The sequence below is a fragment of the Salarias fasciatus genome, chromosome 12 (assembly GCF_902148845.1).
Source record: "Salarias fasciatus chromosome 12, fSalaFa1.1, whole genome shotgun sequence".
NCBI lineage: Eukaryota > Metazoa > Chordata > Actinopteri > Blenniiformes > Blenniidae > Salarias > Salarias fasciatus.
In genome coordinates, this window is record NC_043756.1 from 18,712,483 (window position 1) to 18,834,378 (window position 121,896).

A 121,896-nucleotide genomic window follows, 5' to 3' on the forward strand; every position below is an offset into this window, starting at 1 on the left:
AAAAAAAAAAAAGCCATTTTTCAAACGGCAGCCAGGTTGAGTGACGGCTACTTTCTCCTACTTTCTCAGTCCGAAACAACAGTTTCACCGCATTCATTTCTCTCTCTCTCTTTTCCCCCCTGTCCTAAATCTGACACGTTGTCTTTATCTCTGTCAATCAGCCCCCTCCTCACCCTCACCCCCGCTCTGACCCGTTAATAACTAACCTTTGAAGGCCTCGCACTGTCTGGGTGATCATACCAGCTCACACCAGTCATCACTGGGAACAATTGTGCGCTTGTCATGCTGAAAAAGACTTGGTGGCAAATATCTTGATTTTGATCTCTGAGCAGGCAACAACACACGGGTGCCTGAATGGGACTTGCACAATGCGGCATTGTGGAGGCAGCGACAAGCCTCATTAGCCGCACCACATCCCGGTTATCTGATCCCGCAGCGGCTCGAACCGACGATTGTAACTTATGACTCACCTCAGCATCAAAGGAAGGAGTGTCAAACTACCTGCCGAAGCCACGATTCAGGGCCAGATTCGACCAAAGATGCGCGTACGGACGAAAGAGGAGACGCTAATTTGAAACAGGAGCTGCACCGGTCAGCGTTAGTCAGCGGTGGTCGTCCACGGATGAAGAGATTTACTGTCAGGAAATGTGAGACGGGTACATAATGAAAGGTGTATTGGGAGGTTTGAGGTCAAACGGAGTGTCGGTAAGGTGATTCAAGATGGTCCTTTCACAATCAAGTGGTTCTACTTTGTCTTAGAGTCATTTAATGTGGGCTGATGAAGACAAATTTAAATCATAGTTCTCTTTGAGTGTGTTCTCCCACATGGTGTCCTGCAACTGTATGTTAAAAGACACATTTTGAAAATGTTATTGGATGAATAAATGGATTACAACAAAACTGAACTACGTGTAGGAACATCCAACGTTTCTAACAAAACGTCTCCCGCGAGAAATAAATGTCTTTTGAGTCTCCATCAAACTGCTTGCTTCACTGAACTGACAGGATCAATATTACAATAGAGAGGCAGATTTCTTCTGTCTGCACGCAATAAATGTTTTTCATTCATTAAACAAATGATATTTATCAGAATGTTGTTGTTTTTGTTTTCGCTTCATCGTGCTTTGTATCACAAGTAGAATTTTATTCTGAGAAATGTTTCTCACATCTCCCGGGGTTGGTTTTAGTTTTACAAGCAAAGACGAGAAGCAGACATGAGGTCACAAAAGTACAATATTTCCTTCAAAAGAATTCTTCATCAAAAGAGCCTTTAAATCCCTGTGCAGAAGCTGGGTGCAGTTTTCCCCAAACAGTGTTGCTTAAAATTCAAGAATCGATGTTCCTGGTGTAAAAAAAAAATAGCAACCAAAATGAAATAAAATATAGATAATTTGAAAAAAAAAAAAAAAATCAAGGACATGTTACAGTCTTCATGACAAGAATTTTATTTTTTATTTTTTTTTAATTACATTTTGCATTAAATTAAAGAGTTTTTCTTTACAACATACATTAAGCTGTGAATCAGATGTTAAGGAAGTGGAGAGAGTAGGGCAAAAAACTTTGTGACGTCACAATATCTTACAAGCTTACAAAGTTCAAAAGTTCGAGAAGAGAGTCGATTTGCATCTAATAGCAGTGTATTATAACAAGGGTGAAAGACAACAAGGCACACACCAAAGAACCTCACTGTCCACAGCAGCCTTCACAGTCAAACCAAATCCAGCCTTTGAAAAAAAAAAAAAAAAAAAAAATGCTCAAACCTTTGCTCTGGTATCAAAACCCTTCACGCTGCCGAGTCTAAAATGACCCCGCAGCTACAATTCAAGTCTACACAGAGAGTGGACATTCAACCTTCTGACCGAGACAGGTTTTTGTTGTTCACATGCTGTGCGGACGTCCCAGGAGAGAGACAACACAACCGAACAAGAAATACTTAGTTGTACATCAGCGTTATTTCAGTGCCTGGGAGAAGCTGCTGGTTCATGCGCTCAGCAGACCGGAGGGTGTAAACAGGGCCCAGTCACCACATTACAACACAGTGGTATTCTGAAGTCTGGAGTGAACGCACACACACACACACCTTCGTGTTAATCCTGGGTTATTTGCAGTTTGAGGATCGTAACTACAGGGATGCTCGTCTCAGCTGACCCTGAATCATGTTTTTGGACCGGACACCTTCCTCATCTGTTTCCCTTTGACCCCGTCGCCAAAACCCAGCAGGTGTCTATGTACACATGTCTGTCAGGCCACAGATTCTACGCATCCCTTCTGATTTTTAGCTGTGGATTGAGATGTAGTTGGCTTTCCTCCATAGAGAAACAGAAAATCGTTTGATATCAAGAAATTTTTTTTTACCTATCTACACATATAACAATAAAGGAGTGCTCCAAAGGTTTAGGTGCTCGGGTCGGGGGGTGGGTGGGGGCATAATCAATAAAAATGCTCAAGTACAAAGGAACTGAAAGTGAAAAGGTCAGATTAGTCAAACTCTCAGCCAATCATAAGGCCTTGATAATAAGAGTTAGTGAAGTAAAATAAAAAAAAGCAACTCTAAACTCTTTCCTTTTACAAAAAAAAAAAAAAGTGTTAAAATAAAAGTTTTTTAATATTGTCGTTTTAAAAGGTCAACTTTCTTCACAGGAACCAGCCTGTTTATGCGACTAACTGTCGAGGAAATAAAGGATAGGATGCACACAAGAAGCCTGGAGCTGTGTGAGTAGACCGGGTGCTCACGTGTGCCTCGTCCTGTACGTCTGCTGCGTTGTCGTCTTTGCATCATTATTGCAGTGCGCCAGAAAGACGCACGTACATTGGCCTTCTCAAGTAGCGAGTGTTAATTTTTTTTTTTTTTTTTTTCAGTTCTTCAGTCAATTTTAACATCACTCCAAACAGACAGCAAAAAACAAGTAAAAACAAATACCAGGACTCTGAAATTGTATAAAAGAGAAAATCAAAAATACTCACAACGTCTTCATCGACAATGCCAACACAACATAAAGGGCTGCTTCAAGCGCATTAATGGCACAATCTGAAATGAACCACAAAAATGATTGTGTGTGTACGTGTGTGTTTGTGTGTCTGTGTGCACGTGTGTTCATGTGTGGATGTTGGAGAGAAAGAGTGAGAGGAGAAAGGGGGATCCTCCTTCCTCTCTTTCCTCGGGTCTGTAAGTGTGTCATGTCTACGGACAAAAAATTACAACAATAACACCTACATTCTTTAATTGCATCTTATCAAACCAGGGAAATGACGTAAGAAAAATAATTAAAAAAATACAACAAGGAGACAAAGTTAACAGCTATCAAAGAAAACATTGTCACTACTTTAGGGTGTAAGGCACAAATTTACATGTGGAAAGAGAAGCAGGCAACACAGATGTTTTTAGAGTTTTCTTTTTTTTTTCCGCCTGCTCGTTCGTGCGACGCCGCGAGAAAAGAGAGACGCGCTCCGCGGCGGAGGCGTCGCCTCGCTCGCCCGCGGCCTCGCGTACAGCTTCTTTTTCTGTATGTGTGTATGCGGATTCCCACGCTGTTGCTGCAGCTTTGTATTTGCAACATGCAGCGGTGAGCTCGGATGGCACCGGTGGGCCAGCGAACCAATCAGGACGAATGTTTCTGACTCGCACAAAAACCACAGTGCTGATTGGGAGGGGGGGGGGGACGCTCACTGGAGGAGTGAAAGGGTGAGATACAGGAAGTCTTTTTTTTTTCTTTTTTCTTTTTTTTTTTAAATGATTGGTCTAAAACAATGGAAATTCTGGTCCACCAAGGTAAAAGTCCCAGTCTGGCACAGTTTAAATAAATATCTCCTCCCCGTTACAGAGGTTATGTATATCTCAAGCCGCAGGTCTCAGAGCACACAGTAAGGCCGAGTGGACCTTAAGTCTTGAAGATAGTTCTACTGGCTCCAGTTTAATGACTTTAAATATTTTTTTTTTTATCTCACACTTGATTAATCAATATTAAAAGATCTCTTCTTCGTCCTCTCTCTCTCTCACCAAGCCTAGAAAGTCAGTCTGTGTTTTTTTTTTGTTTTGTTTTCCAAAAGCACTTAATAAAAATAAATACAACAAGCTATTAGTATTAACAGTCATTGTGTTATTCAGTAACCAGTACAGTAGAAGATTCTTCTGGCCCCGGCTTCCAGTCAAAGCCAGGCGGGACTTGATTGCTGTAACACTGAGAGGCTTTTCACAGTTTCCGACAGAACTCGAAGCAGCTGTCTGTCCTTTCAGTCCAAACTCGATCTGTCTGAGTGCTCAGATTCTCCCGTCCTCAGATACTGTACGACAATTGCTCTCCAAAACCCAACCCCTCCCCCCTCCTTGCCCGTCCCCCTGTTGTCTTCTTGTGTGCTTTAACCAGCATGATAAAGTATCAAGTCAAGTCCTGGTGGCCAAAGACACCACAAACAAGAGAGCCGCCGTCTTGGATGCTACAGGGTGCCGATGGAGGAGATATTCAGGACGGGTTTCTTCTTTTTCAGTAGCACACGTTCCCATGTGAGTAAACAGAGGAACTGGGAGCCAGCCGGAGCGGGAGCTCGGTGACGGCAACAACTGACAACAACCATTGTATATTATTTACATATTTATATAAAAACAAAGTGTTTTCCTTTTAAAAAAAAAAAAAGACGGTGTTGCATGTTCCACTGTACTGTACAACAAAAACAAACAAACACTAAAAGGAGATGCAAGTTGTACAGTATTCCCTGTTTTTTTTTTCTTCCTCTCTCATTCAGAAAACCTCTTTCACTACTGTCTTTTCACATTGGACTGATGGGCCAACAGGATGACTATGTGCCAGAGTCACTTGACTTGACTTTTGTTGAGAGTGACACTACGGAAGGCTTGGGAGGGACATCGGGCTTCAGATATTTGACGCCTGTTCGGGGCAGTGAACCGTAGGAGCTCATTCCGGGCTGCCGTGACAGGGATATGCCCTGTGCTGTCATTTGTATGGAGTCCACCCTCTGGGGTGCGGGCGGAGGAGTCTCCACGCGGTTGAAGCTGTGATGTCTTGCCAAATGAGAGGAGTTGGATGAGTTGGTGTTGTGTTTCTTTAGGGCGGACGACCCGCAGGCGGCAGATGCCGACCCTTTCCGGAGCCCGTACACCGAGGAGTGAACCTCCAGTCGCTTTCCCATCTGCGGGACGGCGGGAGGGATGGTGAGAGACGCTTCCCGTTGGGGGACGCGGGGGGGCAGCACCGCGTCCGGATCCACCATGCTGAGGTTGTGACACGGGCTCTTGACTGTCTTGTACTCCAGGGTGGCGCCCTGGTCGTCCATGACGCCGTGGCCCATGCTCAGATCGCTGTGATGGGGCTGCTCCACGTACTCGTGCTGGTAGGGCTGGTGCTGCTGCAGGTGAGGCTGGAGCTGGTGCTGATGCTGCGGCAGGGGGAGGACCACCACGCTGGGGATGTGCCCCGGGGAGGCCCGGAGGGGGAGGTCTGTCGAGATGACCGGGGAACCCATGGGCGGCATGTCCTTGGTGCAGGCGTTGATGAGGTTCTGGTTTCGTTCCCACTCTCGACTCCCCCGGCTCGGCTTCCGACGCGGCTGCATGGGGGTGGATTCCGGCGTGGGGAGGGCGGCGAGGTCCAGGTGGTGCTGGTCCGCTTTGATCAGCATCTTGCCGTTCGGCGTCAGCCTCCCGTTGTGCATCAGCGGCGTGAGGATGGCCTCGGGGCGGCCGTCTTTGGCCTGTGTCTCGAACAGGCCGGTCAGCTTGGTCACACTGTTCATGGATCCGCGCCGGGAGTGGAGGTGGTGGCCGTCCTTCTCCTTCCGGCCCGTCAGGTCCACATCCCGCCGCCGGTGGTCACAGACGCAGTACACGATGATGCCGGAGAAGATGGCGCCCATGGCGAACGCCAGGATGACGGCGATCGCCAGCAGGGTCACGGGAACCAGCTGGTCGCGACCCTTCTGGTAACTCTCGCGGATCACACCTGTGGAGAGACGCAGAGACGACACTGAGAGAGGGGGAGCGAAAGGAAACGTGACACCAGTGCTGTAGGCTGTTTGGAAGGAACTTGTTTCTAAGAAAAGCTGTTTGAAAAAAAAAAAAAAAGATGCTTATTATTAGACCCACCAAATCAGAGAAAACAATACTCAATTAGAATAATTAAAAGATATTTTCAGGGTAAAAAGATTAGAGGTTTAAAGAAAATCATGAAAAACATGCAAATGAAGGAGGATTTATCCCATCTTAAGGGACAGCTATTCAAAACAGACACAAATGCGAGCGTGAAGTAGCAACATTCAATATTTCCCAAAAAATCCAATCTTAGACCGAAAATGTGTTGTGAAGCGGTGATTATGATTCACATTTTAAATCCCAGATAAAACCTTCCACTGAAATGAACAAAGATATGAGCCCAGATAAAGAAGCCTGAAATACCCGAACCCTTTCTTCTCACAGATGCAAATGGGAGACTTTTCATAAGGCTTGGACCCAATCTCATGAATCACAGAGAATACATTAAAAAGCCTCTGATTAGGCGCAAAATCCAATGAGCTGTGTCATCAGTGTCTTATGAAAGCGCCATTTTCAAAGACTGGCAAAAGGCGCGCTGCGATAGGGCCAAATAAAAGATAATTCAATAAAAGCCGCTATGAAGAAGAATTTGAACGGCGGGGAGAGTGGGAGCAACAGGCTGTGTGTAATAAAGCAGGGTCAACAGTAATCTGCGCGCACGTGCCCGGGTGTGCACGCACGCACGTCCCGCACACACTCCCAGACCGTTGATGAATGTAGACATCTAATGCGGTGCGTTAAGAGATACCGATCCACGGCGGACAGATTTATAACGCGTTCACACATGACCTGTGGCCAGCGCAGATCAGTTACAGCAGATGGAGGATCAGGCAGGTGGGCTCCATCACGTTAAAAAAGCTCCCATAGCGTGCAGCTTGTCTCAATAACATGACTCGGTTACATGTGCGGACGGTGCCAAATGTCTCACATCGTGGCATCGATATTCCTCACAGTTCAGTGCTCACATGTGGAAGATTCTTTTAAAAACTATGTGCACACAAAAGAACGTAATAAATACCTGACAACCTCAGGGGGGGGGAGGAAAAGGGCTCGCAAGAAATCTGGATGACATTTTGAAAGAAATTGAGCCGATATCCATATTTATGAATTCTTAGAATTTCATGATCCATTAGAGATCCAGCGAGCGTACACTGAATGCTCGGTCCATTATCAGCATGAGGGTAATATTATGTGTATGCCAGCTTTATTTACCTAAAGACGATAAAAACATTATCCCACAGTCATGTAGTGATAAACGTTTCACCTGATGGCATTTGGACCTATGAGCAATTCACAAATGAACTTAAATAAAAAAAAAAAAGCACGTGATTAACTTATGGCAGGAATCTTGTGAACGATCAGAGCAATACAACACAGGCAGGGAGAAGATGCAAACACCACACAGCTTGATGACTCCAGCGATCAATCACTCAGTCCATCCATCTTCTCTACTGCTTTATCCAGCTCAGGGTCGTCGGGTGTCGCAGTCGACCCCAGCTCAATCTGGAAAGCTGGATCGACGATGAATGACAAGGATAACCAGACGGACAACCACACACACTTTATTGAAGCTGTTAGTTGAGAATGGGAGTTCATACAGCATCATGCGGCGCCACAATAACATTTATTTGAGCTTTGAAGAAGTGCAGGAAAATCCAAAAGTTGCGTTCTTCTTTGTTCTCGTATTTGTATTATGATGTCACATTGCTCAGGGACTTTTTCAGAAGACGATGCCACAAAACAAAGTGTTAGTTGCAATAACGCTGTAAAATCCTGAAGGGGCCGGGTAATCATGTTTGGCTTTTCAGCTCGGCTGTGTCACCGCGGATGCACTTGGAGGATCTTTTCTTTCTGTGACTCCTCAGTAAGACATAACATAGACAGAGAGGCTGCTCAGTAATCTGTTCTCATGGAACCGAAATCCAGACTCTCTTAAACTAACATCCATAATCCTCACTCGCTGCAGTCATACTTCATTAGCCCAACAACATGACTTAAAACCCATTTTCCTCCTTGAAATAAAGCACCGAGCTGTGCCTAAGTGTCTGCGTAGACTTTAAAGCTCAACCTGGATAAAAAAAAAAAGAAAAAAAAGCTACATTTACTCTGATCGTTTCTCATTTATTGTAAAAACAAAACCTCCCTTTTTCCTCTCTGGAGCAGAGTGCTGGTGACATGCAGCTCGGCCATAGCTCATTCAGAGTTAAACAAAAGGTTTAAAAACTTCACTTCTGGCCAGACTCATTTCTTATCGGGGAGGTGCCCAGCTGTGTGGACAGTGTGAGAAGTGAGGAGTGTTATCTGCAGCAGAGGCGCTGGGGTTTGACGAGTGCTGCGCCGCTGACTCGTGTGACCAAACGTCCTGCCCGTCTGATGAAACATCTGCTTCCCATCTCGCACTGTAACATCTAAGAGCAAGAGAGATACTTTTCTCCACCGCTATCTTTCACTCTGTTGACTTTCCTCTGTCCTCACTCAGTCCCCTCCCCCTTCTGCTGCGTGCGTCTTACCAAAACTATGAATCACTTGTGACTTTCTTCTTATTTCAGAGTGTTTTCTTTCGCACTCTCCGGCTTCCATATGGTAAGTGTTCCATTCAGCGGAAACTGGGAAGCCTGTAATTACAACCCTGTGGTCTTTGTGACTTATCATCCTCTGGCAGAAACGACGGCTGCCGACTGGGAGCTGCTGGGTTAAATGTTTCTTTGAACAAAGCTGAGACAGATGGGAGCAGAATCGAGCTTTTTACCTGAGGTGAGGAGTTGTGGAAAGCTACAAACTTAAGAAAATGAAAGTGCAGGCATAAACTAATTTTTTTGGCGAATCATGCCAATTTTTTTTTCTTTTTTCATAATCCGTGTAAAATGTAAATTTGTTCAGTTGTCTTTGTCGAAAGAGCAAGTCAGAATTGTTATGAATTTTCATGACAGTGGATTTATTACCGTTAAAGGTTAACCTGCTTCGACCGGGCATTTCGGTCTCACGTTGAATAACAAAGCGGCGGGGCAACGGAGCCACGCTGCTGGCCATTCTGCTGGAGAGGTGGACCGCCGAGCCGGATCTTTGTCTTCTATTCCAGGTGTGGGAGCCGAGGTTAAAGCTCTATTTAACCCGCACTGCATGGCTCCTTCTGATTTTAAAAAAATCCCTTCACTCCTTTTTAATTTTTCTTCCCCCCCTCAATCCATCACTCATGTGTCTCGCGCACACACACACATACACACACACACACACTCCCTTCCAGAAGGTACTTAGCCCAAGGACTTGGGTACAATACAAAAGGAGGAAAAAGAGGGAACTTTGAAGACTTCCATCTTTTATGTGCGGAATTGTTTCTCATCTTGACATCAAAGTGAAGGAGAGTTGCCACAGAGGACACCGGGGCTGTCTCAGATGAATCACAGGACTTCAGGGTGTAGAATGAAGGTGGCTGTGTCACTCACTCCTCGATGGCTGTTTGTGATCCCCGTAAAACTTTTTTTTTTTTAAACTTCCACAGCGCGACCTTGGGAAGTATGGAAGTGTAGCTAAAACCCGCAGATTTTCTGCTTTAGTTGCGTCTCGTGGAGGTTCTGACTATACAGTGACTTTTAATCTTCTGGTTTCAACTCTTGCCTCGCCCCCAGAATGTATCGCGAGGCGTCCCGCAGTTCAACGCTTCTCTTCAGCGCTCGAATTGATTTGGATTTCACACTGCCTCGGGCCTCAACATTCAGATATTAAACACATATCTCAGATACTCAGATATTTCTTGCTGTCAAAACAGGCCGGGTCGGCAACATGCACTTGTAAATCAGAACCATTGTAATCTGCTGTGACTGGAACTTGTGAATGCGCTCCCTCTATCTGCCTGACACACATAGACACTCTTACACTCTTTTAATCTCTTCAGAGGCACCAGCTGACTTAAGCCCACAGAGCTTGTCTTTGTGTTGGTGTTGGGAAAACTTCAAAGGCAGTTAAACATCACAGAGGGGTGAGGGAAAGGGCCCTAACCTCTGACTGCGGGCCGTTACTCACAGACATTGTCTGCAGAGAGATAGGAATCGCAGTCAGATTCGGCCGCGCTAAGTGAGGCGTCGCTCGCTGAGAGACGTCGGACCTTGACGAGCGAACAATGAGAGACGAGGAGGAAAAAAAAAAAAACTGAAGATGTTTACCGGCTGATGTTGACTTTGCCTCTCGCTGCAGTGAGAGAGTCAGAAAGCGCTTAATGTCGGGGGGCTCGCTCGTTGTCGGCTTGTGGGGACACTGCTGTTTAGATGGTGACAGCAATTCATTAAATTCTATTTAATCTCCGGTTAGGATATTATCCCATTAAGTCTTGGGTGTGTTTGTGTTGAAGAGGCCCTCGCATTAATGGTGTTATTCAATATTAAAGCATTCATCAGACGATCCAGAGTCAGTGCACTGCATACTGATGATCCAGTTAAGATATAATTAAACCCCTAATTATATAATTCTGCACCTCAGGTATTAACACTGATGCACTAACCTAGCTAACTCCCTGCATGCAAACGGCAGCGTTTAATAGTCACAATAGAAAATCAACCTAAATTAAACATCCCTGGGAACATTTTTCAGCAGCTGTTTGATACCATAAATTGACACCTCGTTGGCTGCATTACTGCGCGATGGATTTGTTCTAATACACCGCCCAGGATGAATAATGCAGCAAAAACAATTCAACAGTTTCTTTCTGAGTTTCAGTATCATCACATTGACAGTATTGAAGAAAGAAAATCCCTAACAGCATAGTTTTACTGCAGCTATTAAAGAAACAATCACAATCCATAAAATGACCACTTTTTTTTTCTATACAGAAAGGCATGTGCAGTTTTTTTTCTTTCAATAGCCCCGACTCCTGTCGATTAGCATTCAAGCGTGATGAGTCACACTCATACAGATGGTGACCTGCCGGAGTGTACTTTATCAGGACGTGAAAATGCCAGGCTTCTGACTTCTGCAGACGGCTGAAGTGCCGTGGTGTGTACAGATACGCATTATAATTCCAGTGTAAGCGCTGGTGATTGTTTAGTTCTGTTTCAGTACACAGCCAGCCCCGCGAAGTGCCGCCCGTGAACAAAGACCGGGCTTGTATCTACTTGATGAGTGGCTCACTCATGGACATCGCGAACGTGGCAGCTTAAAATCAGTTCAAAGTCAAATAATGACAGCTGAATGTGGGTTAGACAAGCTTCAAAAGCACAAAGGGATGAGCCGCCGTGATATGAGATTCAGTCTCACATGGCCGAAAGACAAAGCGGAGCTTTGTATGAGCCCGCAATGGTGAGGGGTCTCACTGAAAAGCACAACCAAAACACAAAAACGGAAAAGTAAGCAGTAAATGCATGTTGAAAACAAAGGCGGTTAGAAGAAACAATAAGCTAATCAGTGGAGGAAATTATGGCTTATGACTTGACGTCAGTCAGGGAAGTGCGTAATGCCGGGGAAACATCCAGTCCACTGTTTCTATTATGATTCACAATGAGCTGCGAATAATTCATCTACTTCACAAAGGGCCATTACAAACAAGGGCCACAAAGAAACCCGGGACCGAAATCCTCCACTTGATAGAGAAATGAGGGTGTTAAAATGACAGGATGGTCATATGAAGAAGACTTTATAGTTTCTTCTCCAAATGGCATTTTGTCCTGGCTCCTTAAAGGCCCACGCCACCAACTTTTGACCTAAAGCCTATCATCCTGTTTCATAGGATTAAACCAAATCCTATCATTCAACTGCAAGGAGACATGAAACGACGAACATTAAATGTCCCAACCCTCTCAACCTCGCAGACTTCTTACAAAGTTCACCAGTCAAATGCGTTGTTTGACGGCGAGCAGAGTTCAAGGTAAACTAATCCCGAGTCTCTATCGCCTTTAATCTTGTGACTTTACCTCCCGAGAAGAGTTGTCTCCATAATAATCAGACAACCAAGAAATCCCTCCTCTCTTTTTTTTTTCCCACACTTGTTTTGAGAGAAATACAGCTGTAATTTGTGAGAGTTTCACACTCGCTGGTTTTACATGGTGCCATTTTGGCTTCACTTCAGACCAGATATGTGAGGAACTCTAAACTTCTATATTATTGTTATTTAAACTTTTTTTTTAACATTTTAATTTAGCAGCATAGTAACAACAGTATACTGAAATGCATTAAAGTTTGAATACAGCTGACAAAACAAAATCATAGTATCACTTCTCCTATAACTGGACGTGTTTGACAGTCTGCCCCTGCTGTAACTCCAGGTAACATTAAGGACTGACACGGCATTCCCAACGACGATGGGCAAACGTTCCATCAACCTCTCCCCAGAAATCGAGATGAAGTCAAATTCGTAGGCTTTGGCATGGAAAAAAACCCAAAAAAAACCCCTGCATCCCTGTCTGAACAGGGTCAGACTCTCCTTCTCTCATCCCCGCCTCACATCGGCACATAGGTGTCAGAGAGCCGCCTGCAGCTGAAAATAACCCTTGCAGAGCAGCTGTCAGTTGACAGTTGGTATTACTGTGAAATCCTGACACGGAGTGAAATCATACCTCGAAAAAAAAAACGGAGTAGTTCTTGTGTAATGGAAAATAAATTTCACCAAAATGTTGTGCTGATTTCAGAAAAAAAAAACGAAAAAAAAAAAAAGCATTGGTCTCTCAGTAGAAAACTTGGGCACAAGTTGGTAGTGATCAAAGTGAAAACACTTATTCATCTTCTTCTTCAACCGTAAACATTGACTTAGTCAATCTGCTGTGGTGTGACATGAAATAAACAAAAAGATTTTATGAGAAAATCATGTTTCCTGGAAAATCCATCTATATTACACTTTTCCAAACATACTGTGGCCACAAATGCTTTGATTATTAGAAAAAAAAGAAGCTTTTCCATCAAACATCACCAGAGGTGAGTACATTTTTTATGTCTTCCTGCTCCAACAAACATGAATGAAATGTGAGCAGCTTTGAACTTTTACTAATAATGAAAATACATCATGTCTCAGCTTTGGGTGCCTCAAATAACCTAAAGCCTGAACTTTAACCTTAATCATGAAAACAACAATCTTTTTAGAGACAATTTTCCAGCTAATTAACATTATCTTGTTGATAAATGTAATCTGAGTAGCATCAAATTTCCTTGAGAATGCATCTGCTGCAGCTCCTTGGTGATATATGATGGTAATTTTGAGGAAATGGGGGTTGTTGGAGAGATACTGTTGGTTTCTGACATTCAGCTGTTTTCACTGCCTTAAGCTCGAGGACCTGAATGATTACCTCCGTTAGCAAGATAAACATAAAATACAGATAAAGACTGTTGTTGGGGATCAGAATTGAGGGCCACTCCAGAAACAAATGACATGCAAGTATTGAGAGAAACCCTGTTATTCGCATTGCTGAGCTCCGCTATCTCACCACGACTTATATCCTGTGTTGTGATTCTCTTTCTCTCCGTCTTATTTGTTCAAGTGTTTCAGATAGTGCGTCTTCCTGCTATCTCTTGATCTTTTTCTTATAACCTTCACCGCTCCATTATTGTCCTGTTCTGTTTAATAAATCTTTATCATGTGTACCTCCATCCCCTCGTCCCCCACGCCTCCCTCCTCTCTGCCGCCTCTCGCCATCCCTCCATCCTTCCACCTCTCCCCTCTTGTTCTACCCCGGATAGCTTCTGTAATGAACCCATAAATTGGAGCAACACAGCGGTGGCTACAGGTCGGGGTTTAGGGGGGAAGGGGGGGAAGTGGATGAGGGAGATAGAGCTGAGCCTGACAGAAAAAGGGGGGGAGACGGGCATAACATGGGAGAGAGAGAAAACGGGAAAAGGAAAAGGGCGAAGGATTCATTCCTGCAGACAGGGAAGAGATATGACTCCTGTTGGAGAAGAGACAGACTACAAGGGGGAGACAGAGGAGGGGGAGGTGCTGAGATGGACGGGAGAAGAGGAGGGGGGAGGGGGGGGGAGAGGCTCCATAAATTGCTTCAGGAATTAATTTGCACTAAGGTAAGGTATAGCCTTGGAACATGCCATCCCAGTCAGATGAGAGGTCCTGTGGAAGGGAGACTGATCACAATGGCAGCAGATGGTGGAGAGTGGCGGGGCTGGTGTGCTTTCAGGGGGCGGATGGCGGGGGGGAGGAGGACGGGAGGGCAGGGTGAGCAATAGGGAAGAGGTGTGTGTGACAGAAGTAGGTGAAAATATAAGAGAGACGGATGAGGCCTGGACAGACAGACGGACGGAACACGGAGCTCAAATGTACTGTGAAACACAGGCGACCACCTGGCTGCTGCGAGGGCCCCACTGGAACGCCGCACCACCACCACCACCGCCGCCGCCACGGCGGTGCCGGGTGCTAAATATCGTCAGCGTGCAAATGCTCATCACTTTGCTGCATTTCTAATTACTCTGGTGGCGATGGGCTAATACATACTGGCACTGTAATATTCATTAGCAGATAAGATTCTGCACTGTCTCGACGGCGAATAGAAAAAAGTTGGGCAGTAATTGTAATTTCTTTTAAATCACGGGCACGCTCTCAAACGGCTTCGGATATGAGCTCATACATTTTTCACTCAAGCATTAACTTGAGATTGATAGCACAGCAAAAATATCTATCTCCTATTTCTTCAGTGAAATGGTATGCATGGATTTATCAGGGTGCCATTAAAATGCAATTAAAATAAGTTATTTACTTGCTTTCTAGCGCTGTGATCATTCTTAGATTTTTTTTTCTTCCCTTTCTTCCTTTTTGCTTTCACTCCAGCAGTTTGCAAAGTTTTCACAGTACGTTTGACACCTGAAGCCAGTAATACTGAGGGCGACAGGAAGGAAGAGGAGGCAGGATGGGTGGAGCGGGAAATGAGTACTGTTGACTGTGGTGCTCAATTTGCCATGCTGAAAAAGCATTAAGCTGTATGAAGGCAAAACTGTGCTTAATACCATCAAAGCAATCAACACAGGAAAAAAAAAAAGGCAAATGTATAAATAGCAAATCAAAAGGGAGGAAAAAATTACATAGTCTGAGACCAAGCCATGCAAAATATCACAAGAGCTGCTCACAAGAAACCACGGAAATCAAGAAAATCAAAGCAATCTCATCAGGGCTGGCTTACAGAGAAAAGTCAAAAGAAAAGACCGGAGAGCTGAAAGTCAACTGATAAATAGTGAAACAAGCTGCAAAAGTGTCTCATAGAAATAATAATAATAATAACAATAATGATCTTACAAAGGAAATAAAAGCAAAACAAAACAGAAAAAAAACAGCAGGAAGCATTTTTGAAATGTGAAACCCGGTTGCAGTTACCTGAGCGTGAAAAACCCACATCTAACCCTTTAGACATGGAAACCCATTCTGGAAACATGTGAGTGCTGTCAGACACATATTGGCTTTTGGGTTATGTTTGATTATCATCGTCCCCCCCCCCCACCCCCCCATTTACTGTGAGGCTATAGAAACGCTACACCTGCTCAGGTAAAAGCAACGAGGGGAGCGACAGCATGTCGTGATGCTGGCTGTAGGCATGCTGTCTGAAGTCTCTGCCACCATTGTGCTTGGATCAAACCACCGGTGCTGCTCTGCTTCCAGCTGACACGCTGCAGTTTGTCCCCGAGATGGGAGATACCGACGGGGAGGCCAGAACCGACGGCCCAACGCTTCATTTCAGCATTTGAGAGGAGAGACGGTTCGGGCTATCGAGTTGAAGTCCTCAGATTTCAGTCTTGTCTTGGTGATCGTTTCGCAACCCTCGCCGAGCCTTTTGAACGTCTTTATTCAGCACGGATGAAAATCAACGTATCAGTCTTACTTGTCAACACGTCAGCCTCAAAAGACTTCAATCACCAGAATGAAAAATGTGTATTCTGTTTGTTCCTTCCGAGTGCGCAACTGTATTTATACTTACATTTTTTGTCTTTTTTAAAGCATAACCTTGAGCGACAAAACCTTTTATTTATCTTTTCCTCACCGCCTGTACGTCTTCTACCTCCCCGTTTGTAAATAATACACCAACGATTTCATCCCGTCTGCCTTTGAAACAAACCCTTACCTGCTGCAAACTGCCGTTGTCCACAGAAAGTGTCTGTTTTGCTGCACTGGCTGCGCTCACAGCTCATCATAATGATTTTAATCAATATTCCTTCAAGGCTGGGTGATGCTGGCTCTAACAGCATTACCCATAGCATGGTACATGTTGCATGTTGTTTTGATGAGATCTGTTATGGGTCTGTCTTTTTTATTACCGGACATAACATGGCTCGGCAGCGACCTTTCTCTCCTCCCCCCTCCGCGATGCGCTTTGTCCCTCCCGTCTCCTCCCTTTCTCTCCTTCCCTCTCCGTCTCATTTATAAAAGCGAGCGCGTCCTTGAGGCGCTACAGCATTAGGCAGGTTGTTAACACATGAGAAAAGGGCGTTCAATGTCGTGTCACCGTGTCGCAAAGCATGACAGAGTCGGGTAACCGGGCCTCCTTCTTCGGGAAATAAATACCTCGCCATTTTCCTTTTTCAGTGTGTAATGGTGTGGATATTACATCTCCTGTGGGACATTACAGTCTATGGCTAATAAATCCATCCGCCAGAGTCTGTGTACGAATGACTGTGACTGTGTGTGTGTGTGTGTGTGCATGTGTGTGTGTGTTAATGAGCGCTGAACGTGTACGCGTCTGCTTATATGTGTGTGTTGCACATTTGTGTTTGTGCAGGTTTCTTTGTGTGGTTGGGGGTTGGAGGGGGATTCGTGCACAGCGTGAAGCAATTTGTCCCCCAGAGAGAAGGCGATCCACTATCTCTACACTGTGTCAGCTGGAAGCAGTCAGGCAGCCGTAAATCTCAATTACCAGAACCCCCCCACCCCCCCGTCCCTCCCTTCCCCCTCTCTTGCCACAGGTGACAATGGACCCAATTGACTGCTAGCTGTTGCGTTCCAAGGCTTACCATTGGCTTCGGGCTGGGTCTGAGAGGGCACGGCCAGGTAGGGCTCCTCCCCTTTGTCTGAACTCATGGGGACCTCCTTGCGCCCCAGGGGGCCCTCGGCAGCCTCGGGGAGGGCGGAGGTGGGGAGTGAGAGGGTGTGGTGATGGTGGTGGTGATGGTGGCCTGCCGGACACAACACAGGTTTAATGAACCGACTCCGGGCGGACGGGGGACAGTCTTTAGAGCAGGCAAGCACCGGCCAGCAGGGGCGTGCACGCGTTCACGCGCACGCACGCTGAAAGATACATCGATAACTATGGATTTTCTCCTTTGAGGCACACACACACAGACCGAAATCACACATGAGGGCAGCCGCCTGGCTGGGTGAGGCAAGAAAGTGTTTCTCCTGCGCGACCCTGGGCAACTCATTAGCAACTGTGTGTGAATGCGTTTCTCAGGATCGACGTGTGTTCCCTTTTCTTTTCTGTCATTCTCCGCGTCTCTCTGTTTCTCTCGCTCTTTCCCTCTTGTGTTCTGACTGACGTGTCAAAGCTCTGCTGGGCCTGTCAGAGCAGAGCAGAGAACCATTGTGTTGCTCCACCATCACCATAGGGTGCCTACCTTTGATATGAAGGACAAGAGACAAACTTTTCTTTTCCAGCGTTCCTGTCGACAAGTCAGCCTGTAACTTTTTCCTCAGCTGCGACGTGATTCCATCTTTGTTCCTGTTCCTCCCGTTACCTTTCTCGATCTTCAAATTGAACTTTTTCAATCAGTTTTCTAACAACTCTGGATTCATTCTGTCGTATGCTGGCACTTTTTCCGATTAAATGACAGTTTGCTACTGAGGTGAAACAAATAGTTTCCAGGGGAAAAAAAAGGGATGATGATAGGACAAAGCTTTTCATGTCTGTTTTTCCTAATCTATTCATCTCATGTGACATTTTACGGAAAAGAATTTTGCTTTGCAATGTTTGCCACAGAACTTTCAACTCCTTAATGTCATCTCGGGAAATTCCACATTCTCTGACATTTTAATGAACAAAATAATACATCTCCTAATTGATAAACACAATAAATGTTCCTCTATGGGACTGAATTCATTCAAAGTACAACTGCAACAAAAAATATTACATTTGCGGATGCGAGACCATAACAACCAACCTCCTCTCTGTCTGTATACGCGCCTTGCTCAAACAATCTGTTTCCCTGTATCATCCTGTTTCATTTGTCTCTTTTTCATTCTGAATTTGTGCATCAGGCTTTGTCTGTCTGTTTATTTTTGGACCATGCAAATGAAATTAACGTCCCACGTGCTCACACAAGAGGCGCCCTACACACTTTTGCAAAAGCCACATATTGTATTTCATATAATGTATTTGAGCCACCTGTTTGGGGAGAAACCTCTCTTCCAGATGAAGGCTGACAACACTTTTTATCACCAGCCTCTTGTGGAGCTCAACCCCCAGTTACCATTTTGAAGTGCTCGCTCCACGGCGGAGGTGACAGCAGCCTGTAAATGTATGTATGTATGTATGTGTGTGTGTGTGTTTGTGTGTGTGTGTGTTTGGGGATGTGCAAGTTCCTTTTTCAATATGGGTTTATGCCTGCGTTTGAGGATGGGGGGTGCGTCTCAGAGAGCTAATGCCGGTGCGGCGGGTAGACGACGCACAACAGACACCCACACACCAACACCACCCAGAGCCTCCGCCTCCGCCTCCTCCTCTGTGTGGCGTGGCAATCATTAAAATGATTTATTTAACTATTGGCCCAAGGCTGAGAGATTAGTGTGACAGGCCTATTTTATAATTCATTCCCCCACCGCCAGGGGAAGTGCAATTCAGGCAGATGACACACATAGAGGAAGCTTGGAGCCTCAGAGCTCCTCCACGGCTCCACGGATCGGGGGTGGAGGGGGGGGTAGGGGGTGGTGGGGGCTCTAAACTGCCGACGGATGCGCCTCGCTCTCTTTCGACAGATTAAAAGAGTGGCGAGGATGTCTAGTCTGGAGAAGGGAAGAGGAGAATGGAATGGGGGCATTTATTTATCTCCAAATCCATATCAACCACCAACAGATAGACGGAGGGGCTGAGACTTTAAGGGGGTGTGGTGGGAGAGGAGAGGCTGTGTACTGGGTGTTGCCCGTGCGTGCATGAAAACACACAAGCGAGCCTGTGGGAGCATATTCAGCACTATAGGGGTGCAGAGAAACACAGATGCTTTTTCCATGACCCTGGATCTCCAGAAAGGAGAGAGAATCACAATGGGGGTACAGCCACAGGGGGGGGAGAGCGATAGAGAGCTGGGCTTTCTGGAACGACTTCAAAATATCTATTCTTGTCATTCTGTATGGATCTGACTGTTTTGATCTGGCAGCTGCGAGGTGTGTATGTGCGTGTGTGTGTGTGTGTATATGTATGCGTGTGTGTGAGAGTGAGAGAGAAAGAGAAGGAGAGAGAGAGACTGAAATAAAACGAAGCACCAATTAAATGAAAATGAAGTCTGTGACTGTAGGTGTCACTGCTATAGGACTAGCTTTGCTATTAATCACCACTACTTATAATTTTTTTTTTAATGATTTGAGTGGGGAAAATGGAATCAATCAGCTAGCACTGAAGTGTGATGGTGAAATCGTGCCGTGTGATTGGAAGGGTAAACATTATCAGTGGGTTGAAGCCAGCGGGAAAACTGTGCCTCCATGTTTACATTAGATCTGTGGAATTAGGCATCTTTGACTGTGCAAAGAGTCTGTGCGGCTGGCAGAAGCGCGTTTGCTAACTCCAAACAGGCTGGTTTAATAAATCTCTCTCTTTCTCTCTCTCTCTCTCTCTCTCTCTCTCTTTCTCTCTCCCCGTCGACACATGTCCCGTTTAATTTGAGCGCAGAGGCATTTCTTCACCATCAGGGCCTTAAACCACCAACAACCAGATCCATCCAATTAGCGAAGCAAAGGTCAAGGCTAATCGATGGCGTTGTACTGGGGATACGGGGAAAGGGGCAGTGGGAACGAGGAGGGACAGACGGTCCGCGGGTCTAAACGGACTAATACAATCAAAATCAGCATCAAAGATTTTTAATTGTTGCTTTCTAACTCTACGACCTTTACGCTAAACACCAAAGGGGCTGAACGAGGAGGAGCACTGAGGGCAGGGAAAGTGACCGACCGTGCTTTAATGTTTCATTACCTTCGTAACTGGAAGGGATGTCTATCAAAAAAAAAAAAAAGAAGGAGAAGAAGCAAAATCAATTCAGTTAAAACCTGGAGTCATTAATAACCCGTCTTTACACATGTGGGAGGAGATTTCATTTCCTTGAGAGGGGATGATTGACTGACTAGATGAAGAGGTGTAACTGAAGTTTAGAAGTCAGGGGAGATGAAATGCAGCTTCTATCTTTTATTAGATTGCCCGTGTGGTACTGGCGAGATACTTACCATTCAGCGCCACAAATGTGTCTGGAAAAGAGAAATGAGGAGAAAGTTGTTATTGCTTCCAGTAAAGGGAGTTATGCTTTAACATGATCAAAGGCCATGACTTTTCCACCCATGCAGAATTGACTTACTGCTCGATATACTTTTAACTTCTAATCAGAGCTGATCTGTATGACCTCTATGGCTAATGAAAGTCTAACGTTGTTAGTTCCCTTCACTAAATACACTGAAGAATCTTAAGGGAAGACACACTGGCTGCCTTTACTCTCGGTAAACAATCCAAATTGAGATGAAACGGGCCACGATGAATGATTTAATGTCAAATTGTTTTGAAGTTTCTTTTGCAAAAACTGAGCAGCCCAGTCTAATATCAACAGGGTATCACTTTCGACATATCCAGGCACTCTTTGTGCGTGTAAAAAGATCAAATATACAGTCTCAATGTGTGTTATTCTCTGTGCTGTGGAGTGAAAAAGAGACCTTTCAAGATTTTAGAGCCTTGACTTGGTTGAGAGCTCTGTTGTGTTTTGTATTGAGCCATAAGACTGCTCCCGAGTCAAATCCCCTTCCCCTGCGAGTCGCTCAATGTTTGCCTTGTGTTTTCGAAGCGATTTGCAAGAAGGAACCCAGTCTTTGCCCAATGGGCCACAACACCCTATTGACCAGGGGACCAGAGAGAGCGGGGAAAGGACAGAGGAGGAGGAGAGCCGAAAGGGACAGATGGATGGACGAGGCTGAAAGCGAGGATTGTGAGGGTGGAACAGACGGGAGGAGAAAAAGGTGACAGCAGCGAAGCAGGAAACGGAGGGCTGAGAGAAAAAGGGGGACACAGTTACCATGGGCGAGAGCGATGACGACTGTGGCGGTGGTGGGACTTAGGGTGTTGGTGGGGGGTACAGAATAGAAGAGGAAAGATAAGAGTGAAGAAGGCCTGCTTACTTTGGCAGTCTCCCAGGCCATCTGTGTTACCATGCTCCACGTCCTGCTCGAAAGCTGATCTGCAGGGAACAGAGACATCATGGTCAGCAGAGGAAAACAGGCCAGGACACACAGGCGCTCCACACCGAACAAAGCAACAAAGCTACAAGAAGGCTACTACAGAAACATCAGCGAACGCAGCATATCCTACACAGGCGCACGGGGTAAGCAGCAGAAAGCCCTGTGCTGGACGGAAATCAAAGAACACCTAGCAGGTGCCCTGGAGGCCTAAAATCAGTGGTTATGAAGGAGGCAGGCAGGCTAGTAAATCCAGAGCTGGCACCGGACCTGCTGACTGCTGATAAAAATAGATTCATAATTTATTTGGCTGCAAAAAAGCAAAAAACAAAAAAAGAGCATATGTTCTATACATACAAAACCTAGCAAAATTCTTTCTATGCTTATTTTCAGTTGACATTTTTGCATCTTTGAGAAAAATGTGGAGCTCATTAAAAGTGTTTAGCATGATTGTTTATCATGTGTTGTTTATTTTCAAGAAAAAAAAAGGGGTCAGACTTTAGGAAGTTGTTGCTGAAAGCCACAAACTCCTTATTTAAAATGGTCAAAGGCCATTTATATGGTTTGTACACAGGTGAGACAAGACCAGTGAAATACACGTTATGTCTCATTTTAGAGGCACAGGTAGGCGCATGGGATGAGATTATTTATTTGGCAAGGTTAGACAAGTTTTATTTATATTCTAGCATTTGTGCCACGTTTGCCCGTCGCTGCATTTGGCTTTGAGCCCATCATCAAATTCAAAAAGTTGAGTTGAAAAGTTTTTTTGTTTTCCTGAAAACATCAATGTGGACAGTTCTTTTTCTTCCTATACACATTATCTGTCATCTTCTTGCAGATCGTTTACCGAGTAGTTAAAACCACATGGGCCTGCACCAAAGCAACGAGGGGTAACCATGCTTGAGGGCCATCATATGACAGAGGGGGAGAGAGTTTTAAGGAGATGTTATTTTCTGATGCAATCTGCACCGAGACCTGTTTTCTCCCTGAAAGACCACCAAGCAGGCAGTAAGGAGATCTGTGAAACAGAGCGGACCAACTGTCAACCGGGATCACAGTCACGCATGACAGCTTTTCACAGTCCTCCTCGTCTCTACTGCCCCCCCGACGACTCCTCCTCCTGCCTGTCCACCCGCGTCTCATCTTCCTCACCCTCCACTGGTCACAATTATAGCATGAAGAAGAATGATTTTCCAAAACAGCACTGCCCACCCTTTGTTCCTTGATCAGAGCCGAACATTTGAACCTGACAGGAACATGGAGACTTCAGGAGGGAAATTCAACTGGATTTTTTTGTTTTTGCAGCACTCAAGGCCAAACACTGCTTTGTGTATATTTATATGCTGGAGATGATTGAAAAATATCCGGCATTCATTTACATTTACATTCACCCCCCTCCCCCCTCCCTCCGTTTGACAGCACCTTAATTGGAAACGGAGACGGTGAATTTTCCCCTCTTGATAACCAATTCCCCTTCAAAATCAAGCGCAAAAACAGCCACACAACAACAAAAGCTGCATCCGCTTTTCAAATCTGGGGGTTCAGCTAATCGGCTTATCTGATTTGCTTATCTACATAGTCGTAATCACAAAGCAGACGCAGAGTTGCACAATTGAACCTGTCTAAGCATGAACACAGTTCAAGAACTCCCAGTATCCACTGGATTTTTCCTTTCAGACGTGGTCACCTCGGTCCGCCGTGCCGTGAAATAACATTTGGCTCCTTTGAAAAACACCAAAAAACCCCTCTCAACCTCCTGGTCACGGTTTCCACTGTAAGTTAATAATAACATTACAGACTGAGGTGAGATTGTTTTGAGATGAATATTACGAGGTCTAAATCCCGCTGGTCTGGAGATGAAGCAGCAATGAGCAGTCCCACTTCAGAAGCAATGTCTTGACACGTGAAAGTGAATGAAACACACCGCGAACCCTGAGCTGAAGGGACCACGTCCTGCAGTGGCTGCAATTCAGCAACAGACGTGCAGTCTGTTCGCATGTGACACTACAGACGGTTCAGCTCAGGGTTACGATCCCACTGCAACCATGTAATGCATATTTAAATGAACTGCAATATGCACGGTACATAACTGGGCCTACTTTTCTATCATCTTGCCTCCTATGTGATTATCATATGAGATGTGTGGTTGCACAGACAGTACTTGGCTTGTGAAATGCAGGTCAAGCATAGATTCCATTAATTATTCATATCAGAAGTGAATGGGAAAAGAGGGACTTAATATACTATCCCTATAGTCGAGGCTTTTTCAATGTCATCTATTCACTCTGATGAATGGATTCGGTTTTAAAAGGAGCAGGCGGCTCACCAGGTGACCAGCCAGCCTGTGGGCATGTTTTCTTTCATAGAAAGGTGTTTCAGAGATTAATAAATAATCATCCGGTGTTAATGTGCTGATCTGACACATTGATTGGGAGCAAAAACCCTACAGTGTGTGTCATTTAGAAAAGACTCTCATCCAGCATGATATGCAATAACACGCACAAAACAGAGGGGTGACCAGAGACCATATTGCAGGAGAGCAGAGTGCAAGCTGTTTATAGTCGGTAGGTATAAGAGGCATTACTCCACATGGGAAAGCTGGCATGCCGGCATCAGAGCCAGATGGAAGAAGAAAGACGGGGTGGAGAGACAGAAAAGAAGGACGGATAAAAATAGATAGATGGTGATAGACATTTGCAGGTAAGAAAACAGAAAGCTGCTGACGTCGATACAAGAAACAAAACAAAAGAGTAGTTCTTTTTTTTTAATGTGATGACGGTAACAGAAAGAAAAAATAGATGTTAAAGAAAGCAGACATGCTTGCATGGGCAAACATTTTGGGAAACAAAGTCCCTTCCCTCCCTGCAGCCCCTCTCCTGTCCAGTCTGGCAAAGGTTTTGAGTAGCCTGCCACAGACCAGCGAGCCCTGCCAGACCTAATCCCCTCCCTCGTTCACTCAGAAATATTGTACAGTAAAGACGTGAGGTCATCTGCCCCCTTAATGCCTCTGTGTCGGCTCCTGCTCCGAAGTGGAAACTCAATCAGAACAGGCCACCGCTCCGGCTTTGCAGAATAATAATAGGATGGATAAAGCGGGTGTGTTTTTGCAGCGCAGTTTTGCGCGAGCATGTGGGTGCATGTGCCTTTTTGGTGTGTTTGGCATGGCAGACCAATCATTTTGCAGCAGGGGGATCGAATTCATTCATCATCAAATGTCCAGTGGCGCACTGGTCCTTTTGTTATGACTTCATCTGTAAAATGTTTTTTCCCACCACAAAACTCCATATGCTGTTTGTTCAAAAAGCATAATCGGGCTCTGTGTCATAACTACAGCCACAAATTACAGTTACCGCGACCGTCAAGCTTTCCCCAGCAGAGCATACCCAACCCCGAGCCTGGGGCAAACAGCGCTTTCCTTCCATTCATCTTTCCAACAGCCCGTTTGGCTGAAGGAAAGTGTGCTATCAAACTATAAAATAGATATGACAAATTGAGAGAACGACGGTGATGGGCATGGGTATAAATTAGCAATAGTGAATATTGAATACAATTCAAAAGAGCATTTTTTCACTAAAATGCTCTAAACACTGTGTGGGACAGGTTAGGGAAGCTTGTCTTTGGAGGTTCACAGGTTTACTGAGGGAAGTGGAGCAATGAGCAAGGCAGCTCCCGAGGCACCACAGAGCTGCAGTGCTTTACTCCAATTAGTCGAGTTAAGCTGAAACGTGCATAAAACTGGTTAAATGCAGACACAACTCTTCCACAAAAAGATCAATTAAATATTAATTCTTTCTTTCTATATTACCAGTGTGCACTGCAGGGTTTTATGCCAAGTGATCCAACTTAATTGATCTTATATGAAAGTTTTGTTTCTTTTAGGTGTTTCAATAATCTGTGACTTTAGTTGTTTACATGTTTCTGGATACAGTGTTCAACATTTTATGGGAAGAAAATCTGATATTCAGAACAATTTTCCCAAGAACTGGATGCTGAAAAAGTTTCAGCTATTTCTAACTTGTCAATGTTTTTTACTTACTTGACGTTTCCAACCACCTGTCTGCAGGCTCCCTCTGACACCCAACCACAGTACGGGTCTCTGGAGGCTATGCAGGACCTGCAGGACATCACAGCCATTGTTACGTTTGCGCGGCGTTTTGCTCTCTCGGAGGGGTTCCAAAATGTTGGGAGGGAGAATGAAGGATAGAGAACAGCAGCAGACTTACTTCTTGCACCGTCCGTGTCTTTCGCAGCGAGACAGCGGCACTTTAACGACACAGGAGGTGAAAGCGACCCACAGAGCATGACTCCTGCTGTCTATCTGCATACCAATGATGCGTTTGTCTTCCACGCCATCTATGCTGCACCTAGAGGGAACAGAAGAATTGATAAAACATTTTTATGTCTCTTTTTCCTGTAACGATTTAGACCCGAGTCTGGCAAAAAAGAAAAACTTGCTGTGTCAAGATGAAGATTTAACAGCTCATTTAGGGAAGAGGCGAGATTAAGATCTGGCAGCAAGACGAACTGTGCGGTTGGGGAGAGCAGAGATAATGCTGGACTTGAGAACACAGGGTCAAGAGCGGAGGGAAGAGATAAAGAGAGATAAAGAAAAGGGGTGATACAGATACTACAGATAAACAGACAGATGGACACAGTGAGCAGTCAGCAATAATACAGCACTTAACTGTAAAATCCACTAACACTGCCCTCAGACCCCTCCGCCCTCCACACGCACAGCATCTTTCCTCCACCCCTGTTGGTCGTCATTGTCTCGGCGGCCCCCGCAGGAGCACGCTCTAATCCCCTCGGGGCGTGTCAAGCATCTTTCTATCCCGTCTCTGCCTCCATCCCTCTCTCCATCCCGCCATCCAGCTCCTGGGACATAATCTCCCCTTTGCCGTGCTGCGGTCCTGCATTAGCGCTCTCAATTAGGGCTTACAGTCCATCTACACTGGGTAATGCGCGGCAGTGCAGCCCGCGCTGATCCAGCCAGCCAGGCAGGGACGCAGGCGAGCAAAGTCACTTACTGTATGAGAGCGAAGCCAGATGGCCGGCAGCCGACCACCGCCTGGCCGCGGCCAGAGAGGAGAAAAGGGACGCGGAGAAGGAGAGAGTGCGGGGAGAGGACAGGAGTGAAGGCCTGCTCCTCATCCTCCACATACGGCCGGTCACATGGACACAGCATGTTGGATAGCAAACAGTGGTAACCTTGAAAGGCCTCCCGTCAAGTCCGAAATTCTTCTTCTGGGCTGTCTAACCCAACAGTGCACTCTGTGCTCTGCTTCTTCCAATTTCTCCACGCTGGTCTTACCGCTGTTCTCCGTCTTTTTTGTGTTTGTGCTGCTTTTTGCCCCCCCCTCATCCATTACTGCTCAGATAAATATTTGTTTTGGCAGGATCAGTCTGTGGCTGATTTTTCTTTATTCACTGACACTCCAAACACACACCAATTCTCAACCAAAGACGTCTGTATTACACACACACACACACACACACACACACTCAAATCCATCCATCCCCAACCTGAATTGTAATGCATTAGTGAAAGGCCAGCTCTGAAGACAAACACAGGCCTCAGTGTTGGTGTGTGTGTGTGTGTGTGTGTTTCCTTTAATCAGCTAACGTTCTGGAGGAGCTGGGCTCCGCTGTGGTTGGGAACCACAGTACTACGTTATCCAGAGCCTCAGGGTCCATGTCTTTAATTTAGTGGCTGTGGTTGGGCAGAGTGTAACCTGATAAAACTCTTTTAAATGATAGAGTAGCCATCTGGCTGGCTGGCTTCGCTGTGCGTCCCGGGTCAGGGGAGCTGACTGGTAGTGATGGAGCTGGTGGGTTGGTGGGTTGGCAGGGTCGGTAAACGTGGAAACATGCAAAATGAAACACATTTTCTCTCAGTAAAACACACACACACACACACACACACACACACACACACACACACACAGATGCATGCATCGACTGGCCTGACTTGGTTTGTAGCAACTGTATCCATGCACCTCTCTATTTCTGTCCGTATCTCACACACGTGCACACGCACAGGCAGAGTCACGTACTTGTCAGGGTTGTAGACGTTGAGCTCCTCCAGGAAAAGGCTGTCATTGAGAAAGCCGTTGCTCATTTTCGCCAGGAATTTGAGGATTATGCCTTTCTCTGACCCCAGGAACACAACGGTTTGGTTCTTATTGGGACCCGCTTCACTGTCCACCACGATGCGCGTCAGGCGATACCTGCAAGGAAAAAGCATTAATTAACCAATCAGTCAGTTACCGATCAGGGGAAAAACATGTTTGCAAATTTGAAAAGCAGCAGATGTTGACGAACATCGCCAACTTCACTGCAATGTCAGAGCTCTGAACTATATCCAAGTGCAAGACTTTTCCACTGCCTCATATTCAAAGATTAGATTTACTTTAATAAAAACTAAGACATCGAGAAATAACAATCAAAAAAATCAACTAAATGAGGTAGCTGTAATTTCCAAGATAATTATGTGAGTCAATCAATCAATTATTGCTCCTTCCGTCAAGAACGTCAGATGTCTAAAAGGGTATAAGGAACAGCAGGGGGACTCCTATTAATCTCATTAATTGATTGCTACATCATTAGAGAGTTACAGAGTGCCACAGGGCCTGTCAGCTACTTTCTAAAAAAAAGAAAAAAAAAAATACCATAAAAAAGTGGTACTTTGTTTCCTCACTAACTGACAGCTGCTTCGCTCGGCACCAGAAACTCCGATCATGACAAACAGATTCAGGTTAACAAATTAGACACCTGCCAGTCACAGAGCGTCGGCTTGGTGCCCTACTGTGCTGGTGGGCGTTACACCAGAAATTCACTTAGATCAAATAGGAAGAAGTGGTTCTATGAAATACCTCTTGAGGCTGTTTATGCGTACTGTGTTTGTGATTCGAGCTGGTACCCTCAGTATCTTTCTTTCCAGGACCAGAGTCAGTTGATGTTATCACTAAGGGTAGCTACTGGCACATCAGAGCACGTTATGCAAATCCTTGCTTTCATGATTTCATGATTTTTTTTTTCTTAATTGAAGGAGATGGGATTTAAAGATTAAAAGATGAAAGCTTATCCAAAAATCTAGAAATTCCACTTTTCCCCTCATTAATGTTTACTTGAATGTTCCCTGTATGAAAATGGGTGAAGAGGTGCACTGTGCCAACAGCGTGATCAGTCTAAAATTGAATTTTTTTAAGAGGCAATGGCAAGAATTTTAACCCTAAGAGAGAACTGCATTCATCCTAAGAGCCTGTTGAGCACCGGAAAAAAAACAAGGACACGGCCTCTTATTCTCTTAACCGTTCCCATTTTCCTTGAATACCTCCTAAAATGCTATGTGACACTCTTTTCATCCGATAAACATTAACAGCAATCCGAAGGTCTGATGTGGTTTCCATCTTTTCAGTCGTAGCGGGAGCTCCCGAGGCCTGTGTCAATGGGATCCGATCCCTACCAAATAATACAATCTCGAGGAATGAGGCATTCACTGTCTTTTCTATTCAGGGTAATAAAAATCACAAAAGGGGGTCTCTGCAGAGTGTTTCCCCCCCTTCTATGTGATCCATTATACCCAGCCAGCTGAGGCCTGTGCCACACAACAGCAAATCTCCAGCCTTTTCAAATCAGAAGAAGAAGAAGAAAAAAAAAAAGCCTCTTGTTGGATATTGGGGTGTCCTCTCTGGGGTGCGAAAAGGATCAAACCCTATTACTGATTTCATTTCCAATTGACTTCAGTGTGAGAATTGTATTCCGCACTGTAACTCTGACGGATTTCACAAAAGGGCCTCACTCCTCCTCTCGACATGAATTCACGGGCTCACGGCGAAAACTCGGGAGCGGCTGCCTTTGACTCGCACGCCACACACTGCGACGAGGTTTTTTTTTCAAATCAAATCCGACGCCGAAGCTGATAACGTGAAGACAGAACCAGTGTCATTCATAATGTAGTCATATGATACAGTGCTAATGAACGCCGAGAACTATGGGGACAAGCGCGATGAAAGCTCGTCAAATTCAAAGGCGGCAAACGACAGTATGTAGGTCAGACCTCAGCAAAGGAGCAGCGAGATGTGATACCATGCAAATAACTTGTAAAACCTATGAAGAATTCTTTATGGAGCTGATCTTTAAAAGTCGTGTTACCACCGCTGAGGCTTGTCAAGGCTCTGGCAGGCTGTCCTAACCTTAAATCTCCAGCAGCTGCGATCCAGAACCAAGGTCCAAATTATAAAGTGAACTTTTTCTTTTTACTCGCAACCAAATGCTCTGTCAGCTGGTTCTGCCGCGCCGAAGGGACGGCGGCGCGCTGTCAAATTCCCCCAGAGGCTGGTGGTAAATGCTTGTGTGAAGTTTAAGTGAAAGCCACACAGACCTTTATGTTCAAACAGCATCAGCCGCCGTGCACGGACTTTCGGGAAATGGGCCCAAATGCAAGAATCTCAAGAGAAAAGCCTATCAGACAACTCCGGTATCTTTCTCTTTGAAATAATCCTCTGACAACTTCAACAAGCGACAGGTTGTGTTCATGTTTTTAATAATGGATTTTTTTTTTCTGTTTGTTTTTCTATAACAAACACATTTCAGTATAAAGATATGAAGAGAACTCAAATTGTTTACTCCGTCTTTATCACAGCGCCAAGCAGTCACTCAGGGAGAACGGCAGCAGCACGGTGCAGACCGGTGTTTCTTTTGCTTTAACAGAAATGGGTCAGCCGCCGGTTTTCTGATGGAGGATTACTGTCTTTTAATGAGCGGCGACACCCTGAGCAGCACTTGATGTAATTATTGTCCCGGGCTGAAGCGGACGGCCATTTGGAGTGTGTGATACTTACCGGACCATGGTCTTGAGAAACCAGGGCCTGTTAGCAATGGAGGGCACGGCCTCGTCCATCAGAGGATGCATTTTGATGAAGTTGAGTGTGTCATCTGGGAACTCGTTGGAGACCTTGTACCTCTCCATGGATGGAGTACCAGCACAGTTACCAGGCCTGCAAATGAGGAGGAGGAAGAGGATTATAATGACGGGGAGAGACGACGGGAGGCAGAAACAAGGTGAGGGGGGGGAAAGAGGAACAAAGTACAAATGAAAAACCACAGCGTTAACTGTTGGGGAAATGAGCGATTTTTCATGCCGCGAGTCCCTGCGGGGGACAGAAAGTTTAACTTTGCGAAAAAAAAAAAGAAAAAAAAATCAATGACTGTGCAGCTTTAAATGACGTGACTTTCACTCTGAACGGCTTTGGTCAAATCGGAGGACAGGAGATGTCTCTTTTCCATGGCTTCAGGGCGAGACACTGAGACATCCCATCTATCTGATCCTTTTACAAGGAGTTGGTGAGCTTCTTGTAAAAGGGAAGCTGCTTTTGATAGCATATCCCCTTTGCAGGCATCTCACCTCGGAGCTTGTAAAAGCTCTTTACTGCGTGGTCTTTGATACCCTGCCACAGCACGTAATCCACAGCAGGTCCTGGAGATATTAGCCTGTTGCAGCTGAATATCAGACAATATCAATATGCGAAGGCCAAACTCCAGAAGTGTGTACATTTATTTCAGAAATGATATGATTTGTATGCATAAGTGTCGAATAATGAAGAGAAGCCACACGACTCTATTATGACTTCATCAATTTTTTAAGCAAGACAGAGAGTAGGCAGATTGCAGAAAAATAATTTTTTCTTTTAAAAGTGTGAATATGCTGGAAAAACTGGAGCACTAAAGTGAAAATCTGACAATTTTTTTGTTTGTTTTTGCCCAATCAAGGCAGAGCTTTTACTAACCTGAAATAATACTTAAGAAAACATTTTCCAGCTGAGTGCTGCTCATGTTGATCTCTCTATTACTAATTAACCACCAGGACATGAAAAGCCAGTCGTCATTACAAAGAAAATGTGACCAAAATCATTTTTTCAATAAAAACAATTCTGAGCGGTAGCTACATTTGTGCTCGTGCGCATATGGGCAGCAGAACGGAAACAGACATCTCTTAAATACGAAAATCTGTAAATGATTCAGAACGAGATTGTAACACATGGAGGAACAGTCTGCTGCGGGGCCAGACCTGGGTGGCTTTGTTACAACTCTCCGTCTGTTTCTCTGCAGATAAAAGGTCTGAACACACCACAGGACGGAAATGAAATCAATCACATCAATTACAACAAAAACAACGGCGAGCGGATTCGTTAATTGCGACATCTGACACGTCGCATTGCTGAATGGAAATACCCGATTATATGCCAACTAAGGTAAAAGTATATATATAAAAAGAGAGAAAGAGAGAGAGAGAAAGAAAGGGAGAGAGAGAGAGACAGGGTACCAACAATTATCCTCTCCCGGATCTTTTTATATTTTTAATTCTTGGGATAGTAGAGTAGCTCTTAGCACACTAATTAGCATGCAGTAGATGGGAGATTGATCAGGTCGGTACATTTGTGGAATTAGCCAGCCATCTGTAAAATGATGTCATGCTTCATTTGTTAATACTTGTGTACGGAGGGGGGGTGAGGTAATGGGTGCGCATGCAATGTGTGAGTGGGAGGCAATGTAATGTCATTTAGAGAAGACTCTCATGGGGATGTAATAACCGTAATGGAGTGAGTAAAACAACGCGCGGATGCACGAATAAACGGCGCAACATCAGTTAGAGATGTGGGGAGATGAACACATTGAGATTCAACAAGTCGTATACATGAAGTGGAGGGTCACATATGGTGGATGAGTAGGAGAACACACACACACCGGGAGCAGGAAGAAAGGGAAAAAAAGTGTGTGTATGCGTGAGAGAGAGAATGCAAATGAGTAAGGGTTAAATCATGTGAGTGCTCACGTGTGTGTGTGTTTGCGTGTGTGTGTGTGTGTCTCCTCTGGTTAATTAACCGCTGCCGTACCTTGGCTTGGGAACCTTCTCTTCAGGAAAAGGCGTCCAGGTGGAGTCTGGGGATTTCTGCTCTTTGAAACGCCCTGTGAACGTGTTGGCCACCTCCGCCATGTCATAGGCGCACACCGCAGAACCTGGAATACTGCCACCGCACACACACAGAGACACACACACACAAACACACGCACACACACACACACACACTACATAAACAACCTCCTTCACTGAACATATCAAAGAAACACCTTGCCAATTCGGGACTATCACCAGGGGACAGGAAAACAAGAGTTACAATTCCCTTTCAGTTGGGTTAAATCCCTCGAGGGGAGCTTATTTTAGCTGTTGCATGTTTACACTGGGCGACACAGTCAAACTTTGAAAGCTGTCAAGGGTTTGCCAGATATTTAAAAAAAGTTAAGAAAAAAACAACAAGGGTGGGCTCAAATTCTTTTTCCACACTTTTTTTTTTTTTTTTTACAAATAGTCCCATTTGATAGCAAGATTCTCCCAATTCTTAACACCTCTATGCCTATTATTCCACCAATTTACAAGGCTGTGGTTAACTGCAAGCACGTAAAGAAAGAAAACATCCTATATTGATACTTGGCATATTTCAAACAAACATTGCGCATGCTGTACAATATTCATACAACATTAGATTATCTTGCAATGAACACACAAATGCACAACAGCTACAGGACAGTTATGCCAGAAAATTGAGAATTCCTGTCTCATATAAACACACGGTCTCTTGCCGGTCCTGATATTAAGCAGAGCGAAGCTCACAAAGTGCAGAAGCTGCTTGATGAAGACCAGACATTACTCGCATTCTCTGATGTCTGGAAACTACACTGACAAACGACTATGAAGGCATTTTACAAAAAGTAAAGCTGTGCAACTCTTGGAACATGTTTAAAACCTAAATGACATGTTTGTGAGGTTTTGTGGATGTCTCAAGACTTTTTTGGGAAACCTTTTCGAGGTATCCTTCAGCACTTAGTCTCAGCCCACTGATTCAGGGGCTTCAGCGCTATAGCGGGTTGGTTGCTGTTGTTTGTTGCAATCACAAAGAATTTTTAGGGTAAATCAGTCATTTAGCAATCACATCATAGCTACTAATTAAACAATTACTCAGCTGTTAGAGTCCCATTTATTTCTTCTCTTCTGTGCACAGTCAACAGCTGAAACTTGCCGTTCTCAGTGCTCTGGTGCGCAACGATTTCTGGGCCTGTAGTCCCTTTGTTTTGGCAAGAAATCATGCAGGAGGTAGGACAAAAAAATGTCAAAGCGCCTCTGTTGGGAGTGGAGATAGGGACACTGCTTCAAAGTTATCGAGCACGTGGATAAAAAGGTGACAGTAAAGCACAGACAGTGCAGGCAGCCAAGCCTCCGTCTAGAGCCACCAGCTTCGCCTGAAGCATTAAAGGAGCCTGTCAAGACGCAGACATTTTTTACGTTACTTCACTGAGTAATCAATGGATCAGTGTGTATACCGTGCAGACTGACCCTCATGAGGACACACAATCCCAGACTGGGTTTCCCCAAAAACCCCGAGGCATAGAAATTTCCTCCACTGTCGGGCTCATGATATGAACAACAGATTATCTTATTATTGCGTTTCGTTTTAAGGGGAAAAGCGTGGCTCTTGTGATAGCGGCGGAGCTCAGACTTCTCTCTGTCGGTGTGAAATCATCACATACCAGATCACTGACTCACTTTTCTATTTTCGAGGCACAGAGAAATAAAAACTGTGAACTGTTTACAAAGAGAGGGAAATTCTTTTTCTCTTTTTTTTCCTCCGCTGGCTAGATTTTCTCGCAGTTGCATCATGGGTTAAACTCATCATGGAGACATCAGGGAGACAAGCGCACACAAGGGCAGTATTATCGAGAGCAAGGTCAGAGAGCTGTTAATTCTTGGCTTAGCTAATAAATTACAGTAATTACCCTCTGCAGTGGATATGTACAGAAAGTTAGACAGTCGTACGTCTGTTTTTATCAGGCTGCTAACAAAGCAGATAGACGGGGGACGAGCCAACCGAGTGAGAGAGCGGCGGCGCTGTGCTGCGAATCGGGCAACTATCCAGAGGAACCCAGAGCTGCCGACTGTCTGAGCGCGCTCCCTCTAATTTCACCCCCAACTATGAAATGGAAAATTAATACGAGGATCAAAACTGGCGCTTATAGAAATTTTCAGAGGCATTGCTTCATTGGGTTTTAATGTCCATTAACCATGCTCAATTGCGTTGTCACAAGCAATTGTCTTATCGGCTAAAAAGCAGCCATAAAATGGAAAATTACAATATGTGTGAGCTATCAGCCAAGCTCTGTGGCTTTGTGGTAATTTTCAATTTAGATAAAAAACTTCCATTGCCGGCTAATATGAAAATCGGTTCTGAATGTGAATGGCAGAAAGAGGAAATGAGATTAAACACCTGCGTGTCAAAAGGGCAGCGAAACGGTTTGATGGAGGGTGTAAATGTTGACCCAGGAGACAGAAAGTGCAGATCATGAGGAGGGAAAAGGCTTCCAGTGCTACCAAAGGTCAGACTGTCATCATGTTGATGAATTGAGGGCATTTCTAAAAACTATTTCACGCTGCGGAAAGATAATCAGGTTAATAAATGGAAAGTGCGAAGCAGCTGTTGACACATGTTGTAGACACCTGGGAAAAGCTGAAAGAATGTACCACAAAAACTAGTTTAAAAATAAAAATCAATGTTTTTAATTTTATATGGTACCTGTTATACGGCGTGGAAAAAGTCGCCATCACCACATCCCTCCCGTTGATGTGAATGACGTCCGTCACAGCCTGCAAAATGTTGAAGTAGAAGTGGGAGTCGCCGGGGATGGAGCAGTTCAGCCGGGACTTGAGAAACGAGGTCCACTGCTTCTCCAGGACGCGCGGCGAGCCGCCCCGGTCGTTCTTGCAAACCCTCGCCACCCGAGGAAACACCACCTGATCGGGAAAGCAGCCGCCGATTTATCATTGTCACGCTGTTTGATGGCGACTTTAACAAAAGAGATCCTAATTTATGCAACATGAAGCAGCATTTACTGAGGCAATTCATCATATTTTGCAGTGTTCCTTTTGGAATGCTTCACAGGACTTTTGTTACATACAGATTTCTCCAGGAAGTGTAAGCGGATGGAGGGAAGGACTTTCCTTTACAGAAACATACAATTTCGCAACCTTAAACTATCACTGGCACAAACTCATCTTCAGGAGTGCATTCACATCATCTTGTGGTGATATAGAGGCAAACTGCTGTCACTAACATTATAATATCAAATCTGATTTAAAATGACTTACAGGTTTGACTTTTATTTCCTTTCTTAAGATCCATTCGCTCACAGACATTTCAGACAGAAACTGCCAGCATTTAAAACAAATCTGCTTCAAAAGCTGCTGCATAATTTTATGCCAAAGAGTCTTTTCTTGGCCTCCAAACCTTTTCAATTGGTCGCTCGGATAAATCTCCAGTGAAAAGCAGGTATTACTTTATTTTATAACATCGCTCACTAACAGAACTTCAGAGATTTTGAACTCTCAGAGCCTGGTCTATGATATATTTGCATGTTTAAAAATGGACACAGACAGATTCTGATAGATCGTTAAATTGTGCAATGTGTTTTACAATGTCAGAAAATGTTTGTGTTGTTAATGACTGCATCTGTTTTTAATCAATTTAGAAGCAAATTGCCTCAAACTGTGCAGCAGTGAGACTGCTGTTATTGTAGTGAGAGATTATCTTCCATATTGCATTTTTAGTGTTCATTTTTTTCCGTCACTCCATTATGTCTGATAACTTTTCCTGATAACAACTTCACAATATCAAATTTCATTCTGTGCTTGTACAGACTCGGCCCTGCATCCGATCACTCCATTGTAAACGTGAACAAACACGTGCAGAAACACTGATGTTTGTGAAAGAGAGTGATCAAGCAACAGGCTGAAGTCTGGTGAAATAAAAATGCTGCAAACAGACAGCGAGCCGTGCCTCAAGCTGCTGGACTGGTAGTTAATATTAGCTGAGCTGGAAAGTCTTGCTGCACCTTCCTCGAGGTTAGGCCATGAAATTTGCAGAGCATCAACTTTTCTTTTGTTTAATTATTCCTTTCTGCAGAGCTTCCAGTGGGTAGACATAAGATACCCATATCAGTTGTATATGAATTAGTCATCTAATCCAGCAGATTAGAATCCAGTTAAAGGGTTAACATCTTCAACGGGCATGAGTCTATAAAGGACCCCGGGAAAAAAAATGTGGAAAAAAAAAACACATTTCACATTTCAATACGAACTGTGCAGACTGTATTTTGTGAGGAGTGAGAATGTGGAGGTGAGAATGTTTTTCTCAGCTTGTGTTTCAACACTCATGAAAAAAAAAAAAAAAAACTCCGAGGGGGATTAAAAAGTTTAGAGAAACTTTACCCACAATGCTGACTGGAGGCTCTCTTTGGCTCACAGTCTTTCGGAGACTTCGAAATCTAACGTTTCATCACTTTGCAGTGAATTAAAGAAAGAGGTGTAAATGGACACGTTTGATATGCTGTTAAAGAGTCAGCAACTGGCAGCACAAGGTTTAACCATAACTTCAGATCAGAGCCAGAGCTGTAATTATAACTCCGCCGTAAGATCATGTAGCCAGTATTGTAATTAGCTGTTGTCACACTATACTTAACAGCTATAAATCTATCCCTGACCTGAAATTGACGGTGTGAATGGGAGCAAACATGCATTTAAACTCGATCCCTGCAGACACACACACACACACACACACACCCACACGCAACCGCACGCACACCCGCGCCCATGTACACAGCAACAGTCCTTCCCTTTACCTCTGAGCAGCGTGCAATGATTTTCTCTTCAAATTAAAACACAACATACGTTCTATCTCGCGGTAAAACAAGTCTGTTCGCAGTGAAATTGTCGAGGGCTGCGATTAAGGGAAACGTCTGCGGCGGAGCAGGTGAGACTGTCACCTCAACTCGAGTGCTGAATTATGCCACAGCTTGCTCTCCGCGGCTCGGTGTCACGTTTCCGCGCAGGCTTTATCTGCGCGCTGCTCGGGCACAGGCAAACAACCGCTGCAGATCGTCGCACGGACTTCCAACAGATTGGTTATACAGAACAAATACTTCAGTCGAGCCTCGATAGCACACACACGCAATGAAATATTCATCAGTTTATATTTTACCGGTAACAATGTAACCAGTCAACATTAAAGCAAGTGCAAAACCTGCCACGGTGGATTTATCAGCTGACCATAAAGCACGGGCGGCTGTTTACATTGTCAGCCGAGGCCATTGAGCTGTGTAATAATGAAGAGATATCAGTCACTAAATGTTAAATTGCTCTCCGTGCAATCAGCTCGGCCGCCACATGCATAATTATACTGACATAGCTTTCAAAACACTGAGCAGATTGAGAGGCCTGATCTGTATTCATGCTCTGCGCAACACATGGCTGTCACTTCTGGCGGTGAATCCATTATTGCCGTGTTTCTTGTTACCTCCGCTCGGTTCTCATCTGGTCCCACCTCGCTTTTTCACTCTCTTTATCCCCCTCTCTCATGTTTTGTGTTTCTGCTCCTTTTTTTTCCACTAAAGTATACATTGAGAGAATGATTTCTCCAGCATCTTTTGATCTACCTGCTATTCCATTAAAAAAAATCCAGCGCAGAATCTAAAACCAAATTGTGAAAGTTACAAAACATGGAGCTGACAGGTCAAGTGGGTGCGTTGGGGGAACGACGCGGACGTGCGATCCAGGTGCTATATTTAGGCTGGACAATGGGATGTCCAGAAATCCATACAGTTCCTTTTTGATTCTATTTTAGGTTCCACGTCCTTCCCGGTGTTTATCTACTGCTGAAAAATTCTTTGGCCACTTTTCAGCTCCTGAAAGCCTTCTTCCAGTTATGTGATACACCCATATCCTGTTAGTTTCCTTCAGCACTTCCCCAATTCTCTGTGTAAATAGGAAGTCACCTCTGATTAGGGTTCAAACAATAGCAGATGAATCGGGCCCATGCTTACCTTTCCCATTGTGTTGTATTCCATGGCAATTTCCCGAAAGAAGAAGTAGATGAAATCCCCATAATCGACTGCCTGGACGAAATACGGCTCTGCGGGAGGAGGAAAAGAAATAAAAGAAAATATGAGTGAAAATCATGCTTTACTGAGACAAAACACTTCTGACACCATATTTCACTGTAAACAGACAGAATATCTGTCATATTATGCAGAAACGCACTGCCTGTGAGCCTCCAGAGCCTCCATCTATCATCCATCATATCAGCGAAACAATTTGCATGTGAGAAAAGATGAATCTCTCCATTGAGCTTTTTACGGGCTGGACTGGCGCTCGCTTACCCCCCGGGGCAGAGCAATTTCAACTCTACTTGAGCAGGTTGGCAAAATGACTGGATCAAGCCGAGCGTGCGGCATTAACATAAGTGCTCTGTGCTTTGTATCTTTATTCATACACAAAAGGGACGCTTGCACCATAAATCATAAATCGCTCGAAACGCGCACACGTGGTCAAGCATGCACGGGTTTGTTTTGCAGCTTTGTCCGTCGGCTCGGCGCTCCGCAGCCACCGGGGCTCTGTTTGCGTGTCCCACACTCACCTTTCAGCCATTTGGAGTCGTGTTTGACAGTGCGCAGAGTCGGGCTGTCTCCAAGGCTACGATAGATGACCGCATCGATCGCGAGAAAGTCTGTTACGGTGGCCGAGTACAGCTTGCCATCTGGAGAGGGAACACGGAGACAGAAAGAGCAATAAGGAGGAGGGATGGCGACAAAGACTGGCGACAAGTAAAGAGAGAGAGACAGAAAGGGCCGTAAAAAGTGAGAAAAAGGTGAAAACAGTGACATTAAATCAGGGGAGGAACACATAAAGCCACTCTCGGATTCCCCTCTGTTGCTGGAAACACAAACATGTTTCGGATGGCTCAGGACCATGTAAAGTGCGGGAATCCGAGAAACCTTGGGGGGGAGGGGGGGGGGGGGGTGGGGGGTGCTTTGATGGACAACAAACAGGCTGTACACACACCCTCAAACATGCTGCACGTTTGTAATCGCCAAGTCTTGCAAACACTCTTCGCAGGCACAAACAATGAAGTCCTGCACAAACGCGTACACAGAAACCCACAATCGCACACCGACATGCACGCGCACGCGCACACACGCACCAGGCTGACCTCAGCCTGCCTGGGCCATAACCACAGTGGAAACTCAAACTGCATAATTGAAAGGAGAGCAGTCAGAGGAACCCTCTTGATTACTCAGTGCTTCCAGCTCTTTTCAGGCAGCCTCGCTGCACATTAACTGGCCAGGCTGGGCATTTACTCCTCGTCCCCCGCTTTAAGCTGGCAGGCACAGCTCATCAATACCGCCATAAATCGGCTGAACTGGATGTCTTTAGCAGCTTGTGGCTCCGTTGCATCACAGGAATCGCACCCCGCCAACGGAAAGCTGACTCACTCTGGCCCCATCCGCTGTGACTTATTTATAATCGTACGCGTTTTGATGGAAAGTAAATGGGAGACGGAGAGAATGACAGAAAATACAATGAGAGACAAAGACGGATGACTCTGTTGTTTCTGTCAGCCTAATGTTATTGATGTGCCTCCGAAGGGCTCTAATAGGAAGAAAATTTCTAACAAAGAGCAAATTTAGCCTCAAGTGTGATGCCTTGCTAGAGTGCATGCAACACAGATTGGCTTTCGCTTTTGACATGTTGTCGGAGTACTGCCATTAGAATAAACCGCAGGGTATTAAGAACAATATTAAATACAAGCGCAACTAATCCTCTACTCAAATACACTCAACTTTCCCATCAAGCTCAGTCATGTTCCAACATTTAATGACTTCAGATAGTCGAAAATTGAGATTAATGTCTTTGCCTCATGGCAGACAATGAGCGCTGGGGCTATCACATAAACCTAATCTAGTTTAACCTCCGGTGGACGGATATTTCTTTCGAGCTACACCGCAGAGCAGAGACCACTGTTTGAACATCTCAGCGATGATAAACACGATAACGCCGCCGTTAGTCCGACACACATAATGGGTTTTATCTTACCGGCAAAGAGGGCGACGTTGGCGTGCTTGGCATCGTACGGACAGCGTGCCATCCCGCTGATCTCCTCTCCCAGAGCCTCCAGGGAGTCCATCTAGGGTCAGACAAGAGGTGAAAGGTCAAGAAAAGGTCAAAACAATGCAGAGCGTAGTGTCACGGTGAAACAATGGGCTTGAAATACGACTGAGGAAGTACTGGTTCCCAGTTGGTGGGATATGGCAGAGGAAAACATGAAATGCGTTTGGATGTCAGGACAATGACAACCGTGCAGGCATGTGGTGTTAAAAAAAAAAACGCACACGCTACCAGCTCAGGAGTGTTTCTGTCTAACTCTGACCTTAAACTAATATCACTTGGATGCCAGTCTGGCGTCCCACTGAGGGCTGTCAAAGCAGGGAATCTCTGCATATCCTCGAAACTGTCAGTTAGACAGAAAGAGAGACTTTCCACCGCAACATGTTTCACACTATGGCTTGAATGTGGTTTGCTTTCCTCTTGCCATCTCTTATTCTTCAACTCTGCTGGTGTTAAAGAAGAAGCTTTAACAGCCCTCTAGACACATATTCAGCCAGTTTACTACAGTGCTTTCCTTGCCCTGAATTCAAAATTCTTTGCTTTCTCTGGGAGGAGGAGAAACAGGGCAGAAAAAAAATGGGCTAACACACAGCCCAGAGCTGGAAACGTGAGAAAATTTTTACTAAACCACGATGCATTTTAAATAGCAGATCATACAGTAGTCATTGTTTTTGTCTTATATTGCACCCTCAGTTTTGTCTTGGTACAAGTAGCTTTTCCTTAGGCTACATTAGTTCTCTGCTTTTGTGCCGTTCAACTGAAATCCTGATTTCAACTCTGCAACGTACAATACGTTGGAGGTGCGGCTGATCCGGTTTTCAGTTGTTCTCACTCAGCAGCCCCATTCCTCTGAGCAGTTTGGTATCATTATCCACTGATTAGGAAGGTCTAAGCTGGAACTCCATGAATAGAAAACTTGGGCAATTTGCTTTAGTTTTGCATTCGGCTCAGTTTTAGTACGCTGGCATGATGACAGATCAGACGAGGGTGAGAGGTCACTGTCACCCCACCATGGGTTGTCTTGTCTTGTCGAGCTTGCCTCGGGACACTCTGGCCAAAAGACCACAGACACACACATACACACATGTACACACAAGAGCAGGGAGGAAAATCCGTACTGCACTGACCAGAGACTGAGGTCGGCGAAGATTTCTCTGCACACAGGTTGCCTTCCAAGCACACAATACGTAGTAATTTTTCTCCACTATCTCTATTTCTATCTCTCTTGGGTTTTTTTACATCTTCACTTTCTCACTTTCTCTTTTACTCCTCACAAAGAGGAACGTAGCCTGCCAAGGCTGCAAACTGCTTACGCCGCCCTTTCTGGTCTCTAAACAGGTCATTTTGTTTTCTATTCCTGTCTCGGCGGAAACAGTTATCATCTGCCCACTAAAAAGGTCACACACACTCCAGCGCAATGCTGGAAAAGCTTGCCAGAGAAATTGTTGAGGCTGATTTGGCAGAGAAAATTACAAGTGACCTTTTACAACAAACAGAGAACCACCGGCGGCCGAGCATTTCACGACTTCTTCTGTTTCTTCGGAAATTATGGGAGCTTGATATATGGAGGCAAACCGGGCATATATGGTTATTAGACATGGGAGACAGTAATTATAGATTAGGTTGAGTTAATCATAAGAGATGTGAGTGGCTGAAGGTCAGGTGTATCCACTGAATCACGGCGCACAAGGGAAGTCGGCTGAGTTTGAAGCGTCAGCAGCTTCTGTGTCATCCGCCGAACACAGACACTCCCTCCGCCTCTGGCACATCACAAACATGCGTATCTCACCATGTCCCCTACCCCCTCGTCCCCCCGCCCGCCCGCCCCTCCATCTCTTCACTTGATTTCACGAAGGTAGTGACCTCCGTCTCCTGGGCTCGGCCAGCTGTCATTAATCTACTCCTGCCATTTAAACAGAGGAAGACACTCCCAGCCTGGCCACAGATACGCTTTCTGTCAAGCTGGCATGTTTGGGAAAAAAACAGCAGCCGAGCACTCACTCCCATGTCGTTAGCCTTGTCTGAGGCAATATCCAGCCTCTGGAAAAGGTGCAATAGAAATCCATCAAACTGCCACGCTGAACCACCACATTTTTAAATATCCTCATAAAGAAATGTGATGTTTTAACAGCCAGGTGGGTTTTTCTATTCCTTTTTTTTTTTTTTTTCCCTACCTTGTTTACCAGGGAAGCGTTATTATGCTGTCAGCTCCGCTCACTGCTAAAAAGAAAGAAGTGCCGCAGCTTTGTTGAAAGACAATTCAAAGTAATGGGAAGGGAACAGTAACACTGTCAGACTTCATCAGCACTTCCTCAACAACACACTTCTTTAGCCATCCACTCCAGCGGAGCAGATGAATGTACAGTAACCTTGGCTTGGGGTACTGTGTATCTGGATGAATTAATTACTACAGCGGCTCATTGGTGTTTTCCATAGGCTATATGCTAATTAATTAGGCAAACACAATGTAGATCCAAAACATGCCCATCAGGAGTGTTATAATTGGTTCAGCATCGGCTTCAATACTCAGGGTGAGGGACACGATCACATTTTTATTTTGCCTCTGTTGTTTTCGTGAGGACTCTTTCATGGGCTTTATTTATCATTGCTGAGGGATTTGTGAAATCTTACTGAGGACAAACAGGGTAAACTATGAGCCAGTGCGCCACTTTGTGTAAAAAAGCTTCAAATATAACTTTTTTTTTTTTTTTTTTTAATATGTGAATTAAAGGGCCTAATCAAAGAGACCCATTTTTGCAGATGTTATTTTGAACACTCCAGGTGTTTCATGAGGATGTCTTCATTCTGGACATCCGAAAATGAAAGATTTTCTTCAACTCGGCACACTGATGATGTTTGGTTCAGTGATCTAAAGTTTGCAGCTGGTGTGAAGTCCCACCACACTTTTCTGTATGCAATCCATATTTGCACCTGCAACTATCTCTATGGTTGAAAGGTCAAGTGTGCAAGTTCACACCTGGGCCGGGAGTGGCTGTGTAAACTCAGCAAGGACAGATTTCTCTGGGAGATAAATAGTTATGGCCCATTTCTGTGCAACCTGTTTCCCAGCATCAGGGGAAGATACCGCTCCCTGGCCACCTTTTAGTCCAAAGCAGGAAGCTGAAGTATTTGCAGTTGTTGAAACAAACATGTTGGTTCACTCAACGCACAAAAATACATTCAAGAAGACCCTTCACATTTTGAAATAACTCACATTTTACATACGCCTATCCAAGAAAACATTACTTAAATGTTCATGATTACATATTACATAATGATGAAGACACCGACCACCTTTTATTTTTTACTGTCCCACTGTGTTGTAATTAGTATAGCTTCTGGAACTGTTGTTGTAAAAAAGACAGGACTGTATGTATGTTCACCGCGCTGAATACAGTAAATCCCTTCGTGCATGAATCATTTCGAATGCAAAGACTTGGAACTGATGAAATTTCCCAGCACACTTCAGTCCGGCAGCACCAAGTCAAAAAAAACGCATCACCTGGGAGTTCGTGGCTCCCGGACTCCCCACCGGTTCCTCCTGCTTCACCCGGCAACAGGCGATGAAACTGACTCCAGTCATATATCAGCCCAGCTGGATGGGGTGTTTATTATTACAACACAGCAAGGGAGTGACAGAGGGAGAAAGCAACAGAGGGGAAGATGGCAGAGTGGTGGGAGCAATGGAGTGGGAGAGGAATTAGGGCTGGCAGGAGCAGAGGAGGAGGAGGAGGAGGAGAAGGAGGAGGAGGAGGAGCAGAGACAGGAGTGAGGAGAAGAAAAGAGGGAGCTGGGTGCTAAGTTGTGCAGAGGGAGACGACTCTGCCATGCCGCCAAGGTGTCTCTGCTTTTTCCTGCACGCATGTATTTGTGTGTCATTGTTTGTGTAGCGCTGACTGCCAAAACAAGATGAGGGGCGAGAGAAAAAGCTAATGATGAGAAAAAAAAATATTCAATTTGATTGTTGAAAAAGAAAGAGGACATCTGGGGAAATGTAGAAATGAAGAGATAACCAGACAGAGAATATGTCGGAGCATAAAAAAGCATGTGCTGTTGCTGATTTAGGGCGGATGCCCTCGGTGCCCCCACTGTCTCCCCTTCCTTTCCCCCTCCACCTCCACTCGCCTTCCTCGCCTCCCGATCCCTCCTGCTTGCCCTTGCAGCCTTGTTGATTAATGTGGGATGAGGCTGGCCCCGAAACAGAAGCTCTTTTCAGCGCTGTCACATTGGGGAGATGGAGAGGCAAACTGTGGCCAAGGTGGATTTAACCACAGACACATACACACACACACAACACACACTTTTGACCAGGCAGAGGGGATGAGCCCAGCAAGCCATCAAAGGCCCAGTATCTGCTCAGGGAGCCTGCCAGCCTGCTCGCAGTACAGCCTGTGTGCAAGTGTGGGCATGAGAGTGTCTTTTTCTGTCTGTGTGTGTGTGTCCATGTTACCTCTGTATAAAAAAAAGCTGAGCCTCGACATTTTTTAATTTATGCGCATTCATATTTTTCTGTGAATGATGTCAGCGTTCACATTTTTATTTCCTAATATCATAAAAAAAACACATGAATGCTTTGAATACAGACATATTCAGAAACTCCAGTGATGATCAAACATAAAAACTAATCAACTCATCTGTGCATTTCACTTTAGCATGTTTCATAGTTTATTTTCACTCTGCATTCAAACTGCAAAACCTTGACTTGCATAAAAAGATCTTTATAAATCAAATAACTTATTACTCAAAGTGTATTGTATTGAAGTGTGGGGGAATTCTATTTTAATCCATCAAGGTTTGAGGCAGGTTAAACGTGCCTCTTCATGTAAACATGTTGATAAAATGGAAGCATCATAAAGATCTGTGAGCAATTAAACGCTTTGTAATCACTGGTGAAGTCATGTCACATCTGCCTCTATAGGGACAAGCATTTATTCATCTGCCTCAGGTCTGAACAGGTAAACTGATTAATGCACCAGGGTGATATTTACAGGCCAACATCAACACGAGCACTTTCAAAAGCAATGCAATTTGCCATATTGTTAAGGACAGAACTTTATCTTTTCCACAAAAACGAGGACACAGCCTGAGCGAGCAGTGTGTTTTACAGCACTTGCCCTCCCTTCCCCTTTTACCCCGGCAATATCGGCGCAGTAGCAGCTAAAACACAAACCTTGAAACCATAACCGGAGGCGCTATAAAAGCTAACCACGCCTGATGAATGCAGAGGCATAAATTCCACTCTCACTGCAGGAGGAGTCAGTGAATTGAAAGACATTTACTCTGTGTGCTTAGCATGCCGAACCGCAGAGGCAGCGGAGCGGAGATGTCTTGTTTCTCTGGTAAACAGATCTAGTGAACCAAAGCAGGGAGAGTTTTCCCCACAGGCCACCAAGATAACATCTTCGTGTGCCGTGACCATCCCGTCGCGTCCTAACAAACCAAACAGTAACATCCTTCAGGACAGAGCCACTGCTGCGTCCCCCCGTCATTCTTTCAGCCTGCTTGTCTGTGTGTCTCTTTCTGTGCCTTTCTTCCCGTCTTTGCCTCTCCACTCATGGAATTTCTCTCGCAGAAAACAGTCATCCTATGAAGCAACTGAAGCTTCTGTCATTAATCTTAAATTACTTTTGATAAGAGTTTAAAAACAAGGGGTTGCCTTGAAGTTTGAAAACTACAATTAAGATCCGAATTTCTTGAAACACCAACCGTTTCCTTGTTTCCACAGTAATCCACAGTATGTGCAGCAGTCTTGTGAATGATCTGAAATGAGTGTTAGTGATGGCAATTCTGCTCACTTTTCATACTGAGGCATAAACAGAAGTCTGATTTATGTCACCGGGGAAGTTAAAAAATTAGGGCATGTTGAGCAGCACTTTGAAGGCAGCCCATCTGCTTTTTGTGTTTGTCCATCTGCTTCCCTGTTTCCCGAGCTTTCTTCTACTTTTCATTGACATTTATCTTTTCATCCACCAAGTCAATCCTAATGTCTCCGCGCTCTCGTTTATCAACCCCAGATCAATAACATCCATCTCTTCTTTTAATGCCTTTAGTTTTCCATAACAAATTTTTAAAAATGTTCCTGACATTCCCACATGAAAAAGACCAGGCGAGTGTTTACAGGAGGAGGTGGAATCGGTTTGCAGGATTATGCCCTCGCTTGCTTCTGACAATGCTCATGAAACAGGGGAGGTTGTTAGGTTTCTCGGCTTCTAAATCGAGCGTGTCAGAAGACACCTGGAGATAAAGACATAGGAGGAAGGCCCGTCGAGTTGTGAAAGTCATCCATCTATGTCCGCAGCTCACCGCCTCTAAACCTTCACACGGCTCGAGTTGAAACACATCCCCCTGTGTGTGTGTGTGTGTGTGTGTGTGTGAGAGAGGGAGAAGACAAAGTGGAGAGGAGTTTCAGGTAACTGTATGAGTACAGTGTGTATGATGGATGACGGTCACAGAGGTCAGAGGGGCTGACGGCACCGTGCCGTGGCGTTTGAACGTGCGTGCTCAGGTTCGTGCGCTCCCTTACCTTGTAGGTCCGACAGGAGGGGTTGAAGGCGTTCGTTCCGCAAACAAACAAGGTGTCGTCATTCTGCTGCAAGAGGACTTTGATGAAATTGTGACATTCGTCCTTCGGGGAGCGCAGGGCATGAAATAAAGGCGAAAAGAAGAAAAGAAAAATCACATCGACGGTGACACATGCTGATCTTATGATGGACACTTTTATACTGATTTTAAAAACAAAAGGCTTTTGATTTCTCTCCTCTCAGGTACAATATTGAGAGACACTGGAGAAATTCTAAACAAACCTAAATGTGGCATTTCCCTATGGTGTCTTAAGAACCATTAGACCACATTTTAATGCATCTTTAATTGATGATTTTTTTTTTACGGTTTATTTAGAGAGGATAAAATTATACTGCTTCTGGATGTGAAGATTCTCACTGACGTGCTCTATAGATGATCAGAGCGGAGTGTTATGAACTGCAGACACCGTGTTATTGCACCTTCGGGGTCTTGTCTCAGTAAATTTGGGCCAGACAAAGAAACAGAGAGACTGTGATCACTTGCATCAGTAACAGGTTGCCTGCTTTCTTTAATATGTGCCATCTGGAAATGATGATGAAGGCTGCACACACTCAGGTGGTTGTGGGTTTTTTTTTCTTTACCTTATGCTTCCCTTTCATTCTGCAAGTGTCCACATCTGCCTGTTTGGACTTCCATGTCATTTTCTGAAGAAAAGGCGGATATAAAGGAGAGGGAAGAGAGTCAGAGAGCAAAGCAGCTGGATTGTGAAGCAGGAGAAAACAACAAATGACATTATACAGCTCAATAACCCATCTATACTGCAATCAATGATCATCATCTGAGATTCCCCGTTATTGATTTCCCTCATGAGGCACCTGCTCCGAGGTGAACTTTATTCTAAGCACTGTTTGGATCTCAGTTTACCTCCCTGAACATCTAATCCTCTGCCAGAGAGCAGGAAATATGATGCCACACGTAGTCTGTCCAAGGACAGATCTCACCTCAGAATGGAACTTCGGTTTTTTGTTTTTTTTTTTTTTTTGTGGATTGATTGGTTGACCATCCCTACACACACACACATGCACACTTGCGCCGCCGTGGCCTCGGGAGTCAGAGATAACCCGTGCCTGCAGAAGTCAGCTACAAGCACATAAACCTATTTGACCTATTTCACCATCACCCATACTGATCCGTCAGTGCTACGTTACACTGGCAGTCCAGCCGCACACATTAAACACACGTGCACCGCCCGCTCGACCCTGCCCTGTCTGGCCCGGGGGGTCAGCCCTGAGCCGCAGGCTGAGACGGCTGCGTACCCGCCACTGATGTACAACATGTTTGGAGCTCAGGCCCTGATTAAAGACCCTCAGTCATCAATCAATCAGTGCGTCTCCCAACAGCCTTTCATCTGCAGCCTGCTCTCATTAAGACCCACTCGCCTTGCTTTGGCACTAAAGTGGACGAGGTGGAGCGATGGCGGGTTGCTGTATACATGAGAATGGCCTTGTTTGAATCCTGTTTGCATTTATTATGTGGAGGGCAAGTGATGTTGGCGAGGAGCGGTGGAAAAGGAGTGGACAGGGGCTTTTTGCTGCCAATAGGCGTAAAGGCTCTTTGAATAATCTGAAAATACACAATGGAGCGTTTCTTCTCTTCTGTAATCACCTCGTCTTCCTCACTCCGCTCGCTCTGGTTTCACTCTAGTTTCTCTGATACTCTGTTCCTTGCTTATCTTCATTTATCCATCCTTCTCTTCTTCCTGCTTCGGCGTCCTGTCAGCTTCTCTTACACGCCCATCAGACCTTCCGCCGGCCCACTGATGAGTGTGGATGACGCAGGTGGTTTGCTCGCTGATTGATTGGATAATCTTCTTAACGGGGTCACCATGGCGAGCGCGGCAGGTTCGCACCGGCTAGCGGGTGAGTAAGAGACCGCTCGCAGGCACGCATGCGCGCGCCCACGCACACACCCAAACACACAGCGGCAGTCGGAGGGAGGTCATTTAGGTAACGCCGTCAATCACAGCGCGCTGAGAACAAGGCATCCTCAAAGAGAGACGGGCGTCGTACTCACCTTACTGAAAAAGATCTCGTCACTGTTGGCAGTGTCCGTGTCCACCGTGTATATGTGATCCCTGCGAGCGATCGGGGGGGGTGGCAAGAGAGAGAGGTCGGGAGAGGTTGAGAGATTGAAAGAAGGCAGAGAGAGAGAGAGAGAGAGAGATGAGAAGATAAGAGGTCAGACAGCAGCAGACAGTCAAAAATTCAACAAACAATAAACCCATTTCTTTGCTCCCCTCTGTGTTTTCCCCCTGCAGGCAGCAAACAACGTCAGAAAATGGGGCTTTGTATAAACTTTGTTCAAACTTCAAAAAATGACAATAAACAAAAGGGGGCCAGAGCTATTTGCTCTGTCAGACAGAAACAGTCAACAAAGGTTTAGAGCGCGGTGGCGCAGGCCTGGGGACAAAAGCCTCTTTGTCCCACATAAAGGTCTTGATGGGGGGTGAGGGAGGAGGGAAGGTTGAGACGGGAGGTGCCAAGTCACTCAGAGCTGTTCAGGTCAATTAAGCCTAGTGTTTGAGCCACAGGAAATCTATACTAACACTCATTATAGCCCAGACAAGAAGACTTATGTGTGTTGGCCTGGAAATATACAGACTTCTCCTGTATTACACAGTCCAGCCATAAAGGCCCCAGCAGGGCATATGGAAGACATAAAGCTTACAAGGGTTAACTACATGGCGGGCAGATGGGCCGGCCGGTTGACCAGGCATGCAGCTACACCTACTAACCATGGAGAATTAGGGTGCAGACAGAGCGGCGGAGGGTGCAGCGGAGGGCAGGAGGTGTGAGTGGAGGTGCAAACTGGAGGAGGGCAGGGGAAAGGAGGGGATTTATCTCCAACCAAAGGTGACCATGCCAAACGATGTAACCGCTTTAATTTGTTGGAGATTAGCTGTTGAACGTGTTTTTAATCAAAGTGTGTAACAGTGGCGTCGTCAGACTCACGGCTTAATTACGTTCCAGCTCCCCAACCTGCTCTCAGCCAGCCAGCCTGCCTTGCTCTCTCATTAACTAAATCTAATAAAGTCTTTGGAGGAACAGGCATCTTGAAATGAATCCACTTATATCGCTTTCCTGGGGGCCGGCGCAGTCTCCTCCAGGGTAAAGTCAAGTCTACTGTACATTATCAGCCACAACGCCTAAATTGAATAATTAATCTTTAAGAGCAGCTCAAATTACAAAAACAGTTCCGCATTCTCAGTAACAGAGGAAGCGTTTCCGGCGAGATCATTGATTAATGCTTAACGTTGCTCTCATCTCATGTCACATCATGTCGATATGTCAAATCTAAAATAAATCATACAATTCAATTTTTTGTATATATTGCTGTACATCCTTTTTTTAAGGGGTACTCAAATTCACTATACTTAATTTTGAAACACTCTCTGTTGGCTGAAGCAGACTGATTACGAAGTCAGTTTCAGGTTCACCTTATCTCACTTACCCTTTAACACAATTTTGTGAGTGCTCTTTAAAAAAAATCCACTCCAATTAAAAGGAAAAACTGTTTCATAATAAAGCAAAGAGCAAAGTCAACTCCGGGTCACTGAGGAGCGTCCCATGCCCTTCCCTCCAAGTTCACTTGCTGAAGTAAATGCCAGATGCTGAAAAGTCACTGTTCAGTCTGCCGTGATTAAAAATTGAGCATTTCAAGCCCAAACCGCAAACCCTACTGTACAATGTTTTTCATTAAGGCTTGCTGGTTGCACTGCCATTGCACTTCTTAGTCCTAATTGGTCTGGGCTGAATATCCTGGGGTCCCGCAAAGTAATGTTTTTAGTGTTTCTGTGCCTTACTTTTAGTATAACAGGACACACAAAGTGTTATTGCATAAATTTATCCAAAGTAGCTGCATGAAGGCCCGCATAAAAGACATTTCAAAAGAAAATCATGGATATTCACCATGAGAGATGCGATGGCTGTAATGTTCAGATCCATGTCCTGAAGCATGAGTTTTCATTTGACTTCATTTATAACATTGTCTTAAAATTCAAACTTTGAATTAAAAAAGACAAAGCTAAATTTGAAAGCTATTAAATCAGAGGATTACTTGGCGGATTTATTGTAATCCCTTGGGTTATTTTACTGCCTGCACTTTTAAAACAGCTCATGGATAATCTGTAATTGACTGCTGCATAATTTTTGATAGTAACCTTCTCGCTATCCCCCCCCCTCCCTTCCCCTCCTGTCCTGCTGCTGACAGCGTCCTCGAGGACCCGAGACCCTCCAGCCGCGGGGTCTTTTTTGGTTCCAGCAGAGATTAGAGGGAGCGAAGTGATGAGGCGTCCCTCCAACATCCTGACTGGAGATGGAGGAGGACAATGGAGCGGCTGTGTCTGTGTCAACACCAGCTTTCCAAACACACATGTGCCGTGGGCCTCCTACCCCCCACCCCCCTCCTTTCACCCCACCACAGTCACAAAAACACACGCTCTGCACCCGTTCCCCTCTTCCACGCTGCACCTGAACTCACACTGCGACATATTCACATCTACAGGCCGGAATAGAACGACGGAGCGAGGAAAGACAACAGAGACGAGATCTTCAAGGACGCAGTACTGCTGTCTACCATAATGTGTAAAACACAATCTATTCAAACGTTCATCCATCTTCTATTTAGCTGTGCACATCATTTAAAGAGCAAACCTGAAGCTGTACGAATTACTACGTTCCACACAGCCAGGGACATTTCATTATCTTTATTTCTGATCATATTGGCATTTAAGACTCAAATTCACATTTATTATCAGTTGTTGGATGAATGTAATGTTAAGATTAATCTTTTATATTATATCAGAAATGCAGCCTATCATCTTTAAATGTCTTGTTTTTTTTTCCCCAGGTGACTCCAAAACTCTGACATTATCAGATGGAGAAAAGCAGCAGTTTTTTGTAAATACATATGAAAATGATGAAAATTTTGCATTTTCTTCTTGCGAAATTCACCAAACACTTCATAGATTTTTAAATAAATGCTTGTGAGTGAGAGGAGCTCAAACCCTTGCAGTCGAGTACAAACGAAAAAGTAGCAGCCTTTCAGCACTGCTTTGATGAGATATCTGCGCTCGGTCCAAACTCCTGTGAATACACTTATGCTGTGAGCCTTCAAACCCTCGAAAAGGAGGCCAGTCTTCCTTCTGACGCAACGGCCAAAACCCAAGTCTTCCTCTGAGCCCGTTCTCGCCTGCTGAGCCCGGTTCAGACTAACCAAGCCATTGTTTGGAAAAGCTGCGGCCCTGTTGGGCCAAGTCTGTGGCAAAGTCCTGTCTCACAGCCTAATTTCATTACGCCACATTGCATTTTCATTTGCACTGAGCAGTTCACTGCGAATACAAAAATGGGGGCTTTTATTGTTCATTGTTTCCCAGAATAGACCCCATTTACAATCCTGATGCACACGTTTTACTTGTTAAGATATTTCTAAAAGTGGTTTTCAGCTTCATTTCCATACGCCGCGTGGAATCATGCAGGCCTTTTAGATCAAATATAAATCAGTCAAACACATTTTTTTGCAATAATTTCTAAGTGCAGTGGACGACGTCTTAATAAATCTTATCTCACCTTAAAGTTTCCGCAGTGCAAATGAAAAGTCTTCTGTAAAAGAAGTTCCTGTATCAGTTCATTTGTTCTTATCTTCTGCAGTGTGGGTTTAACTTTCTCCCTGTGGATGAAGACGTTCCAGGACAACACAAGCTATGTTAATGGGAAGAGCGCTAAGCCTTATTATTTCCTGAGCCTGCTCTCTGTGTTTTCTGTTTGGGGAATAGCCACATTCTCAGAACATTTTTATGATGTTTGTGGGATGTAAGCAGAAAGTTTACAACTACTGTGGGCTACAGCTTGAGCCTGTTTGTTGGCCTATATTTGTTTACTTTGTGTCAAACCAGCATCATTAAAATTGTGATGAATTGGCTGCGAGCAGCTGATCTTTGCAACATTTCCATGGATGCACAGACTATGGCTGGATTACTTTGATATTGAAAAAAACCCTGATGATTTACAGAGAGGTGTCACTTTTACGAATAATGTCTCGGGGAGTTCATGGATGTAGCCCTGATGTATGCTGGACATGAATCTGTCAACACAGTGTATATCTGGATATCGAGATCTATCCTTATAAGTACAACTGCACAAAAGGTCAGTGAGGCAAAATGCAAGCAAAGAGATTTTTAAGTGTTTCATGCCTGCTACTCCAGCTTTATGCAGTTTGTGCTTTATGAAATCAGTGGATTCAATCACAGTAGCTTTCCACTGTTTGCAGAGCACCTACATGCAGCTGTTCCTTTCTCTTTTAGCAGCTTTTTTGTATCATGTTTCTCTCTTTGTACTCTTTTTCGACCAAGAGTTTTGTTTTACAGTATGAGATTCGTGCAAACCACTTAACTAAAATTGACTTCACTTCAGTCTCAGTTTCATTCAAAGACTTTCGTCAGAACAGTCGCCTGGAGACGTTTTCATGTGCTTTTCCGTAATTGTCACTGCAAATCATTTGCCTCAAACGTCATCAACCACGTCTGAGTTGTCCTGGATCACTACGTGCATGAAGCTTCTCTAAGGTCTTGCTCTTCTCCAGCATCTTTTGCCCAATGCTTCCAAATATCTCTTCTCAGTACATGGCCAGACCATCTCTAAGCTTTATGTCTAAGCTGTGTAACCTTAGCTCTCTCAATCATTTTTAACTCAGTCTACTCTCAGCGAACTTCGTCCTGCATAGGTTCCTGATGAATCTTAAACACCATGAGATTTTGAGGAAGTCGAATAACAGATGCCTTTGAGAGCAGAAGGACTCAGAACATTGGGTGTCAATGTGAATCACTTGGCGTGGGTATTGCATTTCCCGAAACTCAGTGACAGAAATGTCTGAGTAGGATGGAAGGTATGTAAATATCCTCTTGGGCAAAAAAGATGGACACACTGTGAAAGGGCTGGGACCCACAGAGAGAAAGAGCTGAGTGATGGAGTCATAACAGTGGACCAACTGAGCACGGGCGAGAGTGTGAGACCGAGTGCAACAGGGTGACATAGAGGGTCTCCGTCGGACATGTAGCCATGCGTGGCCACGGAAACACAGGGTCTTTGTGTGAAAGAATGTCGTTTTCATAACAGCGCATTTCTTCTGGGGTGACCGCAGGCCCGCTCGGTCCATCTGCTGGCTCTTTGTACAACTATCTCACACTTCGGCAGCAGAATAGAGGGGAATGTGATTAGCATGCACCCCACACCTTATGCCACCACCCCACTTTCCACAAGCTAAATGCCTGCATATCCACCCTCCTGACTACCTCCCACTACTCTCTCTCTCATCCATATTCCTCTCTCTCTCTCTCTGTCTCCATAACTGGATCATGGGAGGTAGAGGAGGGTCATTGTCCATTCTTTTGGCTTTCACTAGTTTAAATCCTCTCCACAAAGTGGATGGGAGGGAACTGGTGGAGTCAGCATGCACCTTTGGGCTGTGAAGGGAGTTGTTGAAGCCTTGAATGGGCCAAGGGCCCTCGGTGATGTGCCAGCATGAAATACAACAAGCCAGGGTTCACTCACCCCCAAGCTCTGGCAGGTTGTTCTTTTCAAAGGTTTAAGTTCTCATACTGATTTTCTACATTCTCTCCACATTTCCCATTGTTGCGTGAGTTTGTGTATAAATGTGCATGTGCGCTGACGTGCGGGGTGAGGGGCATGTTTTGAGCTCGCACACAGAGTGTAATTAAGCAGGTATGCATAAATAACAGCATAAAAGATGTGATTTATCTTTGTTTTTTATCGAAGGAATCCCGTCCTGTAATCTCAAAGTATTTCCTGCTTGTTCTGGGAAATCCAACGAGTGAGGAAATTACAAACACGCCATGAAGCGCGGCTGCTAACGTTTCAACATATGGTTGAAGCGACGCTACAGATGTTGTTTTTCACGACTCAGGATGCTTGAATCAGCAAATTTCTCTTCAAGACTGAAGCAGAAATGTTTCAACTTGACGTACTGACGGAGATCACACTGCTGAGATATCACTGTGAAGCCGTGTGATGGTGCACACTGACAGCAGACGAGAGAAAAGTTCACACTCAAAAATAATTAAACAATAACTTAAAAAAAAAACTTTCAAGGAGACAACATAAAATATAAAATTGGAAAAAGTGGGAATTTATTTGAGTTGACATGTGGCTTGCTGTTAACACTCTGTCACCAAGAGAAGACAGAGGACTGGAAAGTTTTTGCTGAATAACCTGCTGTGAACATATTTTAGAAGGAGAAAGAAAGTAATTTTCTGCACTTGACTTTAATAGGAACTTTTTCCCCACTTCAAATTCAGGTGATTACGATTACTGGAGCTTCAAGCTTTGTTTCACTACGCGATGTGGTTGTACGTCGTCGGTGCTGCGAGGAGAGGGAGAGGAGGCAACCGTGTAATCTCAGTCATTAGTGGGTTTTAACAGGATTTGGTGGAGCTACAATAATGGAGACTCTAGTGGCCTCTACTGCGAGACCCAAAGAGACCCAACAGGGAAGAGCAGCAGCCACAGAAGCTCAACTGTTCCAAAGGACTCAGCTGAGAGAAGGTAATCAGGATTTTTGAGTGTATGTGTGTGTCTCTGCGTGACTGCTAATGGCAACTACAAATTTTGTATCCTTTCAACACCCTCCCTCTCTCTCTCTCTCACACACACACACACACACACACACACACACACACACACACTCGATTCCCATGCTTCCAGGCCTCATAGAGGGGTGTAAACAGAGTGTGGCTGGTGTTTCCATGGTAAAGACTGACTGAGGCCCGAGAATGGCGGCTATGCCCTGCATGTGGAGAGACCGTAGACATCCCGACTGAGGGGAGTATACAGTAGCACATTCACACATACTCGCAGACACGAGCACGCATGGCGCGTCTGTCTCATTGTCCACATTGTCCACATGACGAACTCATCGTACACTAACCTAAAAAGAAAGTTTTTCACAGTCCACCTACATGAATATCCCTCATAGACCTCTAATGGAAAGCAACCTAATCACATCACAGCTACCTCTACAGGAAATCCAGCACAGGACGACACAGACTAAGGCAAAACAAGAATAATTGAATAATGAATAATTCCCGGCATAGGTAGATATCTGAGGAGATGTTCTCAACACTGTGTATAGTAATTTGACATTAAATGATAAACGTGTTTATCTGCCTGTGACATAGCACACGTCCTTAAAGGAGCAGTCATCGCTGCATGGTGTGCTTCCACATACAGCTGCACACACGCTCGCACGCTCCCACAGAGTCATATTTATGCACGCGCAGATATTTTCTGCAGAGATCAAAATGATAAATCTCCCAGTTGCAGTGTGATGAATCCTGAACGCTGTACATAGTGTACCCTGACCATGAAATATGGACCTCTGGATGGGAATCATCCCTCGTACATGTCTCATAGAACAGTTTATTGCCTTTGCAAAACGTGACTCTGCTGCTAAATAGCTCAAACACACATGACAGCTGAAACACATAAAACACTGAGCTTATACGTTTAAAAAAAAAGTTTTCAGGTTCATTACTTTTACTTTTATATCGATCATGTCTCAGTTTATTGCAGATCTCATAAAAACAAGCGTCACATTAAAAAAATATCAAGCAGCAGCTTGATGCAAAGCTCGACTTCATGTCGAGCGTTGTGTTTTCACACACAGCTATCCTACAACACACAAGCGGGTGTTTTCTGTTTCGAGGGTGAAATCTGTGATGCATTCTTTTTATTTGCAGATCTTTGGGGAGATCGAGAGTAATGAACATTGTAGTCAGCCCAATGTCAGTGCTTCAAAAATTAAACAAAGCAGGGTTTCTGATAGCCTGCGTATGAGAATACAGCAGCCTGATATCTTATCAAGCTGTCCCTCTGGATAATGCACTTGATGGAAACCCAGCCATGGAATAAGACTCAGAATATTAAGAAACTGAACCAGTCATGAGCTGAATTGATGATCAGCACTGAATGTACACGAGTCCTGGATGGCTAATGATGTTTTACACACACTGAAAAGGCCTTATGGCCTCACCAGCAAAGGCCATTTTCTTTAAAACTTGTCCAAATATGATAGATTAAACATGACTGCAAAATGAACATCAATACATTTCATTCAAGGCTCAAAACTGACGAAAAATTATCAATTGCTGCATCTGTTGCTGAGTTCCTCTGCTGCCAATGACTTGACTCCTTCCCTCTATGGATTAAGCCACTTTTGTCTATTTACAATTTCATCAGTTGCTATGTTTGTATGCATCTCACAGCTTAAAAAAATCTTGTGATTTATTTGCCAGCAGCACAAGAGGAGCCAAAGGGATTTAATACACTGAGCAGTCATTCAAAAAACAGCCTGAAACAGTGTTGGGCTTTGGACTCTGTTCACAGCGGCCATCTGCAAGCTGCTGCACACCCAGAACTGAGGCTCGCTGGTCTAGAGGCATGATGGCAAAGCTGTGTGAAGCTGGCCCCAGAATAAACAAGCCATTTGACTGGACAACCACCATAAAAGCAGCTATTGATGTTGCCTAGCGTTCCTTCTCTGCAGCATTGTGCGTTGTGTTGTTGCTCGAGTCTTGCTGGGTTGACTGTTGGCTCACTTTCACATTGATTTCTAAAGTGGCAATTGCCTCCGCTGTTTGCCTTAAACTGTTTGTCAGTCAACTTCTACATGTTTTTATCGATACCCCGTTGGAGGAAATAGGCGTTTGCGGAGGGTCCGTCATTTGTGTGCCCGAGTTATCGACTCGAACATTCTTCTCTTTGTCAGGATCAATGGCGGTCATTCAGCTGGGCCTAATCTGAGGAGACCATTCCGCTTATTCAAGGGTCACATACCTCCGCCATGTGTCAGCATTCCCGCCTGCTTTGGGCAAGCATGCGAGTGTGGGACCAACGCACCAGGTGAGCTCACAAACGTGCCCGTGCAAACACACACACACACACACACACACACACACACATGCAGCTCACACACCCACACACGCTCAACAGCCCTCACGTACATTTCACACACACACGGGCACACGTCGCACCCAGGAAATCACTTTAAAATGCAGTCGACAACTGGTCAACTTACTAATTTAGGAAGCACACGCCCTCTCTCTTAAGCTCACACATGCACGTACTCCACCACACACCCCTCCAATAAATCCTCTGTGTCTCATTTCCCTCCTTTACCCCTCAGGCTCCTGCCACCATGTCGAGCAGGTGGGCGACAGGCAGACTGGGGACACACACACACACACACACACACACACACCCTATCTCTCTCTTTCGATCTGTTTCCCTTCTCAGACTCCACACACCTCTTCTTAATGGCCACAGATATGTTAAAGAGCTCTGCCACTTAAAGCAGCAGCCTCCCTCAGCCACTTAATTTGACATGGTTGGAGGAAAACAAAGACAGACCCCCATTGTGGCTTTGAACAGTGGCCAATCAAGGCTGCCACTCAATTAACCATGAACGGCAAAGAACAGGCTCGCATTTTAATAATAACCGTTGTGTATTTTATTTTATTTTATTTATTTATTTATTTTTATTTCTTTGCTTCAAACTGAAGCAAATCTGCCTAAACTTGATTGTTTTTCAGATCACTCTCTTTATCACGTGGCAAAGCAACAGGGACATTGCTGAAATACTGACAGAAAACAAAAAATCGATATAGATTTTTCTCCATGGCTCCAAAAGGAGTAATTGAGCTATATTATCTCAGAAAGATGAGTCACACAAAAAATACAGACGCGCAGGTGAAAAACACTTTGACAGACAGACACAAAGCGATAAAAGCAGGTGTAAGAAAAGGGGAGATGGAAGCCATCAGACAACTTTTTAGAAATCGATTTAAAAGAACAAGTACACTAAAAGAACAAGTGCACTATCAACCAATTCAGGAAAAACTAGTGTTCATCCTGACTCACTGACAAGACTGTCACGCTTTGTGCTTTTGGACCAAAAACAAATTTAATTTATGAAAAAAGGGGGACATTTCTCTGACGTTAACATTTACCTCATTTTTTGGTTTCGTTTGTGTGGACATGTGTTTGTGAGCATTTGTATGTCTGCTCAGATGCTTAAAGAAAGAAAATAAAGGAGAGCACAAGTGTTTTGGGATATCACACAAGGTAAAAGGGGTTTTGTCAGTCTAGGAGTTCAAAATAGAAAAACAACAGAGCCAAAGGAAAAAGTCCAGGCTGAGGAGTGATTTAAAGTCTCAGCGGTTTGCTCTGAATTAGTCCCTACTGACTTCCGGAACGTTAAAAGAAAACAGCAACGCGGGACTGCAAAAGTTCAGTCTGATGGCCAAACTGCTGCACGTTTCCCTGCCTGCAGTCATTATGGAGTTAAAACGGGGTCACGTGTGTGCACAAAGCAGCCGTAATAAGAGAGGCGATGATGAAAGATTCAATAATCCTGCTGAAACCACACTTGCTCAGGACAATTAATCCAAATCTATATCAGCCAGCTCCCTTATTCAGTGGAAAAAAAATCAGCAAAACGTAGATGTATTTCTCATTCTCTGTGCTCAAAATAGAACTAGCATTAAAAAAAAGAGATTAAAAATCAGTAAAAGAGACGATCGTGACTCACCTGGCTGCGATGTATAACGTCCTGTTCATGATCATGATGAGCTGAATGTCCAGTCTGTGCCGCTGCGTGTTGTTCCTTCCTGGTTTGTGGCCCACAAACGCTGGATACTGCTTTGTGTCTGTGAAACAGTTGGGGGGGACACGAGTTAATCACTGCATGTGTTAACCATATGTTAGTAACTGTAGTAACTGCAGCAGTGGCTTTAAGAATTTTATGAATTCGCTCTTGTCGGATGCCCGAGGGAATCCGGGTCAAACGTCGACCCGTGTGTCTTCGCCGGGCAGGGAAAACGCCGCCACAATTGTCAGTTGGGCTCAGCCTGGAACCATAAATTGCAGGCTAAAAATACGCTGCACTGTACCGTGCAATCGGGCTGCTGCTGGTGGCTTTGGATGAAAGCGATTGGTTTGAATAAACAGCGCGATAGAAGAGCGCAGGTCTGAGTGAGGCTGCCGGCTGGCTCGTGTCTCGGCTCTCCCGGCCAGGAGATACGACGACGCGACGCTCGGCGAGAGCGGAACAAGGCAGGACAGTGGGAAAAACACAGACGGAAACAGAGGAGACAATGACCATATCTTCATAGCCTGCCACAGCATTTACACTATCACACAGAGCATTAGGAGCCCAACAGAAAAATAGCGGATTATCCTTTGATGTGGGGTGGGCTCCGTTTCAAATGCTGCCTTAAGTCCTTTATTTCAGCCTGAGTGTGTGTGTGTGTGTGCGTGCGTGTGTGTGTGTAGAGAGAGCCTATCCTTGGGCACCAAATTACACTCCATGCCTTGAGAATGCATTTTGGTGTGAGAGACGGTGGGGGCTGGAGAGGAAGCAAAGGGGTTGAGAGGGATAGAGAGGAGCAAAGGGATAGAACAAGTGAGACAAATACCGAGAGGTGGGATTTGTGAAGTAGAAGACAAAGGAAAAAAAAGGAAAACAAGTGCAGGCTGAGAGTTTGCTACTTGTAATGAGAGGAGGGGACGGTGCATGAGGAGAAAGAGCTCCAGAAAAGAAAAGAGAAGCTCCAAAAAAAAAAAAAAAAAAAAAAAAAGCGATATACTTACAGTTGCCGTGTGAGATGCTAATGGGCTCGCTGTCTTCAGGGAAGCCCGCCCCGGCTATTTGCAGTAGCGTGAAGTAGAGTAACAAGGCCTCTGACCTCATGGTCGCACCAACACTGCTGCTGCTGCCGATGTTCCTCTGCTGCAGATTTGCTTCAGCCTGTACGATGTGGAAACCGGAGAAGAGGGGGAAGGAAGGAGGGAGCAAAAAAAAAAAAACAGCTTGTCAAACATTTATGTCACCTGGACGCCTCATCAATTACAATCCATCTCTGGTTTTTGCACTCTTGGTGTGAAACTGTAATACTGGATTGTGGGGCGGGAAGCGAAAAGTGGACTCTGCCAAACAAACTCAAGTCCACCCGAATTAGCTGTTTGTGCATTTTGCGCGACCCGCCGCAGTGAGGGATATATTTATGTATGCATTTTCGATGACTCAAATAAGCGGCATTGCGAGCGAAACAGAATTAATTGGATTAGGCGGTAATATGCGTCATAGATCGGTGTCAGGCGGGGAAGATCTCTATACTTCTCTCCTCCTCCTCCTCCTCTCCCCCTCTCGGTGTGCGACAGAGTCTTAGTGAAGTGGGAGAGCTCTTGTTGAGATTAGCCTGCTGTAAAGTATCAGCGGCGCCTTGAGATGGGGCAGGATAGCATGGCAGGCACCTAATTTCCCACTTGCCGGTCTCTTACCGGGGTAGCAATCCCACGCTCTCACTCCTACAGGTTGATGACTACCCCGGGCCGAGCCTGTGCATCAGTATGGCCAATAAACAGTCCATTTCGCCACAGCAGTGGCTTAAGAGCCACCTGGAGGCTTGTGTTTCCCTTTTCTTCCTCCTCATCACACTTCTTTCATGGTTGCTGCCTTAAATACTAAATGTTGACTCACTATTTTCATTCAGTGAGTGCAACAGCTGCACACTTCCTGAGAAATTTGAAAAAAAAAAACTCTCCATGCTCGAGTATTCGTTTATTAAATCCAGGAAAACTCAATATACTCAGCGAGCTAATTCTCTAATGCAACTTATATGTGCCGGCTGGAGTGGATTTTATGGCGGATGCCCTACATTGTGTTGATGTAATGTTTTCATAGCACCAAACCCTGGCAACTGAAATTTTCTTACAGCAGTTTGTGACATCCAATTACTCCCATAAATCATCCAAGACAATTATTGCGTCTGTAATCTAATCAGGAATAAAGCATTTAATTTGCATAAGCACCTTCTCCTTTCTCAGCTGAAGCTGCAGGGGTGAGATGCCGTTGAGTAGATATGGCAGGGGATGCTTCAGGGATGAAGAATTGAATAAAATAGTCTATTTCATTTGCTCTAGTCTGATAAAAGTTGTTTATCCCACGCTGTATTTTCATTCGCTATTGTATGTCCACGGGGAGAGCAAACGAGAGGGAGGAAGGAGGGGGAGAAAAAGAGAGGAGGGGGGGATTACTTTCTCTTTTCTTTGTCATCTCTCTCTCTCTCTCTCTCTCTCTCTCTCTCTCTCTCTCTCTCTCTCTCTCTCTCCCTCTCTCTCTCTCTCTCCATGCTCCTGTGAATCTCATTCAGGAGAGGAATGAAAACACTATTCACTGGTAGAATCATTTTAACACTGAGGAGAATACCAATACTAAAGCCTGGATACGACCTTGATCTCACAAGCTGTTCCATTCCCCTCCCTCTTTTCTCACTCCTTGGCCTACTCCTCTTATCCTTACACTGTTTTTTTGTACCGAATTCTATATTTGACGAAGGGAAAAAATACACAAAAAAAATGGATTTTCCCTCACCCTGAATCTGCATCCTGCTGCGAAGGTTGACTGAAGCTCCATTTGCTTCAAACTTTGCTCAAATTATAAATAGAAATTGGATTTTTCTTAAACCCGAGCAACAGGGCTTAAACGGCTGTTTGTTCCTGGACGTTCGGCTGGAAGTCCTCCAGTAATTGACTGTTTGATGAGAAGGAAGTAGCATAAGACAAAGACTATAGCCTTAAGGGAGCTAACAGGGAATGATGGATGGACACTGCTTTGGAAGCAGAAAACAAGATGTAATCTCACCCCATACAGTCAAACAAAACAAACGGAAAACTCTAATTTTATTTTGAGTTGGACCTGTTTATGTCAGAATTACCTGTGAATCGATAATAGATGCCTTTTCCATTCGAATGCTGATTCTGTTTTGTATTGTTTCTAACCTCGGGGGATTAATCATACCCAGACATTTTTCACTTTAATCAGCGGCTCCTGAAGGCGAGATGCATCATCCATCCATATCAGGGCGTTGTAATAGGATGCTAAACACTGTTAGCCAAACCATCTCGCACTGCCTCTCGTGATACACAAAATAAATTGAGCACAAAATGACTTAAGTGAAACCCCTAAGCCTTTCAGTGGCCCTTTCATTACCGGCTGCCACACATGAGTAACAGGAGGGAACGAGACACAGCCCGCCTTTACCGAATTACGCTCTTTCTGTGGAAGAGCAAATTGCTTCCTTCTGTGAGTGTGTGACTGTGGGTGCGTGTTAAACCTTGATGTGAAATGCTACTTTTCGCAAGGCACCGTGTTCAAATACGCAAACACACACACACACACACACACACACAAACACACAAGCTGAGTACATCAGCATGCAGAAACCTCAAGCGTGCTCAAAGTTCTACAACTTCCGTTGAAAACTTCCAACAAAAAAAACAAAGCAAAACCGGTTGCACGTATGCAGCAGAAGCAGCAACATCAGGCTTTTTTGCAGCATTGAAAGCATAAGTTGAAGATCTCCATGACCAGCTTCAAATGACCTGATTATTAGTATGAAGAAGATCATCAGGGGAAAGACAAGATGACATGCTGCGGCTCCATCTTCCTCTTCTCCTTGAAAACTCCTGATTCTTCTTCTTCAACCTTTTTCCTTCCTCATGAGCAACTTTCAATCACACATTCATTTCAATCTGGTGTTGTAGCAGGAAAGCATTGAAAACACGGAGCATCCAGCTGTAGTTTAAGGCTTCAACCTTGAGACTGGACGAAAATATTAGCTGTGAAAAAAGGCTTAATCTTCCTAGCCTCCAAGTTTTCGTCAATATTTTCAAGTTTTCAAGCAGCGAATTTCCTCCAACAGGTCAACATGTCAACACTCAAGTCCGTCCATAGCAAACCAACATGCATTTAACCAAAACGGCTTCAAACTGCAGACGTGACCAAACAAGTGTACTGAATCTTGCAGTTAAGTTTCAACAACATGATCAATGATCAATGTTCTCCGTCCGCAGGGGTCCCCGGACCAGTCTGTGGAACATTTGGTATTTGGCCACAAACAAACGATAAAAACTTTTATTTTGAAAATGTGCATTTGAATGTTATTAGTCTGCAATGAGTTTTATTTTGAAAAACAATCAGTTTTGTCGGCGCTTCCTTTCTTGCAGCTGACTCTCACAGTTGTGCTCATGCATCATGAAGCCCTCAAACTAAAGCAAAGCAATCAAGCTGAGGACCGAGGAGCTTCTTTGAATGGCAAAAGCATGAAAGAACAGAAAGCTCCCACCGAAAAACTACATTAAAAAGAAAATACCAAGAATCCTGTACGAAGAGTTGATTTGCATGCTCCCAATCCACTCTGTCTAATATGAGCTGACGGGTTATCTAACGAAGGCCACCACTTCATCAGATGTGTCTGCAGTGATAAGCCTGCTTTTTAGTGGCTGACCGCATTGCTAAAGAAAAGAAGACCTTTATTGTCGGTGAAAAGCTCAATTTTTCATGAACCTTTAGCAGACGCTGAAGCGCAAATGTCAGCACAGTTCCCTGTTTCAGCAACCGTCACAAATGGATGAATTTGTGAAATGGAAAAGATGTTGAGGCGCACATGGTCACAGACTAGACTGAACATAAAGAACATGCTTCAGGTTCATTATCTTCTATAACCCCGAGATGGGAAACAAGCTCAGAGCTCCACTGAGTCTGTGACGGTGAGCCGTGTTGCATTATATCAATTACATTGTAATTATAATAGAATTGAAAGCATAATATGAAATAAAGCTATATTTACATTTTAAGTGTAACATATGATGCACACTGTTATTTTGACAAAGTGGCTGAGATGAGGATCAACACAGCTGATGAATCGAGGGGGGTTTATTGTGCGGCTGAACTTCGTGATCGCACTTCATAAATTTCCTGCTCCCAAAAACCACACTTGCACAGGTGTATTGTGTGGATTTCCTCACTTGTAAAAGCTCTCTCCTTGAAAAATAACCAAAGTGAGGACATAAAGAGTAACAGTGGGTCCCTGTGCCTCCTCCTCAGGCTTTTAATAGATAATAACATTTTGAGAACCTTAGCTGCTATTCTCTCACACCTCCTGCACACTCACAGCGATAAAAGAGTTGGTATTGTGTAAGTGTGCACATACGCTTCTGTGCGTGTGCGTGTATGTGTGTGTGTGTGTCCGTAAGCCAGGGAGTTAATCAAGCTGGATGCTGGCGGGAGGCCACCAGCAGGTAATAAAAACACAAGGACCCCCCAGAATCCCTCTCCATGGAGCACCGCCTTATGAATAACTTCACAACACGCGCATGCATGCACGCTCATTCACACACTCAGACCCCTCGTAACGTACGCAGCTAGAAGCGGAAGGCTTAAAAAAAAAAGCGCACGCACATAAATTCAACCTATATTAGCGACAAAGAAACTCGCGCAACTGAAAGTAGACAAGCGATCGCAAACGCACAGACACATAAACACACAGCCATCCTTGAGGGCAGTTGACCTGAACAGCATTACCTTTAACAATAAACACATTAGCAGACCTAATGATGGCGGCTGTTGCGTCGCCATTAGGAGTGGATGCTTGGTGGGTCGACATATACACAATAACATACATTTATTATGACGACTGGGCGAGCCACAGGGGGATTCAGGGGAGGAAATGTTTCTCACCATTTAGCACAAAGTTTATTTGTCAGTTAAGTCAAACTGGCAAACAAACTGAAGGCATAGGTTGAGAAAGATTGTGTGTATGCACATGCACGCACGCATGCGCGCACGCGCGCACACACACACACACACACACCCTCATTCATTCATTCTTCCTAGTTAATGTTGAGAAAGTCCCAGCTGTTCACCTTCCGCAGCCCCCACTGTGCCGCACTAAGGGTGCAATGGAGTGAGAGACTGCCACTTGATTACATCTGAACCGGCCGGCTGATGATCGACTGATCCAACAGAAAATGTTGACCGACTGGTTTTCTGGGAGAAAAAAAAAAATTAAAGATATGTAAACTAAACTGATGCTTCATTGCGTTTACCGTCACGTGACGAAGCGTTTTGGTGGCCTCGTCAACAGAAGCGAGGGAAATGATGTGACGTTGTTGCGCAACCACAGATTCTGAATATGTGAAAGTGACGTTTGTGGAATGATGAATCAAAAGAGAAAAAGTTTGTTTTTAAGCTGATATATTTATAGTCACTACTTTCGACCACGGCCGTGTTTGTGTTATTGAAACCATGGCAACCGGGGGGCCTTTAACCATGACGTCAAGCCGCGCTCAACCCAAAACCGAGCTCAACCTCTAACCAAAACCTCACCAACACGTCAAGAATTATGGGTTGGGAGCAGAAAAGACTTGTATTTTTGAACTTTTAATTTATAATACCGGTAGCTTTGGAAAATACGTTTTCATCAGAATAGTTAAAACATACTTTTGATGCATTATTGTGCCGGAAAGTTAGAAACGACTTGGAGGACTTCTTGTGTTTGCTTGTGTATTCCGCACTACTTGCTTCAGGGCCATCAGTCTGTACTTAAGACTTTGCCAAACATGGCCTCCAGATATAAGTGGTTTTACGCCGTGGAAACTGAATAGTCGCTTTGTGAGTGAAGTCTTGAGTTTGTTGTGGCTGTGATGGTCAATGGCGAGCACGATATTTTCCAATGTGCAGGGATCAGAGGTGCTCCATATGAAGATTTTAAAGTAGCGGCGTTTTTGTGAATGCTGCCTGACAGCTCTGATACAAGCACAGGCTGCCTGTGTTTATATTTGGCAGTCTGGGTAATGTCCGCAGATTGGTGCTGAAGGTTTTATAGATGACAGGAGTGCCAAAGACAAGGGGGTAGCGTCCTGGCAGTGTGCTGTTATGTGTCTGTAATTATGGCCAGTCACCACATTTGGCGGAGATGCTGTTGTTTGTAAAATTATGTCATATTGGGAAATACTCAGTGATAGTCGAAATGTCCAAGAAAACATGTTTGCACTTGTCAGTTAAATGCCAAGAGCGATTGATTTGTTTTAACTATTTATTAGGGTTAGGTTAGGCTGCTTTAATTTTATGTGGATGTAGGTAAAATGAATAAATAGATAAAAAGCTGAAAGTTGGATGGTGGTCACCTTTGGGCCAGATCCATAGTTTGGGGAAACACTACCTTTGCGTAGTGATAACTAATCCCCTAAACATCAATGACAGCCTCCAGAGTCTGTCTTAGTTTCTCTTCTTCGCGGTTGCCAGAACTGAATGAACGCCAAAGTGATTTTCCAGGTGAAAGAGTGACAGCAGGGTAATTCTACCAACTTCAAAAGTAGACGGGCCTCGCGCACTGGTGTGAACACGACGCCCATCACGCCGCCAGACCGCGCTAAAACCAGGCACTTTTACAACGCAGCCACATAAATACCGTACTGCTGAGCCTCTCGGCGTTTGCGACCGGTGTCCATATAGTGACACCTGTTCGCAGGAATGCCGCAGGAAACGACGTTTGAAGCGAGGTGTGAAAGTAGGAAGAGAATTAGAGCGAGCAGAGGAGGCTAAAAAAGACAGGTGGGTGAGAATAATGCGTCGATCCACCATATAGGGATAAAAAATGGAACACGTCCAACCACCTCGGGCTCCCGATTGGGGAGGAAACCCTGGCAGGTGTTTACACTTGTCAGTCCTGGCCTGATAAATCAGAGAAAAAAGACAGGAGGAGCTGTCTGCCTGAACCCAGGAGGCCACGATAAGAGGAGGGGATGGAGAGGGAGCAGGAGGGAGGAACCCGCCTGTCTTTCTGAGAACAAGAGCCAGAGAAGCATCCAGTATAAACACACACACACACACACATACACACACACTTGCATGCATATTCCTGCAAATGGCCCTTGAGCCATCGAAACGCATGCTGGTGTTTTCCATTTCCTCCCTCGTTTCTCATCCTTTAGATGTTGCTTTCATATGAATATCTGCGTGGAGGTAATCCATCATGGTTTGATTATTAAAAGACAATGGAGTGGACATGAATGAGGCACCCTGTCGCTGTAGGCCCTTTATTAAAACAGAAGCCCAAACGCAACAAACGTCTCCCTTTAGAGAGGTGACGGATTGATTCTGGACGAGGGCCAAAGACGAGTCAAAAAGACCAGAGGAGGAAGCGAGGGAAAGGAACGTCAGACTAATAGCAAAGGAGTGGAGGCAGAGCGCCAACTAGGAAGAAGAGGAATCTGACGAAGACATTCAGAGACCGCCGATAAGCTGCTATCTTTATCACGCCGCCTCTGTGATCAGAAAAACCATTAGGCAAGGATATGCCTCTGCGACTCCAAAACATTAAAAAAAAAAAAACAATTTTCCGTTGCAAAGCAACGAGTATCCTTTTATCAGGATGCATCAAGGACGCGGACCGCTGCAAAACCGACACAGATATACCTAGAACAATGAAAGCTAAGCAAAACAAATGTATAGAGTAACAAGGAAAGGAAAGGAAAGAAAACGATAAAGCAGCGACGGGAAGAGGAGGGGAGGTTAATGGGTGTTCACTCTCTGAGAATGATCCAAAGTAAACTGACATCGCACCAACCTCGCCACCAGCAGAAATCAGCCAAGGAGAAAGACGAGGGGCGATAACTACCACTCACAACATTGTTTTTAAAAGTAGGTCAAGAACTTGTTGGGCTGCTGGAGCTGAAATGAGCTCCCAAAATTACTCTGAGAAACCTCAAAGAGCCAAAGGTTTATCCTTGGACTAGAAATATCTCAGACTGAGATGAAACATTACCAAAAGAGGGTGTTGGAAGATGGCTATTCAGCATAGTAGCAAATGTAAATTCACTTTATTTATGCTTGCAAAACACTTTAGAATAAATCCTCATAATGCCTCACAAAGCTTCTCTGTGTAACGAGCCAGACGGGGCTCCGGTTCCAGTTGCCTCATATTGTATGCATTATTAATCTGTTTTAAAATTGTTTTTATCAACATTTCTTCTGGCGCTGCACGTTTTCCTCCCATTTGCGATTGTTTCGGATTAATGAATTGATTCTCCTGATTACTGATGTCAGATAAATGGACTGCCAATGAAAGACTCCCCAAACGACAAATCTTTTCAGTCACATCTGTATTTTCCTTACTGATTCGTTATCAGTGCATTCAATTGAAATCCATTTGCTTTTGGTTAAAAAAACAGCCTTCTTCTTGAAGTCGGCTCGCTGCAAAGAAAAGTTCTTGCATTTCACCCTTCAGGAAATGAGTGCAGTCGCTTTGAGAAAGAGACAAAGAAACGAGCCATCGCAGACTGGAGAGGATGAAGAAAAAACATGAAAAAAAGAAGAAAAGAATGAAATCTATGCTTGTATTGAAACTGGGATTATTTTGTTTGAATTACTAAAGAGCCGAAGGAAAGGAAACCTTAAAGAAAATGCGCAAATAAATTATATTAACCGTTCAGCAACTCCTGGACGAGTTTCTGAGAGGATGAAGAAACTTTTGAACTTTTCTGATAACAGTAGCTGGCTTTAGTTAAAATTCTGCATGAACAATAAATTGTTGTGAAATTTTATAAAAACACAGATATCAATGTCAAATGAAGCACCTTTATCTGTTTTTTGACTCGTTGGGCAGCCAAAAACTGATCATTTGAGGTTGATTTACAGAACGCCTACGCATAAAAAAACAGGCATCAACGGATCATTGAGCACACAAACATGTGGAAGCTGTTTGCAAAAGTAGATCGGATTCACGTCGTTCAGCGTGGCAAGCTGCAAACTTATAAGATTGTTAAAATCGCAGTTTGTAGTAGGCTTAAGAAAGCACAGTAACATAATGAGCTTCCACCATGTTCCCTCCCTCCTCGTCTCACAGACTTAGTGACAGTATTTGTTGTCCTGTCACCAATATTTCTCCCTTCTTTAAACCTCATCCTCCTAATTGTCTTTCCTTTTCAGTCTTTTCTCTCTTTAGTTCTTTGAGAACAGCAGCAAAGACAGAGGAAAAGGTGAGTCGGGTACAGGCTGCTTCTCTGCTTTGTCTGGAAAGAAAAAAAAAAAAAAAAAAAAAAAAGCATTTATGAATCAAAATAAGCCCCCCACCCATTTAACCACACACACAAACAAAAGGTCCACACCACTCATCACATGTGCACACACACACAAACACACACATATAACTGGCGCTTAAGAGATTGACCCCGAAAACAAAAAGAAAGTGTTCCCATTTTAATATCAGAACCTTTACCAGGCCTGTCAATCACGGCGGATGATGATAGTGGCGGAGCTGCCTAATCAATCTGCAAACGGCTGATACAGGGCCGTGTGGGCAGAGCAGAGAAAATTGCAGCTGATAAGGACATGCTTGGTAGCACATGGCCTTCTCTGTCTCTCTTTTGATCCAATTATCTCCGTCGGACTGACGCTGCCCTGCCAGCCTCCCTCATTGTTGGACGTCACCCTTGTTTATCCATTTACTCTCTGTATATCAAGACATACTTTGGCCACTTCATGAGTTAGCTGGTCATTTTGAACATGTCTCCTGCATCTGATGTGGCGTTTGACCCTTGGCAAAAGGGCAAAAGCAGCCGAGGGACGCAAAGTGAGACTCGGTGGTTCAAGACAAAAAAAAAAAAAGAAAAATTGTGAAAAAAAAAAAAATGAAAACGTCAGAATGTCACTGAGCTAAATGCCACATTAACTCCACGGAGACAGATGCTGGGATGACTGAAGCATTGCCCTGTGGAGCAGCGATTGGGGTGTTGAAACTGTCACACGGCATAATGCACATTTAACTTGGAAACTCACTTTACGAAGGCCGACTGCAGGGCGCCTTCAGGCAACGCTGCACCATTTCATGGCACGCTTAGTCATGATACAGACCTGGGACTTCCAGCCTGTAAGGTTGGTGAGTCAAGTAATGCTTCAAATTAGGTGGCCTGGGGTCGAAAAACGTATGGTAATATGTTTGAAAACGTCTGCCTGGTACAGGTAGAACTGAGTGTGATCTCAGGCCCTCGTCTTTGGGAAACATCAGCAAAGGGGAGGTGGGGGGGATCGTGAAAAATCTATTTCTGTGGTTCCTGGCTAAGCATTTCTAAATCCAAAATGCATGAGCCCTAAAATGATTTTTGATGTAATTTCTCGACGAGGAAAAAAAAAAAAAAGGATCACAAGAGGGAAGAAGGGGAAGCTTGATAGACTTGCAGCAATTCATGCATAAGTTCTTTGAGCCGCAGCAGAAATTACTGTGGGTATTTAGAGGAGAATGGGAAAAGCAGCTGAGCGACGCTGTGTTCCTGGGGTGGGTTTTTTTTTTTTCCCCCCACAAATAAATGCGGATGAGCAATCAATAAAACAATAGCTGTAATTTTGGCCCGAGAGCTGGATAGTTGCAAAACCCTTTTCCTCGACAGGCCTGGGCTGTAAATGAGAAAAGTCTCAGTCAATATTCAACGGCGGCTCTCTAAGTGGTTTTTACTATGGATATAAAAGGCTCAAGGAGATTTGGAGGAAAGATACTGATTTTTTTTTTTTTTTTTTTTTTTTACCCTTGCTGGACCTTGACTAAATAGATACAAAGTTGAAATCAATGATCACTAAATAAAAAAAGTTTAAATATTAGCAGCAACCAACTGGACAAAGGTAAAATAAAGCCACCAGTAGAACAGCTGTTGAAACCCGATCACACGCTTTGTGGGTAAAATCATCAGAAGTGTTAAAAAATACCTCAGCAATTCACTTAGCAATGACATTTTTCCTCTGTACGCTGTACATATGTTTTAAAAATCACCCTATGCAGCTGTTTTGCTTGTGTGTTGTGGTCTTTTCCCCCCCTCCATGTGAGTAAAGTGCAAAAGCAGACACCGGATATGAGCGGGTGGCCTGCAGGGACTGAATAAGAGGTGTGATGGTTTTCTCATGCTGGATCCATCTGGTGCAGTTTTCACATCTCACAGCCTCCTGCCTCTTCATAATAGGTGCGCTTCAGAGTTTTACAAGGTGTGATGCAGTCTCTGTCGGTGCCTCGTTGGGCGCATAATGCAGTCATCATAACGTCGCAGCGCGCCCGGCTTTTGCAAAATGTTCAACTTCGAAGCATTTTTCAACATTCAATCCCAGTGTTTACTCAGAAAATGCACAGATTTAGCTCTGCAATGCCGTGACCGGAGGGAAGCATAGGGAGACAACAACGTCTAGATATCATCAGTTATGTGTCTTTTGAAGCAAAGGAAAAAGTAAAGGCCATTAAAATGTCATGTTACCTTGTAAATAATCCAGGCTGGATAACACATCATGTGCACCTGTTTTGCTCATGAAGCCTACAAATGTACTGTGATTTAATTTGCTGTATTTTACCATCACAGAAATTCATTTCGCCTCAGTTAATGACATTTTTCTTGCGCAGCTCCCAGTTCATTTGATGCAGGTTCCATTATGCTAAGTGACTGAGTCTGTCCTCGCTGATAACTGGCTGGCCGGCCCTTCCGTTCCACAGCGACCGGCCTATCAGATCTGACTGAGCATGATGCTAATCTCCATTAAGGTGGCCATGGAGCACGCCACCGGCACACACTCTCGTCGTCGTCCTCCTATTGTCTGTCTCTGGTTCTTATTCACTTAGACCTTTTCAGTCAGGACATTAGCTTCTCTCATTGTTTTTCTCTTCCACATCCTACCTTCTCTGGGCTCGTCGTCCCTGCAGCTAAACACCAAATACATCTTCAGAATAGAATAAAACCTCATCCCACAGACCCGCTTTCTCTCCATTTTCCTTTATGACAGGAAACATATATTTATAATGGAGAATGGAATAAACGAAACACAATTACAGTCTGTGTTAGCCCGTGATATTGTGATACTGATAACACAGTATCTTGTTTTCTGTTAGTGCATCATATCCAATAGCATTATGAATCATCTATGATAAACCAAGACATTCAATCCCGCTGCTGCACGAAGCCACAGCCAGTAGCTGACAAGGCATTCGACCACAGTGGCTGCAGCATTGCCAGTGTACAGAATGAATCTGCCTGAATGTTGTTATCTCCATAAACCACATTGTAGAAGGGATGCAGCATGCATCCAAGTCCCAGCTAATGAACGGGATGACAATGCTCAGGCAGGCAGATCATTGAGACATCCCGTCGGTCTGCCAGATGAAATATATGTAAAGGAAATGTAGCATATTCCACAATGCTGGACGGCGAGTTGCAAATGACTGTCAGTCCTGCAGCAGAGCGGTGACGGTCATTACCGAGGCTATTATGTCACAAGGTGAGGTCGGATCACATGATAAGGTCAGAGATCATCTCTGGCATGTGGACGGCTACTGAAAGTTGTCTTTCTTTTTCTTTTTTTCTGAGATCTGGAGCTAAAGAAATACACCCCGAAGAACAAAAATGAACAAACACTGAATGACGGAACAAAGACATTATGAAAAAAAAGAGAAAAATACCTTCAAAGATACACGGGTAAGTCATATAAGGACATAATCCTTCAGGAAACCAATGTCTCTGTCACTAAATGTGATTAGAGGCAAGCCGATCAGCACAATTAGTGTGTCACTACACACACTGAGCTGTGTCCGTGCTGGCTGGCTGTAAGACGCCTTTCATGACAACAAGCACAGCTACAAGCAAGCCTCCAGTCGCTGCCAGCACCTGGGCGCGTACCTTTAACCTTTTTAATAGAAAATATATCTTCATAGTGTACGAAGTGAGATTCACTTCACAGATAAGTACAGGCTCATTGCAAAACACTGACAATTTATAATCCAGAGCGCTGTTCTTCAAGCAAACAAAGACAAATTAGCTTTAAAGGATGGATGTTGTAATCAAGTCACATGGAAAAGCTGATAAAATCCATCAACCAAGAAAGATTTCAACTGTATCAACAATTACCAATGTGATGAATAACAGAGGCGCTTTCAGCTGTCCAAATATGGTTGGATTACGAGTTTACCTCTGTTAGCTCAAGATGTGCTTTTGGCTGCTGTGCATATAAGATTTGTGGTTTCAAATAAGATCATCCAAGATTAAAATTGCAATGCTGGAGTTATAAATAGGATATTATGCTTTTTTAATGAGAACGCAGTTATGAAACAGAGTGAGTCTGCATGACAGACACTGAAAAGTTAATAAACACTGAATGCCAGCGTCATGTGAAGAGGAGTCTGAATGCCGGTGCCTCAGGAGAGACGTGCTCTTCATAACGAGACCGCAAAATCAATACAGAGAGGTTCCGACACTCCACAAGTTCATTTATGCAGCATTTAAAAAAAAAAAAGAAAGCCCACAGATAAGAATGAATTTTGCTGGGAATGTTACACGATCAGCATGGGAAATAGAAACACAAGTCTCGCCATATCGCTTTAAATGCGGTTCACTTGTGCCTGCTGCGCTGCAAAAGGAAGGCATGAGTGAAAAGTATACATGTTAACTGTGGGCATAACAATGCTTGAAAGTGAAAATACAGGTCTTTTTGAAACTAATGTGGAACCCACACTACTGCCAATAAAAGAGTTTTCATTGAAAAAAAAAAAAAAAAAAAAAACGAAGCAGACAGAAATAGGATTTGAAGGATAAAGTGCTGCGAACACAAAGAGAATATGACCTTGCATTTGTTTTACAGCTGTTTCACTCAACACGCACATCATTGTTTCTCATACGCACAGTAATTACGCTGTAATTACAGTGTAAGGTTTACACTGAAACACTGCCTGTACTTCATGTTCCTCAAAGTCGTGCACTGACTCGTGGAAACAGTATGAAATTACATCCAAATTGCCTCTTTCAATTTTGTAAGCGTTACAAGGAGCACAATCTAATTGACATTTACGTTTAAATTTAGTTTTACGTCTCAACATGAGGGGTTTAAAAGCTACCAGATCCTTCCCAGCGTCTTTGCCCTTTCGGGGGAGCGTATATCGTGCGGACGCTGTCTCTGCCTTCCGTCACAAATTTCAGCGAAGTGCAGATGACGGTTCCCCGATAAGCAATTTTCCATGCTATGCAACAACGTCTTTGTGATCGGTAACTTCTTATATCAGCCGTGTCAAGCAATTTTTCTAATGGAAATGTTGCATTAATTCAGTGGCCTGGCCCATACATCATGGCCGTAAATTTCCCCAGTGAGAGGTGGGGTTCGCCAGTAGGGCGGCTTTCATTGAACCAGGTTGATTGTCTTCTCATTCACATCCAAAAAGAACACAAAGATAAAGGGTTTTCTATTCCATTAATATCACAAAGACTTATTTATCTTACCCTTATTATTAGAGACAAACAAACAAAAAAGACATCAAAATGGTTTTTCTATATGTTGCCAGACTCCTACTGCAAACATGGAAAAAAGCAACTGAAAAAAATATGTGGAAACAAAACAGGCTTTAAAAATCCATTCAAAATATTCAGAGGCACAAAAAATATAAACAGAATAATTTCCAGCATACAAATGAGCAGTGGCACTGAAAGAGGAAAAAAAAAAAAAAAACCTTTGCTGTTTATAATAACGCTGCATAATTTCCAAAAACTTGCAATCTGGGAGGTGCAGGACGCAATTACTCCTTCTTTATATTCTATCTATTTTCACACAGTAACTTACTAAGTGTCGTTCCTCACAAGTGATAAAGGCTGTAACAGCCGACCATTTCACACCTCCAAATCCTGATTACTTCATTTTGGTTGAAACTTATTTTTATTTCAGGCAGACAGCAGGCAGAGTCTTCATAGGAAAAAACACACACACACACACACACACATGCACACACACACACACGTCTCTGCTCTAATCTTCCACCCTTTTCCGTTGCCCCAATCGGCGACATCTAAAGATCTGGCTTTACGACTTCCTCTCGCCGTAAGAGCAGAGGAGGGGGACATAAAAGTGAGCGAAGCCACACTAGAAGTGCCGAGACTCTCAGCCTTGAACTTTTGTTCTCAGGCCGAGCGATAACGAAGGATGAAGTGTGAAGAGGCGACAAGGACCCGGCCTGGAGTGACGGGCCGTTTGAGCAACGTGGTTACGTTGCGCTTTTCCCTCGCAGGGATTGAGTTACAGTCAGTCGGTCAGACGGTGGGCGTGCGCCTACCTGCAGCTTCCCGAGCTTCGCACGGCTAAATATCACCGAGATCACTGATTCCGTTCACTCTAAACTAAAACAAACCTCTAGCAGTTTGATCTCTTTGTCTTTTGCTTCGTCAGCCTGTCTGGCTGCCAGACTACAAACCTACAGCACAATCACAGAAGGCAAGTCATTATGAACTTTTCTTGTTTGTGGTAGAGATGGTTTGAGGACAGTCTGGGAATCTGCTGCTAAGGCGTACGACGCTCTAAAACGGGTGGGAAAAGTTATTGGGGGAAGCAGACGCATGTCAGGGCCGTTATCCTGGATGAAGAGCTCCACGTCAGTCTGTTTTTCAAAGCAGTTTGATGAATCATGTGGGGGAGAGCCCCTCTTTTTGTCTCGCACACTTTGAAATTTTCAAGAGACAAAGCTCAGCATTAGCAAGCTTCAGGAAAAACCCGAGTGATTGAGAGCCAAAAGATATTGATTCATCATCAAAGCAGCGTCTGCACACCTTGATTTTGCAGCGCCTCCATTACAGATGACTTACGACTTGGCTGATTTCAGCAAACAAAACCAAATCATCTGCAGCCGGTGTTTTTTAAAAATGCGTGGGAGGACGAGGGCCCCCTCACATAGCTTGAATCAGACTTCTCACGCCGCCGCATACTTTATCTCAGGCCAAGTAATCCTTTTCGGTTGAACGTCGAACTTCCTGTTTTTCCTATTAAAAGATAGTATTGTAGCCGGCTGCTGAAGTCCAAAGGCAACGAGAGAGCACAACTCATTTCGTGGTAATTAAGAGCTTTCACCGTGAAATAAGTCTTTAAATCAAATCTTAAACCGTCTAAACTGTTAGAATTACAATAAATTTGGAAGCATTCTTCATTTATTAAAAGGGAAATGCGGCTTTGCACATCAGACACGTCGGTATATGCAACCGATCTGTCTGACACACAGGGCTTCTGCCAAGAACGGGAAGAGAAAATGACAGAAAGCTGAGTGCACAAGATGTGTTGCTACAAAAAAGTTCTAAACAGTTGTGAGGCAGCACACGCTGGGATTTGAAAATGTGGATTTGTAAGCAATCCCAGCAGCCTGCGCAGCTTCTGGTACACTGTGTGAGGAGCTCATCCTAACTCCAGAAGCAAACACAGCGCAGACACACCTACTGGAAAACGGAGGCCAGGAGAGCAGTTGCAGTTTTTTTTTTTATAGATTTCATCCCTCGCTGAAGTCACGTAAGGGCTCGTGTTCGGCAAATATGAGATCAATTTCATGAGGGCTTTGTTGCACAATGGTGTATCTGAGCAAGCATGGCCTCATTTCTCCGAGTCCGCCTGTGCATCTGTGCGCTCTACCCTCTCCTTTACCCACAGGAGGACTTAGTCTGGCTGCGACTGCATCCTCTGGCACACTCGCATTAACATTTCATCCTGATTGTTCCTGTCAAAGTAATTCTTCACCATCGACTAAAAGACTGTGACTGGAGCCTCCCCCGACTCCACAGCCCATGTTACCTCCCCCCCCCCCCCCCCCCCCCTCCTGTTTTGAGTTTCTCCTTCCATTCCCATCCCTTCCCTCCCACATCTCCAGCTCTCCCTCTCTGCCGTTACCCCGCACTCTCAGTCTTTCCTCTATCTCACTTCTGTCCATCTGGCTCTGGAGATAAACAGGAGTCTGGCTCTCCTCACGCAGACAAAATACCTATAAAGATGACTCCAATCACTGTGGACTGCCTTAGTTTGGCCGTTACGTCTAAGTGACCCTCCAGTGAAACATAACCCATCTGTCTGCTTGATTTTTTTCTGACCTCGTATGTTCTTTTTCTCTTTTTTTGGGTGGGGGGGGGTTCCCTCCCATCCCAGGGCTCAGATTGACACGCAGATTTTATCCAGAGGAAACGTGATTAATGAGTTCGTGGGAATAACATAAATCCACTTAATGGAATTGGAGACGCAAAACTAAGGAGCGAGGAGGAGCAGGAGGGAGGAGGAGATAGAGGAGGAGAGGGAGAGGGTTGCTCAGGGTTCAAATATCCACTTTGCTGAAGAGCAACAGCAGCAGCGAGAAGGCCTCAGCTGCTGTCACACCGGCCTTGGAGGAAAAAAAAGGAGGATGGAAAATCTTTTTTTTTTTCCTTTCTTATTGTTTCCCTCGTACTCTCTCCTCGTGGCGAGTCCTGCGGGGTGCCTGCCCCACCCACTCCTCTCTTCATCCAATCCTCCTTTCATCCATCCACATATAATCCCATTCAAACCCACAGAACCCACAGCTCTGCATCCAAGGACAGGCGATGTATCTGCACGCACATGCACACACACAGACACACACACACACACACACACACACACACACACACACACACACACACACTTCTGCACGTGCACCTAATTACAGAGAAAGCCTGCAAGACAGAACTTTAACAGTCTACTAGCTGCAACAATGAAATCTGTTCTTTACTGACAGAGTTAGGACCCCTGAAGACATAAGAGGATCAAGTTGCTCATCCGGTAACTTAAACCATTTGCATCTAATTCCACTGACATGCAATTTTTCAACAAGAAAACAATGCAAAGGACCTGTCTTATCAGTCGATGCGGAGGCTTATTGATGCGATCAAGCTGGATGAACAAAAATACTACTGCAGGTGTTTTTATGATCATTTTGAGAATCTCAGCAATCAAGCTATTATTTGTACAACTTACAAAAAAAGTTACATACTTAGTTTTTTTTTTTTTTTCATTGAGTTAAAGCTTCTCTCTCTCTCTCTCTCTTTGTCTTTCCCCTGAGACAAAACCCGGAGAATTGCTGGACACTGAGCACAAACTTTGTCTTTGTGTAATTGACTTATAAGCTCAAGTGAATCAGTGCGGATCCTCCACATAATCTAGTCTCATTGTTAAAGGATCTGCGGATTACTATCTTTACCTTTAAACTCAGTGAGGGCTAAATCTGGAACAGCGGGACAAAGCAACAGAGGGATAATTAGCTAACTTGCTGATACAGTGACTTGTTTGGAATCAGCCCAAAGTGATGTACAACATCCATCCATCCTGGAGCTTTCCTCTACTTTCTGAACATCTGGTTCATTTATTTTGGGCATAACGATAGTCTCCAATGTGCAAATTTTGGACAAAATCTGAATATTTAAGTTGATCCAACGTCTACTTTTAATCAGACATAACAGACCAGCTTTAATATCTTTGCATTTTCTCATTCATTGTGTGTTCAATACTTGAATTTCAAGTTTGGTATATTGACTAGGGGGAAATTGAAGCTTCAAATTTACTCTCGCACAGCACTGATAAAGTAAGTTTCACCTCTATAACGACACATTACTCATCATGCATTAATCATCATGCTCCAGCCTTGCTTTTTTTTTTTTTAATCAGACAAGAAGTTCAGCTTTAATGCATACAATTCATTAGCATGTGTTACGCTCATTTATTTACTGTGCATCTAATCGTTTCCTATCCTTGTTTCTTTGTCAGCTCATGTTGCTAATTGTCAGTCACTTTAGTTCGGCGGTTTGTGAAAGAACCAATTCAGTGCGTCACACCAGTAGAGTTCGTTCTTTAATTTTTTTTTTTTTTTTCTTCTACAAAGATAAGCCAGCTGTGAAATGATACAGTCGAGGTTCATTCTCTCCTTGCATACTGATGCGATGAATTAAAATCACACACTGACAGGTTTGGAGAGATTTACTATGGGTGGGTATGAGGTAATTTAGAGAAGGTATTTAGGTGAATCTGCCAGGGAGGTCGAGATTCATATCTAAATACATTTAATCAGCGTGGTATATTACTGCATTTTAGGAGTAAATTGGAAAGGTTTTGCTTCCAATGTTATCTGCAGCAGAGGTAAATGGAAATGTTCTGTGGCCTGCGGCCTTCTTGAATCAGTATTTAAAGCTTATTGGATGGCGCTTCTCTCCGAGGAGTACGACAACAAGCCTGTGAAGACACAGAACTTGAGTGTGTATTTTGTTGTCACGCTGAATCTGAGCCATTTCGGCGCAATCAATCCCGGCGACACAGGTATGCGTGCATCTGACATGTTTGCAGACATCTGCTTTGGCCTTTGACACCATTTCTACATCTGTCAAAAGACTGGAGCTGACGAGTGAAGTGCTGTCAAGTCTGCCTCTGTGAAGCAAAACGGCTCTCCTGAATTGCTCGATTAGGAGTGTTGCTGCTGTCTGCCGGCCGGCCGGAGTGCGGTTTGTGGACAAGACAACGCCAGCAGACAAGAGCGGCTAATCCCCACGTGCCATAGCAACAGAAAGCATGCCACCAGGATAAACAGCTGACTATCTGGAGGATGGCTGAATGGGAGCAGAGGTCAGAAGCGACAGGTTTTGGGAAAGTGAAAGCAGTGGAGACCCTCGCGTTGAATCCACTGACCCACTCCATTACAGAAGCAAATGGATTCCAGTGCCTTTTTTATGTGCTATGTGTCAGACACGTAATACTTTCTGGGAAAACATTGCCAGGAAGCATAATTCAACTGCAATTACCTCACTGGATGAAAATGTAATTGAAAAAATAAATTAGCACCACATAAAGGCAATTTCTTTCGAAAGGGGCTGATCAGGACCTTTGAGGATGAGCTGCCAGCAGCGTTGTTTACACATGTTTATAGTCTGTGGACCACAAGATCGTTCAAATAGAAAAAGGGCATCATTTTAATCCAAATGTGCAGGATTATTTAATGTCTATACAAATATAATCCCTCTCTCTCAATGCCAGGATATGTCAGCACAGGTCATCTCATTGTTTTTAATTTTAAAATATTAATACAGGCCCTCCAACATACAAAAAAAAAAGTGTTGGAATCAGAATTCAACCTGCTCGATCTGTTTTCTTATTTTTCAGATTGTTCTGAGTGAAATTATCCCCAAAAGAGCTATCGAGAGGAATTGGCATAGAAACTGCAGCTGGAGAACATCACCAGGCGAGAGCCCAGGAACTTTGATTTGCAACAGTGACTACAGTTTTAGAGTCCTTGTGTGGTTGTGTTCACAAACATCATAACAAAGCCATTGTGAGCTCAACCATTTCTCTTTTCACTCAAAAGGAGACGAGGAGTGAGTGAAAGGTTGAAACATCATGCTTGTGTCAAAGCGAAATGACAATATGTGTTTGGCAAACATCATGGCCGTTTGGCCTCCCTTACACAACCAGGCAACAAAACGATCACTCTGCTTTATCCACAGATAAGCATCTTACCGTGACATCCGCGGTTTTGCCAGTATATACAGTGTAACTGCTGCATTTGCATCTCAGCTCAAGCTGATGCAGTAGAGCTGAAGAGGCGCAACAACAACACGAGCTAATCCCAGCAATGAGCAATGTGCCTCAGAGGGGTTTAACTCAGGGGAGGGACTTAGAAGGGAGGGAGCCAGAGAGAGAGAGAGAGAGAGAGAGACAGAGAGACAGAGACTTAGAGCAGTCGTTCCTTCAGGAGCAGATTAACTATTTTAAAAGCAAAGGTGACGTTTATCACTGGCTCTCAGTGCGGGCTTGCCAATACACTCAAAGTTGTTAGGAGATCACGTTTCTCCTCCTAATTGTTTATCTCTGCCTCCACACTGTACTCTTCCACCGAGCAAATATGTCTTTTGCACAGTTTGTGGCTTTATCTTACTCCTCTCAGTCTCCTTCTGTATGTGTTCAATATTCTTTTCTTTTTTTTTCCTAATCAAGTGGGAGACCGGCATAAGCTCACTGAAAGCCGCTCCACCAACAATCAGAATTGGCTATTTAGGGAGCGAAGCCAAGGCCATAATGAAAATACACTGTGCACAGCAACGACTGACGATTAAAAGTTATTGTGCTGCTGCTGCTGCTGCTGCTGCTGCTGCTGCTGCATCACAGGGTGAACGAGACACACTGGGGGAAGTAGAGGCTCCATCCGTGGGGAACAGCCCAAGAGGGTGACAAGAAAAGGGGAGTATGTGCAGAGGGACACAGGGGACACTATTTGAGAGAAGAGGTAGGGAAAAGTAGGGCATGAGGCACCAGAGCTGGGTAAAAATATGGGGGCTTCTTGTCAATGCGTGCCGGATGAAGAGGGGTTACAAGAGGAGGCACCACAAATAATGTCCACAGGGGGGTAAAGAGATAAGCACCAGCCTGGAGAGAGAGCACCGGAGAGGGATTGTGAAAGAAGGGGCGAGGAGAGAAAGAACACCACACACGGGACACACTCGTGTTTACTTAAAGGAAAACAAAGAGTGGCACAGAACAGCATGGCATGGAAATGCAAATAAATCCCCTCTCACCACCAAAGTGTTTTTATTAACTTGAAGAAACAGCATGAAAGATGGTGAGAGAGGCAAGGGAGAGGTAAAAAACCACCCCGCTACTCCAATCATTACATTCCTCCTGCCTTTTATTTCTGAATACGGTTCAAATATGTTGTAGGCATGTGTGTTTTGTAATAATTCACTATAGAGTTAGAGTTTCCTTTCTCCTCTCGTACTCCGAACTTGTCCTCCTGTGTGATCTGCATTATGCATGATTTCTCTGTATAGACCGTCAGGGGAAACACTGGGCATGGCGGCAACAGTAGAGAGCATGCAAACTTTATGTATGTGTGCATAATGTGTGGTTTTAATGAATTATTACATAAGCCCCACAGTGCTTTCCTAGAAAACTCCAAGTCTCGCTCCTTTGCAAATAAAGACATTGCACCATAAGTGTTTGCAGAGAAGAAACCTCCTGTTGATGATACACTCCAGCGCCCCTTTTCTCAGTATGACCACACACACGCACACACACACTGAATGAACATGCATCACATGAATGCACATGAAGGCCTCCATGTCACCATATCTGTCATTCACATTCAATCTCTCATTTCTCTGCTTTTTTCAGTCACTTTAACGCACACACGCAGCCACACCAACACAATTCACCTCCGCTATAATGAGGCCATCGCCGTGAGGGAAGCACAGAGTTAACAGACGTCCATTCATGCCGCCGCAGAGCCGCAGAGTCTCCTCCAGTCTCGATCTGGCACTGGCCCCAGTGTGTGCATTTGTGTGCATGTTTGTGTGGCTGCCAGGCGGGGTGGGCCCCAGAGGAGAGGACTACATGGCATGACCTCAGCCGGAGACTACCCTCCTCCAGGCCGTGGCACTTATATACACACACACAGACACACACACACAGTGTTCCCAGCGTTCCTGGCAGCACCAGTCAAACCAGACTGCTACTGCACATCTTTCAGTTGCTGCTCCTGCTGATTTCCTTTTAGTCTTTCTTCATTCCTTTGCTTGTATTCAAATTTATTCCACAAGGAGCAATAGGAAATAAACACAAATCTCAATAAAGATACATTATTCTGTCATCTCATGAGGACGGGGTGTGTTTTTTGTTTTTTATTGCTGTGCAAACATGTCTGAGATATCACCGAAAAAATAAAAAAAATAAAACCTTGGCTTGAGTTTAGAATGTGAAGTGATAGAATAGCTTAAACACAGACTCTGCCAGGTTCACTCAGTGTTCATATCATTCAAAGCTTGCTCAGTCGGTGGCAGTAAGATCACTGGGCTTTCAAAGATGCCAGTATTGGTCAATTTATTACACTGCCAGAAACTTTTGGTTTTGCTCGCTCCATCTGGTCCTCGCCCTGTCTCCTCTTTATAAATTTGTTTTACTAATATTTACAGCACACTAATTCATTAGAAACAAAGTGCAGAAGGACTCATTCAGTTATTCTATTGCTTCACTACCGAGCGGTGCTTGAAAAGCGGTGGGATTCTATTTATTGTGCTGTGAAACTGTCGGTCTCACTTAATATTTGCAGCATTTATGTCTTTGTAGTGTCACAAAGGGCTGAACTTTTACAAATGCCATTGATGGCCATTGAGCTACACGGTCGGTCTCAGACAAAGGAAGCAGGCAAGAGTTTTTTTTTTTTTTTTTTTTTTTTAACAATCCTTTCTCCAGGAATACCAACATTTTTCTGTCATTTTGTGCTCATTTTGTCTCGACCACATGATTTTTGTGCCTACCCAAAGCGTCTTCCCTTAGTGACTCATTTCCTCTGAGCCTGTGCTAAAGGCAGAATCACACATTTCCATAAGTAGAGCAGGAAATATATACGACTGTTCTCTACAATGCTTCTGCATATAATTCATCCATGATTCTAAACATGGTCCAAGATATTAGGACTCTGAAAACAAATGTGCAGGTTGAACCTGAAGCAGTGAGACTTCATGCAATGACACACAGGATACACAAAGACAAACACATAAAGACAAGCAAACTTTTCTCTGCTCACTTGATAAGAAAACAAATATTCTTGTTATAAATAAGAAGTAGGCATGTACCAGACTGAAGATTTCAAAGCCCATGAATAATATCAATCTAAAATTGGACCTTCATCAAAGTTCAATGTGGTGATTTTACATGCGATGAATGAAAATCTTCTGCAAAGAAGAAGAAGAAGAAGAAAGCAGGTTGGAGAAGTTTCTGCTGAGATGGGATGTTTGGTCGTCATGCTAACGAGGAAAATGAATTATAGATCTCATGCATCACCTCACAAATCTCTCTCTCTCTTTCTCTCTCTCTCTCTCTCTCTCTCTCTCTCTCTCTCTCTCTCTCTCTCTCTCTCTCTGTCAAATTGTGATGAGCTCAGAAACTCAAGAAGCAGCTTTGGGTGTGAAACTGTATCCGTCTCTGGGGGTTTCAGCCATTTTGTTGAATTTGCATCTTAACAACCTTTCTGAGTAATTGAAAAAGTGGTGTCAGAGCCCAGAGTCTTGATCTCTGATATGGTAATTACCTTCCATTTATGCCAGAGACTTTCAGGGAGTCCTGAGATCCACAGGCAGCAGCTGTCTTTGAGGGAAAAGCGTAATGACCTGCATATGTCTCCCTCTTCTTCGGAGCTATCAAAACGCATTTGGCCGGGCATTTTCATCTGTGGTTGACATCCCTGATCCAGTAAAGTTGTCTAATCTTCTAACAGCGGCAGAGGAAGCAGGGCCAAAAAAAAAAAATGGTGGGATGGGGGGTACGTATGGAAGAATCGGGGCAGACCTTTCATGTGGCTTTACCCCTCTCTGAAATGGGTTCCAGAAGCGAGCGCAGTGCGTACATGCAGCACTTAAGCTTAAGCTTTTGATGATACGCTACTGGTCTGGTGTGGTTTATGTTTATGTGTGCATACAAAAGCTTTTCATCGGTGACAGCCCCAACACGCACACGCACTCACGCACGCACACACACACACACACACACATTGCATAATTCTTTGTTTTGTTTTTAAGCTGAGAAATGAAAAAAGAGCCTAAATGAAGAGACATGAAAGTGCTCGGCATTGAGTGCAGCGCACAAAAAGGTCTGAGAATCAGTACTCAGCCAAACATTCTTTAACGCTTCAAGCAATTAAACTGCAATAAAGGCTTTGATACAAAGCTTTTTCTACAGATGCCGTCGGACACCTCCACGGAGTCCTGACTGTCCAACGCGAACAAGTGTTTAATCATCACAGATATATGAAAACATGGCAGGCGACATACATCAGCTGTCCGTGAGACAGCGGCTTTTATCATATGACTCTGCGCCGTCTTTTATGTGTATCTATGGATGCCAACTCTGTGAAATATCAAAACAAATAGCTCAGAGGGACTACTCCAAGGAGGACAGGTCTGACAGCCGGATTTGTTCGTACTGGCTAACGTAAACATCTTATTTAGCGAGAGCAATGACATCTATGGCTGCTAATCTATCACGTTACATTCACAAGCTGAAATCCATCCAAAGTGACGATCAGTCTTCCGATATATACCACTTTAGAATTAGGGTCACTGTGAACCGGTCACCAGTAGATCAAAAGATAAATACAACAGACAAACACTTAAATTTACACATACTATGTTGCACACCATTCACACCAAAAAACACATTTAGTGGAAGAAACAAAATTCTGATACCAATATGCAATACCAGTAATTAAAAATCAAGAAAACATGCCAACTTCAGACATAAAAACACTAATGGGAAAGTTCTATCAGCAGATATTTTTGCATAAAACTGTGCTCAGGCTGCAATGTTTCACATGAGGACAACACTTTTTCTCAGTCGTAATTATCGCAATCACTTGATTAGCTTCGCAGCCATTTGTCATTTCTATTGGCCTGTTTGAGAGGCAGTACGGCCACTAATCAAACGGTCAAATGGAGAGGGAGAAAACGATGAAAGCGAGGAGAAAATGAGACCGAGTTAAATGATCCATAACACCTTTGAAGCTTCCATTTTCTGATTTATCCTCTTTACGCCTTTAAAATAAACTGATGGAATTAGCCTCATCAGCAGCTTTTAGCTGCAGAAAATTCCTTAGTCTTGATGGAATACTGTTCAGGGTGAATAGGCTAAAAGGTTCATGAAAACTGCTGGAATGAAATGATCATATTGCTTTTACTTTTAAAGGCATCATTTCTCTTTAGAAATGATGCTTCCCCTCTTTAATCCAGCTCTTGCATCCTGTGCAACGTCCTGTGTAATATGGTGCTAATTACATACAGGACATTATCCCTCCTCATACATGTAAGTCTTCCTCTAAGTCCTAATCAATACAGAGTTTGTTAAAGAGCCACTAATGTCCATGGCTCCGTGCTTGGCAGACACTAACGACCTCGCTCTGGATTCGGCTGCGACAGCTGAAGACACCCGGCACACTTAATCAATACTTTCTCATACGGCCTCAGACGTTTGCTCACTGGCTATCTCACCATCTGTCTTGGTGCATCACTCCTTTCTTTTATCTATATCTCCCCCCCCCTGCCCCGTTCACCTCGGTCATTTCGGCATCTTATCTCTTCCCCTTGTGTTACAGAAGATGCAATCTCTTTTACCCCAAACACTTTCTTTAACTCCTGCCTCTCTTCCTCTCATTCATTCCTCTCCTCCCTCAATTATTCACACAGTCCATCTCAATCTATTTCTTCGTCTCTGTTGTTCCATTTTCTCTTTTCCTCATCTTTCCCCTCCTCACACACACACACACACACACCCACACAGACACACACACACACACACACACACACCCTATCTCCCCTCTCTCTCTCTCTGCTCAGCCAACAGCCTCATTGTCCTTGGGTCGGGGTGAACAATGTCGTCCCACATGGGGCCCCAGCGCAGTCCCAGCCGAGAAGCCAGGGAGCACCAGAGAACACCCATAACTCAATGTTTCGACCGGGCTGAGGGATAAAGGGAAGCCTCACACATGGCTGACTATGTGGGTCAGTCTTGGATCATTTGTAGAGGAGGAGGCCAGCAACTGGCACCAGAATCCCCCACTGAGTCCATGTATATATGTGAGTGTGTGAATGAGTGAGTGGATGAGTGAATGAGTGTGTCGTGTCCCCCCCTGATAGCCGGCAGCGAGCCTCGCCCCCAGCCACCCCCCCTCGCCCCCGCCCCCCCGCGGCCCGGCGCAGCCAGCTCCGCTATGGGAAACCTGCTCTTCTCTCTGTCCCTGCCGCCGCTCCCCTCCACCCCAATCCTCCGGGCGGCCGCACCCCGACGCCTTTGTGAGCAGCGGGGACAAAACATCGAGCGCTTTGGGGCCACCAATTAGTCCTCCCCCATGGGGTGACACGGCCCATGAATGGAGAGACCCCCAAACCGTCCACGCATATAATCTCGGCCTCCCATTTGGGGGGCTGCACTGTCATAGCCACACAGATTCGGGCTTGTTTTCAGAAGGGGTCTTCCTGATTTAAAGGCACGGCCCGCTGGTCCAAAAAAGCGAGCATCCGGAAGCCGGGGAGTCACTTTGTCAGGAGAATAGGATGGAAGTTGTTCTTCTCGCTGTGTGTTCATCCCGGAAGGCATACAAGGAGGTGGGCGAGGAGGCAGAGAGGGAGGGGGGCGGGGAGAAGGTGAATTTTTCCCATCAATCACCGAGTGACATAAGTAACAATAGCAACTTGGAATCCATTACCAAAACAAACAAAGACATAGCAGGAGAGTCGGCAGCAGGAACCCAAGAAGGAGACACAGGCTATGTAAACCAGAGTGGTGATTGAGTAGGCGCAGGGGAAACTGGTGGATGAATAACGCGGATTGCCGGTGAACCAAAACACATGTCACCACGACGAGATGTCTCAATAGTCGCGTTATTGTGTCAACGAGCCCCTCCCCCGCCCCCCCCCCCCCCCCCCCCGCCCCCCCCCCCCCCCCCCCCCGACAGCTTCCACGCACCGGATTTCATCTTAAAGGGCAAGGAAATAAGTTTGAAAAGATTAATTTCAAAACTTCAATTTACGGAAAAGGCACATTTCTCCCTGTCTGTAGTTTAACTAACCGCTTTTCAGAGCCAAAATTATCCAGTCATTATATCTGAGGCTGGAGAGGATTTCTGAGTGAGTTGTGAGCCCACGCCATTCAGCGAGTCGAACATTGAAACACTCCTTAAGTCCCCGTGTCTCTTTGAAAAACAGTTATATTGTATTGACTTTTCATGGAGAGATTAGGCAGCCAAGCTTTGACGCAGACAGTCTGGCACTAACCTTCACTAATTGACAGACGCGCACACACACACAGACACACACAGGCGAGCTGACGTTACAAGATTAAATGGACCGTTTTCACCTCTCACCTTTGCGAGAATGACCACTGTTGGAGAACTTAGGGAGCACAGCAGTGAAGAAATGTGAGGCTCGGTTCAGACAGAGAGGAAGATGAATGTGAGATATTTGTGGACACGAGCGGCCCGTCCTCCCGCTGCTCGTCCTCCCGTCCACTGAACCGAGATCTGACAAGTCAGGACAGGTGAAGCTTGCGCGGTGACCTCCCAACTGGTCAGGCAACCACTCGCAGACAGCAGCGCAGAATGTGACATAATCTTATGTGACGCTGCAATCAGATCTTTTTCTTTTAAAATAAAAATTCAGTTTGTTTGGATTTCCATACAAACAACTTCTAATCCCGAGAGCTGCTGAGGTTTATTGAATACAGAAAATGTACAAAGTCACGCTGCAGTTAAATGATCCGTTCCAAAAGGTAATTTCATTTTTATGAAAAAAAAAAAGAAAGAAAATCAAGAAAAAGCTCTCCTCTGAACACAAAACATATTTCCAGCAAAGGCACATGGCCTTTTTGTTCGTCATCAGAAGCAGTAGTGCTCCTCCAGACTATTTAATGCTTCGCTAGAGAGTCAGGCAGCATTTTATCTTTGTTTTACTTCACATACCTGAGGAATACTTTTATTTTCCGAAAGGGCAAGGGTCTCATGGTCCATAATTTATAGACTGGAATCCACAGCCTCGGTGTACCAGCCAGAAAACACCACCTTCCACTGACGCTGGAGGTGTTGCAATGTGAAGCTGATGGCGTCACTTAAAGCACTTTCAGCTGGTTTTCTTTCACACTGATATTTTTATTACCTCACAGTGTAGCGGGTGAGCCATCTGAAGGTGAAAGCTGCAGGGTAGAGATGCTTTGTGGGATCTCAGTGAAGAGGAGGGGAGTGCAGGAGGGCGGCTCGGCAATAGATCAATGACTCCCTGCTCCCCATGAGAGATATACGAAGTACAGGGCAACCAGCAGCCAGCGCCTTAAAATAGCTTCACCGATTGCAGCTCAGCTTTAACCCAAATAATGGGGAGTCTGACCTGGGACTGCAGAGGTCGCTACATTTTTGATTAGCTCATAACCTCTAGATAGCGCGGACGCTGAGGACACATTTCAAACTGAGGAAATGGAAAAACCCGGAAAAGGACCGACTGCGGTGTCATTTTAGTAAAAATCGGAGCGCGAGGCGGCAGTGAAGCCGACACAAAACAAGTCTAGGAGTGTGTAATGCACGTGTAGCGTCATCAATCACATCTGTCAGATTAGAAGTAGGCAGTAATAGCTGCTGCTGAATGTCAAACATCCAGCCACCTACTTTAAAATAAACACTCTAGCACACACACACACACTTAAACACATTACACACACACAGACTTGCACACACACACTCCTTTGCCCGTTTAACACTTTGTGCTCTTTAGAAAACAGCTTGAGTGAATATTAAAGCCTTGACAAATACAGTATTACCAAAGACTCCTCTTGTCAAGAGACAAATCCTTGTGAAGCCCAAACTGAGAACACATTAAGATAAGATTAAAGTTTAATGATCCCAGTGGGTACGCTATTAACCAAAAGAGAGGAAAAAAAAACTGTAATGACACGATAGAAAAAATCTTTTACTGAAGTATATATTCCAATCATTAATTTTCCTGCAACGAGACAGAGGATTTACCTCCCTGGGGTGTGACTGGCAGGTAGGACTTATTCAATCTATAAAATGTTCTATGTTTTCAATTAAATATGATTTGACATGTGACCAGCTTTGGATGCACAAAAGGTAAATGGATTCTACCAATGCAGCACATTTTACCGCTCCAGCAGTCTCGACATGATCTGTCTCATTCACGCATTCATCCACACACTCACGCTCTCACTCGAGCACCACCGAGGGCAAAGTGGGCTTCAATGTTTTGCCCAAAGACACTTTGAGACATGGACAGGCCAGGATGGGGGTTTTGAACTGTTGACACTGGCACTGGAAGATGGCCCACGCCCGTACAGACGCACCCAGGATGTTGTGTATAAAAATATAAGCGCCCACTGCTCCTCGTTCTGGCTCAAACCTGCAGGGACACGTCTGAGTTTTGACCGCACATGGGTTTATAAGGTGAGGAGGACAATTTAAAGAATCTTTTTTGTGGTTAACACATTATCAGCATGGAAGAAGAGACTTTTTTCTCCAGTGCTTGAAAGCAGTCTGGAGCAGTATCCTTGCAAATTCTGTATTTACTGTTGTTTTTATTCTCTGCTGTAAATTCTATATTTGCCGTTATTGATTTCTGTCTGTGAGCCAAGTTTGTCCTTCGGGGCCATTAACACTGTTCTCGTCGACATAACCTCATCGTCGTATGAAAATGACGAACTCTTATGTGTTATATACGTGTTTCCATGCAGAACCACTACAACGCATTTTTGACGGTTGTTGTAATGTAACTTAATGAGAGAAGACAAGACTCAGCTTTTCACTGACCCAGAAAATAAAGCAGCAGATCAGCATGCAATAAATAGGCAAACCATAAATGGAGCTATAAATATAAATGAAGTAAATAATTAGAAAGATGATGATTCTGGACAAGTTGGCTCATTAGTACAAGGGACTTCAGAGGAATCCTTTGCATTGTGCAGTACATTGGCCCATAATACTTTTCCTGTCGACTAAACAGATTCTGGAACACGGTTTCTTCTGCCATAATGATGCATTCTTTCTTTTCTTTCTCTCTGTCTCTATCAATTTTCTGTTTTGCTCCCCCCCCTGCTGCTCCACTCGTTTCTCCCGACCTCCCTCTTCCACCGCTCCTCTCTGTGCTCACCCTGGTCCCGCCCTCCCCCCCCCCCCCCCCCCCCCCAGCCTTCACTCGCTTTTCTCAGGGTCAATTAAACTACAGTAACTAAACAGCAGTGCAGCCTGTCACATTCCATCCAGTCCTCCTCAGTGAGTGACTACAACTTTCTCTAAGACAAACGGGCTTTGAAGGAGCCCGCCTCAGCAGCTATTACCATATGAACAACTCACTTCCTACCGCACAATGCACTACCTTGACAGACCTTCTGCGGCCTCCGGCTGTCCTCCGCCGGGCTGTGTTATTAATGAGGTATAAAGAAGGGTCTGTGTGCAGGTTCCTGCCCCGCTCCGTCTCTTCCCGCTCCGGCCCGGGCTTACCGGCTCTGCTTTCTCAGCGTTGCAATATTTACTCCGCGAGGGGGTCAAGGGAGCAGCAGAGACGCTCGCTCACGCACACCTAAAGTACACACGGGCTCGCAGCAGGGGTGGGAATAAGTACAGAGGAACATGAAACATGAAACAAAAACTTTGATGCAGACACACACACACACACACACACACACACTTGCACGTATGTTCTCTCAAAAACATGCGCACACTTTCAACTACAGGGGTGCCACACTGTGCACTTGAGAGGCCAACCTCCTCCAAAGGCAGATCTATTTCTCCTCTCTCATCTCCTCATCCACCTCCTCCTCCTCACAGCAACGGCGTACAGTGTCGACAGCAGGAATCTTAAAGAAGAAAACTCATTCCTCTTATTTTTCTTGCTATATCCCATGGTTTTTTACAGTCATTTTCTTGTACATAAATGATTTGTTGATGTCAATAAGATCCTAACTCTACCGTCTGCTCTCTGGAAACTGAAGCTCAATTTTCATAAACCAATTGTTTTGCTACATCCTGCTCTACCTGGTATACGTGGGCTTTCATACATGAGTATTATTTCCAAAGTGACCTGCAGGCAGGTGGATCAAGAACATGATAGGATCGTCTGCATCTTAACACCCTCAAGTCTGGGAGAACCAAGCAGCTGCACTCAAAAAGGAAACGGAGAAGTCGGAAATATCGCATGATTTTGCCATGCAGCTAACGCAAGTTAGCTGGTCTTATCTATACATTTGATCTGTTTGGGAGAGGAAGTTTTACTGAATGGCTCTTTGTGATCGACCGCGACAGCTTATAGCTTGCTTGCCTGGCCTGCAGCATGGGTGGGCAGAAACACAATCAGATAGGTTCGATTGAACGCTCAGTGGCCCTCAATGGAATCATGTTCGCCTCGGCTTGAACACGGCAAATCAGATCCGAAGTATGTTTCAGTACAGGAAACACAAAACACAGAGCAATCAGATTGATCCATATCACAATGATGTGTAATTTCAGTGGGAAAATGTGACATTCATCGCGCAGCCAAAATTTGAAATTGAGGTAATGGTCGCGCTGTTGCAAACCGTGACTCAATCTTTTCCTCTTGGCCGCTCTCTGATGTTCACATTCGTGAACATATTGTAACTGAAAGAAAGTGGAAACAGCAGATGGTGTGACAAAGTGTTATATTATGCAGCAATATTGTAACATACCTTGTTTTACTGCTCCCAGTTGAGTTGTGGGAAACGATAATGCCAAAAACAATAAAGCCAGAGAAATCTAGGATTTGTGTCAACTTTATGAGGTTTGCTACTCTCGTCGCGTTTGATTGATTATATTTTACAGCTGCACAATGAGTAGGCAATATGGATCAAATGCTCAGTCGCTATTATTTTTATTTTATGGCACGCTAAAGATTATATGAACATCATAATTTAGGACAAAAATAAATCCACTGTGAATGCACTGCGGTGTATTACATCACAAAGAGACATTCAGCTCAAGTCCCCACTTGGGAGCCATTGAGTTTAATGGACGGATGGATGGATGGATGGATGGATGGATGGATGGATAAACACACAGTTTTCGATTCATTGCATCATAAACACTGGAAAAGCACAGTTTTAATGTGAAATGTCAGGAATGAGCAAAAATGCCATCTTTAATGTGCTCCAATGCAAAGTGGTGTAGTTGAATACTGAAATGAGTCCAAGGAGCCTTGTCATTACTGGGGTGCATAAAATTGTATGATTTTTGAAACATCTTTGACAATTTTCTTTTTTTAAATTTTTTTTTTTTTTTTAATCAGATGACCAAACAAATGAATCCATTAATTCTCTCAGCTGTCGTCTGCGCCGCCTCCCAAATGACCAACTTGACTCCCAAACCAAAAAAACAAAGAAACTCTGAATAAGAGACTTCAGCTTCTCATGGAAAAGATCTTCATCTGACTCCGAGCACATGTCTGACCCGCCGTCACTTGATACACAGAATCCAACCCAAAACCCCGACAACAGATACTAAAGACGGTCACAACACGCCGTTAACCCAAAGCCATGCGTGTGTCTGTGGGTGTACATGTGATGCTCAGAGGTTTTTATCTATAAAAAAAAAAAAAAACATTGTTTGCCAGTGTACACAAGCTTGTCTGATAGCAGTGTGTGTTTCTGTGTAGCTCATGCATGCCAAGCTCGATTTCCAGATAACTGTTATATTGACGTAATTACATGCGCAAAGCGTGTTATCGCTAATGCATATTCGTTTGTTCAAACTTCACCGTAAAAACCCCTCAGAGGTGGATAAAGTTCCCTCATCTGCAAGGTAATAAAATACGCCATTTGTTCTGTTACACAAATGGCTGCGATACAGGTGCACTCCTCTCCCCGTCCATTTGAGAGATAGCTATCAGTTAAAATGGTAACCAAAGCCTCTTCACTTGTCACGTCCCTTCCCCCTGCATCCCACTGTGAATAATATCTCCTTTTAGCTCTGTTTACTTGAAGCATATGGCAGACCTACTGTAGTTAGCAAGCTGTTCTTATGACCTGCCTTCCCATTATGGTTTTTTTTTTTTTGTTGCTGCGCTCTCATGACCGCATCATATGATGACGGTATTTAGGCACATTTGAACCATGAGCTGACCTCATGATAGAAGTGGTTTTGTCTAAAAGAGGTAGTCAGCGGTCATCCGTGACAAGGGAAGTGACACAAAGTGCAAAAAAACAAAAAAAGAAAAACCAGTATTAATGCTTCTATTGATTACGATATGCCATCCGCTTCTTCAGCCGCCTTAGATGTAACACAATGCATCCCGGGGAACGAATAACCATTGCTAATGGCTATAAAAAGCTCCTGAGAATCAGCTAACATTCAAGCCACCCGAATCAATATCTCCACCGACCACAATCTTTATTTAATCTCAATACAGTGGCACAAGGAATTAAGGATGAAAAGCAGATGAGAAATTGCTCAGTCAGAAGAGAAAAGGAGACCCTGCTCTTTATGGGTTATCCTAAATTGACAGAAGAAACAGTATTACACCTTAGTATACATACAAAGTTTGCAGACTGCAAGAGAGCATTTTAGACTGATTCACCCATGTTAACAAACTCACCGCATTCCAATCCAGCACTGTACTTTGGGTAAAAATAGAGCCACTCTGTCTCTGTTGTGTCACACTGACTCCAATCATTCACAGAGGATTGCAAATAACAATTAATTAATTAAAAACATCTCCCCTGTGCTCACCCTTTCCATTCGGTTGAAGCCGCAGTCACAACCCAACCTGTATTTACTATAGTAATTAGCCCAGTGTTACAAGCATGGAAATCACCGTGATGAAGGAATAACTATGTGGCTGCCTCCAGGGTAGGACAAGGCAATGAGCGCACTCGAATAGAAAGTCACGCCTTATTATGCAAGTGGTGGAGGTAAGAATAAACGGGACTCCCCAGGTAATTGAGCCAATGTATGCCGCTTTCTTACAGACAATCATGCTGAACAGGCAGAGAAAATGCAGAAAACCCAGAAGCCATCTGCCCTCTGATGTGAACCACATATTAGAAATGGACGATTATGAACAGGTGACAATGTTTCCTTTGCAACAGAATTAATAATAATAACCTTGTGGTGACACAACTGCAAGCACAACCAGAGCGCTACTTGCTTTATCTATTTCACATGTTTATGTTTGTGCGTGACTTGGTGAATGCATGTACATCTGATACGCGTGCGGAAACTCAAGGAAGTACAACGAATGATCCACTTAACGGTCAGCACATCCTCATTCTTTCCAGTCTTGTAATGATATGAAATATCTGTACTATCTGAGATTGTTCATTTACCAGAATCTGGGTCACTCAGAGTTGGATAGCTGAAATAACACAAAGCACCCACACACAAACACACACACACACACACACACACACACACACACACACACACACACACACACACACACACACACACACACACACACACACACACACACACACACTGTTGCGGGTGCATGTAAGTCCTTCACCTGTTAATGTGTGAAACACATGCCTGCTGCAGTGGCGCCGGACTGAACGCACAACTGCGTCCCATCTTATCAGCTGGCTGCATGAAAAGCTGTTTGTTCTAGATGGAGTCTGCACCAGTCAACCAGTCTGCTGCTGCTGGGGGGGTTGGCGAGGGGGGGGGGGGGTTTATGCCGGCCCGAGATGACTGCACCTCACAGGACTGAACAGACAAGCAAATCCAGTGCACCACAAGGGGAAGGGTGAAGATCAAAGTCAGGTACATACTGAATGACAACAACAGGCCGACATCACAGGATCAGCTCAACTCCCAACCTTATCTGGGTCAGAGCTACACCTCCAAACAGCTCAGCCCACCTCCTCGTCTGACTCTGATTTCTCTGCTGTCATGTGTGGTGATGTAACATACTGTAATTTTGCAGTGTAAACTCAAGATGGAGAAAAAGGTAATAGAGCCACGAGCTTTCCTTTGAAAAGAAGCAGATAATAACCGCACTGGTTTCTGTAATAAACCAAAAAATTCAAGTCAAAAGCTTTGTGATTTTTGAAACCCTAAGTACCTAAATTACCCCTTCAATTACAGGAGGTGGATAGCAAATGGAAACAAAGCAAAGAATGTAACTTCAATCAAGAAAATTAGTTGTGCAAAGTTGTAAAGAGAGACTTTTCTTGTTCGTAAGACTCAGCAACACAATGTAAATGATTCACAGACAGCAGGTCGAGATAGCTTCACCCGCCACCCAGCGTTCCTATCTAGTTACCAGAGTTGCATTACTAGACTAGCTAGCCTTACTACATCCAATTTGTCCAGGGTTGGCTCACATGTACTTTGACACAAACCCACACCGGAGGAAAAAGGAGAGGCCAGGGTGAGCAGGGAATCTGAACAGGGCAGCTAATGGATTGGCTGTCTCCTGTTTTTCCTACCTGTTGAACAGCTGAAATCAGTAGTTCAAAGCCTTTATATGAACAGGATTTGATTTGGAAACAACACACACGCACGCTTTAATAACCGTCTAAAAGCAGTATCAATTTTCTGTGATCATCTCTGACCAGTTTCAACCCATCAAACTGTTTAGACGCACCGGGCACGTAGCCATGCCTTCTCACTCAGAGTCCAAACCTAATTAAATAATCCAGAGTTCAATTGCTGTATAATTCCACGATCAATAAACAGAACATTTGTTGGTTATTTGGGTGAAATTAATCAGATCTCGCAAGAGGAAAAAAAAAAAAAAAACACAAACAAAACTTATCAGTCAAACAGATGAGAGGGTCCCAGATTAGTTGAGAATGAGAGCAGATCAAAAGACGCCGCAGTTCAGCATGCAGCAGCTGCACTGCCCAATCAAACCCAACCGCTCACGGACCGAAATAGTTCTCATTGCAGAAATGTCAGTCTCAACACACCCCGGTTCACCAGCACGTACATCCCACAAGCACAACCCGAGCTCCCAAAGCATGCACAATGCCTCAAACACCTCAGCACGCCCAGAAACACTCGCCTCCTCAACAATCCAGCCAGCAAACCTTAACAGGTTTAGAAAGGCAAAGAGGCTTTTTAACAAACAACGTAAAAAGGCCCCCAGTAGACTGTGATGAATGAATCAACCCAAGCATGCTGTGAACATTATCAGAGAGGGGAATGAATGAATACATTATCATGCGGGGCACAACTTCTCTTTTCCTGCCTCACAGCTTGTCTGTCTTCCTGCCTATCAACCTGCTTTGCCTGATTACCTGCCCACATACTGAGCCCCTTTTGTCCAGATTAAAGGGGGACGGACGTAGCAGGGGTGAAATATTATTTCTTTTCACGAGAATTCATTTAGAAAAGGAGATGCGGTTAGTTTTGTCGCTCAGTGTGGCTCAACACGGCTCAGCCTGCCGCCACCCCCTCGCTCACTGTCCAAGCTATTACCCTAATTTGACAGGCCGTCTTTCTGCTTCCCACCCGTCTCCCTAAATGCCCCAGTTCCCTCTGTGAGTCTCCAATTCCCAGCACACCGCCCTGTTTACACTTCAAGAACTGCTGCACAATTTCTCATTCCATATATTTCCTTCTGTATTCTTTAAATTACATTTATATGCCACTGATTTTAAGACAGACTAAGAATATTGAAACCGTAAATCGATATGTCTTATGCAAATTAGCCGTGTATAAAATATGCTATAGAAAATGAAGGTTGACGTGACAGGAGGGTCAGTGTGTATAAGTCTGCTCTGCAGAGGTCAGTCGCCTCACCAACACTGGAAACAGGAAATATAAAAGGAATATGCACACATTATATCTTTGTTTATTTGAACTTCGATGCAAAGCGTATTGATTCTTTATTTCTCTTGGCCAATGAACATTTTGGCATGAAATCGCTCCAAAACCACAATATGTTGCTTTAACACTTGGGTTTTTGTGAAGATTAACTACACTGAGTTATCTTGGGCCAGAGCCAGACCAGTTGTTTCTCTCATTTCCAATATTTGTGCTAAACCAAGCTCAGCTATGTGGGTTCATATTCATCGCACTGATGGTGTGTTGTTTCCTCTCAACTCCGCAAAAAGTGGATTTTCAATAGTTTCAGCCATTATGTTTACTTTTTTTTGTTGTCTGTACAACTTTGCCTAGGACAAAATTAAGCTGAAATTAGATTTCAAGGATTTTTTGAGTGAGATGCCTTTCAGAAAACAAAGCCGCAGATTTTCTTTATCTCACTGATAGCTACTTTAACGTCACAGTGCATATCGAGACACTGAACTCTATTATTCATGTCAAAGCCAGGAGCTTTGCACTATTCACCCTGACCTCCTTTTCCTTTAGTTTCCACATACGGCCGTGAGCTTCCCTGCACTGCAACAGCACTGCCAATAAGTGTAATCTGGGGTGCAGTTACATATCTTTCACAAGGTATTTGCCAGCGCAAATTAAAAGTATTTCAATGTATTTCAGTGGAGATAGCAGCTTGCCTTGCTGCCTCTCTCTCTACCTGCTCAGTCCCGTCATTTGCCTATCTGGCTGTCCTGCTCCCAGTGTCAGCTTTGGCTGCTGTCACACCATACATTTAATCATTCCTGCAGCCTGAGCGATACCGAGGAGCTTCCACATGCTCACTGAACTGTGTGTGTGTGTGTGTGTGTGTGTGTGTGTGTGTGTGTGTGTGTGTGTGTTGTGAGAGGGCCTTTGTGAGGCCTCCACTCAGGAGAGTGATGATAAGTACTCCCAGCCCAGTGCTCTGCATGAGCTGATGGACAGACAGGCCAAGAACACTGGGAGCCTTGTGGCTAGGCGTGTGTGCGTGTGAGCGCGTGTGTGCGTGCATGAGAGTGCATTGTGGCCAAAAAAAAAAAAAAAAGGAAGGGGGAAGAGGGAAGGCGTTGGCTGGGGAGTGGAGTGTGCGTGTGGTGTGCAGTCTGTGTGTGCTTCTCATTTTCACCGGCCACGCCACCAGGCCGTGCCACATGGCTGCAATTTGTTCATTAGCAATGTAATAAATGTACACACACACACACACACTCACATACACACACAGAGGTAATATTGTTCAGACTTGGTCTGATTGGATTCTGAAATAGAGGACCCTCCGGGGAATCACTTGTAGTCTGCCAGCCACTGTGACCGGCTGAAGACTGATTTCTTAACAAGGTCTGAGACACACTCTGATGAAGCACAAACCGGCAGTGGAAATAAATGAAGATAATGGTCGTTGTGCAAGGTTCAGGATTTTGAGGAAAAATACCCAGGTCTTTTGATTGTTTTCATGTGACTTGAAAGAAAAAGTCTTTTCTTAAAATGTTTGGTGTGTGTTTTACCACTGTAAGCTCAGGCCGTTGTATGGATTTAGCAGTCACCTGGAAATAATTAATATTCTCCAAGGGTCAATTACAAGAAATCCTTGCTCATCATTAGTGTGTCAGATGAGCTCACTCAGGCTGGTACAAATTACCTGCAGTCGAGGATCTCGGCGGTTTGAGCTGAATTAGTTTGGCCAGGCTTCGGGCCAGCTGAGATGTGTTTGCACCGCAGGGTGGTAAGACGTGTTAAATTAAGTAAAACTTTACACCTGCTGACTGATCATTTGAACTGAAATGTTGCAGTGGAGGAAATCCAGAAACACGGATAATCAACTAAATCTGTCTCACCCCGTTTGGCCAGCGCGTGAAAAACCAGTGGCGGTGGGTGGGGGGGGGGGGATCTGGGAGAAGAAGCGGCTTGTTCCACATTCAGCGGCGTCTCCTCGCCTCTGGGAGAGTATGACTGCTGCTCTGCCAGGAGCATACAGATCAACTTACACACTGGCTTTCCTCCGCTTTGATGACGGATGCACACACACATCATGCGTGCGCCATTACCCCACCCCCACCTGGATTAATTCACCTGCTGCACCTGAGAATGCCACCACTATGATGTCATGTGCAATCCCGCCACTTCAAAGGAGGCGCGAAACCGCCTCGGTGCCATCGAGCACAAAGACCAAGCGCGGCCTCTCACTTCTTCCTTTGTCCCTCTGTCCTCTAATAGTAATCCCCCTGCAGAAAGTACACACATGGTGAAGGGAGAATTACACAGTGTACTCTACAATCAGGTACTCTTGGGTTTCAGCCCCCTGGCAGCCATTGCACGCACTACTGTAACAATGACAAGCTTTCTTCGCCGCTCCTCAGTCTGACATGTGAGAAACCGTCCCCGGCATGTGAAATTGTGAGCACTCCAATGTGTGTCTAAGTGAGCGAACGTGTAATTGTGTACATGCGTTTGAGTGAAAGGTTGGTTGTATGCAGTCGGAATCCCATGATTACAGTGGAGTCGGTTGTGCGCTCTCCCAAAAGCTCCCGCTGGAAAACGCTCGTGTGCGGGGCATGATGTGATGAGACAAGGCGATAATACAGCCACCACATTAGTGCATGGTTAGCCATTAAAAGACCCAAATGAGATTATGAGGTCATATGGGAGGCACAAAGCCTACAGCCAAAACAAAACCACTTCTGTGAAAGTCGCAGCCCGCGTTCATTATTCCTGAAATCTGAAAGTGGGGAGAACGAAGAATGAGTCACAAAACGAAAGAAAGAAAGAAAGAAAGACAGGGACGCAGATGAAATCTAGAATGATACGGTTTCAAAACAAATCCTTTTTCCTACCTTGGAAAATTCCATAACAGTCAATTTCTTTTGTAATCCATCATGGAATAACACATAAATTCAGCACGATTAAACATCAAAACATCCAACTGAGCATGAAACAGGAGGCCCTCGCCCGTCTTCAGTCTCTGCTCCGTTGAAGGCTTCTCCATTGTCAAGCGACATGAAATAATAGCATTTCAATGTACTGTAACGCGGTGGAGATGCAGCAGCCCCATGAGCGTGCTATTCTCAAGGTGATTCCCACTGTGACAATATTCTCCTGCTCTCTTTAGGAAGGAGCGTGCGAAGAGGTGCAGAGTTTACATGTTTGTGCGAAGGAGACTGAAAAGATGCACACACAGGAGGCGATAGAGGATTCACCGCTGAGATAAAAATGGAATCCATTTTGGTTCTTGAAGCACTCTCATCCACGGTATGAGGACCTGCTTGGCGTGTTAGCCTGCCATTGCTTTTTCAATCACTTCCCCTTTTCCTCCGCTGCTCTCTCTCTCTCTCTCTCTCTCTCTCTCTCTCTCTCTCAATTGTTCTGCCTTCCTCAGCCTGCACTTTTCATATCATTCACTTCACACCGTCCTCCTTTCCTTTCCTTTCGTTTCCTTTCCTATCTTCTCCTTCCTCTCACTTTTTTCCTCTCTCTAGGCAGCCAGGCACCCCAACACTGTCTCAGGTCCTGAAACTATGGCAACGGAACGAGAGAGCAAGCGCTCTCTATGATTAATAGATGAGAGATGCAGTGCCAATCGCTGGGGCCTGGGGAGGAGGGACAGATGCACTCCAACAACACCACGCAAACACGGACACATACTCACTGAGAGTACACACAATAAGTACACACTTAAATCCCCCCCACCATTAGCCACCCTCGGTGCTTTGTGGTTCTGTACACAGCAAATGGGAAAAAGGCTCTGACTTACGCACCACACAGTCATACAGACATCGACCTGAGCAGTAGCGTTTGGGCTGAAGGAGCAAATGAAGAGGAGGCAGAGTTTCCCTGTTGCTTAACATCCACACAACACACACACACTTCCTTATTGGCTCCCAACACACAAATTAACCACAGAAATAACCACAGGCACAGTAGCGGATGCAGTCCTAATGAGTATTAACAGACTGTGGTTGTTTCAGTGACTCACAACTGGCAAGACTCACCTGTAAAAAGCACAACACCGGACCAGAACTAGTACATCACATTTTAACACCGGGTACCACGGTTTACATCATCTGATCTGGAGACTTGGCTCTTTTCAGGGCCAGTCATTCATCCATCTCCCAGGCAATCACACAAAGCCCCGCTGCGTTTGGATTATCCCCGCAAATGCATTTCCTTTCCATTCCATTTCAGTAATGACAGGCCACCAAACTCAGCTGTGACAAAGGTATTATCACATGTTAATGCAGTATATAAAAACCATTTGAAATGAAAAACAGCCATGAAGAGGCCGCTGACGTTGTAAGCTGATTTTAAATGTTTCTGTGAAAGGGGTTTTTCATTTAACGTGTATTTATGGCAGCAGTGTCTGGCTGCAGAACAGTCTTTGTCTAGATGGGTTTCCTATCACTTTCTAATTCACTTCATTTCAATCAACAATCCATGCCAAGGACCAACAGCCAAAACACCAACAGACACTTGCTCGGTCCTTCGTGCCTCTGGCTTTTCTGGCATACGTACAGTACACAACACGCTCAATCAATTATGCTAATGAAATGAGTATGAAGAGTGTCGAACACATGGTTGGTTGGTTCAATGGATGCACAGAGGATGTTTTTATGGAGCCACAGGGGTTAGGGCTAAGTGGGAGAAAACAGCGAGGTAGAACAGCGCTGGGAACATCGAACCTGGAACGCCTTGTATCCGTGTGTGTGTGTGTGTGAAAGAGAGACACACTGAAACAAGTGATTAGTGAATGATTACATCCTCAGTGAACCATGCTCTGAATAGAGCATAGTGGACTGGACTGCACAGTGATATATTTTAGTTGTCTATAGTCCACTGAATCTCATTTATCATGCCCTATAAATGGTTCCAACCTAAGTAGAAAGGATGGAGCACTGAGCAAATAAACTTCTGGCTTTTAAGAAAATTAAACATGCTGTATGAACAAGGAGAGAATTCAAATTTAGATGATGATCTACCCTCTCGGAGCTCCTGTGTGAAATTTCTCAGAATAATTTCTTAGATAAAGTAAATAGAAATTCATTAAATCATAGGTTCGACTTCAAAAGCTCATAAAAAGCTTAACTTAAAAAAAATGAGAGAAATGGAGGAGGAGAGGGTTAAGTAGAACGCTGTTTATACAGGAGGCGAGTTGTGTAATTTGCTACAGCAGGTTAGGAGATCTTCCTGTTTCTTTTTTCACCTCTGAATCACAGCAGACTCCCACTGATTCCGAAAACAGAGCCAACTTACTAATCTAAGCAAAAAGTCAGCAAATATGCAGCGTAGCGTCTGTGACGGACAGATCCATTAAAATAAGAGACTCTCTGCTTATGCTGACCCATATTTCTGTAACCAGTTGTACACAAACTCATGCACAAAACCCATGATTATTCCTTTTTTTTTTCACCCTCACTCATACACCTTTGAGGGGAGTCGTATCATTTAGGCAGGGTAATTGAAGCGGCAGCAATTCAGAACAATGCGGAAAATGGAAAAATGGGTTAAACATCAATAAATCACATTCAAATGAGTGAGATGGGTTTGAGGCTTTCTTGCACTCTAATTGTTTCAAAAAGCAGCCCACACACCGAGGACCTGCATCAATTAAACATGGCTTTTTATAAATTATGCATAAATACACAGACACAGGATTTAATGCTGGGTATTGACAATAACTGAATGAGGACCAGTGGTTAACAGCAGCTGACCGCCCTCGTTGTTTATAATGGAAAGCCAATTCATTTGCACAAGAGTAAAGACCATTTATCAATTATTCAGACCTGCTATGTTCAAGCAGCGCCTGTCCTTAGCTGGTAAAGGTAAATAAATACTCTCTCCCAAACACACACACACACACACACACACATACAGTGTGACAAATTCACATCAGTCACACACAATGCTGTCCCCATTGCTATTGTTAGGGGATCGGCGGATCAAACGCTTCACGGAGCATTGCTCCAAATACAAGCAACAACTCTGGCCGCCGTGCTCGGTTCTGCTTTCTCAGGAGGACAACAGGCAGGCTGTAGTCACAAAGGCAATCGTCCTGTGATTCATGTATCAGCAGCGCAACGTGTCAGTGTGCAAAGTGTTAATAGTAAGATTAGCGCTCTGGTTTGTGGTGGGGCTGTAGCCTTCACGAAACAGTAGGATTTACCGCCTGTGCAACATCTCAAAAAATGCCTCCAGGACATCTGAATGCCTTGAGGCTAATGTTGTAGGAGGAGCAGTGGTGAAATGTTAAAACATTCTGTTATTCCACATTTAAGGTCTGTGTGTAATCCCCAGCACACCACTGTCTGCGCAAAACATAAGGTCAGGGATAAAGAGGCATGCGTAGAGGAACACCAAATATTTCCAGCCGTTTCAGGGAAAAACAAATGTAGAAAAACACCCTTTCCTCTCAGAGATGATGTGAACTATTCCTATCATTCCCCCACACATTTTTAAGGTCGATCCTAGAATTATGTCTCCAAAATACCATGTGGTGTTGCTGAAAAGCAGCTGACATGAGGCATATTTTGTTGTGTGAATTCAAAACTGCTTAGATGCACCAATTTCTATCATCTCTCTTGCACACTTCCATAATCTATAACCTACATTTAGAGTTTGCAAATCCCTTTTCCAGCTTTTTCCGATGCCTCTGGGGGGCTCTTTCATACTGGGAGAGGAGAGGAGAGGAGAAGAGAGGAGAGGAGAGGAGAGAGGGGCAACCACAGAGTAACTGGGTGTTGGCAGTCGGACTGCTGGATGTGGTTTGAGAGGCCTCTATCTTCTCCCCAAGCTTGTTAAAAGAAATAATGTGGAGCAGCACTTCATCTAATGGCAAATCCACTTCTGAGGCTGGTTGCTCTGGTCAGAATTAAAACCATCTGATTGATCTTAAGGACATGAGTAATAGTGACCACCATCCTGAATCTCAGCCTGATTTCCCTGAACACACCCTAACCAGTGCTTTTGCATGGGTACAGAGAAAAATGCATCCCGCAGAGAAACCCACTTAGGAACAATAAAAAAAAAAAAAATCCAAATGAAATGAAAATTCACAGCGCAGCCAATCCAAAGTGTGAAAGCGAGAATTTAAAAAAAAATACAAAATAAATGTAGACGCAGGGAGTAAAACGAGTCCATTCAGTAAATTGCTGTTTCAATTTTGAAATATCAATCACGTGAAGATAAATTACATAGGGGGGAAAAAAAAATCCCCATCATGCGCTGTAGTGAGAAGCTTGTTTACAACAAATCAGGCATTCATGTGGTCACAAGCTCATATATTCCGAGATTTTTTTTTCTACTTAAAATCTCCTGCTGGTTGTTTTGTGGGATCAGTTTTTTTTTTTATATCTGCTGGAAAAAGCAGCAGGTCAGGAGAACAAGAGTCGGCGCAGTCCTGCAAGTTCCCACAAGCACGCTGCCTATTTAATAACCGAGTACCTGCTTCAGAGAATGACACATTGTTAATTGTGCTGCTCGCGCTTTTTGCTTAGTATGAGACAAAATAGGTCCGCTGAGACTTACACTTCTTTATTCCGTATGGGTGAACAGCATAAGAGGGATTAAGCACGAAATTGTGGGCTGTTTATATACAGAGGGGGTTCGCTGTTGTAAGAAAGCATCGCAGCTCCTATTGTGGGCAAAAAAATAAATATACGGTGACAATATGTAGCGTGTAAGTCGCAGTATGAATAGGTGAAAGCTCAGGGAGTTGGTAAAGTGAAGCGGGTGCACTTGTCGCCTGGCTGTCCAGAAAACAAGCCTCCGGAGCAGGAGAGGCTGTCCGCGACGAGGAGCGCGTAAAGTTTGATATAAACAAAGAAATCTTACCTTCAGCTCATGAATGGATATGCCTAGGAGTGGTGATACAGCTCTGTCGTTTTAGTAATCCATCAGATTTGTCTCTCAAAGCAGTTCGGATGGTGCTCGCTTCGGGATAACAATACGAGCGCTACTTTTCTCTTGCGCTTTTTGTTACATGCCGCGCTCAGATCGCACCTTCTTCAAATCGGAATATCCATCAGAAATCCACACTAGACAGAAGGACAGAGAGAAGAAGAAGAAGGAAAAAAAAAGCGACTTTGGGGCTCCTAAAGTCCTCTTAAGTAAAAGAGAAAACGGACGGAACCAAGCGGGTGTCCCGGCTCTAGCTACGGAGCTGAACGCAGTCCCTTCCCACAAAAGCCGACGGTCATCCTATTTGGAGATGAAGCTTCTTACCAGACTGGAGCGGAGCGCAGCGATCCCAGCTGTCACCCGCCCGCTACACACACACACACACTCTCTCTCTCTCTCTCTCTCCCTCTCACACACACATGCATTGGGAGGAGCCACGTCCATGGAACGGGAGCTATTGTGTCAATGGATGCCAGTTATGGACAACTGTAGCCTATTTCTATTTTTACGCAGCGGCATTGCTCGAGAATGTGCGCAGGAGAAGGAGAAAGCTCGTGCGCCATTAATAGTGTCGACACAATTAAGGGGGGGGGGGAAGTATTGAGGGGGGAATTAGGAGGTTTCTGGAAATGTAAATGAGATTAACTGGCGTTTATGTAGACGTGCAGACGGGTCCGCTGGCTCTGTGTCATGCAAACTGTCAGTGGTGATTTGGAGGAGACAATAAAGATGCTGGTCCGTCTTTATCTTCCCACTTCGTGCCGATGCGAATCGGAATGTGATCGGGTTCAAAGCCTCTCTTGTCTGATGTCTGTGCAGGACCAGCCCACCTTGGTGGTCTCTCAGCAGTCCCAGGATGCCAGGAGCGCGCGCGCACCCCAAAAACACACTGGTGTGCAGTAAATAAGATTTTTTTTTTTGTCCTGATTGTACTTATCTGGAATCTCATCAGAAACGGTCATGAGGGAGGTAAAGTCTAACAGCTGCAAAGTTCAAAAAAAGCTGCTGTTTGGATTTGAGGCACATTTACAATCTGATGTCAGCCTGCTGCACATATTCTGTCTCCTTTAAACACACACAGAAGCACGCGGCATGCCTCAAACTCAGCCAAAATCAACATCAATTTGTCAGATTGAAAACTGCAAGACTGCCACAAAGCAAACATAACTACTTGCACATGCTCTGAGATACACAGCATTGCCACTGTGCTCACACACACACCCCTCCCTCCCTTTACACACGCACATACACACATACCTGTGTAGACATCTCGATTTAACATATATTAAAAGCTCCGGAGGGACGAAGCTAATGTGTGCAAGGCTTTGGGCTTAAGGTTATATAATAACATGCCACCTGTGAAAGCAGAGCAGCAGCAGAAAGTGTGTGTGTGTGTGTGTGTGTGTGTGTGTGTGTAGGCCTGTCAGGCACTATTGCTGTCTTGTTACTGTAACAGTGCTGCCTCCACAGGCCCTCTGCCAAACACTGTATGGAGTCGTCCCTTCTTTAATTCTGTAATGTAAACTAATGCGTTCCTGCCTGCCAATCCTTCCCTCGTCTGCCATGATTGAATTTGTCACAAATACAAATGTCATTTACCGACATGCAGTCGAATCACCTTACGTCGCTCTGCAGATGAAGCAGAAAATGTAATCACAGTCAAATACCGTTTTCGTCCTTCTTCATTCTATCGAGGAGATCAGTGTTTTGTTTGAACGGCTGCTTTAAAACGGTTTTGATATGAGAAAGCAGTAGATAGAAATGTGAGGTGTATGCAAATGCCTGCACCTCTTTGGCAATTAACAGCCTGGAATACATACATATATCATGCATCTCATCTTACAGTATAATGTGCAGCGGGCTCTTTCAAGTTCATTAAAATTCTGCGTGAGAAATGCTTTTGAGTGGAAGCGCGCTGTTGACACATGCAGGTGAATCGTTATGGATACTACATACAGATGAGAGGAGCATTTTGATCAGCTGACATCAATAGCCATGCAAATGTCGCAAACCTCTAAACAAATCAAACTACAGTACGTGGAACTTTTGAGCATTTCACACACTAGCGCCGCCGTTGGGTTCTTTAATCTTTCTCTCCCTCGCTCTCTCACACACACACACACACTTTGAAGTGGAAGTGTTCTAAAATGTGGGAGGCGGGCCTAGTATAATTCGAGCTCAGTAATGTCAAGATACGCGCCAGTTAGTCTGAACTGTGGAAATATGCTGGTGTCAGAGCTTATCTCGCTTATCTTACTAAAGTTGTCCCAGGCGCATTAGGACTGTGTGTGTGTGTGTGTGTGTGTGTGTGTGTGTGTGTGTGTGTGTGTGTGTGTGTGTGTGTGTGTGTGTGTGTGTGGAGGAGAGGCCGTTGAAATGGAGCAACCATCACATCCCGGACTGGGACCGACAGCAAGCGTACAGCACAGAGTCTTATGGGAGTCAGTTCTACTCATACTCACACACACTCAGGCTTTTTTTTTTTTTTTTTTTTTAACATCTTCTGACTAAATTACCACTGCAGCACTCATACCTCCCAGTTTTCTCCTTCTCAGGGACTTGGTTTAAGTTTTATCATCTCCTGTCACTGATATTGTCTGATCTTTTTGGCAACTTCAGGTCGTCTTACAACTAATTCTCACCCCTGCGCCGGCTATAAAAGATCTCTTGGAGACCAAAATCAAATTTGTCTAATGTGTGACACTGTTATATTACTATTGCATCACTTTTGAAATAAACATTACTTGCTTCAATTTCTGTCCTTCTGAAACTTTACCTCTTCTCGCCTCTTTTCTCCCATCATGAAAAGATACATCACATCATGCATGAGCTGGGTTCACGTTGATTTAAGTAACAGTAGGCCTGAATGTAATGATAGCTCATGTCAGTATATCCTAAATTGAAAACAGAGAGAGGGAAGTAGATTAAATATGCATATCTTTAACATTGTTGAATAAATCAATCAGTAACTTTTTCACTGACAGTAAATCAATAGTTAAGTCCTGTGATTACTGCTAAAGTTGGAAATCTCGCTCTACACCGAGTCCCTATAATCTCAGGAGTCACAAAAGAATTAAAAAAAGATGGATAACTGCAGTGGACTGGCGACCTGTCCAGGGTGCACCCTGCCCTCGCACATAAGCTAGCTGGGATTGGCTCCAGCACCCTGTGACCCTGAACAGGATGAACGGTACAGAAGATGAATGAACTCCGGTGGAACAGCAAACAACTCATCAATCACAGACTGATGAGCTCAAAATGCATAGAAATGAGATTCACATCTCTCAGTTTGTTGTGTTTCATAAGCATTTTTGCACATTTCCTAATCTGAAATGTACAGAAAAAATAAAACTATGAAATTTGATTGGCGCATTAAAAGTTCAAAATCAAAATCAAAATACTGATTCATCATTTTCTCAACAGTTCATTTGGGAATGTTAAAGTTTTTCTGATTTATAGTATTTAAAGTCACTACAGATACTTCAAAAATGAACAATTATGCATTTACCTTAACTCAAGCACCGTATCTGAATACAATAAATAAGAAATATATTCATAACCAGCTGCACAGTGATGAATTAGTAGCACTCTGACCTCACAGTGATATTAGATGATAAAATTTGCATGTTATCCCTGTGCCTCTGTGGGTTTTCCTATCCTGTACAAATAGTTTATTGCAAATAAACCTTGTGCATTCACATGTATAAGTGCTTTAAAGATGATCACGCCGTGACTTTCTCACTGCTTTGTATTACTGTCATATAGTTTCTGCAAAGAATGCACAAGTCTTTGAATGTAGGTGGCAAACGTGGAGCGTAACCCCTTAAAACCGAATAATGCTTCCCCAAATTTGGCCACAGCCAGCTGTAAATCACTGAGGCTAAAGTTAACAACCTTAGAAATACAGGGCTGCCTTTGTCAGTGGCTAAACTCAAGCAATCATAATCTGTAACTGTGAAGAAAAACTGCATTATAGCACAAAGTGTATCAAATCAGCCTGAAAAACATAAAAAATACACAAAAATAGAGCAGAGCATTGAATCCATGTGGTGGTGGCGTATCCTCATTGGAGGTTGACATGGAAACCGTCAGAAAAAGGCCCGGGACACGGGGTGGGAGGTGTCTGAATTTCATATAGGCCACTTTCTCTTCAATCCGAGGGAGACATATTCCAACACTCGCACTTGGAAGCGCCTGTTTCCCCATAAGTGAGTAGACGAGTCTGAAGATGCTTGTTAAAAACAACATGTCACACAAACAATCTGTCGTGGGTCTGCGGGACTCCAGTTTTCATATTTCCGTCTGGTTGGAGTCACCGGAGTTTTGCTGTTCCTTTATATCACAATGTGCTGTAGGTGATGGGATGTCCATTTGAAGCCTGCTGAGCCATGCGCTTTACCGCCGGACCCAGGAAGGAGCATCATTTGTTCAAAACTGCCATTGCTGCTGTTGCCTGAGTCCTAATGGCTGCCGCTCACCTGTGGATCATACAGACAGCCGAGAAAGAAACAGAAGCCCATTTACGGAGGCGTCTGCGATGATTCTGTTCCCCGCCGATCATTGAATCCGTCTGCTACTTCTCCTCTTAGCACTTTAATAGGCTCTGCTGCCTGTGTAGTTTCCCCAAGGAGTGGAAAGTAAAAAATAGTAAATACAGTGTGTACCTGTTCAAATGGTTTTCGCCATCACACCGTTGACTAAAAAACCTTTCCATATGTGACCTTTGGAGCATAATAAATCACAGTTGCATTCACAGCGTGCACAGTGTTGCACTGTTTCTGTCAGGCTGGAATTGATCATCATTTTGTGGACGGTGTTGAAAACTGATGGGGGCAGTGGGGATTACAGAGCTCCAGACAAGCACTGGTAAACAGCTACAGGCTTGAAAGTCATAGAGCTGGTTTTTTGTAACCATAGCAGAGCTTCAACACTTTTTTTTTTTGCATTTGCATTTGCATTTGCAGGACTTCCAGGAGCCCAAGCATCACTTTACTTTTAAAAATAAAGTTACTCTGTCCACTTTACTTTTGTGAAGCTTAAGCTTGTTTCACCGAGCATTGTTCAAAATGCAGAATGTACCTTTTCAGTGGCACAGTCAGTCAAACACACTCAAATTCAAATATGAAGTTAATAAGAATCAATAATCATCCTCAAACTGGATGTAGAACTGTTGCAGGAAACCTGGAGGAAACCCAAGCATGCACAAGGTGAGCATACAGATCACACACAGAAAAGCCCCCAGTGCAAATATTTCATCTGATTTGATGTAATATTACACAAAATCAGTTTAGAAAGCACATTTTCTGGTGACCCAAATGTTTCATACAAAGTTGCACACTGAGAAAATACTACCTGGAGGCGCTGCTGCTTGTCGAGTGGCCCCGGTGTCGAGCTCATGCAGAAGAGATAAGATGCAATTACAGCATCGCGTTTAAATATTTACATATGCCGACTCTCAGTCGCCCGCTTTTCATCAGAGGTAAACATTTGTTTCGAAATCATGAGCCCAAAATATCCGCCCATACTGTGTCGAGCTCAGGAAAATGAAGCACACAGCATCACATTCCACTGTTAGACACTTTGATCAATGGCCTCCACCCAGCTATAATTTAGCACTTAGCCTTGATGGAGGGAGATTATTCAGCTGTTGTCACATTTTTACTCTGACACATTTGTTTCTGGCTGAGGTTTGTCAAACAATATTGAAACGGAAGGAAATTGAATCTAATTTTTTTGTGTTCAAACCAGACGTCTGGTACACACAACCAGCACAGGAATCACAGTTTGGATACACTATTTCAGAAACAATTGACATTTTATGTCCATATTCAATTTAGACAATAAACATTGTTGGTGGTCAATATAACTGGTTTCGGAGAAACAATTATTAGTTACTTTTTTGAAACTGTGAGTTTTTTATTAGCTACTTAAACAGGAAATCAGATGCTCCTTTGAAACTTCTTTTGTTCATCTGTTTTTTTCTGTTTAAAAAAATTGTATGACTTGATTTGCACATCGTTGTGTCAGAATCATATAACCTTGTATTATCAAAGTCCAAAAAAATTAAATTTTTGTATAGATTGTGTTTCTCAGCAGTAGAATTATTAAAAAAAAAAAAATAGTGTGGAGGTAGGTTTACTAATGCTGAATCAATACTCACCTTAGTGGGCAGGACAGAGAGAGACAGCAGCTCTACAGCAGTTTTCATCCCTTCCGTTTCAGTGACGCATTCAATTTCACAGAAACTTCAATAACTGTAACTGTATTAGCATTTTAATATAGTAATGCATTACTTACACGTGACTTCAGGAATCAGTGCTATAACAGTAACATGTTACTTTATAATGCGTTATTTCACAATATCAGTCATTTTAAATAATCAACAAGTTTCATTATTGCTCAACAATGTTTGAGGGGAAAAGTGTATTCTGCAGATTTCTCATTGCATTTGCAGTGTGCATAAATGCTTGTTTTCTTTTATGTGTTTATGTGCATTGCACATCTGATACGCCAGCTTTTCCTTGTCAGGTAAGTTGTCAAACCCTTCAAATCAAGGGCAATATTTAACACATCCGGAAGATAGGGTGTCAGTCTCTGCTTTAGAGTCGAAATGTATCCAAACAGAGAAACTGTGATAGTGTTGCCCCTGAGCAGCAGAATAATGATCCTGAGATACCTGACAGACATCTCTCCCCGTGAACCGTCACTCACACATGTGCTCCTATGGATGCACTGTATGTGCACAAATCAACACACTCGAACACGCGCAGGAACATTCGTGAATGCATATTGTACCTGCGAACGTAAGCGGAACTAGCAAAAGAACACTGTGCAGCTGGTGGCATTATGATAATTGGAAGATAACAGTCAGTACTGCAGGAAATGGGAATCACTCAGCAATACAGGAAGAGCATCCGCATTTTTAGCACCATCCAACTGGCAAGTCACACTTTCACACGATTTTAATTGGTCTCCTAGAAAACTGTGGATGCCTTTTCCTCGGTTTCATTTAAGTCAGCCTGTATGCTCTGTTCAGCTATTATTGTACTACATTCAGAGACTATGGATTGTTGCTTAACAACACATTTTCCAAAATGTGTGTGTGTGCCAGAGTCGTAATAGCAAAGTGCTGTAAATCACGGCTGAGAGAGGCAGAATGAGAAAGTCCTGAAAGACCACGCACCCCATTTCACGTGTCCTTTACTTCAGAGGATGTTACATCGACACGCATGCGTTTTATGGATACTTAACCTAAATCAATATCACCGCTTATCTGAATACCATCTGTGGATACACCTGACCTTTACCTGACCTTTAAACCTGCTCTCACCTTGAAATGTTTTACCTCATCATGAAGATGCCTTAAGAAAGACGTGTCTCTGCGATGCGATTGGGTAACCAGATATTAGCGTCTCACAACATTTTAGCACACACAGACACACACAGACACACACACGCAAACCTGCTGTGCCTCGCCTCAGCCAGCTTCAGTTTCCTGTGTGCACCCAGGTTTGCATGAAAGCCATGAATAAGTCAGCATTTCTGCATGATAGGTCTGTAACTAGGAGTGACAGTTAGAGAGCATAGTCTTTACAATCTCAGATGGATTTGTGTGTGTGTGTGTGTGTGTGTGTGTGTGTGTGTGTGTGTGTGCGTGTGTGTGTGTTTGTGTGCGCTGTATGAGGGAACTGGGGAAGGGGGGTGGGGGGGGGGGTGAGGGTGGAGAGCTGAGTGCTTGTGCATGTGTCCTCCCCACTGCTTCATCTACCTCACAAATGGACGTCACGCTGCTGATGAGGCCTGAAAGCGAGAGCAGTTGTTGACGTCAGCTGCAAGCGGAGCCGCAAAGGTGACGAACGGCTGCAGTTTCCGGTGAAAACGGGCCATCAGGTAACGAGACACCACGATTACGAGATCAATTTTTATTTATCTGTCATAGGATACTGTGAACTGTGTTGAAGTCCCATTTTGCACCAAATAGAGGTTGTTCAGGTTTTATAACATCACCAAAACTTCTTGGGCGGCCAGTAAAAGATGGATTGAAACCTATAATTAGAAGATTTCCCCAGTGATAAATCCATGTCCATGTGCAAATGTTGTCTGATTGTTGTATACTGTGAATGAAATGTTTTCTTCTAGTTCCAGACATACCACCGTACAGCTGGTTCTGTCTGATCTTGACAGATAGGCAGTGTGGGACCCTGTCGGTACTCATGTGGTAGACTGTTTGGGAAGAACAGGTGCTACAAGCTCTCCAAAGTTTTATGGTGGCTGATCATATGGCTGACCAGCAGGCAGCACAGAAATTCTCACTTTCTACTTGTGTTTGTGTTGCTGTCTGGACAATCTTCTTAAATTACAATTGGTGCAAAAAAATAAAGTTATTCTGATTCATGAAAGATAAATGGGTCCAGAATTGCTTCCAACACCCAACATTTCATTTTTATGCTATAGTTTCTGCGTTTGTTGGTTTGTTTGGAGCTCAAGTTGTAGCCAAGCAATTGTATTATGAAGCCGTTTTACACATCAGAGCAAAGTGTGTCTCCAGGATATAAAATCTGTCATGTATAATTTAAACTGAATACTGAGTATGTGTGCTAATGCTTTGTGCACTCAGAACGAGTATGCGTTACGTTGATTTTCCACAGAATGTTTAATTCTTCTGTTTGCACAGCTTCAACAGGCCGAACAAGCTGCAGTGTTGAGGCTAATGCATTTATAGGTAAAACATTATAATTTCAATCCTTTTGACTGTAATGCACAAGTGATAATGAGATTAATTTGACAGACACCATAACTGAAGTTACTGCTGTCGTTCAGCTGTTGTCTCTCTGTCTCCTCCCAGTGTGTCTCCACCGTTGCTGTGGTTTATTTTTGGCACTATATAAGCGTTACCAATCCTTCATAAGAGCCGTGTGTGGTTCATATCTGCTGTTGTGTTGGTCTCCCTCCCATTGCTTTCACTCCGTGGATCAAAACTCTTTCGACAACAGGTGTTTTGCAGATTTCTGCATGACTGCCAGGAAACGCATCCGGTTCATGGGTGCGTGTACAAGTTTGATAAAAATAGATTTTAATGAAGACTTATTAGCTCAAACACATGTGAGCCACCATTTTTACTTCCAACTGAAATTCATTCATTCTTATTTGATGATGCAAAGACAAATAAAGAACTAAAAGTTACTCTTCCATGAGACTACTTAATTTAAATGTCTTAATAAAGTAATTGAGCAAACTAAAGTACTAACATCCTGTAACTTGACAACACTTTCCATGTGTACTGAACTCATTCCTTCTTGTGCTCCTCTTGAAATTGTTTACCTTTAAAGCAAACGAAACATTGCTGGAAATACAATTTGCCACATTTTATGATAACAAAATGTTGAATCGCCGTAGGAAACACAGGTGACCTCTGTCTCCTTGCTCTGTCTACATGAGCAAGCAGGATATTTGTGTACAGTACAGTGTACCGTGTTGCACCTACGGATGCATATCAGGTGTTGAGTGAAATCGATTTTATGCAGAAATGATGCTGCAGAGCACAGCGCCACTGAGGAACTACAATGGCATACAAAGTGGAAACAGATGTTCCCCTGACATTGCATATTATTATTCCCATCTTTATCGAGGCCCGTTCATCCAGATCAAAATCCCGATTTGGAGTTGACTCCAGCGTCTCGGTGTTCTCCCCCAGCTCCGGCTTTATCTTCACCTTGAGTACGGCGGCTGATTTAATGACATGTACACACAGCCCCTGCTGAATAAGTCATCCATCCTGTGCTTACACACCCATAGCGCTCATCTATTTTTCAGTCGGGGGAATTTCGGTCTTTCCGTCTCACTGCCACACTGTCTGCCTGTCCAGGTCTCCCCGTCTGTGTCTGTGTTTGTTTCTGTGTTCGTAGCATTTTTTTTTTTTCTGCAATCATATCCTGGTATCATCAATGTCAGTGTCTTGCTTGTTTCCTGCTGAGAACAACAGGTTTGTTGCTATTGACTTGTGGTTGTTTGGCTGGTTGGGGTTGAGTGTTTGGGATGCATGTAACAGTAGGAGGGGAAACAATTGGCTGGAATTGGAGTTTGCTCAACATGTCCACAATATTTGCATGTAGTCAAGACCTCGACCGCAGCTGGATAACTCCTTTCATTGAAGGTGAAAGTCCAAACAGTGGTTTCCCTTCCGTTTCATCCGCAGCAATGGTGCAAAATCACCTTCAAAGATACAAAATATTGAGCAATTTTTAACAGTGTCATGGCTGAATTAATGTCATTATGATCAAGCCCTGTGCATTCCTCCACAGACAGACCTTGTCTTTGAACTGCTAAATGATTGATGGGTGAGATGAAAGTGAATGTAGGTCACTGTGGGTGAGGGTCGACAGAAACAGCATAAATCAGACAGGGATAATAACGAGATATCATGCAGGATAATGGCCCAACCAGAGCCATTACAGGTATATTCAGCCGCTATAACTCAGCAATCTGCCACCGCCGCTAAATGCAGGATTGCACATTTTACCGCGAACAGATAATTTGATGTTGTAGAAAACACGGAGAGTTTTAGTGGTTTGGACGTGAGGTGTTTCCTGATCTGTGGGTCACATGAAGTGAACTGTGTTTAACCAGCAGCAGGAACAGGTACAACGATGGGTCATTTCAGGGACTGTGACACAAACCGCGCAGCTCCATGGACTTAATTTGGACATACTCGAGTGAAGTTTTAAATGAAAAGAAAAGATTCCCTTTTTTCCTCTCTTTTCATCGGCAGTGTTCCCACACCATCTGATTGCTCATCAGATGCGTGTTATTTGAGAAAGACGTGTTCTGGACGTCTGCTTTGTGATCTCTATTTAAATCATGCAAAAATATTCTTGTCTCCTCATTAAGAAAATTCACTTCACATTTTCTCAGACAGGAGAAAGCAGCCAGACAAAGAATGATGCCAAAGAGTCTGACGATGAAGAGGCTGGAGCTCAAAGAAAGTCAAAACACATTGACGCAAATACAGCTCAAACGCTCTGTGAACTATAGAGCAATGCTCTTCTGAAAACAAGGAGAATTCTACAGTAACAAGAGTACCTCCCCACAACTTTTTCCGCTTAATATCCTATTTTTTTAGGGATACTTTTACTTTCAGCTCAAAAGCAAATTGCATCGAGTTGCCTGTTTTGATGCCCAAGCCTGTTTTGCACAAGACAGACAATGAAGACATCAAATCATCACCTGTGTTTCTCCTTTTAGTCAATAGCCATGCATTATTCTATTATGGTACATTGTTGTGTGCCATGAAATATTCATGGTGAGTGAACATTTATATTGCATTACCACTTGCCCCAGATTTCAGCTGGTTTTTTGACACACATTAGACTGCGCTGGGCTCTTGGTGCGCAGCCAGTCCTCTCCTCACTTGCTAAAAACCCAGCTGAGAATCTCCTCTGAACAAATTTGGTTCAATCTCTGATCCATCTGAATGTAGCAGTGGGTGCGTAGCATCCAGAGATCAGCTGCACACTCAACAAAGCCCGTCGGTGAGAGAGAGGGGCCTCGATGTTCTCCCGATCTGTGGGAGAAAATGACAGGGGGAAATTGGGGGTAATGCGAGCTATCAAAAGAGCAAAAAGACACAAATAAAAGGCCAAGAAAGGAGAAAACCGGAGAACAGATGGAGGGGAAAAAAAGATGGGAAAATCATAAAGGCTGGAGTCAGACGTGATGAAAAAGAGGGCGAGGGCCATAAAGAGGTAAAGGCCGGACGGAGTTTGTGTTGTCAGCGCAGAGAGGACGGCAGGTGATGGAAGGATAATGACAGAGGGAGGAGCTTGCCTGACCCCTCCTGACCTCTCCCTGAGTCCGGCTGCTGGGAAGAGCCGGAGGAAGTGGGCGCAGCAGAAGCCCTAATGTGATGGGATATCCTGCCGCCTGCCTGCTAACCCCTTTTCCTCTCCCTACGTTTCACAGTCACCTCCGCGGGACGACCGCTGCACAGGAGCAACACAGCACACTCAGAAACATCTTGACACGCGCACAAGCACAGATGGACGCAGGCCTTTGTACATGCTGACAGTCTAAAAACATATGCACGCAGCCACACACACACACACAGTTGACTCAACACTCAGAGCCAAGGACACTTTCACTCAGGTCGCCGCATTACGCGGAAATGAAGGGCAGCGTTGAAATCATAGAACCGAGGGCAGAGAGCCGGTGGATTACAAACACGGAGCGTCTGCCAGAGACGGCAGCGGCAAAAACAATATTATCATGCAGCGCCGTTCAGCCAGTTTACTGAGTGCAAACAAAGCCCATTATCCCTCTCTGTACAATTTCAAACGTATACATCCAAATGAAAGCGTCTCCTCTACAGAGCAGTTACAGGGATTCACGTAATTACCCGGAGATGAGACGATTCATCATTTTGTGATTACGCTGAAGTCAAACGCTAAGCAGCTCGTCCCTTCAGAAGAACATTTGTTTTATTTGCCGTGATGTATCATTACGCTCAGTTGCTCGTGGGCCCCCGTCCGTCAAAGTTCAGCTACTTGTGGGTATGTTCTGCCCCTCTTTACCCCCTCCCCTCCACACAGGAAACATCAAAGCCTGGCCCCACTGAAACTTCAAGCCCATTTTGGCATAGCCCTCCTACCTCTAGATCCAGTAATTACAGCTCATACAAGACATCAACATTATTACTCGTCGAACCACTGTATAATAATACCACAAAGCACTTCAAAGAGACAACTCACATTTCAAGGGAAAAATAAAAGCTCATGGATTATGCATTAGGAAGGACTGATTCAACCTTCCAGAGCAGCTGGGGCTCGCTTCACAATATTTGGGGTGGGACCCCGAACTCGTAGTTTAGGTTTATGTTGGCGTAATTTAAGAAAGTGCATTTTACATGTCTGTTAAAGCCGGACGCAGCCTGTGGTTTGAGGTATTTTTAACCACCCTGCTCATTTGCATTCACAATGCAGAGCCTATTTCACATGTAACAATAGGATTATGCAGCAGCCAAGTGTGAATTTAGGCAGAGAGGTTAAATTGCAGTGCCTTGACAGGATATCCTTGCAAAAAAAAAGGGATGGTTTTTTGTTTTGTATGCTTCAACACTGCCATCTTGTGTTTTGTCTCATGTGGATCTAACTATTTGTCTTTCCACAGTTTTTTCTTCTGTTTAGGCATATTTTTCTCTCCATTAAAAGGGCTGAAACTTAGATATAGAGAATTTCTGCTCAGTGAGCATCCCTTAAATTGACATTCTTACCCCATGCATAGAAATTGTGTCACAGCTACAGGAGAAACATAGATTTTAGTAAAGAAGAATAGAAAGCATTTCTGATGAGTGATGGAAGGTGAGATAACAAAAAATACTGTAAAGGACATGGCAAAAATAGAAGGAGTGGAACTCGAAAGTGAGGTTATTTCTTTATGCCCACCAGTCATCATGTTGGCAGCATGAGTAATGGGGTTCATATTCACAGCAGGAGCAACAAAGCATGTGAGGTATGACTAATGATTTGTTGTTTATTCCGTTGGTGAGCGGCGGATATTTTGCAAGTGCATCAATATTTGATGTAAAATGCTGCAGATAAAAACAGAGTTTGCAGAAAGAAATCACAAAGCATGATAGATTGCATGGATCAGATCAGAGCAAAACACAGTTTACAGGCCACAAATCAAAACTGGTTTGTTTATTTTTTTTACCCAGTTTTCTTCAGTTGGGATTGTGGGTGTAACTTTTACTGTGTGATTTCAATCACAATCGTGCAAAGAAATACAAAAATCTAACTGTCTCAGAAACAGCAGTGTGTCAAAACCATGGAATATAATAATTTTTAATAAAGATAAATGTAGATTGAGCTAATTTGGAGAAGTAGACTACAATCCATGATCTTTTATTAATAACATTGATTGAAAACTGTTGTATTAATCCCATTTATTGCACTGAATGACATTGAGTGACATTATTAAGCTTTTCATTTTCTGCCCCAGGTACTGAAACAGCAGCTGAGACTGAAAGTCACTGACATATTTCATATACTAAATCATTTCCCCAAAAAAATCATCATCAGTATATTTTTGGGAATGTTTTTTCACTTACCTAAAGTAAACTTTCGCTCAAATTCCTTTCCTGTCTAAAATAAATTGAAAAAGTATACCTAACTTCATTTCTTTTAGTTATCTTCACCAAAGCAGCAGCTGATAAGGAATGAGGCACTCAGACACAAAATTGAAGAATTCAACAATACACAAAACAGAAATATCTTTAATTCACAGCCGTCTGTAATCTTCCTTGGATAATGAGATGGATGACGGATGGTTTGGATGAAGATGTGACCAGATGACTTCTAAATATAATGTTTTTCTCCTAAGTTTACTTTGGAAATGAATGTAAATTCAAGAAATATATCTAACTTTAGTTTACGTATGTACGGTTGTGTCAGGAATAAAAAGCCATGTGATATTTCACCCAGCTATAAAACAAAGCTACATCTTTGATAATGCCATGACCTACTTCCATACTGGGGAGTCAACAGTTTCATCACGGCTAAATGTATCCAAGCTCCCCTAATGTCGCTAACATGTCAGCCATTTTAATTAGTCATGGAGAGTGTCTGTCCCATTTATTTCAACATGCCGTAATTGAGTTTGAAGGCGTCATCCTCCATCCCCATTCATGCTCCCTTTCTACAGCAGCGTTAAAACTGAATGTGTGAACATAGAGTCAGATTTATCTTGTAGATGGTATAAAATATTGGACAGTGTGTTATTATTCGTTCATTCAAAGCTGTATTAGTTTCAATTTTTTTTTCAGTCAAAACCAACAATCTTTAACAAAATCTTGACAAGATGAAATAACTAAAGACATGAAATAGGAAAACTAAAAGGAAAAAAAAATCTAATTGTTGGAAATTCTTGCCCAGCTCTAATATTTGGACTGGTTGCAGTAAATTGGCAACCAGTGTATTGAACAACATTGACACCCTGTGGTTATTTTGGTTCAGTGCACAGACTTCAAACAACAGAGCTGTGAATATGCCAATCATTTCAGGTTTTCCATCCATCTTCCTCACAGTGTTGTCCAACTCAGGGCCACATTTCTTGGATTCCAGTTGAGTATAGATGACGGTAGGCGGGTAGGCAGCCCGTCATCGGGCAGCCAGAGGGAGACAACCACCCAAACAGCCATATTAATACACAGAATGCAGCAACATTTAGTCATTAATTTACAGTGCAGTCAAAAACAAACAAACAAAGACATACTTTATCATATTGATAATCATGTAGATTTCAGGGTACGATACACTTTTTTCCAAGCAGGAACTTCACAGGTCTTCAGCTGAATTGCTTTCGTGATTTTAATGAAACCTATCCACAACATAATACTGATAAATGCTGCATGCACAACGTGCTTCATTTGAACCTAATGTCATTTAGCAGGATTCATTTACTGCAGACCGTCTCTTCAAGTCATCCCAGACCGTCTCCACAGTGATGATAATGTGAGTTTTGTGGGAGCCATAACATCTGTTGCAGGGCTCGCCGTACTCTTTATGAGTTCAGTAGTTTGGGGCCATTGTCGTGCTGCAAAATGAGTTTGGTACCAATCAAATGTCTCTGATGACATTGCATACATTGATAAGAACCTGCCCGCAGCTCTCACCATTTATTCAGATCAAATCTCAAACTCAGTGTGGAGGAAATAAAGGAAGTGCTATCATGCCTCTGGTAGCACGGAGCCCTTCAGGGACCAGGCTGTTCTTTTCTGAAATAAAGAATACTCATCCCGGTAATTTCTCAGCTCCTAGGCTCAGTTCTTTCCATGCAGAGTACGTCCAGGCCTACAGAAAAACATCTGCAGTGTTTTTTTCTTTAAAAGTCTTCACCGTTTTTGACCAAATCTCCCTTGCACATTATTCCCAATCAGCTCTGATCTGATGGTGCAGTCACACATCATGTACCTTCAGAATGAGATTCATTTGTGGTCATCAACTTTTCCT

General features: G+C 44.1%; 1 protein-coding gene across 2 annotated transcripts; it reads right to left on the reverse strand.

Moving 5' to 3' along the window:
- Window positions 1–2,014: 2,014 nt before the first annotated feature.
- On the reverse strand, window positions 2,015–106,263 carry sema6a (sema domain, transmembrane domain (TM), and cytoplasmic domain, (semaphorin) 6A). 2 transcript variants are annotated; one of them, XM_030104640.1, is made up of 19 exons: window positions 105,830–106,263; window positions 60,660–60,816; window positions 59,599–59,716; window positions 49,012–49,072; window positions 47,580–47,642; window positions 46,940–47,041; window positions 40,345–40,435; window positions 38,888–39,007; window positions 38,295–38,383; window positions 34,994–35,211; window positions 32,264–32,395; window positions 30,212–30,367; window positions 27,422–27,595; window positions 25,592–25,732; window positions 25,405–25,482; window positions 21,312–21,370; window positions 20,376–20,396; window positions 16,964–17,125; window positions 2,015–5,954 (listed from the first exon to the last, which is right to left on the reverse strand). In XM_030104640.1, the coding sequence occupies exons 2-19, from the start codon at window positions 60,757–60,759 to the stop codon at window positions 4,795–4,797; spliced, it is 3,045 nt and encodes a 1,014-aa protein (XP_029960500.1). In that variant the 5' UTR covers window positions 60,760–60,816; window positions 105,830–106,263; the 3' UTR covers window positions 2,015–4,794. The 2 variants fall into 2 exon arrangements, with proteins under 2 accessions (XP_029960500.1, XP_029960501.1); XM_030104641.1 differs by lacking the exon at window positions 16,964–17,125.
- Between the last annotated feature and the right edge of the window lie 15,633 nt (window positions 106,264–121,896).

What these genes read in the sequence shown, in the direction of transcription:
- sema6a (XM_030104640.1), bottom strand. Translation starts at nt 60,759, where the DNA reads ATGAGGTCAGAGGCCTTGTTACTCTACTTCACGCTACTGCAAATAGCC. An exon ending in ACGAGATCTTTTTCAGTAAG is followed by an intron (nt 47,643 to 49,011) that starts GTGAGTACGACG and finishes CCTTTTCTTCAG; the next exon opens with AAAATGACATGGAAGTCCAA. An exon ending in CCTCCTGTCGGACCTACAAG is followed by an intron (nt 40,436 to 46,939) that starts GTAAGGGAGCGC and finishes GTCTGACCCTAG; the next exon opens with ATGGACTCCCTGGAGGCTCT.